A 126,614-nucleotide genomic window follows, 5' to 3' on the forward strand; every position below is an offset into this window, starting at 1 on the left:
GAGCTTTGCACAGCTCGACTCGGCTCGGCCACTTGCTGACCCCAGCTCAAACTTGGCTTGGTTCGGTCCTCGAGCCTAACTGGCCAGCTCAGCTCGGTTCGGTCAGCAACTTGGGCCAGTTCGAGCGGAGTTCGAGCGAAGATTGAGCCAAGTTCACCTTTGCGGCATTTTCACAAACACACGGTTTGCACCTTCAAAATCTCACTGAAAATAAAACAGCAACAATGGTTTTACAGGTATTTTATCAAACACCTTGTAAGCAACATAAAAATCAAGGGAAAAAAAAAAGATATTTGTTTCATATACGCTACCTTCCTTGCCACCGACCATACTTCATTGAGTCATTTCATCAAACATTTCCGCATTGCTCGGTGGTAGAGTCACAAGAGTTTCAACACAGAGGTGATGGGTTCAAGTATCCATTGTGGTGTACGTGGTGTCAATCTCTTTGCAAAAATAAAAATAAAATAAAATAAATAAACCCCTTTATTTTCTAAATATTGTCTCATACAATTATAAGTTGCAGAGGGAGGCCCCACTTTATTTTGGCAGGGACCAACTTGATGTGTATGTGAAATCCACTTCGACCATTAGATGGTAATCTTTATTTAGGATGGGAGCTAAAAAAAAAAATCAAACTTTTGATTCATGTGAGCTACACCAAAGAAAATAATTGAGAGAGAAATATGTACCGTTGATTTTTATAAAGCATATCATGATGATGATATAAAATACACTCTAACTATTAGATGCCACACCAAACTTTAGGCATGGGACCTAAAAAATAGGCTTGTCTGTGATTCAGGTGAGTCATACTAAGTAAAACGGTGTGGCAGTGATACCATTTCCAATCACGTGATTCAGGTGGGTCATACTAAGTAAAACAGTTTGGGGGGTGATTGGGGTGATCTTTGGACACTTGGCCTCATGAGGCAAAATAAGTGATGGTCGGGGTGACTTTTATATAAATATTATGATGGGTAGATCCAAGTAACTGACCTACTATTAGAGCTAGGCACGGGACGACTCGACTCATTCGACTCGTTCAGACCTAACTTGACCCGAACCATATGGGTGAGTCAATCTAAACTGATTAGGCTTCACCCAATCCGAACTCAAACCAAGTTGAGTTCGAATTACCTAGTAACTCGACTCAACTAGACCCGAAACTCAATCCAGTCAGAGTTGAGTCGATCCAAAATCCGACCCGACTCGACTTGGGTTTGGGTATATAAAAAAATTTGATTTCTAACATCTCTAACCCTACTCGCCGCACCCAATCCCAATCCCAAACCGATTTTAAACTCTCTTCCTCATCCTCCTCCTCTTCCAAGCCCAACAGCCATCCACCCACCCACCCACCCACCCACCACCACCACTCTCTCTCTCTCTCTCTCTCTCTCTCTCTCTCTCTCTCTCTCTCTCTCTCTCTCTTGATCCGACTCGGTGCCAACTGGACTCGACTCGATACTTTTGACCGGGTCGGACTTGGTTCGGATCAATCCAGGCTAGACCAGACTTGGATTAGGTCAGGTATGCTGGATTTGGTACCAAGTCGGATCAAGTTTGGGTTAGGCCATTTTCAATACCGAATCGAGTTGGGTCAGCCCTAACTTAGTCCGACTTGACTCAATGCCCAGCTCTACCTACTATTGTAGGCTCGCCCTGATGGGATTTTTTGTCCCGTGCTCGACCGGTCGTGAGCCTCGCTCGACTGGTCGAGGGCTGGTGCACGACCAGTCGTGGAGTAGAGCACTGACTCGACTCAAAGTCCAGCGACTTTGGGCTATTTTTTCCAGGGTGCTCGACCGGTCGAAGGAGGTGCTCGACCAGTCGTGGGTGGCATTTGACTGGTCGTAGTTACGCAGATTCGTTCCGCGATTTTGTGCGGATTACGGATTTTGAGTCCTTTCGTAACTGGGATGCGGAAAGGAATTTCCTAAAACTATAAATAGGGGTTCCTAGGGTTTTTTCTAGATATATGAAAAACACAAGGGGGCTATCAAAGGTGTGAGAGGAAGGGAGAAAGAGAGAGAGGAAGCTTGTAGGAGGGACGTTATGCTCGTGGAGGTTATCTACTGTGCAATTTATATCTCAGCGCTTCTACGTCCTCGTAATCGGTGAGATCTCTCCGTTTTCTTTATTTCTCTTATTGTTTATCCACTCCTGCGTGAGTGAAGAATGTTGTAACGTTCTACTTCATAGTGGATTGTTGATCTGGACGAGGTCCCGTAGTTTTTACCTCCTTGAGGATATTTCACGTAAAAATCTCTTGTGAGGTATGGTTTATGCTTTGATTTATTTCATTGTTTTATTATTCCATAATTCTGGTTTGTTTCGGGAGGCTAGATCCTAAGGTTTTGTGCAAGGCCCCCAACAAAGTGGTATCAAAACTAAGTTTATTGAACAGGTAGGATCGGTTTTGAATTATGGAAGGTGGCTAATCAAGGATGATCAGCCTCAATGGTTCTAACTGGACCATATGGAAGGCTAAGATGGAGGACTTGCTTTATTGCAAGGACCTATATTCTCCAATTTTAGGCATATCAGCAAATCCAAGGATATGTCTGATGATGATTGGAAGAAAATGGACCGAAAGGCGGTGGGGTTTATTAGACAATGGTTGGATGATTCTGTGTTCCGCCATGTGTCTACAGAGACCTCAGCCGCTAGCCTATGGCTGAAATTAGAAGGGCTGTATGAGAGGAAGACAGTCGATAATAAATTTTTTCTAATAAGGCGACTTATGAATCTCAAGTTCAAGGATAGTGGTTCTATGGCCGAGCACATGAATGAGGTCAGCAATATAGTGAACCAGCTCTCCTTTATGAAGATGGTCCTGGATGATGAATTACAGGCTTTGCTATTGCTTAGTTCTTTGCTTGACAGTTGAGAGACATTGGTGGTGTCTCTAAGTAACTCTGCGCTATACGGAAAGATATCCATGGAACAGTTACCAGTTGTCTCTTCAATGAGGAGACAAGGAAGAAGTCTCAGGGGTCTACTCAGCAAGAGGCCCTTGTGACACAGGAACGGGGGAGAGGAAAGAACAGGAAGGGTGGGAAGGCCTGAGATAAATCAAGAGGCAAGTCAAGTACCAGGAAAGATGTTGAATGCTAGAATTGTGGCAAGAATGACCATTATAAGCATGAATATCGTAAGGCTAAGAACGACAAGAAAGGAAAAGGAAAAGAAGATGAATCAGATTCTATTGTGGTCACTTCAGATGGCGACATTGTAGTTATTCTTTCAGCAAATCATGATATATGTCTCACGGCTACGAGTCAGGACACCGACTGGGTGATTGACTCAGGAGGTTCTTTTCATGCGACTCCACGCAGGAACTTCTTCACAAGCTACAAGTCAGGTGACTATGAGAAATTCTGGCGTATCGAAAATCGTGGGAGTCGGTGATATTTGTGTGAAGACCGATGTGGGCTGCGCATTGGTTCTCAGGGATGTAAGGCATATCCCAGACCTTCGCCTCAACTTGATGTTAACGGGAAGGTTGGATGATGATGACTATGAAAGCTGGTTTGCTGGTGGGTGATGGAAGCTCATCAAGGGTTCATTGATCGTGGCCAGAGGAAAGAAGTGTTGCACCCTTTACAAGGCAAGTGTTAGTATGTGCAAGGGTGGGTTGAACGCAGCGGAAGATTCAGCTATTAACATGTGGCGCAGACGTCTAAGCCACATGAGTGAAAAAGGGCTTCAGCTACTAACAAGGAAGCGGCTCCTTCCAGACGCGATAGGTACACCTCTCAAAACCTGTCTTGATTGTTTATCAGGGAAACAGCATAGAGTTTCATTTATTAAATCTGCTTCTCATGTTAATAAAGTGCATGTATTAGATTGAGTTTATTCTGATATTTGTGGTTCTATGAGGACAAAACCTTGGGTGGGGCATTACTTTTATAGATGATGCATCTAGGAGGGTTTGGGTTTATGCTTTGAAATCCAAGGATGAGGTCTTTGGCTTGTTTAAATTATTTCATGCCATAGTCGAGAGAGAGAGAGACAGGTAGATCATTGAAGTGCATCCTCACTGACAATGGTGGTGAATACATTGGCGACTTTCATGAGTATTATAAGTCCCTGGGTATACGGCATGAACAGACGGTTCCCAAGATCCCCCAGCATAATGGTGTGACTGAGCAAATGAATCGTACCATTGTTGAGAGAATCAGATGCCTGTTATCCCATGCGAAATTGCCCAAGACGTTCTGGGAAGAAGCAATGCACACGACAGTATATTTGATAAACAAGTCTTCATCAGTCCCGTTGAATGGAGAAGTACCTGAGAAGGTGTGGACTGGACAGGATCCATCGTACAGTTATCTCAGGGTGTTTGGATGCAGGGCATCCGTTCACGTACCAAAGGATGAGAGGTCCAAGCTCGATATGAAAACTAGGTAGTGTGTATTCTTAGGGTACGGTGATGAAAAATTCGGTTAGAGATTGTGGGATTCGACCGAGAAGAAGCTCGTCAGGAGTAGAAATGTGGTTTTCTTTGAAGATCGGTATATAGAAGACATTGGTAAGCCAGAGAAGAACCAGTCTAGTTCAGGTGAGCTAGAGGACGTGGATTCGATTATTCCTCCCATGGTACTTGATGACGGGTGAGTACAACAAGGTGTAGAAGACGAGTGAGTTCCTACAGAAGATGGATCGGGGGAGCAGCCCTCACTTGATCCACCTATTGAGCCACAGGTGAGGAGGTCATCTAGGGACAGACAGCCGTCTAAGAGGTACTCGCCACATGAGTACATTATGCTGACTGATGGGGGAGAGCTAGAAGATTATACTGAGGCCTTAGCCGACAAGCATAAGGGGGATTGGTTGAAAGTTATGCTAGAGGAGATGAAATTCTTTCATAAGAACCACACCTATGATATGGTAAAATTGCCTAAGGGAAAGAAAGCTATGAGCAACAAGTGGGTGTTCAAAAAGAAGGTTGAGCAGAAGAATTCACAGACAAGGTTCAAGGCCAGACTTGTGTTGAAAGAGTTTGGTCAGAGGAAAGGTATAGACTTCAAGGAGATATTCTCACCAGTGGTGAAGATGACATCCATACGGATGTTGCTTGGGTTGGCGGCTAGTATGGATCTGGAGATAGAGCAGTTAGATGTTAAAACTGTCTTCCTCCATGGTTACCTGGAAGAAGAGATCTACATCATCAACCAGAAGGGTTCGAAGTCAAGGACAAAGAGCATATAGTGTGTACGCTGATGAAGAGCTTGTATGGGCTGAAACAAGCTCCACAACAATGGTACAAGAAGCTCGACTTGTTCATGTTACAGCATGAGTATGACAGAACGGAGTTGGACCACTGTGTGTTCACACGCAAGTTCTCAGATGGTGATTTCTTAGTTCTACTGTTATACATTGATGACATGCTCATCATGGGAAAAGACATCAAGAAGATCGATAGGTTGAAATAGGAGTTGGGCAAGTCTTTTGTAATGAAAGACTTGGGCCCGGCTAGACAGATCTTAGGAATGGAGATAACCCATGACAGAAGTAGCTGGAAGCTTTTGTTGTCATAAGAGCGATATATTGAGAAAGTCCTATAGCGGTTCAATATGAATGCAGCGAAGCCGGTCAGTACTCTACTAGATGGTTACTTCAGATTGAGCGACAGACAGTGTCCCAAGATGAAGGCAGAGGTGGAAGAGATGCAGAAGATACCCTACGCATCAGCTGTAAGAAGTTTGATGTATGCTATGGTGTATACACGCCCAGACATAGCATATGCAGTTGGTGTAGTCAGCCGGTATCTTGTCAATTCTGATAAAGAACATTGGACAACGGTTAAGTGGATATTGCGGTATCTAAGAGGCTCATCGAAGTTGAGCCTATGCTATAGTGATGGAAAACCTATGTTAGAGGGCTACATAGATGCAGATATGGCAGGCAACATAGACTCCAGGAAGTCTACCTCAGGGTTTATGTTCACGTTTGCAGGGAGAGCAGTTTCTTGGCAGAGCAAGTTACAAAAGGTCATAGCATTGTCGACGACAGAAGTCGAGTACATTGCAGTCACAGAAGCATGTAAAAAGATGCTTTGGATGAAGTGGTTCTTATAGGAACTTAGCCTGAAGCAGGAGGAGCACGTGGTCTATTGTGATAGTCAGAGTGCTATATACTTGAGCAACAATCCAAGTCAGCATTCCAAGTCAAAGCACATAGAGATTCGGTATCACTGGATCAGGGATACTTTGGAACATAAGGTGTTACAGCTTGAGAAGGTCCACACGGATGATAATGGGTCAGACATGATGACCAAGGCTTTACTCAAGGGCAAGTTTGAGGTTTGTAGAAACCTGGCTGGCTTGAAGAAGGTAAATCCCTCCTAGGACAAAAAGGGAGAGATTTAATGAGATTTTTTGTCCCGTGCTCGATCGGTCGTGAGCCTCGCTCGACCGGTCGAGGGCTGGTGCACGACCACTCGTGGAGTCAAGCCCTGACTCGACTCAAAGTCCAGCGACTTTGGGCTATTTTTTTCGGGGTGCTCGACCGGTCGAAGGAGGTGCTCGACCGATCGTGGCTTCTTCTCGACCGGTCGTGGTTACGCAGATTCGTTCCACGATTTTGTGCAGATTACAGATTTTGAGTCCTTTCGCAACTAGGATGCGAAAAGGAGTTTCCTAAAACTATAAATAGGGATTCATAGGGTTTTTTCTAGATATATGAAAAACACAAGAGGGCTATCAAAGGTGTGAGAGGAAGGGAGAAAGAGAGAGAGGAAGCTTGTAGAAGGGAGGTTATGCTCGTGGAGGTTATCTACTGTACAATTTATATCTCAGTGCTTCTATGTCCTCATAATTGGTGAGATCTCTCTGTTTTCTTTGTTTCTCTTATTGTTTATCCACTCCTGCATGAGTGAAGAAGGTTGTAACATTCTACTTCATAGTAGATTGTTGATCTAGACGAGGTCCCGTGGTTTTTACCTCTTTGAGGGTTTTTCACGTAAAAATCTCTTATGTGGTGTGGTTTATGCTTTGATTTATTTCATTGCTTTATTATTCCATAATTCTGGTTTGTTTTGGGAGGCTAGATCCTAAGGTTTTGTGCAAGGCCCCCAACACGCCCACCTAACTGGTGGTTAAAGAAATATAACAGAAGTCAATGGAAAGACAATTACACCAGTTAGCGATATATTTTTTGAAAACCTTTTTGCAAGAGATACTGGGATGTAATTTTTTTATTAGTGAGGTTATATAAATTTTATATTAGTAAGGTTATATATATACACATACATGCTTATACCAAGGTGGCATGTGTGTTTGAGACCACAGCCTCTCATAAAGTGGACTCCATAATCTACATTTATTGACCCAATTATCAAGTTGGTCCATCCATCAAGTTGGACACACATGAATGAAAAACAGAGTTAATAAGATGTGACCAACATTCTACACATAATATTCCACCTGATGATGAGGCCGCGGCACATGCAAATTGAGTCCCACCTGATGAACGGCCTAAATCTTGCACAAATGCGCATCGTTGAGCTCATGATATTTACATGATCCAAAGCCAGGTGGATATATTAAAGTACATGTAGACCCCACCCATTATAGAATACAAAATCTAGCCACGTGAATGACTTTGATTTTGGTCAAAAAACAGAAAAGCACTATGTTCATAGTTTGGGAAGCTGTTTTCTTGGATTAGAATCTACATAGCTTCCATTACCTCTCTCACATGATATTTGATAACAAATTACATCCCTTAGCACCATGACTAGCTAATTAAAAATAGACATGCTAATAAAGTCATGAAATCTGCATTGGTGTCTTCTGGGAATGAGATTATTGCATCTGACCTTTGATCACTACAAGAAAACTGGCCTTTACTGGCGGTCAAAACTGCCAGCAAAGGCCAATAAAACCGCCGTCAAAGCCTTTGCCTGTGGTCAGCTAACAGCCGGTGGACCTTTACTGACAGTTGTGCTAGACGCCGCTAAATCGTCATTTTTTTTTTGCAAAAATGGTCAAAAGTTACGGATAAAATCCGTAGCTAAATATGACTGGCCCCACAGTACAACCGTAGCCATTGGTACCATAGCCACGGTAAATGCATAGCCTGCTGAGTGGGGTTCAGAAAATCAGTTTCACATTGTCTTAAAAGCCAAGCTGATTGTCTTTTAACTAGAAATTAAAAGACAAGTGTGGGGGGGGGAACTAATTCAAGGAAGATACAAGCAGAGGTAACAAAAATCTGATTATACTGCTTGAGAAGGTCAAGCTCCATATTCTTGCTCGCATCATGAAGGATCCTGGGCTGATGGGCATTTCTAGCATGAAAGAAACATGGGGCAAAAGTAGATGATGGGGATTCTGTTGAAACAACATAGACATGCATGTTTTTCTCGGATTCAAACTCAGAAGTTTTGGATCTGCCTCATTTTTAGGCCCATGCCATAAAATGAGGTTACAAAACAAATGAACAGTTTAGATATAACACGTGTTATTCTCAATAGTTTCAAATGATGGTAGGTATATCCATTCAATGTACGACTGTATTACAAACATAGCATGGAATTAAGCTTATCCCATGGTATCAGGGGACAATCCCTGCCATGTGTAATAATTATATTTTTTGAATCCCATCCCACCTAATCCTTCCCAATGCCATGTGCCAAACACCCCCTAATGAACTAAAATAAAATCAATTGCAATTCCCAAAAATAATATTAAATTATAGGGAAAATAGCTAAAAGAAATTTCATGAAGGCAATATCTAAAATCTCCAAAGCAAGCAAAAACAACAATGCTCCAAGGTAGGATGGATACAGACTCCAGATACAAGTTAGGATGCAAATTCATATTTCCTAATTTGCAAGACATGGCATACAGGTATCCCGTCCACAGCATGCCACTCATATTCGGTTGAATGCTGGTAGTTTGCTTTTATAAAACAAATATATGTTAGTGTTTACAACATTCTAAATTTAATTACTAATGTTTGCAGACTATTTGAAGCAATATTCTTCATTATATTCCCTTTTTTTTAACACATGAAAAATTGTTAATAAAGGGGGGAAAAAAAAACAAGAATAGATACATCAAGGGGCCAAAATCATCGTTATCTTGATAGAAGAAACAAATGCTAGGGACAACTAGTGATTGCTTAACCCAAGCACAGCTATGCCAGATGGTGCATCAAAGCCAATAAAATTATAAATACTGCTTATTGACAACTAGTGATTGCGACCAACTTTTCCAGAACATAAAAGGAGCCACTTTTTGTAGTTAATGAGAGTCTCACCATGGCCCTGTTCCAAGAATTATATGCACTGAACTGAGCAAGGACAATATCCCCCTTCTTAGGATTAAAAGCGCCAATGACAGGAGGATCTTGGAGGGTCAATGAAGCTAGTTGCTGCTAAATAACAGCCACTTTCTGATCTCCAACTGTTTGGACATAAAACTTGCCACCGCCCAGTACCTCAGTAACCACCACCTGAAAGTAAAGATTAGGAAGGCAAGTCAATTATCCACCTAGAGAAATAAAACAAGGCATCACTCAAGCGAAAATCACACAGCACCTTAAGCACTTCCTTCTGTTTGGTCTCAGCCACTGATGACCCATTAGTAGCTTCCTGTCCTTCAACATGATTTTCCCAAATCTGCAATAAATATGTGTCAGCAGACACAAAGTGAGTAAGCTCGGCATCGACTTTCTAAATCACAAAGTACCTTAAGCACTAACCTTCAATCTCTGGTTTTTTGCAGACGGCTTAGCCTTTGCAAGTAGGTGAGAATTAGGAATCCTGTCAGCACCAAAAGCAGTTTGAAGCCTTGCCAGCCCAGACTCTAGAAGAACCACAGCCATGTTGGTCTTTGATTCCCATAAAGAACCTAAGAAGGTTCCAGTTCTATCAACTATTTTGACTTCAATCTGCACAAAATTACAGAAATTTAACAGCACTGAACATGAAGTAAAATGGAATAAACCGAGGCAGAACACGGTACCTCTACATCCCTCAGCAAGATCTTTCTTCTCATGAAGGCAATTGCTTCATCTAAGAAAGGCTCATCGCGGCCGGGGCATCTAACACTAGAGAAGGAGAATGGAATGCTGCAAGTTTCCTTGGGGATCAGCAATTTAAACCGATGACCACTAAGGACGTAATCCACAACAACGGGTAGCCTTTCACTCTGTTGCAAGAAGGGCAAGAAATCTTTAGCTTTTTTTGCAGATGCTTGAAAATATATTTTTTTAGCAAGTTTTGAAGGAACAATTTCATTCCAAAAGAGATCATTTTATAGAACCAAACATGATAGAAAGTACAAGGAAACAAGAAGGTTCAGCTTTCTAACCGTCAGCAGGTCCGTTACATGCATGACTGGGGGATCCTTCGCATAACGGATCCCTTTCTTTCCATTGATTGCATGAGATTCAGCAACAAGCAACGTGTCATAATAATTTGACCTTTCTTCAAAATCTTTTGTAATAGTCAACACATGAAACATCAAGAAAAACCTACTCATCATAAATGCAAGCAACCTAAAGTTGAAATGATGTTAACAAAACCACTCAAGTGATTGCAACCTATCAACCACACAAGCTTCTTCTTGTAAATTTCTGCTTACCTGCATAGAAACTGAACACAAGGGTATATATTGATCATGGTTTGGTTAGATGGAATTTCAGTGATTCAAATCCGACATTGAGGCATTTAATACATACACATGGATTATAGAAAATTCAATAAGCAGTACCAACTGTCTGGATTTGAAATGTTTCAGGAACATGGGCTTCAGCCAAATGAAACAACAAGAAGGTGCAAATTGATTAAAAATAAGGATTACTTTGTTGCTTAGATTAACTTTCAGCATACCCAATCCACATATCCAAATGCAATGCTGAAAGAAACTGTCTGGTAAATCTAGTATTAGAGGATCATCCCTACCTCAATACCATGAAAAAGAAAACTCAAAGTGTGGAATCAACTACTTTGTTCACTACCAGAAAACGGGCCAAAGGCTACGGCTAAAAACCGTAGCTAAAAGGCAATGGCTACGGTTAATATCCGTAGCACGACCGTAGCCATTGGTGCTGTAGCCATAGGTCTAAAAGCTATGGCTACGGATACAATCCGTAGCTATAGAGATAATGGATACGGATTAAATCCGTAGCCGTTTCTTCTAGAGCGCTAAAGTATTTACAACTACGGATTATATCTGTAGCTAAAAGTTAAAAATGAACCGTAGCAATTGGCTTAAATTAGCAATAACTACAGTTTGTAAAAACAGGCTATGGTTAATAGCCGTAGCTAATTAAGCTATAGGTACGGATTAAATCCGTAGCAATATTGTCCTTAGGTTAAAATCATATACAGCTACGGATTTTATCTGTAGCTAAAAGTAGAATGAGAACTGTAGCAAAAGGCTAAATTTAGCAAGAGCTACGGTGTTCAACAAAGTACTACGGTTAATAGCCGTAGCTAATGCCTATTGTTAATAAAAAATTTGGTTTGTAATGGCAGCTCTTACCATTGTAGTACACCCTGATAACTCATATAAGCAAGATCCAATTCATGGCTAAATCATTCATTCATTCAATCAAACACAATCATCCATTCATTCAATCAAACACAATCATTCATTTCCATTCAATCATACACAATGCCAACATAATAGTTATATGTCTATTTAAAGTTCTCATTAACAACAAGATCCAATGCCTTCTCGCAGCCAAATAGCTTCTCAACCAGCGCAAGCAAAAACTCCATGGATGTGCATCTACTGGTTATCAATTTGCAATCAACTAACACCCTATTCTTAGCTTCGCTTTGATCCAAAAGCTTACTGCACATGGATGATCATATACCTGTTTGATCTGAAGGAGAATCAATGTTATACGCTGTCAGTTGTTCTTTCAGCTCAAGCTCCTTATCATCTTCCTCTTCACTATCAACGGCTGTTGGCATTTTCTGCTGAAAGACTCAAACCAAAAAGGCAATGAGAAGTCCACAAAAACATGGAGATACTTGGGAAATAAGATGTTTCAGGATTTGCAAACACACCTTTCTAGCAAGAGCCTTCTTCGAAGCTCCCCTGCCTTTGGGTTTTACACCTTTGGAAACATGTCCTACGGAGAGAAAAAGATAACATGCTTTGAGATGAATGAAATCTTCAAGATGGGAAATAAAATAGTAATTGACAATCTGCCTATACCGAGTTCTGTTCCCAACAAGGTTCGTAAAATTCAGGTTGACAGTGAAACCATGTGATCCTCCATTGATGACATTAAATGCAGGCACAGGCAAAACTAGAGTTTTGTTCCCAGCAAGGTTCGCAATGTGCTGCATGACAAATAGTGCAACTTAACAAATATACGCTTTAACAGTGAGTAAAGGGCCAGTGAATAATCATACATTTTGAACTGTGTTTGGACAAGAGATGCTAAAAAAGGTTATTTTCTGTTGATTAGAAGAGGCCAGTGAATAATCAGATATGATACATCATGTGCTGATGAATTTGTACCTCCACCATTTTGCAATCTTGGATTAGCATGCACAGATGATGCCTGCAACCTTCTCCATTCCTCAAAAAGTTGGTGGGAGATGAGCTGGCCAGAATGGGCTTGAAGGACCTGTGAAATATTCATGTAAACTACAATATGCATAATAGTTCTCTATGACGCTGTGTATAGGTAATAGAAAAAGAAATTTTGGAAGCAAAAACCTTCAAAAGAGCAGAACTTATCTCTACATAAAGATTCATGACAGAGCTGGAATGTTGGAAAGGATTGGCAGATGCATCATTTGTTGCTGCAGAAGGTATTTCTTTTAAGAACTTGAGGCAATCCTGGGAAAAAAGAAAGAAAGACATGTCCATGAGTGGACTCTAAACATTTTCATGTTCAGGAAGCTTTACGAGGAAAAAAAATGCAGCATATATTGAGGACAAGTTCATTCATACAATGGCAATGAAATAAAGCCTGTGAATCACCTCCAAAAAAGTATCCTTGTATGTGCTCAGATTTTCGTTCAGCCATTGCTCCAGATTTATGTGTTCCTTACGAGAAGCAACTGCAGCCAGTTTGATGCTGAATGTAAATGAAGTCATGTCCAATTAATACTGATAGTCTAATTGTAAGATCTATGAGAGTACACAATAGTAGGAGAATCAAGTGACCCGCACTGAATCAAAGAAGAGAACTGATAACCTCTAGGCACCTCTACCACAATTTGCAGTACGGGTGTTCAGCCACGAAATGGAAAAGAAAAGGAAAAAAAAAACCTTTTTTAAATCACGGAGCTAAAAAAATGCCTTGTACTGCATATAGCAGTATAGGTGCCTGTAGGTGGTTAGTTCCGATTGAGAGAAGTCCCAGATTTGTTGCTAAAAGGATGCAACAAATCCAGGGGATTCTCAGGGTACAATCTGTCCACTGGGATGCAATGGATGAATGGTCTGGATTACTGATCCATAGGCATCATTTCCATCAAATAACTCAGCACAAAACCAATAGATGATCAAACAAGCATAACTTTTCTATTCATTATACATCTAAACTGGGCCATAATTTGGACAGTTCAATGACCTGTATGCCACGCACACAATTTCTAAGTAATCTAGGTGCCTGCGTAACCTCCATTGCACACTGCTAGTATCAAAGTTTTTAGTCTTTAGAAAAACAAAGGGGCAAAAGTCCAAAAAAAAAAAAAAAAAAAAGGATCCCCAAATACCCAGCTCTGTTTAGATGCAAAACAAGGCATGAAAAGATTGGAAGATCCCAGTTGTTCCAATCTCTGGCCTTTTCCCTGAAAAAGTAGGCTGTTGTTGTTTCTTCTTCCCAATCAGTTAGGATTGTCATATCAGTGAGATTTTTTGGAAATTCCCAATTCCAAAATGGGCCATCAGATCAACAGTCTAGATCACTACACCACGGGCTTGGGATTGTCACTACACCACAGGCTTGGAAATTCCCAATTCCAAAATTCTCAAGAATGCTGAGTTGCCCATCTGACACCAACAGTCCAAATTTACCTGGGCTTGGGACCTGTTAGTGTGTGTCACAAAGAACACACACATGAACACATACACACACACAGAGGGAGGGAGGGAGAGAGAGAGAGAGAGAGAGAGAGAGAGAGAGAGGGATGACTCTTACGGGAGTTCAAATCTAGCATTTGCATGATCATGAATGTGATATTTACACCAGCCACAGCAAATGGATGCTCCCAAGTAGCTCGCTTTCCACCTTGCTTGTTCAATAGCCTTTGAAAAGTTGGGATGGATAGAATCATCTAATCTGCAAGAAAATTTGGGCCATATTCCATCAATGTCGGGGCACATCATGTCCTTGGTGCAAATCAATGAAACATAGGGACCACTTGTGCAAAAATAGATGCATCAGAATAGTACTCACCCTCATGAACTGATCTGCTTCAACTTTCTAATTATGGCAGCTCCCAGTGATAGCGAAGCCGCTAACTCAGCTGTTGTCTCTGTAAGAACACCTTGCCCATACAATTCATATAAAAATTCAATCGATTTCTATGTCAAGAAAACAAAAAAAAATCCTGACAGATGGCTCACAGCTGATCTCTACTGCCGCTTGGAGCATGCAAAAAGAAAAAAGAAAATGAAGATGAATATGCTAAATGGGTAGTAGTCGAAATCGCCATTTAGTTTCATTTAGGTGGGAAGCAGGCCCTTAATTTCATTCAAATTCAAAAAAGCATTCGCTTTGACAAAAAACGAGTAGCAAGCACACTGCTAGAGGTGAAAAGGCCGAAACTGCAAATTCAGATGATTTTGAGTCTGAATTAAAATATAGGATATGCAATGCCAACCTCATTCAAATTAGAATAATGATACCTGATTCAAGATTGTTTTTTTCTATTTTTCTTTGTTTCCTTTAGTTCAATTCAATTGAGCATGCCTTGCATCCAAATAGGCCTTACGTTTAATATAACAACCTCGTCAAAATCTGTGGCCCATAAGACATCTGCATTGAGATCCATAAATTGAGTTTGACAGCTTGGATTTGAATCCTGTCAGATCCATAAATTGAGTTTGGCAAACTACATTAGGACATTAGAATTATTCAAAAGAGCTTTTCTTTTCCAAACAAACACAAACCCATGTAACTTAAGTACATAATCAAGTAATAAGTAAAAAATATGGGAAAAGAAACTAAAAAGCACCACAAACATATCAAAAGGAATGCTTAAAGGACCACAAACACACACTGCTCAGAAACTGAAAAGCCAATTGCCTTTCATGGTTCTCCTCAATATAAACGAAAAGACGTATGATCTGCAAAATGGAGTGCCACATTCATCCAGAGTTATTAAGCAAGTCTAATCAGCCATGTTTAGAAAACCAATAACTAGGCACTGAACATGCCCCACAAGTGTTATATGATTTTTAAATTGTTAGGGAAATGATAGTTGGGTCACTTGGTAAGATTTCACTGTTCTCACCTTTTGCACTCCATCCCTAGTCTCAATGTTCAAATAGAGTCTATATCTGCTTCATTTGAATAGTTAAGGATGTAAACAGGCCATCCTCTAAAAGCTGGGCTGAGCAAATTAAAATTTTGAATAGTAATGGCCTAACAAGCCAGCCCCAAACAGTTCAAAATCCAGTCCCAAATCCTACATGTGGTGTTTGTGAGGATAAACAAACGAAGTGATCAATAAAGCATTAGATTGAAGCCTGAAGGCAAGAAGAATGAAGCATGTATCGATCTATAAATACTGTTAATTACTTAAGAAGAAAATGTACAAGTAAAACATGCCATTCAAAAGAAAAACATCATTGCAAGTGCTGCTAAAATGGATATTGTTGCACCTGACAATGATGCCTCTGTCAAATCTAGGAATTTTCATGTCAATGCGTGTGCACACACACACACACACACACATAGATGAAAGATATACATACAATCAGGGTAACCACTAAACAATGAAATACATAAAGATTACATGTCAGCTAAGAAACTTACTCGGGGTGCATTGGAATGCACTACTACAATGAATCACAATTATAATCTAATTAATACACATTTTGGAGGATTCTGATTAAAGGCTGCCAAACATGACAGATAATTTAATTCTTGAATTCTTCAATCTTAAACCCTGAGACTCAAAACTCCTTTTCAATTGGTCAGCAAATATAATTGAATTAAAGAGGAGAAAATAAAACATTTGTTGGCTGCTTTTATTGACCCACCAGATGGGTTTAAACGATATGCAATTGTGGCAACAGCAAGTCATGCACAAGCAACTACAGGAGCTCCAGAGACAGCAACAACTTCAGCAACTAGATCAGCAGGCAAGGCAGCAACATTCTTTGAGTCAACTGTCTAGAGTTGCAAAGCAGTCTAGTGATCAATTACCTACCTTGGGCAATGGTGCACCTATGCATGATGCAACTAACTACATGTGGTCACAGGAACATGATGGAGGCGACTCTAAATGGTCGTTGCTGTGTTAGCATATATACAAATGCATGAAATTTTGAAGTCCGTATCAGTTAAATTTTTATTACTTCTTAACCTTGTTCTTCTTTCTATAAAATTAAAACACTCATGAAGAAAGAAAGAAAGAAAGAAAGAAAAAAAAGATATCAACCAGAGGTAATCCATGTCAGAAAATGTTGCCATTGACAATCAAAGAGAAAAATGATAAATGCATAAGGAACTTTGGCCTTCTCTTCATTGAATGTAGAATGTTGTCACATTTCTTTTTTAATTAATAGCCTATCTGCTGACAACTAATTGAAGGATTTGGGATTACACATATTGAAGAGTAATTGATGGATTGGTGTGTTCTATGGTGTATCCAGATTGAACCAATCATATCAATAGTTTGGATCACTAAACTACATGCTCCATTGTACCTGAAATTAATGGTGATCCTAACCATCTAATCACTAGATAGAAAAAGGGCAATCTATATCTATTATACTAGAAAGGTTCCATCATTCTCTGGACCAGCCATTATGTGAGGCTCGGCCTTGATCATCAATTGTTTCCAAAAAATATGCTATGTTTCAATTTAATTAAGAAATGGTAAGTAATGTAATGAAAGCACCACTTGCTGTTAGCATTGGGATTTAATTAAGAAATGGTCAGAAATGGTAATCTTTTTCCTTTTATTTTTGGGACAGACTAATCAATTTGCATTCAGAGATACCTCTGTACTCAATTTGGGGTGTTTTCAAACTCAAAACCCTCTATCCTATGCTAGCCATTGTTTTTCTATCTCCTCAACTACTTTTTATAACCATAAATTGAAACACATTGCCTTTTGGTGTGTGCTTGGCAAAACTAATCAGACCCAGACTTTTGGTTTTACAATCTCAAGGAGGAATGTCAAATGAATTGTACAACACAATTGCACATGTAACAAATGGAATATGTGAAGGTATCTATATCAGCACGACTGATATTATTTTGCTTTTATATTTGAGCTACCATTTTGTGCATGAATCTAAGGCTCTTATAAATTCCAGATATGCATTGACTTCTCTGCAGGAATTGCAATTGGGGGTGACGTGTTTCCGGGCTCAACTCTATCTGATCATGTCCTATGGTTTAACAACATTCCACAGGTAATTTCTTGTTCATGTAATTTTCTCTCTCTTGGTAGTTTCTTTAGACAAGCAGCAACCCATATTTCTAATTGCTTCTCCATTCTAGTGAAGAAGATTCTGTTTACGTTTTCTAAACTTGCTGACAGTTAGTCTTAAAATCACACCTTGTTAGCAAAAATGTGCCTAATATATGTATGTACGTTTATACCATTTGCTCTAATATTAATCTAGTGGAAGAAAGGAGCTATTCAACAGGTGAGAAATTGCTATTTTGATGCAGGGAGAAGGTAAAAGATCTTAAGCCTCTGAAACAGGGGATGGCCAATAAAGTTGAAGAGCGCCCTCGTTCTTCTTCTTTGTATCCTTTATAACTATAAATTGTTTTTTTTTTTTTTTGTACCCTTATGTATAAAACATAATGTTGACCGTTCTAATAAGTGGCTACAAAAATAATAATAACCATCATCATAAACATTGATAGACACAAAGTAAATGGCTGGTGTACAGATTTTACAAGAAACGAAAATCCTTAAATGTTAATCGACACTAGATCAATTGAGAGAAATAGAGAGAGAGACCTATAAATATCAATTGACACTGGATCAATTGAATAGAGGAAGATCGAAAGCACTAAGTGTACAAAAAAAAAAATCCTTAAATACCATGAAAAAAAAAAAAAACTTTCCCATTTTCACCTGTTACAGATTTTACAGAACCCTAAATCCTTTTCTTGTTAGAAATTTTACAGGAAACGAAACCCTAATCTGTGTATTTGAAGATTTAGAAATAAAAACTCAAAATCAAACTTAGAATATATGGTGAGAGAAATGGGTGCCTGGTAAGAGAGAAGAGACGGAGAAAAGGTGAAGGACGGGGACTGCAGGGGTGGATTTTCGCCCGGGTGAAGGGAGTGCATCGCTCAAGGGTTGCAGTCGAGAGGGAGAGGGAACGAGAGAGGGAGAGGGAGAGGGAGAGGGAGAGATAGAGGGAGGTGGGTTAGGGTCGAGAGGGAGAGGGAGTGAGAGAGGGAGAGTGGAGCAAGAGAGAGAGCGCACGAGAGAGAAAAGGGACTCGCGGACTTTGGGTTTTTTTCCCGGAGTGGAGGGAGAGAAATTTTAGAACATTTCGTTTGAGGGGGAAGGAGAAAAAGGGCAGCGCGCAGGCTGAGTTTTCGCATTTTTTCTGCTACGGTTTTAGACCGTAGCTAAAATCCCATTAGCCGTAGCCGCTGTTGCATCCTCCGCATTTGCACGTTTGACAGGTTCTGGACGGATGGTCCAATCAGGAGCTTTGTGGGGTCCATCATGATGCATTTGATAAATCCACTCCGTCCATGAATTTTGTAAATTTTTTTTTATATATAATGGCCCAAAAATCTAGGAAAATCAAAGGCTAATTAAACCACACCATCGATCAATGGTACGTATATAATCTCCACTTTTTCCTACCATGTGGTCCACTTGAGCCTTTGATCTACTTCCTTTTTTAGGATCTTGCCCTAAAATGATCTTTTAAAATGTATAGACGTATTAGATGGAGCATACAAATTTTAATGGGCCTCGTAGAGTTGCTTATGGGGTTGTCACATGGTGCAGGCATGGGTGGTGGCATTAGTTTTTAGCTACGGTTTAATTTTTTTAGCTACGGTTTTAAGCCGTAGTAATATAGCTACGGTTTATATCTATAGCTAAAAATCAACATGGTCCGAAGCCTTTGGTCCTTTTTTTGGTAGTGGTTTTTTTTTTTTTTTGGACTTGGAGGGTCAATCATGTTAAATGGAACAAAGGGAAAGAGATACCAGGAGTGATAGCTTACACAAATTCATCTCAATCACAGTCAAATGGTTGGGAAGATTTGTTTGGGAGAGAGTTATACTCTGTAGTCAATGCCCTTGACCTACACGCAAACATAGATTTATGCCTAATTGAGAAGATAATGTACATTGCAAACTCTTGGCCAATCATTCTATGACAACCCTTTCAAGGATAGCTAACAATTCAAAGAACCCACTGAATTCATACTATGAATGCAACCACTTTTCATGTGCCAAAAATACAGTGGAGCCATAGAAATCCCAAGGAACCCCAACAGTATTCTCATTCAAAGAAAAGGGAGATTTATGTAGTAGAGCTGATCGAACCTGAATATGGCAGAGCCAACTCACCAAACATAAAAATACTATCAAATAGATCCCAAACCAATTTCCAAAGAAACCCAACTTCAATTCAATGAAATCGTCAATGAAAACAGAGAATTTTGCATGAAAAAAAAAAAAAAAAAACACTAAAAAATAAACCTTTTTCTATGGCACTCTTGCTTTGCACCAAGGCCTCATCTCTTTTGGTAAGCTTCCACGACAAATTAATGTGTATGATAACCATCAATCATTTTTCAGCAATGATCCACGTCAAATGTCTACTTACACACACAACACAATTTGATAATGATATTCAGACAATCGTTGTAAGAGTATCTCCAATTACAGCTACAAGAACATTTGTGTCTAGGTCCCATAAAGTGAGAACATCTTCTGTAGCACATGTCAGTGAACATTGTTATGAAGGAGAGATTGATGCATAGATATGCCAAATTATATAATGTATATATGGAAATGCTTGTAAAAGGACCTAGGACCACCTTGACCATCATCCTCATCAACAAGAGTAATCAGAAAAATTATTATTGATTAATATACTAGACTAAAAAACAATAATAGAAACAATGGAAGAACAGATACTTGCATCATACTGATGAAGGTCCATTTGAGTTTTTTATCATGATGATGTCTAGCTGATGGAGCAGATACAAAATGCAAGTAAGCCACATAACAGGAAAAAACAAAAATGGACTAACTTATTTAAGTAATTATCATCAGGATAATTCCCATTGTAGCCAGTGATGGCCAAAGGACATCACAGTTCTAAATCATCTTTCTAACATATAGATAAACAAACATGTCAAAAACTTATGAGGTGGAATATCTACTTACCTGGATAGAAACTGAACACAAGGGTATATATTGATCATCCACCTCTCTTACTGCCAAGTAGTCCTGATGAAAATGCATCTACACTACAAGAAGGGGAAAAAAAAAATTTGTGGCTGCACCGATATGGTCTAGTATGAACGGTTGCCTACGTACCCAATGTTCGGAAGATTGGGATCAAGCCACTACGTAGTTCTTAATATTTAAATCAGAATATTTTACGCATAAGCAGAGAAAAAATCAAAACAAATCATAATAGAAATGTGTACCTTCTGTTACGCATAAGAAGATGAAAAGCTGAAACAAATCACAATATAAATCTTTGTAGATTAGTCAAGCAAAACTACTAACATGAAACAAACATTAGCTGTCACAACCAACTGTCAAAATCAATTATTTTTGTTTTCAGAAATAACAAAGAGAGAGAGAGAGAGAGAGAGAGAGAGAGAGAGAGAGAGAGATCCCTCCGTTTAGCTCAATCCATAGTTGTCACAACCTACAAAATAAAATAACAAAAAGAAATTAGTTAATATTTACAATCTTATAAAAGTTAAATAAAAAATCTTACCAAACAACAACAATCAGGCCAACAAATACTTGTTCCAGCCGCATCCCCAATTGTTCTGTATCCCCAATCTTACCAAACTGTAAGCCACTCAATTAAAAACTGATAATCTGATATGCTTCCAGGGTTGTTTCTGTCTCAATTTATTTACACTCCATAAGGAAACAATTGAAACTGAAGTTAAGAAAAACATGTACCTACTCCCATCAATAAAGTAAATGAGACAAAAAAGCAAGTCACAGATATTAAGAAATGAAATATAATTAAATAGCATAATTATAGAAACTTTTTCCCTGCAGTTCCCAGATTTCAAAGGTCAAGCACATGGAAAAGCATCAAGGTAAAACCTACCACTCTGTGTAGTTGATCAAGCACATGGAAAAGTTGAGTTCCTAATGCAATAAATGATGGAACTGACATGATATAGTGACATCATACCTAGAAGTACTGATATTAGCAACTTACCACTCTTTGTGTAGTTGATCAGCTGAAAGGTGATTTCCTTCTGTTCTTTGATAGCCTCTCTAATTTTAGAGACAGTTCCTTGATCTGTATCAGGGCCTTGAAGAAACCTACAGCATCAACTGGATCTTATTGTTTAATTGTGGTCTGATAAGGCTGATCTCACAATTTTAGTAGAAAATAAGAAACTAAGGACTGGTTCACATTCATCAGATTCAAAAGGATTTAAATCCTTTAGGTTCCAAAATGCACTTCATTTGGAACTAGATAATGAATGGCTTGGATCTCATGAACTTTTTCTTGGGCAGATTGTGGGCAACTTAACATGCATGAGTCTAATTTATTTGTTGAAACTTGTTATAAGTCTACCACTGAGCCATGAATGGAGACCCAGCTAAAAAAAATCAAACTATTTTGCAACCCAGGTAGACCCCGATGAAAATCAAGGGTAGGCATCTCCTCCCACTTTGTTGTGTCCCACCACCTTTTTAGGCCCTAGGATCATGAGGTAATTCATCCAGTGGATGGATTACATCATCATATGGGATGAGGGTCTTTTTAGGTAATCTGATATCGAACTGGAGACCTCATGTATGTGTTCCCAAAGGTTCGCACTGAGTTTTTGTGAGAACTAGCTCTAGGGAGAAAACTTCGTACGCACATATGACAAATGCTCACATCTAACTAGCTGACATGTTGGGCCCAGCACGGTTTTGGTTTGATAACTTCCCTGCCCATTTAGGTTGTCCCACCAAGAAAATGGTACTAGTGTTCCACATTCAATGTACAAGATTAGCCTACATGATCATAAGAACGACGAGGCCAAGGCAACACCCTTGCTAGAGCCCACCTAAAGAACATATATGCCTCAGTCATATGTGGGGCATATAAAAACCAAAGTCATTCAACAGTTGGGATATACTAAAAAAATACCAGACCAATATTATAGTAAGAAGTTCCATTAATCAGCCACAGACCGGAAACTTTGAAAGCTTAGAAAAACATGACCCAGGATAAAACCCAGGATAGTCCACCCATCAGGCAACCTGAGCCATCCAAACTAAGGAATAGAGTAGATGGTCTGACTCATAATAAGTTTGTGGCTAACCTAATGTTTCTATTGGTCTACTGTTCACACATGGTGATATTTATAGCGTACCCACCTTTTTTATGGCTCATATTATCCACACAAGTGATACATTGATGAGGTGTGAAAGTTTATTGCAGGAAAAGAATTGCATGTGAAAGTTCACATGCACCATCCAATGTGAACACTGCTCATCTAAATAAATATATTCTCACTATATTAATTGATATCTATGGTAGTTGAAGCCTTAGATAGTTTCCTAACTTTTCAAAATAAGAAGTTTACCATGCAGGCAAAATATATAGCACTAGCATGGTAAATTTGTAAGAGATGCAATTTTGAAATGCTTTTGAAGTAAACAGTATGCAAAAGTCAGACAGTCCACTCAATGTGCAGGCCAAATGTGTGCCTTGAAAGAGTATATTGGGCATGCCCCTTAAAATGAGTGGACCAGCCTTACTTTTGCAAATGATTATCTTCATGATGGGGGCTACCTTGTCCCACATACTCAAGGAGGCATGTGTAAAGGTATGTTTGGGGCTAAAATACCTTTTGGAAATAATTGACAACTTCTCCCCTCCCAAAAGCTGTAACATGTTTCATCTCTTGGTACAGTTAAAGGGGTGTGCTCTTACCTTTTGCTCTCTGTGTGGTATGTGCGTGTGGATATAGAGAAAGATGGTTGGAAACAGATAACTTCCAACTTATTAAGTGAATGTAACATCAAAACCTTCTAATAGGTTGGGCCCACTATGAGGATCAACCCAGTGCAAAAATCAGCCCATTTCTCCTTTTAATAAAAAATAAATAAAAGGTGGGAGCTCACCATCTATAAGTGTGTTGATGAGAAAACAGATTGTACAGACATTTGGGTGGGCTTCATGTAAACTTTTAACTCACCTATTTTATAGAGCCACAAACTATAACCACAACATTTGCAAAAACAGAGCCTGGCTCCAAATCAGGAAGTAGATGAGGACAAGATCAATTATATAAATGAATAACTGTAGATCACATTTATTAAAATAAAAATAAATAAATAAATAAGGCAAAGGACAAGATCAATTATATAAATGAATAACTGCATATCACATGTACTGTTGTAACCATCTTCCTAATATTACAAATATACATCCATATGAGATCTAAACAGCTCATCTGTTGTGCCATAAGCCAACAGTCAGGTTGATCGGAGCCCCTTATAAGAGAATTTCTGCTCATTGTATGTAAATCATTGGTCAGACTTTTTCTAACCATCGGTTTCTAATCAACAAAAATCATCAAATCAGAGGATAAATTCATCCCACTAGTGTAAGTTTATAGGTGTAGCCCATCCAAACAGGGGCCTAGCAGATAAACGATCTCGATCCTATACATCTTTGCCACTGTCATATGAATGTAGATGGAGAGCTCAATAACTATTCTGCATATTAGTCATTACATTATTGGTCAGATTTTCTTCCCAGGCAGGCATTATCTCTGAAATAAACATCCCAAACTGCAATGGAAATCAAATACTGCACATATCAGTTTCTCAAATGCTACCTATTACCAAAAAAGGCATTATCTCTATTCTTTTTTTTTTCTTTTTTCAATTTCTCTGTTTTTCCTCTCAATCAAAGAACTACACCAAAAAATGATCTCCTCCCCAGAAATTTCAAATCCCTCAATTAAAAGAAAATTTTAAAAAATAATTTAATTAATATTCAAAAGATCTACATCATCAAAGCACAAATGAAAAACATCAGAAAAAAATTTTAAAAAATAAAAATAAAAATACTATGAAATGATCTCAACATCAAAATGCAGCTTTAGAAACCCCCAAAAATCGTTGCAGAACACAAATGTGACTCAAAAAACCCTAGAAAACATAATGCAGGTCGATGAAACCCTAACCTTACAATGTGGGAAGACGAGATCGAAAAGATTGCGTTTGCTCTTACCTTAAATCGATAAAACGGGAAGTGAGAAAGTAAAAGAAACCCTAGATCCGATGCGAATGCAATAACCAAACGGGTCCGCCTTTGAAAATGTAAGCTCGTTGAGATCTGCGAATCCAAAGGAGAGCTCTCTCCTCCAGCATTTAAAGTGAGAGAGAGAGAGAGATAGAGATGGAAAATCAGTAGTAGGGTTTTCTGAGAGAATCGAGGGAGCGGGTCGGAGAAAAATTCCAGAGCTTTTACCTTTATTACTGCTGTCGGGTGTTGCAAGAAGGAAAAAAGGAAAGAAGATAAATACGAGGGGGAGGCAGAGAGAGGCAGAGAGAGGGAGATACTGCAGGTTAAGCCTTTATGTTTTTTTTTTTTTTTAAAGAAACGGACCTTTTGCCCGCAGCCGTTAAAATGGGCTGCGGGCAAAGGGTAAGCCCATCAGTCGGCTAAGCCCTAATTTGTTGTAGTGGATTAAGATGTAGGGTCAAAATAGAATGTGAGAATCAATCCCATTTGATTTAATCCATGTTACATGGATACAGACACATGTGTCGAGGCCCACCTTGATAACATGTGCAACCATAGGGTACAAAAGTCAGGATATCGGATATGCAATACTCGGTAGGGGTGGCAATATGCTGGGCTAGGGCTCCACTGGGCTGGGCTGGATGAGGTCACCAGTTGATGGATTGAATGGGCATATATATAAACAAATTGGTGGACCCCACATTCCCTCTGGAAGTTGCAATGGTGGGTGAAACCCTCCCCAATGTACCCCATTGATCCCTTTCCTGTGGCCCACCTGAGTAGAGCATATCAGGCTGAAATCTGGTACCATTTAGACCTAACATGTTGGGACTCATCTAAGGATGGGTTGGATGACACTCATACATCATGTTGGACCCCACGCAACTTGAACTCTTTGTAATTATCATTAGTTCAACACACATGACCATTCCCAGTGTAATTATCATAAATCATTTTTAAATTCAATTCTCAAAAAATAAAAATAAAAATCATGCATATAGTTCATAACGCTCTGCATGCAAATATTGGTGAGATTTTAAAAATATTGACATATTTTGGTGGAAAATTCATGAAACCTCATCAATATGAGTAATTATCATTAGTGCCTCATATTGGATTTTTAATTACCTATGTGGGTGGGCTGATGCGAGAAAGGGATTGGTGGGTCAGGTAGGCGCCATTATGATGTTTACGTGAAGTCCACCATATCACCAAGTAAGTCACCCCGTCTTTAGATGAACCCCAGGGCAATGCTCACCTTTCAAATTGTTTCTCTTGGCGTGGCACAACTGAATCACTAATGGGCTTGATTTTTTGTCTTGACTTAAATGTTGGTGGGCATCTAATGGTTGGAGTAGATTTAATATAATCAGCATGGTGGACCCTCTAACAATCAAGCATGGACATCTTTTTCCCAATTGTTTCATACGGTATTGTCTACCTAAATCATAGATCAGCCTAATTTTTTGGCCTAATACATAACATGGGATTACACATCTAATGGTTGGAGTGAACCTCAGATATACACATGATGGGCCCTGTAAAAAAAATCAACAATGGGTGTCCCATAAAATTTCCTTTTTTAAAAATATATTATCACAGATTTGTTTTTAAAATGGGGAGAAGAAGCCAGCCCTTGATTTTTGAGGGGCCCATCATAATACGGATGTGAAATCCACTCCATCCATTAGATGTGTGATCTCATGTTAAGTTCAGGGCCAAACAATAAGGTTGATCTTTAATTCAGGTGGTACATATCAAATGAAATAATTGAGAGAGAGAGAGAGAGAGACATCTACCCTTGATTTTTAGAAGGCCCACTATGATGATTATATGAAATCAACTATAATTAACCATTAGATGTCATATCAAAATTTAGATATGGGCCCACCAATCATTCCATCCATGAGAAACAGTTTAGAGTGTATGCATTTTCTATACACTTGAATAAGGAATGGAGCTGAATTCGGCCTTAGACATAACAAGAGGTGATGCACCTGGTGGTTGAGGTGGACTTCACATAACATCATGCGAGGTCCACTTGAGCGGCAAACTGATGGGGTTTTCCTTAGTTCAGGGGAGAGGGGGTGTAGCGGGTTGATAATTCGGAGTAATTCACTGTGCTGCTGGACCGGTCGTGGGTGGTGCTCGACCAGTCGAGTGGGGCTCGACTCAGAGTCCAGTGACCAATTGATGTATTTTCTCTGTGGTGCCTAGTCAAGGGAGGTGCTCGACTGGTCGAGTGGGCTGCTCGACTGGTCGAGGACTCGGCTCGACCAGTCGAGCTTACGCAAATTTGAGTCTGGATCTTGTGCGGACTGTGGAAATCCGAGGCCCTTTGGCAAGGGATGCGAAAGGGAGTTTCCTAAACTACTACCTAGGGCTTTTCTAGGCAATGCAAGAGGGTTTCCTAAAGGGTTTAGGGCTATCAAAGGTGAGAGAGAGAGAGAGAGGAAGCTTGTGGAAGGGAGGTTATGCTCATAAAGGTGATCTATTGTGCACTCGACATCTTAGCACTTCTACATCCTCGTGATCGGTGAGACATCTCCATCTTTTTTATTCTCTTATTGTTTATCCACTCTTGCATGAGTGAAGAAGGTTGTAACGTTCTGCTTCATAGTAGATTGTTGATCTGGACGAGGTCCTGTGGGTTTTTACCTCTTTGAGGGTTTTCCATGTAAAAATCTTTTGTGTCATGTGGTTTGTGCGTTGATTTATTTCATTGCTTTATTATCTCATAATTCTGGTTTGTTTTGGGAGGCTAGATCCTAAGGTTTTGTGCAAGGCCTCCAACAAAGTGGTATCAGAGATAAGTTCATTAAACGGAGTGGGATCGGTTTTTGAATTATGGAAGGTGGCTCATCAAAGATGATCAGCCTCAATGGTTCTAACTGGACCATATGGAAGGCTAAGATGGAGGACTTACTTTATTACAAGGACCTATATTCTCCAATTTTAGACATATCAACAAAATTCAAGGATATGTCATATAATGATTGGAAGAAGATGGACCGAAAGACGGTGGGGTTTATTAGATAATGGCTGGATAATTCTGTGTTCCACCATGTGTCTACGGAGACCTCAGGTGCTAGCCTATGGTTGAAATTGGAAGGGCTGTATGAGAGGAAGACAACCGATAATAAAATCTTCTTGATAAGATGACTTGTGAATCTCAAATTCAAAGATGGTGGTTATATAGTCAAAAACATGAATGAGGTCAGCAATATAGTGAACCAGCTCTCCGCTATGAAGATGGTCTTGGATGATGAATTGCAGGCTTTATTATTGCTTAGTTCATTGCCTGACAGTTGAGAGACATTGGTGGTGTCTCTAAGTAACTCCGCGCCAGACGGAAAGATATTCATGGAATAGGTAACTAGTTGTCTCTTCAATGAAGAGACAAGGAGGAAGAAGTCTCAGGGGTCAACTCAGCAAGAGGCCCTTGTGACACAGGAACAGGGGAGAGAAAAGAACAGAAAGGGCGGGAAGGCCGGAGATAAATCAAGAGACAAGTCGAGTAACAAGAAGGATGTTGAATGTTGGAATTGTAACAAGAAGGGTCACTATAAGCATGAATGTCGTAAAAATAAGAACGATAAGAAAGAAAAAGAAAAGGAGAAGGAAGATAAATCAGATTCCACTGCAGTTGCTTCAAATAGCGACGTTATAGTTATTCTTTTGGCAGATCATGATGTTTGTCTCACGGCTACGAGTCAGGACACCGACTGAGTGATAGACTCAGGAGCCTCTCTTCATGCGACTCTACGTAGGGACTTCTTCACAAGCTATAAGTTAGGTGACTTAGGGACCGTGAAGATGGGGAATTCTGGCATATCGAAGATCGTATAGGTCGGTGATATTTGTGTGAAGACTGATGTGGGCTACACATTAGTTCTCAGGGATGTGAGGCATATCCCAGACCTTCACCTCAACTTAATGTCCACGAGAAGGCTGGATGATAATGGCTAGAAAGTTGGTTTGCTAGTGGGCGCTGAAAGCTCATCAAGGGTTCGTTGATCGCAGCCAGAGGAAAGAAGTGTTGCACCCTTTAAAAGGAAAATGTCAGTGTGTGTAATAGTAGGTTAAACGCAGTGAAAGATTCAGCTATTGACATGTGACACAGATGTCTAAGCCACATGAGTGAAAAGGGGCTTCAGCTACTAGCGAGGAAGTGACTCCTTCCAGACGTGACAGGTATACCTCTCAAAACCTGTATTGATTGTTTATCAGCGAAACATCATAGAGTTTCATTTGTTAAATCTGCTTCTCATGTTAATAAAGTGCATGCATTAGATTTGGTTTATTCTGATGTTTGTGGTCCTATGAGGACAAAATCCTTAGGTGGGGCATTATATTTTGTCACTTTTATATATGATGCATTTAGGAGGGTTTGGGTTTATGCTTTGAAATCTAAGGACGAGGTCTTTGGTGTGTTTAAATTGTTTCATGCTATGGTCGAGAGAGAGACAAGTAGATCATTGAAGTGCATCTGCACTGAAAATGGTGGTGAATACATTGACGACTTTCATGAGTATTGTAAGTCCCTGGGTATACGACATGAATAGACGGTTCCCAAGACCCGGTTGACCGAATGAATCACACCATTGTTAAGAGAATCAGATGCATATTATCCCATGTGAAATTGCCCAAGACGTTCTGGGGAGAAGCAATGCATACGGCAGTGTATTTGATAAGCCCCGTTGAATGGAGAAGTACCCGAAAAGGTGTGGACTAGACAAGATCCATCATACAGTCATCTCAAAGTGTTTGGATGCAGGGCATCCTTTCACGTACCAAAGGACGAGAGGTCCAAGCTTGATATGAAGATCAGGCAACGTGTGTTCTTGGGGTATGGTGATGAAAAGTTCGGTTATAGATTGTGGGATCCAACCAAGAAGAAGCTCGTCAGGAGTAGAGATGTGGTATTCTTTAAAAATCAGTGTATAGAAGACATTGGTAAGTCAGAGAAGAACTAGCCTAGTTCAGGTGAGCTAGAGGACATGGATCCAGTTATTCCTCCCGTGGTGCTTGATGACGAGGGAGTATAGTAAGGTACAGAGGATAAGGGAGTTCCTTCAGAAGATGGACTAGGGGAGCAGCCCCCACTTGATCCACCTATTGAGCCATAGGTGAGGAGGTCATCTAAGGACAGACAACCATCCAAGAGGTACTCGCTGCATGAGTACATTATACTCACTGATGGGGGAGAGCCAGAAAAATATTCTGAGGCCCTAGCCGATGAGCAAAAGGGGGAGTGGTTGAAAGCTATGTAAGAAGAGATGAAATCCTTGCATAAGAACCACACCTATGATATGGTGAAATTGCCTAAGGGCAAAAAAGCTTTGAGCAACAAGTGGGTGTTTAGAAAGAAGGTTGAGCAGAAGAATTCATAGACGAGTTTCAAGGCCAGACTTGTAGTGAAAGGGTTTGGTCAGAGGAAAGGCATAGACTTCGAAGAGATATTCCCACCAATGGTGAAGATGACATCCATATGGGTGTCGCTTGGGTTGGCGGCTAGTATGAATTTAGAGATAGAGCAGTTAGATGTTAAAACTGCCTTCCTCCATAACGACCTATAAGAAGAGATCTACATGCACCAACCAGAGGGGTTGGAAGTCAAGGGCAAAGAGCATATGGTGTGTAGGCTGAAGAAGATCTTGTATGGGCTGAAACAAGCTCCACGATAATGGTACAAGAAGTTTGACTCGTTTATGTTGAAGCATGGGTATGACAAAACGGAGTCGGACCACTATGTGTTCACGCGTAAGTTCTCAGATAGTGATTTCTTAGTTCTGCTATTATACGTTGATGACATGCTCATCAGGGGAAAAGACATCAAGAAGATCGATAGGGTGAAACAGGAGTTGGGCAAGTCGTTTGAGATGAAAGACTTAGGCCCAGCTAAACAGATCCTGGGAATAGAGATAAGCCGTGACAGAAGCAGCAAGAAGCTTTAGCTATCACAAGAGCGGTCTATTGAGAAAGTCCTAAAGTGGTTCAATATGAATACAGCGAAGCCGGTCAATACTCCACTGGATGGTCACTTCAGATTGAGCGACAGACAGTGTCCTAAGATGAAGGCAGAGGTAGAAGAGATGTAAAAGATACCTTACGCGTCAGTTGTAGGAAGTTTGATATGTGCTATGGTGTGTACACGCCCAGACATAGCATATGCAATTAGTGTTGTCAGCCGGTATCTTGTCAATTCTGGCAAAGAGCATTGGGCGGCGGTGAAATGGATACCGCGGTATCTAAGAGGCTCATCCAGGTTGAGCCTATGCTATGGTGATGGAAAACCTATGTTAGAGGGCTACACAGATGCAGATATGGCAGGCGACATAAATTCTAGGAAGTCAACATCGGGGTTTATGCTTACGTTTGTAGGGGGAGCGGTTTCTTGGCAGAGCAAGCTACAGGAGGTCATAGCATTGTCGACGACGGAGGCCGAGTATATTGTAGTTATAGAGGTATGTAAAGAGATGCTTTGGATGAAGAGGTTCATACAGAAACTTAACCTGAAGCAGGACCAGTACGTGGTCTATTACGATAGTCAAAGTGTTATACACTTGAGCAAGAATCCAAGTTAGCATTCCAAGTCGAAGCACGTGGAAATTCGGTATCACTGGATCGGGGATACTTTGGAACAGAAGGTGTTACAGCTTGAGAAGGTCCACACAGACGATAATGGGTCAGACATGATGACCAAGGCTTTGCTCAAGAGCAAGTTTGAGGTTTATAGAAACTTAGCTGGCTTGAAGAAGGTGAATCCCTCCTGAGTCGGAAAGGAAGAGATTGGATGGGATTTTCCTCCTCAGTTAAGGGGAGAGACAGTGCAGCGGGTTGAAAATTCAGAGTAATTCACCACGCTGCTCGACCGGTCGTGGGTGGCGCTCGACCGGTCGAGTGGGGCTCGACTCAAAGTCCAGCGACCAATTGATGTATTTTCTCCATGGTGCTCGACCGGTCGAGTGAGCCGCTCGACCGATCGAGGACTCGGCTTGACCAGTCGAGCTTACGTAGATTTAAGTCCGAATCTTGTGCGGACTGCATAAATCCAAGGCCCTTTCGCAAGGGGTGCAAAAGGGAGTTTCCTAAACTATAAATAGGGGTGCCTAGGGCTTTTCTAGGTAATGCAAGAGGGTTTCCTAAAAGGTTTAGGGCTATCAAAGGTGTGAGAGAGAGAGAGAGAAAGAGAGAGAGGAAGCTTGTAGAAAGGAGGTTATGCTCGTAGAGGTGATCTACTATGCACTCGACATCTCAGCGCTTCTACGTCCCAATGATCGGTGAGATCTCTCCGTTTTTCTTTTATTCTCTTATTGTTTATCCACTCCTGCGTGAGTGAAGAAGGTTATAACGTTCTTCTTCATAGTGGATTGTTGATCTGGACGAGGTCCCATGGTTTTTACCTCTTTGAGGGTTTTCCATGTAAAAATCTCTTATGCGTTTGGTTTGTGCTTTGATTTATTTTATTGCTTTATTATCCCATAATTCTGGTTTGTTTTAGGAGGCTAGATCCTAAGGTTTTGTGCAAGGCACTGCCTTGAGCCTTGATTAACAATTCAAATGGAAATTACTCTAATTAAGTATTTAGCTTGTGAATTATGGTTTTAGTGTAATGTATAAGCATCATCATTATAATTTTACAATGTTTCAACGATCAAATGCTAATATAATAAGAGACAATTAAAGAAATTTAAAATTATTACAATTTTAAATTGTATTAAAGTGAAAATTCTATTCAAACACGCATATCCTTTTAGTTATTGTTTGACATTTCTGTAATGTAAAGTAGAGGTGTACACAAATTGAGCCAAGTCGAGCTTGGCACAGCTCGACTCGGCTCGACCACTAGCTGACCCCAGCTCGAACTCGGCTCAGCTCGGTCCACAAGCTTGACTGGCCAGCTCGGCTTGGTTCGGTCAGCAGCTCAAGCTGGTTCGAGCCGAGTTTGCCTGTGCGGCATTTTCACAAACACATGGAGTGCGCCTTCAATTTCTCACGGTATGTAAAACAACAGCAACAATTTATAGGTAATTCATCAAACACTCAGTAGGAAACATCAAGATCAAGAGATAGGGGTATTTGTTTCATATCCATATCTTCCTCGCCAGCAGTAGACACTTCGTTGGGTCATTTCATCAAATACTTGGCGAGCAACATCAATATCAAAATAATCGAGTCACCGAACTAGTTCGATCCGAGTTCGATTCGAGTTGGGGTTCGATCTGAGTCGAGTCGAGCCAAGTCGAGCTCAGGCAAGCTCGAACTTGGTTCAAAATGTTTTCGAGCTCAAAATATCAGCTCGACTCGGCTCGAACTCAATTTCGAACCGAGTCGAATGGAGCTTTTTCGAGTCGAGTTGAACGAGCTAACTGAGATAACTCGATTCATGTACAGCTCTAATGTAAAGTATCATTATTACAAATTTACCATACCTATCTAAATATGAGAATTGGTAGCCAAATTATCTAATTTTTAAGACATATTATAATTTGTAATTATTACACTTTTACAATAGATTTTGCCATGATTCACAGTCTAAACAATCCTAATAAATAATTACTTAGATTAATAAGGTAGCTTATTGAAACCTTTCTTTTTAAAGACATGGGAATATAATTTCTATATTAAGCAGCCAATTTTTGGTAAAATACCTTTAAAATTTTCTCAATAGTATTATGATTTTAACATAATAAATATTTAAAATTTTAAACTAATTAGTATCTACCGATTTTTAAAAAATTTAATAGTGCACCATAAATTTATGTGATCGCCTTGGACATGCTGTTCAATGCCCATGTTGGGCCTGGGTCCTGGTCATCATAGTGTGGGCTGCGCCAGGCCTAATATTGCCCCCGCTAATAGTGTATGCCACTGAATGCTCTTCAATAGTAGACATAAAAATAAATGCTTATGACAACAATACAACACAAATAAAAGGCCAAATACTGGATGGTCTGGATCATAAAGTCTAATCAAAATTTTGGGTCAAACCCCATCTACTGCCGGCTTAGTTAACATAGCACATATGTATCTTCACCCATGACCAAAAAAAACATTTAGTTTTATTTTTCATTTTTTAAGATTTATTTAAACTTCTATCTCTTTATCGTTACTGAGATATAATGGTAGTTCAGTGCTTTTTAACAGAATTTTTAATAAAGTTTCTTATCATTATTTTTAATCAAACCTGATTAAATTTTATGAGACTCAGCTGAGTTAACTCATTCAGTTATTGGCTCATTGTTTGACCGAGCCAAGTTTGACATGGAACTTTATATAGTGGGCATATGATGCACGACAATTAACTACTTATTCTAAAAGCTCGAACTGATAAAACTTGGCGAATCAATTCATTTATCTTATAGTATAGGCTCCACTTCCCATGAGTTAGGTCATCGAACTGAACTCTCCTCATAGGCTCCACATCACATGGGTCTTGCCTCATACTCTCCATTAACTCTATAATGATTACATGGGCAGCAGGTGGGGGCACAACTTGGGCAGGTTAAGCTGAGTTAGGTTGAGGGTCAACACGAACCCAACCAACCTCAAACTAGGTCAACCTATGACTCGATCTAACCCTAGCCCAATCTAATGTACCATATCGTCAACTATAATCCATCCCAGGTTGGGTCAGGCCCACTGTACTAAAATAGTAAACTTTACAAGTAGTAGTAATTTAGTAGCATATACTAAATGTACCTTAAATATGTAACTTATACTATATATGTAATATAGGCTCATGTTGCCCGAGGACTCAACCCAAGCACAACCCAACCTGGGTTTGTATTGAGTATTTTCAGCCCAAGCCCAACCTGACCTCAGCCCAACCGGATCAAACTTTTGGGTTGGGCAAGTTGGGCTTTGGTTGGCCCAACCAAATTGCACCTCTAGCAGAAAATATGATCCGACAATGGGCTAGGCTAGCCTAGCCAGAATGAGTCTAAGACAATTGTAAATGGGCTTGAGTTTTAACCCCACTAATTAATTGATTGGATTTGGCTTTCATATGCTTTAGGCCTACAAGTAGGGATGAACTTATTAAACATTTGGGGAGCTGATAATCTAGATTGTGGACCCAGTTGGACTTTTACAGCACATATGGTGTTCTGGGCTAGGCTTCAAGTCCATAACTCTTTCGTTCACAGCACGTTACAGCTGCAACACATCAACATAGTTGTAGCGCCTCGAGCTCCGAGTTGTACAAACGGCTTAAATGAGATCAACATTACATGGGCCCCACAATGATGTATTTATTATATCCATACCATTTATCCATTTTTCGTGATCATTTTAGAGCATTTGGAAAAAAAGAAAATGAATCATATCTAAAGCTCAAATGGACCACACTGAAAATAGCAATGAGGATAATGATTTTCACCATTAAAAAGATCTGAATCGTACCCAACCCGATCTGACTCGGTTTCCCTGACCGAGTCGGACTCGGTTCAGGTCAGGCCAATCGTGTGTCGGATCGGTTCGAGTCAGATGTTCTAGACTCAGTCCCGGATCGGGTTCGGGTCAGCCCGGCTAGATTTCAAACCAAATCGAGTTGGACCCAATCTGATTCGACTCGGTCCACTGCCCAGCTCTATTCAGGTGTACCATGTGATTGGAAATTATAATGAAAAGGGTAATGCTCATCCTCCAAACCGTTACTTTTGTTGTGGCCCAGCTTCACTTATTGGGGTTGTTTTTGAGCCACATGCCTAAATTTTGGTGTGGCATTTAATAGTTGGAGTGGATTTCATATAAAAATCATGGTGGACCATGTAAAAATCAGGGGTCAATGTCTCTTTCCTAACTATTTGCTTTGGTGTAGCCCCCCTAAATCACAGGTCAATTCGATTTTATAGCCCTAGGCCCATCGTGAGATTACACATCTAATGATTGGAGTGGATTTGAAATCAAAGGTGGATGTGTAACGTCCCATACTTTTCAGTACCCAGGTGTTATCTTGTAACCTAACTTAGGGCCTATTTGTTGAATCTGAAATCCAAAGTTTGAATCTGAAATTTAAATCTAAAATTTGAATATGAAGTCGGAAAACCATTAGTGAATCTAGAATAATTGGTTTGTTAACTAACCTGTGAAATGTTTGAAATATAATATTAATTTAACACATTTACCCATATGAAACAATTGTGATTGAATCCCTACTTTTAAAAACGTCATGGATTTCACTAAAATGTTTATTTGTCATCCAACCTATTGAAAAGGTCACAAACAGCTAGATGAAGAAATGAAACAAATATCAACAAGATCCAAAGCTTTTGTGGCCCATAAGACTTTTTAAATGGTCAATCATCATTGTTTCCTATACAAAGGTCCATCTAAGATTTGGAGCTACTTTATTTTTTGGATCATGCCCTAAAATAAGCTTTCAATATAGATGGACGGTATGGATGTAGTCACATATATCACAATAGGCCATGTAATCAAGGGTCCCACCCACCTTGGTGGATCTGGGGTCGCACCATAGAAAGCAACAATTCATCCATCGGATGCAATCTTAGATTCCAGTCTGTCCATTGGATGTGCAAGTCATGTGGGGTACAACTTAAGCGGATTAGGTGAGACCCCGTCTTACCCAAGGTGGTGGTGCCATTGCCACGGGCCCCACCTTAATGTATGTGTTATGTATCCATGGTCTCCATTTTCAAATCATTTTAGTGCATTTTCTAAAAATGAAGCAGATTCGATCATAGATTCAATTATCAGGTGGACCATACCATCAGAAATAGTGGTGCTTGATCATTAATGGGCCACAAAAGTTTTGGATCAAGCTGATATTTGTTTTTTTCCTTTCATCCAAGCTTATGTGATCTTATCAACAATTTGGATGGTAAATAAATACTATGGAAATACTAAGCCTCTCTTTAAGAAGTTTTTAATGATATGACGATCAATCACCATTGTTTCTTATGGTATGGTACACCTAATAATAGGATCTGCTTCATTTTTTAGATAATGTCCTAAAATGATCTAGAAAAATGGATGAATAGTGTGGATACATGATACATATATTAAGATGGGCCCCATTGTAATCCCACCATAAGAGCTGCATCGTCTTGGGTGAGGACAGGGTCTCACTTAATCTGCTATCGGTTATCGGGTACAACAAAGGAAATAGTGGAGATAAGACAGGGCTAATGGATGTGTATCTTTCATCAAAACCGTTTGAAACACCATGGCCAAAGAAAAGCACAAAGCTCGACAAAAAATAAAGAGTGTTGAACTGCGTGAATTTAGAAGGTTTAGTTGTTATTAACATGCCTATGCCAGTTTTTCATGGAGCTTATTGTTTTAGATGAAGGTTCTAACCTAATGGACGGAGTAGATTTTGTTGGGGAAACGACGAAATCCATAGAGATGAATCTAGGATAGCAATCCAAAAACATTAAGCAAAAAGGAAGGAGAACGCAACAATGTAAAATGTGGAAAATCCTTTCAGAAAAAAACCACAACACAAAGCAACAGAAATTCACTATGAAAGCAGAAATTACAAAGAGAGAAGGCTTACCCGATTCGAATAACATTGAATCTCACCATTGCTACACCCCTTTAAAACCCTAGGACTATTTAGAAACCCTTGGAATGCATCCCAATCCCGTTTATACATCACTACACCAAAATCGTCATTTAGGAACGGTTTTTAACCGTTCCTAAATGCTTCAGGAACGGTTTTAAACCGTTCCTAAATGAGGCATCGCAGAAAAACAGTAACGGTTCAGAACCGTTTTGGGTACCGTTTCCAATTTCAGAGATGGAATATTAGGAACGGTTTTAAACCGTTCTGGTGCCAACGGTCAAATTTTAAGAACGAAATTTTAAAAACGGTTTAAAACCTTCTTAACATTGCCAATGGTCAGATTTTAGGATGGAATTTTAGGAACAATTTTAAACCCAGATAAACACTCGAAATTTAAGATCAAGGGAAATAAATTAACAGAAGTTTATTACACTCCATCAAAATGGAGATTAATCCAAAGAAAAACATGAGAAAATAATGTGCTTGAAGATGTTTCATTGCAAAATCAAATTTACAAAATAAGCTATAGTAAAGGCTAACACTTTAAATTATAGCTTTGCGGAGATGGCATGTGAAGCTCCCTCCTCAATGCATTGATCATCATCTCCTAGACCCACATGAACAAGGCGCTTCCCACCTAAGAATATAAATAACTATAGAAATTGAAGTTAATTGGTAACTGAGTGAAAAAGAAAAGTCTCCCCACTAATGATCAAGATTGAAGAATGGGAGCATGTTACAAAGGACTAGAAACACAAACGCACATCTAGGACCCTTCAGTGCCCAGGCCAATTAACCCTGCTTGATATGACATATAGGATTATGATGCAAAATGCACATCAGGCATAGTAAGCTTGAAATGTTTCCCAAGGCATTGTTGTTGGTCTATTAAAGGAAAAAAAGAAAACACCATTATGGAAGATAAAGCAATTTGGGAGCTCAAACCATCTGATTTGAAGCTCATCTTTTGCATATCGTGGGAGTACACCAAAGCAAACTTTCTTTGTTGCATCAAATGAGAAGATTAGCTTCCCACCCTTCACCATTTCCTGAAAATAGGAGTAAAGCAAGCAAAGAATTCTAGTTAATATAATGGAACTAGCTTCACAACTATTGATTGCTCCAAATATTAACAAAAGATATATACTGCACCTATGCATCATGTTTATCAAAATATCCCAAATATCACAAATCATATAAGATTCCAAACAATTTAGAATTAATCAATAGAAGAGGGCCTACTTGCATGTGCACAGGCAACGGCAGATTATAACATGCACATTCATGATGAGAGATTCTAGAAGAGGTACTATTACTCCTATTACTTCATATACCAATACAAAGATTTAAACTCTAAGCAATGACTTGCAAACGAAATACAAGAAACGAAAAAGAAATTAAAAAATTATAAAGATAAAAAAACAACATTTCTTATGGTAAGAATGCCAAAGCTAAGAATCTTTTCCTCTTTTTTTTTTTTTTTCAAACTTTTCATTGGTAGATGTTCACAAAATTAAGCATTAATGTCTGCCCTATATGAAATAGGAAATAGTGATCAAATTATTTTGATGACGGTTTTACCTCTCAGTGAAGTCCTTGTACTGGTCTAAAAAATTCTCCTGGAGCCTGTCAGATGGTTGGCCAATCACTATCTTGTAACCGCATAGACTATTCATGGCATTAGGAGTCTGTATCAGATCAATAGATTGAAAAGGCAATTAGATCAAGTTCACATATCAAACTTCTCCAACCTACACACAAAATAAAAAGATAACTATTTCCATCTCAATAATTACCACAACAATTGGATGTCATCCTACAAGGCATTGAATTGGTTTACAAGCACACCAGAGTGAAGATATGGGTCAATTGAATAAAAAATAATGGAAAATAAAAAACAGATGACTGAAGACGTATGTAAATTAAATTGGTTTTGAATTTAAGATACATACAATTTTAGATAAGACGTAGAAATTCATAGATAAATTGGTACGACATTTAAGATATAAGTTCAAGGGCATGCTTGAAAACAGGAGCCTCTTGCTCCTCAAACCTGTACATGAATAGAAATCATTAACTAATGCTTTATGAGATTGGGAAGTAAGATAGTTGAACAAGTAGCTTCTAAGAATTTTGTATTTTTTGCATTTTTGCAATTTTCAGGACTGAAAGACTTCCAGAATCAACTTGCTGGCAAGAGTTTCCAAATAAAATGCATACACATCTATACAGCTGAAGTGCAAACAGAGTTCTAAGAAGAGAGTAGAAAATAGACCAAAATTATTCTAAGAATTAGACAAGTAAAAGGAAATTTTTGAATAATTTGGCTGTCCAGCAATCCAAATGGAATGCTAGCAATAAAATATAAACTAGAAGCCCTGTCAGTTGCAAGCTCGAACTTAAATAATCCAAACTAGAAGTCCTTCTCTCCTTGCTTGGAATTAGTGGCACTTTAACCGCAACTGTCTTGCCAGTCGACATCTGAGCCTTGTAAACAGGACCAAATGCCCCTTGCCCAATCACTGATGTAAAATTATGAGTTGCTTTTTGGATTTCTCTGTTAGTGCATCATCAAAGAAAAGGTAAAATAAGTTTAACATAGTGAATGACGACATGTCTAACATAGTAGAGAACTTATTTAGGATACATCCATGATGAAAACATAAAATGAACTTGTGCGGCCTCCTGAAAGCAAAATCATTAACCAACCATTGTTTTAATATATACATGGACCGTAATGCTAAAGCCTTGCCCCCCAAGCTTACATATTTCCACCCCACGATTGACCCACAACCGACACAAAATATGTCAGCAATTGTGTGCATTCCTGTCATCACCAACTGGTCATCTTTCACTCCCACTGAGATGTTGGCACTGCCAAACATCAAAAGAGAAGAAAGAAACAAATCATTGGGAGCCAAAGGAAGAGTAGAAGGAAGATGACATTTCAATGAGTTTGGCAGGCATCACTTGACAGAATGGCATTGCCCATATTTAATTGGATGCACACAGAGACACAGACGTATTGATTGTCTGTCACTGAAATCTGCATACACTGTTAACAGAACTGTAATCATGATAGCTCTTCAGAACAGTTGACCGCATTAAAGAAAACAGTGCACAAGAAAGTAGTTGTAAACTTCTAGTTCTTTACAACTATTTTAGCTTATTTGATGTTGTTTTGTATCCTTTTAGAGTTCTGACACTAGCTTCACTAGAGCATAAAAAGTTAGCATGCTACAGGACATTTCACAAGCCAGCAGAAAATTGGATACCTGTGATTATTTCAAGATTTATGCCGAGTGTGCCTGATTGTTTCTGTACTGTCATGCCAAGGAAGATCAAAGAGAGGCATGAGACCGATGAATTTACATGGACCTCTCGAACTATATTTGCTTCCCTCTGGAGCCTCCTACATACAGTCAAAGATGAATGAAAAACAACAAACATGATGGATTAATCATGCAGCGACAGAATACATTAGCAAAAGAAAACAGGATTGGGAGAGTAGTTTCACCTGGAATGCTATAGTAAGTGATCAAAGTCTTCTATCTGCAAACTTGCTAATCGCAGTGTTAACTCTCTGCACTATGGCTAACTTATTGCGTGCAAGTTTCAGAATATGCAAAACCATTGCCCAAGGAGGATAAGCAACTGACTAGCCACTGACAATTAGAGTTGTTAGTAACAAGAAAACCACAAAAGTAATGGCAACATTACCTGCTCTGGTGCACCTTTGCTAACACGATGCATTTTTGCTTCACTGTCAATATAAGTTGGAGCCGTTCACTTATCAGTTGGATTAAATGGAAGGAGAGAAGGACATAATATTTTGCATACAAACACGGCCTAATATTTGCAATTAAATTCAATGATGCATACAAACACGGCCTAATATTTTGCACTAGAATAGCAACTGAAGAAAGTAATGTCTCCACCTCTGCCAGCGAAATATAGCATTTCCTACAAGATTCTCCCCAGCCTTGTTGTCGAGTGGACCTGATACCTGAAGAAGTTAAGATGAAAACGATTCTGTAGCTTTGCGAATGCTAAAATAAAATTGTGGCCAATTCGCAATTTAAAGAAGTCAGACATTCGCAAAAAGTTGTATCATATGAATGGGTATGTTACAATTTGAGGTAGGTCAATTCTGAAACAAATTTGAGGTAGTATCAACATATCCTCAGTCAATAGATCATCTTGAGAGAAGTTGTAAACCTCGGTGACCTGCCACCAAAAAAAAGAAAAAAAAGAAAAAAAAAAAGGGAAGAATGCTATAAAATAAGCAACTGGTATAAACAAAGAAAATAAGAATTCCACTAAAAGTGAATTGGGAACATACCTAAAACTTTCCTGGGCACCAGCATGGGGTTAAGAATAAAGAGTCAAAAGAGATCAGCTTCATCCAACAGTTTCAAATACTCAAAGCTAGAACTAGTAATATGGAGAACCAGCACCTTTATTGGATGAAAACGTGTACAAATGGGGATCTCTAACAGTCTCTTGAGCACTCTTTTTGCTCGTGTAACTTTGCTTCCCTCCAAGTGCAAACCAGAATGCAGGGCTCTCTGTTCCCTCATCATGTTTCAAAGCAACACCAGCCTGAAACATTAAAGAGAATTATAAGCTACAAGCAAACAAATTAATAACTGATAGCAGGAGAAAGAACCGTCCATGAAATTTGAAGTCTCACAAAAGACACCCTGATATTGAAGTTGGTCTTAACAGATAAGCTATAATCTTTTCTTTGGTGAAGAAAGATACACATCCTGGTAAGAAATTCAAGACAAGTAAAGCTCTGCAGAGACGAACTCCTCCATTACCCAAAGAAAACTGTCTAGAACTACAAACAAACCACAACTGTTTTAATGAAAAAAAAAATGGAAATTTCAAATAATAGCTAACTTTCAAAGGTGAGGTCTGAATAAAATGTTTTACTTTATATAGTAGCAAATAAGTAATAGTTGATCATCTAAGAAGACTACTTGCTAACAAAGAAAACAGTTCAACAAGGATACACTATTAGCAAGACACTAGTCCAACAATGCAATTAGCATCAATGAGCAACACTCTCATAAAACAGAAGACAACAATAACGACTACAGTTCTGAAACAACTAATGAGCTTAAAGAAGTATCCGACTGCACCTCTTCAAAAGCTATGAACATGACTAACATGAAAGCAAGCATCAAGAGAAATGAAATAAATTACAAGGAATGTAGGGGCCTAGAGTTAGCAAAAGAGTCCACCTGCAGCAGTATAGCAGGCTTTGGATCAACTGATATGAAGAATATGAATGTGAGAGGCCATGATAAAAACTAAGGTTTTTAACAGAAATTAAGATGATGCTTTGGATCAACTGATATGAAGAATATGAATGAAGCACATCTAGGACTTGGGAGTTTAGATAAGGTTTCAAATTTTTGGAGTCCTTCATGCTGCGATTGTATGATGTGACTCACAAAGTGTTACCCATTGGGTGCCTATGAAAGACTTGGAACCTTGGAACTATTATTCGGTGCTAGCATTTAGGAGCTAGCATGTTCTTCAGCCATTATCTTTTGTTATGTGTTTAGAGGGACACAAGAAATAGGCAACAACCTACAAAAAAATGGTGTGGTGCTGCTACATGATGAGTTTTCCTTGCATAGATATAAAGTGTATCTATCTATTTTATTAAATCCCTCAATTAAAAAAAAAAATCATTAATAATAATGCAATAACAAAAAAGAAAGAGTTGTAAGCAAACCTGCGCTCCTGAGTCAAATAGATATATGCTATCAGCATCAAGTTCTGAACATGATTTTGCATTCAGTGAATAATGAATAATTGCTGCATTTGGACCAACTGATGAAATTGTTGGAAAACTCAGCCCTTTAAAATGCTGTAGAAGAATCCCACCAACAGGAGCAAATTGGAAAGAATGAGATCTCCTTTAAAAACCAAGCAAAATGGTCACAGAGCATCATGTGGTTCAATTATTGAAATAAACAAGGTTGAGATTCAGAACTTGGAGTTTAGATATCAAAGGATATGTCATGAACTATGTTTCGACTTGTCTTGCAAACAGAGAATGGCAGCAATATCACCGCTGCCATTGGTGCCATGTACATGAGCAGATTCATTGAATGCAGCCGCTCCCCCTCTGACGTCAGCAGGATCACCTGCACCACAGACTTCAGGGCGCTCCCGGCCGTCGATCCGACGCAGACTAGGAATCCGAATAGATGGAACAGGGGCTCGTTGTTGCTCGCGAGCACGATCCCCAGCACCATCGGCACCAGCGCTAGGTAGACCTCGCACGATTCCTTCTTACAGGTGATGATAAAGGCGAAGATGGTGGTGAAGAAGGGCGTCGTGGCGCCGATCATTGGGTTGAACGAGACCGGAAGGTACCGTAACGAGGTGTTCCTGCAGACCACCGAAAAGCAGAAGATTGCGCTGAGAGCCACGATCTTGAAGAACTGGCGTCGGGAGACAATGGGCTGGTAAGGGACCAGCTCCAGCCAATGGATGGCTAGGATGCTGTAGAGTGCGCACGATAGCATGTGGAGGAGAGTGAGGAAGATGGGGTAACGGTAGCCGTAAATGCTGAGGAGGTATTTGTTGAGGAGGAGGACGCCTATGTTGGACAGATACCAGGATGCGATGATCACAGCCGTTGTGGGGTTGGGGGAAAGGATGCCATTGATGTTGTTGCTGTTGCGGACCTCGCTCGTTGGCGTTACAGGGATGTCGATCAGCTGCTCCGCTTCGAGCCTAGGGTTGCTACCGTGATCAGTTGCAGAAAGAAACCCTAGATTTTTCGAAGAGAGATTTGGGGGATTTTTTTGCGCTTAAAACAGAGACATCGGTTTCTTCCCTCTCTCTCTTCCTAAAACCAGCTTTTGATGAAATTAACAGATAAAATCAGCTACAAAAGAGACAGATCCGTGGCCACAATGCAAGAAACGTGGATCTGATTCCAGAAACGAGATCTATAAACCTTAGATATGAGGAAACTGAAGAAATCTGGAGAGAAATTGAGAAATGGAGGAGGAAGAACGGAGGAGAATGAGAGACGTAATAGATCTGGAAGCGTAAATCTGAGGTAATGGGGATGCTTTTTACAGGAGTGTACAGAAGAAGAAGAGCAGGACGAGTAGGAGGGCAGAATGACCTAAACCGGAGATTTGAAGAGAGAGAGAGAGAGAGAGAGAGAGAGAGAGAGAGAGAGAGAGATGCGAGACGAGAGACGAGAGATTGAAGAAAAGGGGAAAGCAAAAGAGCCGTACATGGAAAGAGGGTACAGTCCTGCATTCTGAAACGGTTTAGAACCGTGTGTAATTAGAAACAACTTAATACCGTTTTTGAACCAAAGCACTAGCCGTACTTAATAAACAATTTTGGTGTAGTGTATATATATAGCATTGGAAAGAATCCTAAACGAAATCGGAAACAAATCCCGCAATTTCGTAGTTTTACGAAAAAATCTGCGCAGAATCTGATTAGATTTAAGACATCAAATACAACAATATCCAACACATCTTTAATCTTTAAACATTTAGTTCTTTGTCTTCTTCTCCTATCTCTGCCTCGCATCATAGCTTCATCAATACTTCTCGTGCACACTTCGTTTTCCTTTTACGTCATCGTCAAGCCCAAAGAAATTGTGCAGAACTTGAACTTCTTGCTAAGAATAACCTTGGTGAGCATGTCTGCCGGATTCACATTGGTGTGAATCTTCTCCAGAGTTATGCATCATTCTTCAAGCACAAGTCGGATAAAGTGGTGACAAAGATTAATGTGTTTAGTACAAGAGTGATAAATAAAATTTTTAGCGCTTTCGCTGTCACAATTAACCGGCACGGCTTCCTGCTAGAGCCCCAATTGATGTATCATGCCTCTCAACCAAACACCTTCTTTAAATACTTCTGTCACTGCCATATATTCAGCTTCGATCGTAGAAAGAGTCACTAAAGACTGAAGCTTCGACATTTAACTAATTGCTCCACCCGCTAGAACAAACGAGTATCTTAAAGTTGACTTTCTGGAATCCACACTGCCTGCGTAGTCTGAATCCACATAGCATACCAACTTTGCCCATGTCTTCTCAAAAGTTAAAACGTAGTCTTTTATACCTCTTATGTATCGAAGTAGCAATTTCACTGCTTCCCAATGTTGCTTGCCGAGTTTGACATGTATCTGCTCACAACATCAATTGCCTGTGAAATATTTGGTCTTGTACAGACCATAACATGCATTAAACTGCCAACCCCATTCGAATAAGGTACATAAGACATAACCTGTTTTTTCTAATTTGATTTAAGACATTGTTCTAAGGAAAGCTTGAAGTGAGTCGCGTGGGGAACACTCGCCGACCTTGCCTGGTCCATCCCATACTTGATCAGCACCTTTTTAAGGTACTCTGCCTGTGATAAACAAAACTTGCTCCTCTTCCTGTCTCTATAAATCTCTATGCCGAAAACCCTCTTTGTTGCCCCTAGATATTTCATCTCGAATGTTCCTAATAACTGAGTCTTCAGTACGTTGATTTCAGACATATCATGACAGACGATCAACATATCATCTACGTACAATACTAAGATGAATTTTCCATCACTCAGTGTCTTGTAATAGACACAGTGATCGTATTCACTTCAAATAAATTTCTTACTCATTATAAAATAATCAAATTTTTTATACCATTGTCTAGGCGACTGTTTCAGGCCGTACAATGACCTCATTAACCTGCAAACTTTTTTCTATGCTCTTTTAGCTTCGTATCCCTCTGATTGCTTCATGTAGATCTGCTCTTTTAACTCCCCGTGTAAGAATGCAGTCTTGACATCCATCTGTTCTAGTTCGAGATCGTATTGGGCAACCAGTGTCAACATGAATCTGATAGATACTTGCTTAACTACCCGCGCGAATATCTTTGTGAAGTCGATTCATTCTCTCTGAACATACCCTTTGGCTACTAGCATCGTTTTGTATCTGTCCTCTTTCCTCTTGAATAACCACTTGCATCTGATCACTTTTCGGCCACCGGAAGTTCTACCAGCTCCCATGTGTTGTTTTTGTGTAACGAGTCCATCTCATCATTCATAGCCGCCTTCCACTTTTCTTCATCAGGCTCATTAAGAGCATCCGGGATAGTAGATGTGTCCCCCTCATCTGTAATGAGGGCATATGCAATATTAAAGTTGTCCCTACATCTTGCCGGTAACCTGCAATCACCTGGTGAGTTTTGTTCTCACAGGTGGTTGCTCTACCTTCTCTTTTACCTCTATCTGCGCATCTGTCTTTGCTTAAGTATCATTTGTGTCAATCTAGACATCTACGATCAAACTTTCTCGTTCCTCTTACTCCTCTTGATCATTCTTATGAAATAGGGAGCTTTCATCAAATCTGACGTCATGGCTAGTGATAACCTTGCGTGTGACCTTATCGAATAACCTGTAACCTTTCACACCAACACTATAGCCAGCAAAGATGTACTTTTTGGCTCTATGGTGTAGCTTATCTCTCTCAACTGAAGGTACATGAGAGTAACCTTCACAACCAAATATGCACAAATCTGAGCAGTCCATCTTATGACCACTCCATACTTTCTCTGGGATTTTACATTCATTTGCCATAGAAGGAGACCGGTTCACCAAATTGCAAGCTGTGTTAATGGCCTCTATACAAAGATCCTTACCCAATGCAACATTACTTAACATGCATTGGGCCATATTCTCCAAGAGAGTTCGATTCATCCACTTAGGTACACCATTTTGTTCAGGTGTGTGGCGACCTGTGTTTTGCCTAATGATCCCTTCATCCTTGCAATATTCATTAAACTCAACGAAAGTAAATTCTCCACCATTATCAGTCCTTAAAACCTTTATTTTCCACCACGACATTGTCTTCTATTGTTTGAATATAGTGAAAACTTTGGATTTATATTTTATGAAGTAAACGTAAACTTTCTAGGAGTAGTCGTCAATGAATGAAACAAATCATGACGACCCCCAACAGAAACCATCGGCGATGCCCCCATTCGTCAGAGTACACATAATTAAGCACTCCCTTACATATATATTTTCCAAATTTAAAAGATAATCTAGATTGTTTGCGATATATACAATGCTTGTATATATCTAAATCGGAATTCTTAAAAGTTGGAATCAAACATCGATCAGATAGTACCTTCATACCCCGCTCATTCATGTGGCCCAGACAAGCATGCCACATACGTGCAAACGTGGAATCTGCAACAACCGCTACCGCTCCACCTGTTGAAGTGCTCCTGATTAACCTATAAAATTTTTCGTGCCTTTGCGCTCTCATAACCACGAATGTCCCTTTTGAAACTTTAAAGACACCATTAAGACCAGTGAACTTGCACCCTATAGCCTCAAGTGCACTAAAAGAAATCAGACTCTTTTTCATATCAGGAACGTACCTGACATCAGTCAAGGTACGCTCCATCCCATCAAACATCTGGATGCTCACCATACCAATAGCCACAACATTACAGGTATTGTCATTACCCATAAAGACCTGTCTACGATCACATTTTCTATAACTGGTAAACCAACTCTGATGAGGAGTCATGTGATATGACGCTCCTGTGTTAAGGATCCACTCATCTCTATGATTGTCGTGCAAGTGTCTAATTAGATATAATAACATTGGCCTTCCTAGAAGAAGCCTCTGAGTTTTCTTTCTTTGCTTTAAGATTTGTACAATCCTTCTTCATGTGTCCAATCATCCCACAGTTCCATTACTTTAATTTTCATTTGCCCTTGCCCTTGGATTTGGATCTAAATCTTAAAGATCCTGTACCTCGATCAGTATTCCTGCCTCTCGTAAATAGTACATCAGAAAATGTCCTTACGCTACTGTTTATCTTTCTCATGGTCTTCTCTTGAAAGGATGAGATAACGATGTCCACACTCAGGAATTTATTTGTGGTGCACAATGAGTTCTTGAATGACTCATACAATGCCGGAAGAGAATTCAACAACATGCATGTCTGATCTTCATCTTTGATCACTTCTTCCATATCTAACAACTTGCAAATCAATTCATTAAAGTAACTGATGTGGGCCTCCACATCTCCACCCTATGCATCTTAAAGGTGAACAACCATAGCTTCAAGTGTAGGCGATTCTCAGTAGATTTTTTTGCATAAATATCTTCTAACTTCGCCTAACCAGCTACAGTTTTCTCTCTTAAAACATTATAAAAAACCTCATCTGTGAGACACAAACGGATCGAGGATAAGGCCTTCTTATCAAAAGTATTCCAATCATCATCACTCATAGTCGGCTTTCGCTCCTTAAGAGCACCATCCTCACCTTACTTGGTTAAGGAACTGATAATTTTGATATTTTATAACTCAAAATTATTTTTACCTAAGTACTTCTCAATGTCATATCTAGTGTTTCCCATTAATGCTAATCCTTCAGATTCAGGCTTGTGCCCTAACGATTGCTTTGATACCACTTGTTGGGGAAAGACGGAATCACACAAAGATGAATCTAGGATAGCAATCCAAAAGCAATAAGCAAAAAAGGAAGGAGAACACAACAATTTAATGTGAAAAACCCTTTTGGGAAAAAACCACGGCACAAAGTGACAGAAATTCACTATGAAAGTAGAAATTACAAAGAGAGAAGGTTTACCCAATTCGAACAACCTCGAATCTCACCCTTGTTACACCCCTTTGAAACCCTAGGACTATTTAGAAACTCTTGGAATGCATCACAATCTCGTTTACACCCATATATATAGCCTTGGAAAGAATCCTAAATGAAATCGAAAACAAAACCCGCAATTTCACAATTTTGCAAAAAAATCTGTGCAGAATTTGATTAGATTTAAGACATCAAATACAACAGATTTTACCTGTAGACTATGGTAGCTCTTACAAAGCTTGGTTGTTTTACCTAAAACGTGTGTTGTAGTCTTATAAACCATTCCGTCAAGGGGGTAAAGCATGGGAAGCTTCCAAATGAATTGGAGTAGCTCTGTCAATGGGCTGGGCCTAGGATAGGTCTTGGCCTGGATTTTGTACTGTTATAGGTTGGGCTGTTGGCCAGCTCATTTTCAAGCCCGAGCCCAGCCCATTGACACCCATAGGATAGAGGGTGTTAATTATTATTAATTCGGATCCTTTGTTTTTAAGACATGCAAATTTTCTATTTCCTTCATCTTCATTGAACCATGTTATCATCAAATATCAGTGCATTAAACGCAGATCGCAGGACACAGATTAGCTGCAGGTTAAATAGCAAGACTTTATTGAATTGACGTCACCAAGTTTTGTGGGCCTCGCCATGATGTATGTATTACATTTATGTTGTTCATCCATTTAGAGAGATCATTTTATGACATGAGACAAAAAATTGAGGCATAAAAAAATTTTGAGTGGATCCTACCACAAAAAGTAGTAGAGTGACATTCACTATTGAAACCTTCCAGGGGTTTATCATGATGTTTATTTGAGATCTAAACGGTTTATAAGTTAACATAGACATGAACAAGGAAAAACACAAATATTAGCTTGATCAAAACTTTCGTAGCCCCTAGAAGTTTTTAATGGTAGGCATTTTCTATGGTGGGGTTCACTTGAGCTTTGGATATGGCTTTTTCTTTGGATTATACCTTAAATTGATCTCTCTAAATGGATGGATGCTATGGATAAAACATATACTTCATGACTAGCCCCACGAAACTTGGTGACATTACTTTAGTAGGAGTCTTGCGACTCAGCTTGTGATAGTAGCTAATTCACGTCCCAAATTAGGACTAGGGCTATACACGAACTGAGTTAGCTCAGTTAACTCGCTTGACTCGACTTGAAAAAGCTCGATTTAACTCAGTTTGAAACTGAGTTCGAGCCGAGTTGAGCTGATTTTTTGAGTTCGAAAAAATTTCGAACCAAATTCAAGCTTGCCCGAGCTCTACTCGACTCAAATCGAACCCCAACTTGAATCAAACCATTTCGGTGACTCGGTTACTTTGATATTGATGTTGCTCACTAAATGTTTGATGAAATGACTCAATGAAGTGTCAGTTGGTGGCAATGAAGGTATGTATACGAAACAAATATCTTTTTTTCTTGGTTTTGATGTTGCCTACAATGTGTTTAATGAAATACCTATAAAACTGCATTTGTTGTTTTACATGCAGTCCATGTGTCTGTGAAAATGCTGCAAAGACAAATTCAGCTCGAATTGGCATGAGTTGTTGACTGAACCGAGCAGAGCTGGCTACTTAGGCGCGAGGACTGAGCCGAGCTGGGATTGAGTTGGGGTCAGCTAGTGGCCATGAGTTGAGCTATGCCAAGCTGGACTCGGTTTAACTCGTGTACACTTTTAATTGAGACCACTCAGTAATAAAATGACCCAAATACAAGGAATGATAAACTATATTTCCCATAAACAAGATTTCAGACTCGATTATTAAATGCAGAGCATTGCTTAGTGCTCGGGTGTGAAGAGTAAAACTTGTGTACATGCCACATGTGTCAACACAGCACATAGGGGCGAGATCCGATCCATCCATGAGGTTGGTACGAGCTTGTACACGTGTTGTTATAAATTAATCTGCTCTATTTGATGGCTTAGAAATCTTCGGCCATGTCCAGAGCCAAATGTTTGTTTTGTGATTTGTACCCAACAAGACCACTGGATCAATCTGATTTTTCATCTAAAGAAACAGTATAGTGGTTTTTTTCTGATGGATGGATTAGATCTCGCACATGTGATGCCATTCTAGCATATGTATGGCATATGCGTGAGCTTTATTACACGCGTCTGAGCTTAACACGATTCAGGTGTCGGTGGAGTCATTCCTCCACAGTCGGTGGTCATCGTGAGAAATGTATTGATTTGGCACTCGCATTCTCTTCACCTTTCTCCAACTTTTAAATGAACGTACCTTTGCCTACGTGGCTTAATCTCCGTCGTATACTAGGAATTTTTCTTAACCATTAGATTGGTTCATTTTTCCATACAGAATGGTTAGTATTGAACGATTTTCTCCAGTTGCCTTGCTGCGGACTGATCAGATGGCTAAGATGATCTTATCTGTGAACCACTCATTTAACATTCAAAGAGGGGACCACTAGTTAACGGCCAGATAATCAGCCAGCCCATCACATTTAACGATGGAAAAATAGCTCCACCACGTCTCCTTTCAAGCGTGGAGAAATGGCTGGTGAGGTTGGAATTTTGGCTTGTGCTTTACTTTAGCATCTTGTCTCTGGTGGTTTTCCCAAAGTGCATATTCTTCTTTTCGGTGGCAAATTTGGCTCAGTGGAAAGTATTTGTTATATCCGCTCCATTCTTCCTGTTGGCGACCATAATTTAGGACATGTCCTCAAATATGAGTTAGATCCAAAGCTCAAATGGACCACACCACAGGAGATAGTGAGGTTAAAGATGGACCACACCATAGGAGAAGATTTGGGGTTAAAGATTTGGGCTCAAATGGACCACACCATAGGAGATCTTTTTCATATCGAGCCGAGCAAGCTAACCAAGCTTAGATTGCTCGGGTTGTAAACAGCTCTACGTGTCACTACTCTAATTTGGATGAAGGGAAGACATGCCACTAGAAACAATGATGAATGACTATTAAAAACTTTCCGTAGCCCGGAAAAGTTTTGGATCAATCTGATATTTGTATCTTCCCTTCATCCATATCTTTTTCCATTATCAATAGGTTGGATTGCAAATAAACACTAAGAAAAATTTACGATTGCCTCTTTAGTAATTTTAAATGACAGTGCACTCAGTCATCACTGTTTCTAGCATTGTGGCCCACCTGTGATTTGGATCTTCATAAAATTTTGAACCCTACCTAAAATGAGCTAGAGAAACTGATGAGCGGCGTGGATATCATCAGCTCCCCTCTGTTACACCATATCCTGGCATGACTTCAATTGCAAGGGACAGGTGGTATGCGGATCACGTATTGGGTAATTAACTCAGCAAGCTATAGTGTGCTGAATAAACCTGGTAGGACTCATACGTGTGCCTTGTACACACCTTGCATCCGTTTATATGTATCTAAAATTTTCAGGCATGAACCCAAGAACGAAGCATATCCAAAGCTCAAGAGCCCGCGCCACAGAAGCACTGGGGATGATGAAGCCCAAGGTTGATAAAAGGAGTGGATTAGGTGAGACAGGAGCCCCACCCATAAGGGTGGGGCCCTTACCAGGGGATCTCCCTTTGTGTGTACTCTGTATCTACCTTGTCCATCCATTTCAATTTTATTTTTTTAATTTTTTCAAAGATCCTGAAAACGAAGAAGATACAACTATCAGGTGAACCATACACTAGGAAACAATAGTGAGTGAACACTATCATTAAAAACTTTTAGGATGCGCCTTAATTATTCTGTGGTGTTTATTTTCCATCCAATCCTGTCAATAAGAAAGAAACAAATATCAACTTTATCCAAAACTTTTATGGTGCACTAACAGTCAATAGCCACGGCCTCCTATGATATGGTCCACTTGATAATTGGATTGCTTCATTTTTGGGATAGTGCTCTAAAATGATTTTAAAATGGATAGATGGGGTGAATAAAAAATACACACATCAAGGTGGGCCCCACAGTGAGGGTAGCAGCATCTTGGGTGAGGCCAGGGTCTCACTTAATCGGCTCCCCTGTTGAAACCTCCTGCGGTTTACGGTGATTTTTATTTTTTATTATTTATTTATTTTTTTGCATGTATTACAGTGGGCTCCAAAGAGATTTCACACCACAGTAAATGGTGGTGACGAGCTCACTAAACAATCCGCGTCTTCTTTTCTTCGGTGGTGGTCCGCATGGACGTGAAATCCGCGTCTTCTTTTCTTCGGTGGTGGACCGCGTGGACGTGAAATCCGCGTCTTCTTTATTTCGTTGGTGGTGTTTGTGGAGGAAGCGGATTGCTTGCGAAAATTTGAAGCGGATTGGCTAGTGTACCTCCACAGCTATATAGCTGATGTATTGATGTAAGCAAGTTTTGTGGGTCTAATCATAAGGTATGTGTTATATCCAAATCGTCCATCCATTTGAAGATCTCGTCTTAAGGCTTGAGATGAAAAATAAGACAGATCTACCTTTCAAGTGGACCACACTGCAAAAAGCAGTGGGAGATTGAATGTCTACCATTGAAATCCTTTTTGGGTAACATAAGTTTTGAATCAGTATGAAATTAATTTTTCCTCTTCATTAATGTCTTTGTAACCTTATGAACAGAATGGATGGAAAATAAACGTTATGGCAGGCCATAGGAATTGTTTAATAGTGAAAATCATTATCTCCACTGCTATTTGTGGTGTGGTCCACGTGATCTTTGGATATGATTCATATTTTGAAAAGTGCTCTAAAATAATGTCTAAATATAGATAAACGGTGTAGATATAATAAATACATCACCATAGGCCATGTAACTTTGATCTCCTTTCAACTGTTAGTACAACTCGGAGCTCGAGGAGCGTCAGGGCTCGTCTTCGCACGACACGTACACAGCAGCTAATAGCTGTCACCTGGTACACAAGCTAATCCGCTTCCGCGAAAATTCCGCAATCCGCGTCTTCTTTTCTTCTGTGGTGAGCCTACAGTGAAGTTCGCAGCAAGTTTCAGCACATCGGTGGGGCCATTATGATGTTTTTGAAAAATCCTCCACGTTTATGCAGCTCATTTTAGGACACGATGATAAAAATGGTGTGTGGTCCACAGAGCCTTTTTTTTTTTTTTTGTCTGGGGTTAGCGCTTGTTAGTATACACCCACTATCATTGCACACTACATTGTTAGCCACCCCATTAGGAAATCCATACCAAGACCTCATTATTGAAATCAGGGTATCTTCGGTCAGTCTTCCACAGAGCTTACAAATGCAGAATACTTGCAATCCCCGGCTGTATATATGCAATCTGCAAACTTTTTCTAAAGGCTTTAGGAAGGAACAATCAATGAAATTGGCTGTGATAACGAATGGTGGGATGGTCCGAGAGAAGGAGATACTAAAGACGGTCCTGGCCAGAGTAATATTAGGTACGGGTACCTTCCGCCATGTGGGTCAAACTAACCCGTTCATCAGGGACACGGCCGCTTGTTTAGATCGGAACCCATAAATGGGGATAATAAAAAGCCTGGGGGTAGGTCACACCATAATAAACAGTTGATATAGAATGCCCACTGTTGCTTGTGTAGGGCCTACTGCATGTATATTTCATCCACATTATAAATTATTCCATCAAAAGAAGGACGCTATTCCAAAACTCAGGCACGTGGCATAACACTTGAACCTAGATATTTATGTATTATTCCCAATGGGTGGCCCACACGAGTGTTCAACCAGTCAGATTTTTCGAACCAAGAGTAACAAGGGCTTTTATACGTGATGGACGGGTTGGATATCTTGCATGTAAAGTCGTTTCCCTCATAGAAGCCTTTGGCAGGCAAGACCCGATAATAAGTACGCTAAGAATTTTCCAAGAATTAAGACCAAATTCCTTCTCTTAGCCTGTTCAATTGCCAACTACCCATAAGTCATAGGTTAGGATCATATAATCAATTCTAATTTTAAGGATATGGACTACTCAATGGATGGTCTGGATTGAGGTATTGTCTGCACGTTTATGGTATCAGTATGCACGAGTGTAGTTGACTGAGGTGTGTTTGGGAGTATCATCGTTTCTCTTATATTATTGTACGGTTCTTAGTCTCTTTTTTTTTTTTAAGTATTTTTTTTCATTGGTCAAGATTGTCGGCCACTTTTTCTTTATCAATTCCGTGTTTCTTCCTCATCCACACGGCAGGGGAAAGGTGAGGAGAAAGGATGGTCAGGGTTGTCCTGTTATTTTTGTGTTTTTTAACTATGAGCTGTATGGCAAAGACCATCATGTGGACGGTCGTGATCCATCATATATGCTTGCAAATGGATGGCAGATGGGTCTACTATATCATTTACTCCACCTGAGGGGTCAGTGCTATTGATGAGTTACTGGACATGCATGACTCAATCGGAACTGTCCAAATTGTTGGTACCATTTCAGATGAAACATGGCCCCTAATTAAATTAAGTTGTAGATGATCTAACCTCTAATGAATGGGTTCTTGTTTGGTGAATTTCATATTAGACTACTTTGATTTTAACCATCCATTTGATTGATACCACTCCAATTTATGCCCACACCCGAAATATTAGCCATATCTGCAATTTGGGTGGACCACATGATTGGAAATAATGAAAAAGGGAAATGCTTATCTTCCTAACAGTTCCTCTTCTCGTGGCCCACTTGAGTCACTTATTGGGGTTGTTTTTGAGCCATATGCCTAAATTTTAGTGTGTCATCTAATACTTGAGTGGATTTCATATAAAAATCACATTAGGCCATGTAAAAAATCACAGGTCAATGCCCCTTTCCTAACTATTTCCTTTGGTGTAACCCACCTAAATCACTGGTGAACCCGATTTTATAGCCCTAGGCCTACCGTGAGATTATACATCTAATGATGAGAGTGAATTTGAAATACACATCATAATAGCATGCACTGTAAAAAAAATCAAGGGTAGATATAAGGCATACCAAAATTTAAGCATGAGGGCAAAAAATAAGGCCCATATATAATTCCAATGGGCCACAGCAAGAGAAAATTTTCAGAGGGTGAGCATCCAGTACATTGTTTGTAACTGTGGTCCATCAGTCCATGTGAATCATGGCACTACCAGAAAATTGGCCTTTAGCCATAATTTTTTAGCCTCAGTTGAAAAAATAAAGACTAAATAGGTTTTTTAGCTTCGGTTGCTAAGGAATTGAGGCTAAAAGTTTATTTTTAGCCTCAGTTGCATAGGAACCGAGGCAAAAAGTCTACCTTTTACCCTTAGTTGCATGGGAACTGAGGTGAAAAGTTTACCTTTTAGCCTCAGTTGTGTAGGAGCCAAGGCCAAAAGTCTATCTTTTAGGGCCTGTTTGATTTATGAAGTAAGCGGTAATTCCCGGGTAAATAAGTAATAATTACTTACTAGGAATTACCCATCGTTTCCTGCGCCAGCTTAGCTTTTCGGTGTTAAAATTGAGGATGGCTGCCAAATGAATATAGGGCCCACTGTGATTCACCTGATGTATCAACATCGTTCATCCAATACGTCAGCCTGATTTAGGCCATGAACCCAAAAATGAGGCAGATCAAAAGCTCCAGTGGACCACACCACAGGAAACAAAGGAAATTGAATGCTTGCCGTATAAAAATTTATGTGGCCTATAGAAGTTTTGGCTGAAGCTGATATTTGTGTTTACCCCTTATCAATGTTTTTATGACCTCATGAACAGGTTAGATGGCAAATAAATATTAATGTGAGCCCAATAAATAAAATAACTTTTAATGGCGGAAGTTTAAGGCCATTGTTTCTTGTGGTATGGGTCTCTTGAGCATTAAATTTGTCTCAATTTTGGACTTAGGCACTAAAATCTCCTGATAAAAAAGATAGACGGTGTGGATATGTCATGCACATCATAGTGGGGTCCACAAATGCAGGTCAGCTTTTTTGGACCATTTTTTGAGAAGAAAATGCATTTGAAATTTCAAACGGGGGAAGAAAATAATGGCCATTTCTAAGGGTATTTTCCTATTCTCTCAAAATCAAATAGGCCATTAGCCTCGGTTGCTTAGGATCAGAAGCCAAAAGTCTACTATTTTACCTCATTTGCATAGAACCAACGCCAAAAGTCTACTCGTCGGATAGGCAAAGGCCCAACGGGCCACCGAACAGCCACCGTGATGTATGACCTCTACTCACATTGTTCGTCCATTTTTTTTCATATTATTTTAGAATACTGGAAAAAAAGTAAGACAGATTCAAGTCTTAAATGGACCACACAATGGGGATAGGGGTGACACCTAACGATTGGGGTTGTGTGGTCGTAAACATTACAGTGGGGCCCACACGCCACCTTCATAACTTATTCCCTTCTTTCTCATCTTCCAACCCACTTCCCCTCTTCTTCTGAGTTCCAACGTCCTCTCTTTCTTTCACCTTACAAGCTCTTCCAATCATTGCCTCTGACCAAACAGTCAGATTTTTGCCTGTACCTGCCCCAAATTTGGCACTATTCTCGCCTTATAAATACCACCCAACCACAGGACCAAACACATGGCGTTGTGGCTGTTGCAGAAGTCGAGCCTTAAACAGGTCAGCGTCTCTCTCTCTCTCTCTCTCTCTCTCTGTAAAAGAAGACGGACTAGCCTTACTGATAGTAGGTATGTGGGGAGCATACCTAAAACCATGTAGACCAAATTTTTCATTAGATCCAACCCATTCATAAGCTACACAGACTCTTATTTACGCTCATACCCAGAAATCATGATGGTCAAAATCTTATGCTGGCCCCGCTATGGGAAACAGTTGATAAAGATGCTCACCATTGGTTTTGTGAAGGGCCCACAGTGTTGCATACATCTCATCCAGTCCATTCATCTAACTTTAATTCATCAGGATGAAAGCATTCCCCAAAATCCAAGGCTATTCCAAATCTGAGATGAGCCATAACATGTGAACTCAGAGGTTTCTGCATATGGGATGGCCCACCTGAGTGTTGAATCGGCCTTATTTTTAGGGGATCAAGGGCACCAAGGGGTTTAATGCCTGATGGACAGTGTGGATCTCATGCAAGTAAAGTTGTTTCCCTTGTAGAATCAAGGAAGAGTTTTTCAAGAATTAAGACTAATTTCCAAATGTCAATTAGGAGGAGTTTAGGACCATAAAATCAATTTAATTCGGATCACATGCCGTGACACCCACTAATTTTCAATACTCGGGTATTATCCCATAACTTAACTTAATATGAATACTAACTTGGTGCGGAGCTTACATCTTAGGCCTTGAAATTTTTATAGAATATAATAAACGGTCTAGATTAATGTGTTTGGACTGTCTAGGGTCCTAACGCCAACTAAGAGCACTTGGGAGCGGATCAGGTGAGACGCCGGATCCAGCGTGGCGGGTGGGACCTCTGACTGTGGGGCTAATAGTGATGTATGTGCCTTAAATCCACACCGTCCAACCGTTTTGAAAGCTCATTTTAGGGTGCGATCCCAAAAAAAATGAAGCAGATCCAAATCTTATGTGGACAATACCATGGGAAACAGTAATGATTGAATCGCTACCATTAAAAACTTCATGGGAACCACTTTCTTTGCCATCCAACCTGTTGATAATGTCACAAAATCTGGATGAACAGACCACACAAATATCATCCTGTCCACCCAAAACTTTTGTGGCTCACAAGAAATTTTTAATGGTCGATTACCACTATTCCCTCTATTATGGTCCACCTGAGATTTGGATCTGCTTTATTTTTTAATCATGCCCTAAGCATTAGCTTTCAATATGGATAGACGGCGTGGATGTCGACATATACACACAGTGGGCCCCACAGTCAAGGGTCCCACCGACCTTGGTGGGTCCGGGGCCTCACCTAATCCGCTCCCCCGGAGCACTTACAACGTATGGTGCTTTTGAGAGCAGTTTTGATTAAAAAAATTATAAAAAAGAAGTCTTACAGTGCCCTCAGAGCACTATATAAGTTACAGTGCTCCTAGTTGCATCGGGACACTTGGACAATCTATTCCATTGATCCAAACCGTTTTGTAGGTCCAATGCACATTCTTCCATTGATCTAAATGGTTCCATCAGTCCAGTGCACATTTCCTGCACCACCGATAAATATCACACTCATCTGAAAAAGATTAGCTATTTGATCAATGGATTTTGATACGGACGGTCACGATTATTTACATGAAAAATATCTAATTAAAAATTTATTTCATAAGGAAGGAGAAAGATGAGCATGCACGCTACTGGTTTTATTATTATTATTATTTATTTTTGTAACGCTCATGCCTTAAGTTTAAAGTGTAATGAAGAAAATTTGGTGTTTGGATCATTTGAATTGTGATCCACATTATAGGGTTTGGATTACTCAACCAGCTGCCACGCGTGTTCAAACTGAAATATAGCTAGAGCTTCTGGTAAGTGTTTTATCTTAATTTTCAATAAGATTTCATCATGTTGCAGTTGTTAAAAGGTTACTCGTTTGAATACATTAACTCAAATTAAATTGCATAAACTGTGAAACTGATTGTAACTAAACTACAATTGGAAAATCAGATTGTTTGAAAAATCTGATCGACTTCTGTTTGCTGAAATAAGGCTGTTTGATATTTTTCATTTCAACCGTCCAGTAACTCCTCATAAATCCATTAGTCATGCAGTTAAATAAGACCAATTCCATTACCAAATGTCCATTAGTAGGAGGTTAGGATTATATAATCAATTTAATTCTGAGAATATGCTCAACTAAATTGGATGGCTTGGATTAAAGTAGTTTGCACAGATGTAGATAGTGTAGATGGTCTCAATCCGTTTCGGAGTATAGTCTATTAACTTGAATTATTGTACGGATCTTACTTTTTTTCTCGGTTGAGAGTGCCGTCCTCTCATTTACTATCATTTTCAGCATCATTTTTTCAGCTTCGGCTAATGCAAAATGTCCAAACATTCCATTTGTGGGCTGAAAATAAGGAAAAATGAGTTAGCGGTTGTAATAGAAGGGGAAAGATGAGCAGAAAGGATGGTCGGGGTTGTTCTGTTATTATGGTTCTCGAACCAATGGGCCATGTAAGGCTGAGGCCATCCTGTGGACGGTCATGATCTATCATATATGCTTGCAAGTGGATGGCAGATGGATTCTACCCTATCTTTTCCTCTAAAGAGGGGTCTTGATGTATTGGTGGACATACCTCAATCCAAACCGTCTAAATTGTTTGTAACACTGTAGATGAGACATGGCCCTTAAATCAAGTCGTTGGATGATCTAACTTCTAACCAATGGACACTTATTTGTTTTGATATGTGACTACTTTGATTTTGACTGTATATTTGATGGACATCACTCCAATGGATAGATCCCTCTATCCATCAGTTGCACCTCTAGCAACCTTAGCATCATATAACTCAAAAGTTTTACTTTTCTGGTTATATCATCCAAATCCTCATAGGATGGAATCCTTTACAACACCTGTTTTAAGGATAGTGTGTGACAGTAATTGCGTGTGGCCCCACCATGTTATCTGTGGCACATCTACTCCATCCATCGGTTGCACCCCTCGATTCTAGGCCCAGGGCTAAAAATCAGCCAGGTTCACAACTTAAGTGGACCATCACAATAGGGAACAATGGGTATGGGACCCCAACCATAGGCTTGTTTGTGGGCCCACCATGTTATTTATTTATCATCAAACCTGTTCATCAGGTGTGAAAGCGAAAGAATCAGCCTGCTTCAAAACTTAGCCCAGTCACAGCACGCGAACTTAGAGGTTTTAGACGCAACTGTAGATTGTTCCTAGAGGTTTAGCCCATTTGACTTTTATATCAGAGAAAGCTTTTGTATACGGTGAACATGAGGACTAGCACCGGATGGATAGACTGATGTTGTTGTATCCTATTTACAATGATGGAGTTTTCCTCCTTAGTTTAGAGGAGAGGTAGCGCAGTGTCCTTACGTGACTCTAATTCCTCCAGTTCTCTATTTAAGAGGTTTCAAAACGGGATTAGGGTATTCTAAAGTTTCCTAAAGGTTTTCTAGGAGGGCTTAGGGCTATCAAAGGTGTGAGAGAGAGAGAAAGAGAGAGATGGAGCTTGTGGATGGGAGGCTATGCTCGTAGAGGTGATCTACCATATCTCAGCGCTTTCACGTCCTTGTAATCGGTGAGATCTCTCCATTTTCTTTGTTTCTCTTATTATTTATCCACTCCTGCGTGAGTGAAAAAGGTTGTAACATTCTACTTCATAGTGGATTGTTGATCTGGACGAGGTTCCGTGGTTTTTACCTCTTTGAGAGTTTTCCATGTAAAAATCTCTTATGTTGTGTGGTTGATGCTTTGATTTATTTCATTGCATTATTATTTCATAATTCTGGTTTGTTTTGGGAAGCTAAATCCTAAGGTTTTGTACAAGGCCCCCAACAAAGTGGTATCAGAGATAAGTGCATTGAACGGGTAGGATTGGTTTTGAATTATGGAATGTGGCTCATCAAGGATGATCAGCCTTAATGGTTCTAACTGGACCATATGGAAGGCTAAGATGGAGGACTTACTTTATTGTAAGGACCTATATTATCCAATTTTAGGCATATCAGCAAAATCCAAGGATATGTCTAATGATGATTGGAAGAAGATGGACTGAAAGGCAGTGGAGTTTATTTAACAATAGTTGGATGATTCTATGTTCCACCATGTGTCTATAAAGACCTCAGCCACTAGCCTATGGCTGAAATTGGAAGGGTTGTATGAGAGGAAGACAGCTGGTAATAAAATTTTTCTGATAAGGTGACTTGTGAATCTTAAGTTCAATGATGGTGGTTCTGTGGCTAAGCACATGAATGAGGTCAACAATATAGTGAATCAACTCTCCTCTATGAAGATGGTCCTAGATGATGAATTGCAGGCTTTGCTATTACTTAGTTCATTGCCTGACAGTTGGGAGACATTGGTGGTGACTCTGAGTAACTCCGCGCCAGACGGAAAGATTTTCATGGAACAGGTTACTAGTTGTCTCTTCAATGAGAAAACAAAGAGGAAGTCTCAGGGGTCTACTCAGCAAGAGGCCCTTGTGACACAGGAACGGAGGAGAGGAAAGAACATAAAGGGTTAGAAAGGCCCGAGATAAATCAAGAGGCAAGTTGAGTACCAAGAAGGATGTTGAATGCTGAAGTTGTGGCAAGAAGGGTCACTACAAGCATGAGTGTCATGGTAAGAAGAACGATAACAAAGGAAAAGGAAAGGAGAAAGAAGATGAATCAGATTCTACTGTGATCGCTTTAGATGACGACGTTGTAGTTATTCTTTTAGAAGATCACGATATATGTCTCACGGCTACGAGTCAGGACACAGACTGGGTAATTAACTCAGGAGCTTCTTATCATGTGACTCCACGCAGGGACTTCTTCACAAGCTACAAATTAGGTGACTATGGGACTGTGAAGATGGAAAATTCTGGCGTGTCAAAGATTGTAGAGGTTGATAATATTTGTGTAAAATCCGATGTGGGCTGCACATTGGTTCTTAGGGATAAGAGGCATATCCCAGACCTTCGCCTCATCTTGATGTCGACGGGAAGGTTGGATGATGATGGCTATGAAAGTCGGTTTGCTGGTGGGCGATGGAAGCTCATCAAGGGTTCGTTGATCACAACTAGAGGAAAGAAGTGTTACACCCTTTACAAGGCAAGTGTCAGTGTGTGCAAGGGTGGGTTAAATGCAGCAGAAGATTCTGCTATTGATATGTGGCACAGGCATCTAGGCCACATGAGTGAAAAAAGGTTTCAAGTACTAACAAAGAAGCGGCTCCTTCCAGATGTGACAGGTACACCTCTCAAAACCTATATTGATTATTTATCAAGGAAACACCATAGAGTTTCATTTATTAAAACTCTTTCTCACATTAACAAAGTGCATGCATTAGATTTGGTTTATTCTGATGTTTGTGGTCCTATGAGAACAAAAACCTTTGGTAGGGCATTGTATTTTGTCACTTTTATAGATGATGTATCTAGGAGGGTTTGGATTTATGCTTTGAAATCCAAGGACGAGGTCTTTAGTGTGTTTAAATTGTTTTATGCTATGGTCGAGAGAGAGACAGGTAGATCATTGAAGTGCATCCGCACTGACAATGGTGGTAAATACATTGGCGACTTTCATGAGTATTGTAAGTCCCTAGGTATACGGCATGAACAGATGGTTCCCAAGACCCCCCAGCATAATGTTGTGGCTGAGCGAATGAATCGCACCATTGTAAAGAGAATCAGATACCTGTTATCCCATATGAAGTTGCCCAAGATGTTCTGGGGAGAAGCAATGCACACAGCAGTGTATCTGATAACACTACCAGAAAAGGGGGAAAAGGCTACGGATAAAATCTATAGCCTTAGACCTATGGCTACGGTTCTAGTCCGTAGCACTACCGTAGCCGCAGGTGCCGTAACAATAGGTCTAGAACCTATAGCTACGGATTTAATCCGTAGCTAAAGGTTACAATAGCTACGGATATAATCCGTAGCAATTATATCTATAGCGATAAGTATAAACAGCTACGGATATTATTTGTAGCTAAAAGTCTGTAGCAATATGCCAAATTTAATAATGGCTTCAGCTGTCGGATTACTAGCTACAGTCAATATCCGTAGCTATTTCGTACATTAAAAAAATATATATAATCATTTGTTCATTTAATTACCACCTGCATAATCATTCATTCATTCCATTACAATCAATTACAATCATTCATTCATTCAATTACAATTAATTACAATCCTTCATTCAATCAATTACAATTACAATAAATTACAATTACAATCAATTACAATCCTTCATTCAATCAATTACAATTACAATAATGCTGAAAATACAAATCTTTGGATTCATTAGAGAAATTTGCTCGACTTCACCCTGAAATTTCAATGATAAAGAATTGAAAGAGAAAATATATTTTGACGGTATGATATTTTTTTCACAAGTAAATAGGCCTTTTTTAGCCATCACCCACCTGAAGAATATAAAACCAATTATTGTCCAAGTCCACTTCTTTTCCTTTCAATTTCTTAGTGACCTCGGTAAAATTACTTCCACGGTCATTTATGTTGTACTTTGAAGAGTTGTTTCGAAATGCAACTTTAGTAATGACAAAGTCACTTCCTGCAACAACTTCGTATATTCCATCATTCTACAAATAGTCATGACATTCATAAATCAGAATGACCATTGAGGGAAAGAAAAACAAAGTGAAAGAAGTGCATCATGTATAACTATTTTCTTTTTCTTTTTTTCTTAATAAATTTAAAAAAAAACTCAAAGAGGAATGAAATTGACACAAAAGGAATAGTCTCATCATATGGTTTGTGTTGAGGGTCAAATATTGCATATTAGACCCAGTTGCTGCATAGTTTTACAAGCATGATACCGTTTAATGGCCTGATTTAATTGTGTTTGTGATGCAGAGTATATTTACGAGCATGGACTGAAAAAAAGATGCTTAAAGCATAGATTTAACGCTCTGATGACACCAAAGCATGGGATGGACTCCAGGGGACCAAGATCAACGCCAGAGATCCAAGAAAATCGAGAAATTGAAGCTCAAGTGGCCTGAAAAGTGTCCAGAATGCAAGATCACAGGGTTCCCACTATCCGTTCAGCCCAAAAATTCATACATCGTCCGAGTACCATAAATGAACCGTACACGTAAAATTGCAGCTCCTGGATCACTGTGAAAGTGCCCCAATGGACAGATCAGCCTATAAAATAGTGATGTGGGGCCCACCTGATCTTTGGATACACCTCAGTCCTGGGCTCAACGTCTTAATTTAAAGGAGGAAGTGGAAGGATGGAGTGGATTTCTCGAATACATCACCTAGGACCCACATCATTCAGTGCATGTGCACAGCACACACACCAGCCGAGCCGCACCGGACGGTCAGCCCAGTCAAAACAGGGCTGACCCGCCTTCTTCGCCCGCAGCAACAGCGGACGGACAGCGTCCGTCCGTTTTTCGGTAGTGGGCCCCACTCGCCCTCCAGATGATGGATCTGGACCGTCCATGTGAATCACAAGGGCCATATCATGCATGCCTAGGTGGACAATTCTCAAAAGGTCCCGGAGATTCAGTTTTGATCGTCCAAAAGAAAGATAGACGGTGAATGGATCTGGTCCAATGGGCCGTGCATAATTTGAAGAAACCCACCCTTCCTGACCAGTTTTTCGTCAGGAATCCAAATAACGGATTGGATTTTCCAAGAAGACAGCGAAGTGGGCCCCACCATCAGTACAGCGTAAGTACTACGCACCCTGTTTTCGCGTCCGGGAAATCCGAAATTTTCGGCCGATTGTGGGCCACTGCTTGTGATCGGATTGGTGATCCAAACCGTCCAGATGATGACTAAGCCAGGAATGACCCTAGCCATGAAGCCGGTTTTGAGGTTACTGGACGGCGAGCCACCCGAGGCCAAACGCAACTCCTCTTGCGTTGCTACGCTGCTGCATCGCTGGCTGCGAAGCTTTCCGCAGCCTAATCCCTTCAGGACTCCAAAGCAGCAAACGTGAGGAGTTTTCTTGGGCTCTGACGAGAGTGCTATAAAAAGAAGAGAGGGAGAAAGAGTAAGGATCATCTTGGGCTCAGTTTGAAGGTTGGAGCGGTGAGGGAGAGAAAACGGGATTTAATTGGAAGGGAGCTGGGCTGCTGCTGTGTACGAGAGGAGTTTGGCTGCTGGTCCGTTGGCAGGGGAATTCTGGAGCAGGGTAATCGATTTTGGTTTTAGGCGTTCAAGGAAGAGAATCAGAGAGAGAAAGGGAGCAGAAGTCTGTGCTCGGTTTGGTTGCTGCACGACAGAGAAAGAGAAAGACATGGAGTTTGACTTGGCTGCATCAGCGGCTGGATCGTGAGAGATAAAAACTCAGTTATTTTCTTCTTTTCTTTTTCTTTTTCTTTTTATTATTATGTTTTAATCAGCCCATTCATGTGTGGCTAAACCTCTTAGCTAGGGCTAAGAGGTGAAGCCTGTAGCGAGATGAGAGATACTGTTTCATGCGTTTAAGTTAAAATTTCTGTTGAGTTGATTATTAAAAGAATATTTACTCAGTCTTTAATGGTCTGTTGTGACTGAAATTACAGTGGGTTTGCAATGGCTTTGAATATCTCTTTTTCTCTTTTGATGTTTATGACGTCAGGAGGCCCTGTTGTTCACCATCGTCTCCTAGGCATGGTTGGATGATAGTATTCTTCCTAACTTTCATGTACTTTCGATTGGTTGGCAATTAGTTTAATCTCGTTATTTACTTTATCTTCTGGGCATGGTAGGATGATGGAATCCATTCTAATTCATATACCTTTCATCTCTTGAAAACCAGATCAAGTAAGTTCAGCATAAATCTTAATGCAGGCATAAGATCTCCCTGATCCCTACAAGTGGATCCTCTGAATCCCTAGTTTCCTTCCTCTGAATTCTTTAAAGTTTTAGATAATTATTTCGCAATTATTCCCTAAACTCTATTTGGTTTAGATCACATCTTAGTCTAGTTCTAGTTCTACTTGGTTTCAGATAACGTACAGGTATCAGTCCCTGTGGATTCGACCTCGGTCTTACCGAGTTTATTACTACATCACAACCCTATACTTGGGGAGTGAACAAGTTTTTGGCGCCGTTGCCGGGGACTGACGGTTACGTTTTCTGGGATTAATTAGTTTTAGAATTAGGTTAGGATTAAGATTTACTTTAGGATAAAAGTTTTTATTTTATTTTATTTTATTTTATTCTATGTTTAGAACTTAACCTGTTTCCTGTTTTGTAGGATCCTGACATAAACTTCTAAATTGGTAATTCTTTCCTAAATTCTCTACTTTTTCTGTTTTCAGAATTAAGGTTTAAATCTTAGAAATTTTCTAATTCTAGTATCCTCTCATCTGTAGGAAATAGTTTAGTCTTAGAAACTAGGTTATTTCTTAATTAACTTTCTACTTTTATTTTTTATTTATTTATTTATTTATTATTTTTTTTTAGTAACTTTCTAATCTTAGAATCTAATTTGTTTCCTAATTTATCTTTAGAATTTTTGTTTAGAAACTAACCTTCCTATTTTGTAGGCCTTTAAGATAGAAATTCCTAATTCGGTAAGCTCCTTCCCTACTTTCTATTTTTTTTTTTTTTTTAGTTCTCCTTTAATAATTTACTTTCTAGTTTAGATCTTCCCCAATTTACTTTAGAAATTTTCACTTTCTTTTAAAAATACCTTCTTTTAGAAATTAATTTACTGTTATTTTTCTTTTAAAGGATCATTCTTCTCTTTTTAAAATCTAACTTTTTTTTTTTATTTTGCAGGTTTTTAACTTAGGACTCCAATTTGGTAATTCCTTTCCAACTCTCTCTTTCTTTCTAGATTTTCTTTCCCTTTCTTAGGATTAGGTTTTTAATTGAGGGCTGCGAGTGTTTTCATGCCCAACTGGGCCCGTGACGACACTCGACGTCTCTTGACTGAAGGAGGATTGGTTGAGGGGTTGACTATCCATCGCAGGACTAGACACCGATCGAAATCCCCTGAGTTAACTGAAGTTATGGCTGAAGACCAACCTCCTCTACCCCCACCCAGGGTGGAGGATACCCAAGATGAAAATAAGGTGCAACAGGCACCCCCGCCTCGTACTTTACGAGATTATCTACAACCGGCGGGAGTGAGTATGCCCTCATGCATGATTTTTCCTGAAAACACAGGACAAATGGACATCAAGCCAGGAGTTATCCAACTCCTTCCCAAATTCCATGGACTTGAATCAGAGAGTCCATATTTACACTTGAAAGAGTTCGATGAGATTATAGCTATATTATGTTTTCCTAATGTATCTGAGGATACAATTAGGCTGAAACTCTTTCCTTTTTCCTTAAAAGTGAAAGCTAAGACGTGGTTACATTCACTGCGTCCTAGATCCATTGGCACATGGAACGACATGCAAAGGGAATTCATAAAAAAATTCTTCCCACATCATAAGACGATTACCCTCAGAAAAGCGATCATGAACTTTGCCCAAAAGGAAGATGAAACATTCTTCCAATGTTGGGAAAGGTTCAAAGATTTGGTCAGTTCATGCCCACAACACGGATTTGAAACGTGGCGCATTACAAATTTTTTCTATGATGGACTGACATCTTCCATGCGCCAAATGGTCGAGACAATGTGTAATGGAGAGTTCATCAACAAAGATGTTGACGAGGTATGGGATTACCTCGATAGTCTCGCTGAAAAAACACAATCATGGGACTATTACCTAATGGCGAACACCACGTCTAGGCCGACTCAATTAAAGGAAAAAGGTGGATTATATCTCTTGAAAGAAGAGGATGATCTCAAGTGTAAAGTGACTACGCTCATAAGGAAAGTTGAGGCCATGGAAGGAAAGAAGGATAAGGTCAATGAAATTGTTTGCGGCATCTGTGATTGCAACATTCACACAACTGAAAACTGTCCTACAATACCCGCCTTTCGAGGAGTGTTGAATGAACAAGCCAATGCCGTAAATAATTATCAAAGACCTTTTACTGGACCTAACTCCAACACATACAATCCTGGCTGGAAAAATCATCCAAACTTTAGTTGGAGGAATGGACAAACGGCGACTCCTCCAGGTTTCTTCAATCAAAATCCAAATCAAGTGAAACCTCAAGAGGAACCGGTTCAAAATCCCATACAAGAGCTGGCTCAGGCAATGCGGGGAATTACAGATTTTATGCAAAAGATAGACTCTCGTATGACGGTTATAGAAAAGGGGATGCTTCCTGCACAACCTCTCCCCAATCCTAAACCGCAGTACGAGAGTAATGATCCCAGCTCTTCAAATCAAATGGGGTATGCTAAATCCATCACCACTCTTAGGAGTGGAAAGATCATTGATAAAACTCTTCCGGTTAGGCCCGAAAAGCCTCAAGAACCAGAAGAGGACAACAATGATGGATCCAGTGATGCCCCACAAAAAGTAGAACCGGAACTTCTAGACAAGTTGATTGCTCCATTCCCCCAACGGTTGGTTTCACCAAAACCTCTCTCTAACTCTCAGGATATCCTAGAGGTGTTGAAACAGGTGAAAGTCAATATTCCTCTACTTGATGTCGTTAAACAGATACCTTCATATGCCAAATTCCTGAAAGACTTATGCACGACCAAAAGACGGAAAATTATTCAAAAGAAAATCTTCTTGACTGAGAAAGTGAGTGCCATCCTGAAGCAAGACGTGCCGCAGAAATTCAAGGATCCTGGTAGCCCAACCATATCATGTGTAATCGGGAACCATCGAATTGATCACGCACTTCTTGACTTAGGAGCGAGCGTCAATCTGATTCCCTACTCGGTATACAAACAGTTAGGTTTAGGTGAATTAAAACCCACCCTAACCACACTACAACTTGCTGATCGCTCTGTTCGTGTGCCAAGAGGGATAATTGAGGATGTGTTAGTCCAGGTCGATAGATTTTACTACCCTGTAGATTTTATCATCCTGGACACCGAACCCATCAATAACATGAGCACTCAGATTCCCGTCATTCTTGGTCGCCCATTCCTTGCCACGTCAAATGCAATTATCAATTGCAGGAATGGTATCATGACAATGTCTTTTGGAAATTTGACATTGGAGTCAAACATCTTTTTCAATAACGGCAGCAACTCAGAGGATGATGACGATTTCCACGACATTAACATGATTGACTCTTTCGTGGAAGGTACGACACCTCTGACCTTATCCTCCGACCATCTAGAGACGTGCTTGGCCCACTCCCATGATTTTGATGATGACATGATTAGGGAGACGTGCGCCTTGCTTGATACTGCACCGGTACTTGAAGTTAACCGATGGAGGCCACAATTTGAAGAATTACCACAAACTGATGTAGTGCCTCTACCGTCTAACTTCAAGCCGCCGAAGCTTGACCTAAAACCTTTGCCCTCTGATTTGAAATATGCCTATTTAGGTCAAGATGAGACATACCCGGTGGTGATCTCTGCCCACCTGGAGAAAGAACAGGAGAGTATGCTTATATCTACTCTCATTGAGCATAAAGGAGCCCTGGGATGGACGATAGCGGACCTCAAAGGAATCGATCCCTCGATTTGTACTCACCACATATATCTTGAGGATAATGCAAAAACCGCTCGGCAACCACAACGTAGACTAAATCCAAACATGAAGGAAGTGGTTAAAGCCGAGGTTCTTAAACTACTGGACGTGGGTATTATATACCCTATATCTGATAGTCAATGGGTGAGTCCAACTCAAGTGGTCCCTAAGAAGTCCGGAATCACCATCGTAGCCAATGCTAATAATGAACTCGTGCCAACTAGAGTCACTACTAGTTGGAGAATGTGCATTGACTATAGGAAGTTGAATACCGTCACGAGGAAAGACCACTTTCCTTTACCATTCATTGATCAGATCCTGGAAAGGTTAGCTGGTCATTCCTATTACAGTTTTCTTGACGGGTATTCGGGCTATAACCAGATAGAGATAGCCCCTGAAGACCAGGAAAAGACCACATTTACATGTCCCTACGGCACCTTTGCTTACCGAAGGATGCCATTCGGACTATGTAATGCCCCTGCCACCTTTCAGCGATGTATGCTTAGTATCTTTTCTGATATGGTAGGGCAATATCTAGAGGTCTTCATGGATTGATTCTCTGTTTATGGTCCATCTTTCAGCAAGTGCTTGGAAAGTCTTAAATGTGTGCTGAAAAGATGTGAAGAAAAGAACCTGGTACTTAATTGGGAGAAGTGTCATTTCATGGTTCAGAAGGGAATTGTCCTTGGGCATATCATCTCGTCCAAAGGAATCGAGGTAGATAAGGCAAAAATCGATCTTATCTCTAACCTACCTCCACCCAAGAACATCAGAGACGTGCGATCCTTCTTAGGACACGCAGGATTTTACAAGCGATTCATAAAGGACTTTAGTCTCCTCTCTCATCCATTATGTAATCTTCTTCAAAAGGATGTTCCGTACGAGTGGACTGAGCAATGCCAGGAAGCTTTCACCAAGCTTAAAGGCACATTAACCACTGCACCTATCATGCAGCCACCCGACTGGAACCTTCCTTTTGAGCTTATGTGCGACGCTTCTGATTATGCTCTTGGGGCGGTCCTAGGCCAGAGAAAAGATAAGAGGCCCTACGTCATTCATTACGCGAGTAGGACTCTAAATCCTGCCTAAGTGAACTACTCGACTACGGAAAAGGAACTCTTAGCCGTAGTGTTCGCCTTGGACAAATTTAGGTCCTACTTGATCGGATCCAAGATCATTATCTATACAGATCATGCAGCACTGAAGTATCTTCTTTCTAAGAATGATTCTAAGCCCCGCTTGATACGATGGATCCTTCTACTTCAAGAATTTGATTTGGAGATAAAAGATAAAAAAGGAGTAGAGAACGTAGTAGCCGATCACCTTTCTCGCCTTAATACCTCTGATTCCCTTGAGGCGACCCATATCAATGACATGTTCCCTAATGAACAGCTGTTCAGAGTCTCCCATTCACCTTGGTTCGCTGATATTGCTAATTAGCTTGCTACAGGTGCCATACCGACACAGTGGACTGCGCAAGATAAGAAGAAATTTTTCACCGAGGTGCGCAACTTTTTCTGGGATGATCCTTATTTATTTAAGTATTGCCTAGACCAAATTCTAAGGAGATGTGTACCAGACGATGAGCATCAGAGCGTCATCTCCTTCTGTCACTCAGAGGCCTGGGTGGTCACTTTTCTGCTAAAAAGACCACGGCCAAGATTCTGCAGTGTGGCTTTTACTGGCCCACTATGTTTAGGGACACTCATGAGTTTTGCAAAGCTTGTGAGCGTTGTCAGAAATTGGGAGCATTGTCCCGTCGAAATATGATGCCTTTGAATCCCATCCTTATCATTGAAGCATTTGATTGCTGGGGCATCGATTTCATGGGACCATTCCCCCAATCATTTGGAAATCTGTATATTTTGCTCGCCGTGGATTATGTCACTAAATGGGTCGAAGCGATTCCGTGTCGAAAGAATGACCATCGCACGGTCATTAAATTCCTAAAAGAAAACATCCTTTCTCGATTCGGAACGCCTCGAGCCATCATTAGTGATGGGGGCTCACATTTTTGTAATAGACCATTCGAGAGCTTAATGAAGAAATACGGTATCTCTCATAAGGTGAGCACCCCATACCATCCACAGACAAGTGGACAAGCTGAGATTTCCAATAGGGAGATCAAACATATCCTAGAGAAAACGGTTAACCCTGATCGTAAGGATTGGTCAATTCGATTGACCGATGCCTTATGGGCATACCGTACTGCATTTAAAACCCCTATTGGAATGTCTCCCTTTAGACTTGTCTATGGGAAGGCTTGTCACTTGCCTGTGGAACTGGAACATAAAGCGTACTGGGCGATCAAAAATCTTAATTTCAATCTTGACAACGCTGGCTCGCTACGCAAACTTCAACTGAATGAACTCGAGGAAATCCGGAATGATGCGTACGATAATTCGAGAATTTATAAGGACAAGATGAAAGCATTTCATGACCAACACATTTTGCGAAAATCATTCACGCCTGGTCAGAAGGTCCTTTTGTACAATTCTCGATTACATCTCTTTCCGGGTAAGCTTCTATCTCGTTGGACCGGCCCTTACATTGTTGTTACTGTTTTTCCTCATGGGGCCGTTGAGATAAGAGATCCCGACAATGGCAAGGAGTTTAAAGTCAATGGCCATCGATTGAAACCATTTGTCGAGAAATTTGATTCAGAGGACATGTCCATGCCTCTGACTGATCCTGTTTACCAGGATTGATCTCCTAGTCTGATGGAGGCATAGGTAGGTTTCCTGTTTTCTTAGGACTAGAGTAGTTGCCTTATTTATCTGGCTGAAGACGGTAAACTTAGCGCTCCTGGGAGGCAACCCAGCTCTTTATTTCATTTCGATAGTTAGTTCAATGTTTGTGGGTAACAATACTACAAACCCTCACGAGACTACAACTCGTCCACTAGGGGTAACCTAGGGGTTTAAAGGCTTGTTGCATACGCTAAATGCAATCGAGAGCACCTACGAAAGTGGTATAGGTAGGATTGTATTTTTGTTATTTTATGTTACTTCTGTTGGTTTCTCTCTTATGCTGACCGCTCTTACGTAGAAATCTTTGAAAAGCCTCTTGATTCTTTCATCCAGGTATTATCTTTCCATCACTTCTCATTTACTTTTTGTCCCATGTGCATCGCATACTTATTTCTTTTACATTGAGGACAATGTAGATTTTAGGTTGGGGGTGGGAGATTAGGTCACCTAATCAGCATTTTCTTGGTCTTGTACAAAAGTTGTGAAAAATTTTAAAAATTTTCTGACATTTTGTTGAATTTGAAGTGATTTTGATAACCATTTTGGATTTAAAATTACAAGATAAGTGAAGTTGGTAATTTATGACTCTTAGATTCAGTTATCTATTATATTAGATTTCACAGTTAAGTTTGAAGTATTAATCTATAATTGGAAGTTTTAAACATTGATTGAGTTATGAGTTCACATGTCACATCTCGCTTTCACATTAAGATTTCAGTTTGATATTAAAGGGTTAACTTGGTAATCACTAAGCATGTAAGGAACCAGCTTGGAAAATTTGCCCGTCATTTAAAAAAAAAAAAATATATATATATATATATATATATATATATATATATATATATATATATATATATGAGAGAGATACCTTTGGAAAAGGTTTGTCTAATAATTTTCACCATTGTTTTGTTCCCTATAGTTTGGGTTTAATTTCTCCTCTCCCCCTATAAAAAAAAAAAAAAAAAGGGACTGAAAGGCAAATTCTGGTTTAAGTTTTGAGTGTCCTAAATACTGTTTTGATTATCAATGTCATCATAAAAATCATCCATTGGATTTCTTAATGATGATAAGCCGAGATTTTATTATACACTCATGATACTCATTGTTTAGAATTGTTCTAATTAATGCATAAATACTTTAAAGTTGATTATGAAATTTGTTGTGCACTTGATTCCAGGAGGAAGTAATATCCAACATTCATGCATCTTAGAATTTTCGAATCTAGACTGCTTTTTAAAAAAATAAAAAAATCGCTTGAGTTCATAAAAATTGTCCTGTATTTCTCAACTTATTTTTCGCATACTTTGCTAGGGACTAGCAAAATGCTGGTTAGGGGTTGTGTTGAGGGTCAAATATTGCATATCAGACCCAGTTGCTACATAGTTTTACAAGCATGATACCGTTTAATGGCCTGATTTAATTGTGTTTGTGATGCAGAGTATATTTACGAGCATGGACTGAAAAAAAGATGCTTAAAGCATAGATTTAACGCTCTGATGACACCAAAGCATGGGATGGACTCCAGGGGACCAAGATCAACGCCAGAGATCCAAGAAAATCGAGAAATTGAAGCTCAAGTGGCCTGAAAAGTGTCCAGAATGCAAGATCACAGGGTTCCCACCATCCGTTCAGCTCGAAAAATTCATACATCGCCCGAGTACCATAAATGAACCGTACACGTAAAATGGCAGCTCCTGGATCACTGTGAAAGTGCCCCAATGGACAGATCAGCCTATAAAATAGTGATGTGGGGCCCACCTGATCTTTGGATACGCCTCAGTCCTGGGCTCAACGTCTTAATTTAAAGGAGGAAGTGGAAGGATGGAGTGGATTTCTCGAATACATCACCTAGGACCCACATCATTCAGTGCATGTGCACAGCACACACACCAGCCGAGCCGCACCGGACGGTCAGCCCAGTCAAAACAGGGCTGACCCGCCTTCTTCGCCCGCAGCAACAGCGGACGGACAGCGTCCGTCCGTTTTTCGGTAGTGGGCCCCACTCGCCCTCCAGATGATGGATCTGGACCGTCCATGTGAATCACAAGGGCCATATCATGCATGCCTAGGTGGACAATTCTCAAAAGGTCCCGGAGATTCAGTTTTGATCGTCCAAAAGAAAGATAGACGGTGAATGGATCTGGTCCAATGGGCCGTGCATAATTTGAAGAAACCCACCCTTCCTGACCAGTTTTTCGTCAGGAATCCAAATAACGGATTGGATTTTCCAAGAAGACAGCGAAGTGGGCCCCACCATCAGTACAGCGTAAGTACTACGCACCTTGTTTTCGCGTCCGGGAAATCTGGAATTTTCGGCCGATTGTGGGCCACTGCCTGTGATTGGATTGGTGATCCAAACCGTCCAGATGATAACTAAGCCAGGAATGACCCTAGCCATGAAGCCGGTTTTGAGGTTACTGGACGGCGAGCCACCCGAGGCCAAACGCAACTCCTCTTGCGTTGCTACGCTGCTGCATCGCTGGCTGCGAAGCTTTCCGCAGCCTAATCCCTTCAGGACTCCAAAGCAGCAAACGTGAGGAGTTTTCTTGGGCTCTGACGAGAGTGCTATAAAAAGAAGAGAGGGAGAAAGAGTAAGGATCATCTTGGGCTCGGTTTGACGGTTGGAGCGGTGAGGGAGAGAAAACGGGATTTAATTGGAAGGGAGCTGGGCTGCTGCTGTGTACGAGAGGAGTTTGGCTGCTGGTCCGTTGGCAGGGGAATGCTGGAGCTGGGTAATCGATTTTGGTTTTAGGCGTTCAAGGAAGAGAATCAGAGAGAGAAAGGGAGCAGAAGTCTGTGCTCGGTTTGGTTGCTGCACGACAGAGAAAGAGAAAGACATGGAGTTTGGCTTGGCTGCATCAGCAGCTGGATCGTGAGAGATAAAAACTCAGTTATTTTCTTCTTTTCTTTTTCTTTTTCTTTTTATTATTATGTTTTAATCAGCCCATTCATGTGTGGCTAAACCTCTTAGCTAGGGCTAAGAGGTGAAGCCTGTAGCGAGATGGGAGACACTATTTCCTGCTTTTCATGAACTGAACTTGGTTTTGAGTTGATTATTAAAAGAATATTTACTCAGTCTTTAATGGTCTGTTGTGACTGAAATTACAGTGGGTTTGCAATGGCTTTGAATATCTCTTTTTCTCTTTTGATGTTTATGACGTCAGGAGGCCCTGTTGTTCACCATCGTCTCCTAGGCATGGTTGGATGATAGTATTCTTCCTAACTTTCATGTACTTTCGATTGGTTGGCAATTAGTTTAATCCCATTATTTACTTTGTCTTCTGGGCATGGTAGGATGATGGAATCCATTCTAATTCATATACCTTTCATCTCTTGAAAACCAGATCAAGTAAGTTCAGCATAAATCTTAATGCAGGCATAAGATCTCTCTGATCCCTACAAGTGGATCCTCTGAATCCCTAGTTTCCTTCCTCTAAATTCCTTAAAGTTTTAGATAATTATTCCGCAATTATTCCCTAAACTCTATTTGGTTTAGATCACATCTTAGTCTAGTTCTAGTTCTACTTGGTTTCAGATAACGTACAGGTATCAGTCCCTGTGGATTCGACCTCGGTCTTACCGAGTTTATTACTACATCACAACCCTATACTTGGGGAGTGAACAGTTTGTAAGGCCAAAATAAACATCTGGATGATTTCCACAAGGAGGACCATTGGTAGCCACAAGTACCCACTTCCTAAGAAATGGTCTCACCATATGGTTTATATTATAAGTTTATGTTAATGTTGTAGGTTATAGGTTTAGGTTATGGGTTTAAGTTTAGGGATTTGAGAATACATTTACATTTTAGGTTTAGGTTTAGGTTTTATGTTTAGGTTAGGGTTACAAGTTTAGGTTTAGGTTTAGGTTATAAGTGTAGGTTATAGGTTTAGGTTTAGGTTGGGTTATATGTTAAGGTTTAGGGAATTGAGTTTAGGTTATAGGTTATAGGTTTAGGTTATAGGTTATAGGTTATAGGTTAAGGTTTAGGTTTAGGTTTTAGGTTTAGGTTTAGGTTATAGTTTTGGATTTGAGAATAGGTTTATGTTATAAGTATAGGTTTAGATTATAAGTTTATGTTAATGTTGTAAGTTATAGGTTTAGGTTATATGTTTAGGTTTAGGGATTTGAGAATACATTTAGGTTTTAGGTTTAGGTTTAGGTTTAGATTTTAGGTTTAGGTTAAGGTTATAGGTTTAGGTTTAGGTTTAGGTTATAGGTTATAGCTTTAGGGAATTGAGAATAGGTTAAGGTTTAGGTTTAGAAAATCAGGTTCGGGTTCAGGATCGGGTTTAGGTTTGGGTTTTCAAGTTTAGGTTTAGGATTAGGTTAGGGAGTTGAGATTAGGATTAGGTGTATGTTTAGGTTTAGGGATTTGAGAATACATTTAGGTTTTAGGTTTAAGTTTAGGTTATAGGTTTAGGTTTAGGTTTAGGTTTAGGTTAATGTTAGGTTATAGGTTATAAGTTTAGTGTTCACTCCCCAAATATAGGGTTGTGATGTAGTAATAAACTCGTTGAGACCGAGGTTGTATCCCAAGGGACTAAAACCTGTACGTTATCTAAAAATAACCAAAACTAGAACTAGAGTAAGATGAAATCTAAACCAAGTGAATATGAGGGAATAATGGTGAAAATATTAATCTAGAAATTATAAAAATCAAAGGTAGGAAACTAGGGTGCTAAGGATCCACTTGTAGAGATCAGGGAGATCTACAGTCGATTTATGAACTCAACTGGACTTCGAGTCCTATCTTTATCCAGTTGGAAGATATAACCTGAAAATCAAATCTGAACGTCTTTTGATATAGTTTTCAATAGATAAGATGGGCGTAAATTAGAATAGATTTCATCACAAAACCATGCCCATGAGACAAAGTAAACAACAGAATTAAACCAATCCACAGCCAATCTGATAGATGTATGAATGTTAGGAAGGATTCCATCATCCAACCATGTCCAAGGGGCGATGGTGAACAACAGGGCTTCCTAACTGCATAATCACAATAATGAAAAGGAAATACTCAAAGCCATTGCAGACGTATTGTAATGTAAGTCACAACAAACCATTAAAAACTAAAAGTATTCCTCAAAATCAAACTAACATCAAACGTAATTCAACTAGCATGAATCCAAGCCGTAGGATCAACCCCATCACGCCACAAGCTTCACCTCTTAGCCCTAGCTAAGAGGTTCAGCCCAACATGAATGGGTTGGATCCCTTAAACAAAAACAAAATAAAAAGAAAAAGAAAAGAAAACAAACACTACTATCTTTCACTCTCTCTCCTGCACGTTCAAGCCAAGATTAGATGATGCCTTCTCCCTCTCTTTCTCCACCTTTTATAAGCATGAGGAGAGTCGGTGGGGCTTGCAGCGCGCGTTTTCTTTATGCAACCATCAGCGTGCAAACTAGGCTTCTTGGCTCCGCAATCAGTTTTGAGCGTACCAAGCAATCAGAAGCGAGATCCATCTCATTCAATGTCCTCAGCCCTGATCGGACAACCCTAGGATCATTTTGGACGGCCGAGATCATTGGTCCGATCCTGGCCACGTTCTCCGAACGGCCTGCTAAATTTATTTATCGCACACTCTGCGCATGCTGCGAACTACACCTGTGTTGGTTCTTGATGGGGCCCACTTCAACTGACGTTTGAGAGATCTACGCCGTCCACCGGATTCATCTCGAAAAACCAATCTGGAATGGACGGTTCTTGACTGATTTTGATGTGGCCCATAGACTCTTTCACTTTGCCGTCCGACCTACGTTAAGACGATTGGAAATCATCTCTCAATGCCTTCTGGGAATCTGTCACCTAAGCGATGGTCATAAGGCCCTTTGGAGTCTACTGAACGGTCCAGATCTGACCTTTGAATCATGATGGTGGCCCACAAAAATTCCTCCTCACGCTCTGTTTGAGCATTTGCAAGAGGGAGAAGGATTCAAAATCCTTAAAAAAATAGGAAACCTAGGTCAAAGCTTTGTTGACCGAGCTTCTGGTTTAGTGCTTTGCGAGTGCACAACCACTGTGCACTCCCCTTCACATAAGGTGGGTCCCACCTTGATGTATATGTGAAATCTGATCCATCCAACCATTTTTCCACCTTAATTAATGGGTTGAGACCAAAAGTGAAGCATATCTAGATGTCAAGTGGGCCCTAGATTGACAATTCATGGGCTGATCTGGTCGTTGGGACACTTCCGTAGGGATCCAAGGACTGAAATTTAACGTGTACGGTTAATTTGTGGTCCTCATGCCATATATAAAGTCTTAAGCTGACTAGATGATGGGAACCCTGTGATCTCGCATTTTGGACCCTCTTTAGGCCACTTGAGCTTCAGTTTCTCGATTTTCTCGGATCTCTGGCATGTAAATCTATCAATCTCTGTCCCCTGGGGTCCGTCCTTTGCCTTGGTGACTTCATAGCATCAAATCCATGCTTTTAATACCCTTTTTCAGTCCACAGTCATAAATTCACCTTGCAACACAAACACGATTAAAATAAGGCATTAAACAGTATCATGTTTGTAAAATCAAGTAATAATTGGGGTCTAATATGCAATATTTGACCCTCAACATTTAGGTTATAGGTTATAGGTTAAGGTTTAGGTTATAGGTTATAGGTTTTGGTTTATGTTAAGGTTATAGGTTTAGGTTAAGGTTTAGGTTACAGGTTATAAGTTATAGGTTATATGTTATAGGTTATAGCTTTTGGGAATTGAGAATAGGTTAAGGTTTAGGTTTAGGAAATCGGGTTCGGGTTCGGGATTGGGTTTAAGTTTGGGTTTTCAAGTTTAGGTTGAGGTTTAGGTTAGGGAGTTGAGATTAGGATTAGGTGTAGGTTTAGTTTTAGGGATTTGAGAATACATTTAGGTTTTAGGTTTAGGCTTTAGGTTTAGGTTTAGGTTTTAGGTTTAGGTTAAGGTTTGGTTATAGGTTATAGGTTATATGTTAAGGTTTAGGTTATAGGTTTTGGTTTAGGTTAAGGTTATAGGTTTAGGTTTAGGTTTAGGTTATAGGTTTAGGTTATAGGTTATAGCTTTAGAGAATTGAGAATAGGTTAAGGTTTAAGTTTAGGAAATTGGGTTCGGGTTCGGGATCGGGTTTGGGATTGGGTTTTCAAATTTAAGTTTAGGTTTAGGTTAGGGAGTTGACATTAGGATTAGATGTAAGTTTAGGTTTAGGGACTTGAGAATACATTTAGGTTTTAGGTTTTAGGTTTAGGTTTAGGTTTTAGGTTTAAGTTATAAGTTTAGGTTTAGGTTTAGGTTATAGGTTATAGGTTTAAGTTATAGGTTATAGGTTAAGGTTTAGGTTATAGGTTTTGGTTTTGGTTTAGGTTTAGGTTAAGGTTTAGGTTTAGGTTTAGGTTATAGGTTATAGGTTATAGGTTATAGCTTTTGGGAATTGAGAATAGGTTAAGGCTTAGGTTTAGGAAATCGGGTTCGGGTTTAAGTTTGGGTTTTCAAGTTTAGGTTTAGGTTTAGGTTAGGGAGTTGTGATTAGGATTAGGTATAGGTTTAAGTTTAGGGATTTGAGAAAACATTTAGGTTTTAAGTTTAGGTTATAGGTTTAGGTTTAGGTTAAGGTTTGGTTATAGGTTATAAGTTTAGGTTATATGTTATATGTTAAGGTTTAGGTTATAGGTTTTGGTTTAGGTTAAGGTTATAGGTTTAGGTTTAGGTTTAGGTTATAGGTTTAAATTAGGTTTAGGTTTAGGTTATAGGTTATAGCTTTAGGGAATTGAGAATAGGTTAAGGTTTAGGTTCAGGAAATCAGGTTTGGGTTCGGGATCGGGTTTAGGTTTGGGTTTTCAAGTTTAGGTTTAAGTTTAGGTTAGGGAGTTGAGATTAGGATTAGGTGTAGGTTTAGGTTTAGGGATTTGAGAAAACATTTAGGTTTTAAGTTTATGTTTTAGGTTTAGGTTATAGGCTTAGGTTTAGATTTAGGTTAATGTTAGGTTATAGGTTAAAAGTTTAAGTTATAGGTTATAGGTTATAGGTTAAGGTTTAAGTTATAGGTTTTGGTCTAGGTTTAGGTTATAGGTTATAGGTTTAGGTTTAGGTTATAGGTTATATGTTATAGGTTATAACTTTTGGGAATTGAGAATAGGTTAAGGTTTAGGTTTAGGAAATCGGGTTCGGGTTCGGGATTGGGTTTAAGTTTGGATTTTCAAGTTTATGTTTAGGTTTTGGTTAGGTAGTTGAGATTAGGATTAGGTGTAGGTTTGAGTTTAGGGATTTGAGAATACATTTAGGTTTTAGGTTTAGGTTATAGGTTTAGGTTTAGGTTTTAAGTTTAGGTTAAGGTTTGGTGATACGTTATAAGTTTAGGTTATACGTTATAGGTTTTAGGTTATATGTTAAGGTTTAGGTTATAGGTTTTGGTTTAGGTTAAGGTTATAGGTTTAGGTTTAGGTTATAGGTTTAGGTTAGGTTTAGCTTTAGGTTATAGGTTATAACTTTAGGGAATTGAGAATAAGTTAAGGTTTAGGTTTAGGAAATCGGGTTTGGGTTCGGGATCGGGTTTAGGTTTGGGTTTTCAAGTTTAGGTTTAGGTTTAGGTCAAGGAGTTGAGATTAGGATTAGGTGTAGGTTTAGGTTTAAGGATTTGAGAAAACATTTAGGTTTTAGGTTTATGTTTAGGTTTAGGTTTAGGTTATAAGTTTAAGTTATAGGTTATAGGTTAAGGTTTAGGTTATAGGTTTTGGTTTACGTTAAGGTTATAGATTTAGGTTTAGGTTTAGGTTAAGGTTTAGGTTTAGGATTAGGTTTAGGCTATAGGTTTAGGTTTAGGTTATAAGTTATATGTTTTAGGTTATAGATTTTGGGAATTGAGAATAGGTTAAGGTTTAGGTTTAAGAAATTGGGTTCGAGTTTGGGATTGGGTTTAAGTTTGGGTTTTCAAGTTTAGGTTTAGGTTTAGGTTAGGGAGTTGAGATTAGGATTAGGTATAGGTTTAGGTTTAGGGATTTGAGAATACATTTAGGTTTTAGGTTTAGGTTTTAGGTTTAGGTTTAGGTTTAGGTTAAGGTTTGGTTATAGGTTATAAGTTTAGGTTATAGGTTCTAGGTTATAGGTTATATGTTAAGGTTTAGGTTATAGGTTTTGGTTTAGGTTAAGGTTATAGGTTTAGGTTTAGGTTTAGGTTATAGGTTTAGGTTAGGTTTAGGTTTAGGTTATAGGTTATATGTTATAGCTTTAGGGAATTGAGAATAGGTTAAGGTTTAGGTTTAGGAAATCGGGTTTAGGTTCGGGATCGGGTTTAGGTTTGGATTTTCAAGTTTAGGTTTAGGTTTAGGTTAGGGAGTTGAGATTAGGATTAGGTGTAGGTTTAGGTTTAGAGATTTGAGAAAATATTTAGTTTTTAGGTTTATGTTTTAGGTTTAGGTTTTAGGTTTAGGTTTAGGTTTATGTTTAGGTTAATGTTAGGTTATAGGTTATAAGTTTAAGTTATAGGTTATAGGTTATAGGTTAAGGTTTAGGTTATAGGTTTTGGTTTAGGTTAAGATTATAGGTTTAAGTTTAGGTTTAAGTTATAGGTTTAGGTTTAGGTTATAGGTTATATGTTATAGGTTATTGCTTTTGGGAATTGAGAATAGGTCAAGGTTTAGATTTAGGAAATCGGGTTCAGGTTCGGGATTAGGTTTAAGTTTGGGTTTTCAAGTTTAGGTTTAGGTTTAGGTTAGGGAGTTGAGATTAGGATTAGGTGTAGGTTTAGGTTTAGGGATTTGAGAATACATTTAGGTTATAGGTTGAGGTTTAGGTTAAGGTTTGGTTATAGGTTATAAGTTTAGGTTATAGGTTATTGGTTATAGGTTATATGTTAAGGTTTAGGTTATAGGTATTAGTTTAGGTTAAGGTTATAGGTTTAGGTTTAGGTTTAGGTTATAGGTTTAGGTTAGGTTTAAGTTTAGGTTATAGGTTTAGGTTATAGGTTATAGCTTTAGGGAATTGAGAATAGGTTAAGGTTTAGGTTTAAGAAATCGGGTTTGGGTTCGGGATCGGGTTTAGGTTTAGGTTTAGGTTTAAGTTAGGGAGTTGAGATTAGGATTCGGTATAGGTTTAGGTTTAGGGATTTGAGAAAACATTTAGGTTTTAGGTTTATGTTTTATGTTTAGGTTATATGTTTAGGTTATATGTTTAGGTTTAGGTTTAGGTTAATGTTAGGTTATAGGTTATAAGTTTAAGTTATAAGTTATAGGTTATATGTTAAGGTTTAGGTTATAGGTTTTGGTTTAGGTTAAGGTTATAGGTTTAAGTTTAGGTTTAGGTTATAGGTTTAGGTTTAGGTTATAGGTTATATGTTATAGGTTATAGCTTTTGAGAATTGAGAATAGGTTAAGGTTTAAGTTTAGGAAATCGGGTTCGGGTTCAGGATTAGGTTTAAGTTTGGGTTTTCAAGTTTAGGTTTAGGTTTAGGTTAGAGAGTTAAGATTAGGATTAGGTGTAGTTTTAGGTTTAGGGATTTGAGAATACATTTAGGTTATAGGTTTAGGTTATAGGTTTAAGTTTATGTTAAGGTTTGGTTACAGCTTATAGGTTATAGGTTATAGGTTATATGTTAAGGTTTAGGTTATAGGTTTTGGTTTAGGTTAAGGTTATAGGTTTAGATTTAGGTTTAGGTTTAGGTTATATGTTATAGGTTATAGTTTTTAGGAATTGAGAATTGGTTAAGGTTTAGGTTTAGGAAATCGGGTTTGGGATCGGGTTTAGGTTTGGGTTTAGGTTTTCAAGTTTAGGTTTAGGTTTAGGTTTAGGTTAGGGAGTTGAGATTAAGATTAGGTGTAGGTTTAGGTTTAGGGATTTAAGAATACATTTAGATTTAGGTTTTAGGTTTAGGTTAAGGTTATAGGTTTAAGTTATAGGTTTAGGTTATAGCTTTAGGGAATTGAGAATAGGTTAAGGTTTAGGTTCAGAAAATCGTGTTTGGGTTCGGGATCGAGTTTAGGTTTGGGTTTTCAGGTTTAGGTTTAGGTTTAGGTTAAGGAGTTGAGATTAGGATTAGGTGTAGGTTTATGTTTAAGGATTTGAGAATAAATTTAGGTTTTAGGTTTAGGTTCAAGTTTTAGGTTAAGGTTATAGGTTTAGGTTACGTTTAGGGTGTGGTTTAGGTTAAGGTTATAAGTTTAGGTTATAGGTTATAACTTTAGGAAACTGAGAATAGGTTTAGGTTATAGGTTTAGGGTGCGGTTTTGGTTAAGGGTGTGGTCCCTGCAAATACAGATATAAACACAGCCTGCTCCAATTGGTCAGGCCCCTCCAATGCTGTCCGTAGGAAATGGATAATTTCATCATGGTCATAATAGCGGTTCCCACCTTCTAAGGACCCTCGCTCATCCGGACAGCTCCGACGCACATCTGGGTCTGCTCCATCAATTTCGAGCAAATATAAATATAAACACGGCCTGTCCAAATGCCCAGGCCACTCCAATGATGTCCATAGGAAATAGACAGTTTCATCATGGTCATAACAGTAGTTTCCTCCTTCAAAGGACCCCCGCTCAACATCCGGATAGCTCCGACGCACATCCGAGTCTACTCCATCAACCAGAAGAAAACCAACAACCCAACAAACCAAAAGGAAAATTAAAGAAGATCATCTGTCATGATAATCATGGAAAGGGAAGTACTATACATGCATAAGAACTTCGAAATTAGAATAGACAAGGCAACAAGCAAATAAAGCTTACTTCAATAACATGAATAGCATCCCATGCACCTTCTTGCAAATAACTTCTTCGGCCATGCCCTGACTTTGAGCCATCTTCATCCCCAACAACCATCACAAATCAGTGCAATCATATAATTTTTTTTAACAAAAGGACATGCATTTTTTGTTGAAAAACTGACCTTTCTTTATTAGGAAGCAAGCCACAAAGTCTTCATTGTCTTTCCACATGTATACTGATGAAATCCCCCCTTCATAATACCTACCAATGCGGTTGTACAAAAGAATTGCTTTTACTTCTTCAGAAACAAAGAATAGTTTCTTTCATTTTCTGCGTACGGGCATTACTTGCCAAATCATTAGATGAAGGTCATGGATAAAAAATTAAGCCTACTGTAATAGATAAATAGTAAATCAAAGATCTAATCTCGCAACATTTTGTTCTGAATAGAACAAAACAGTGAATGTGCGCTAAAGAGTATCCAATATCTGAAGCATGATTTCCAAGAAAAGTACAACGCATTTTACGATTACCCTATAAAAGAAATCCATGCGTAAGCATTATTTGATAAGTTTGCTTGCTTCTTCTTTTTAACTATTATTAGTTTGCCACTTACATATATGAATAAATGTTTCTGTTGAATGGCCTCTTTGTTTGAGCATTGGCCCTGTTGAAATAGTAGTACCATAAATCAATGTTTTCATAAGTCGTCATAACTATATGAGAAGTAACACAAAATGATTTCTTTTAGCAAATTGAAAATTGTCTCAAGCAGGAGAAATAATTCAAAGTATTAATTGAAATCCAACATTCACCCTATTTTGAGTGAGGCACTTACGTCCAAGTGAACCTTAAATTGTAATTTAAGGTGTGTTTGGTTGAACCAAATATCATGATATTTTTGTGCAACTAGACACCATTAATAACTGATTCTTGTTGGTTATGGGAAGAGCTGATGAAGGGTCTCTAGATCAACTCAAGTTATAAACAAGCAAAATTTTTTGGATAATTTCATGAAAGCATAGGGGAATTTTGGACACATTTCCAATTAAGAATTCGACAACCTTCTGAATGTATCATACACACACATACATGCATGCATAAAACATACATAGATACATATAAATACATAAATAAATACATGTTTAAGAATAATATGAAAAAATCCAAATTGAAGAAATGAAGAAAAGAGAAAGAAACAGACTAGAAAAAGAAGAACAATCTCATACCACTCAAGATTTATTGCAATGATGCATCATTGTTGGCTTCTCCTGTTTTGATACATTTCTTCCTCTTCTCGATCCTACTCATCATAGTATCTTGCACTTCTCTGATGATTTCCTTTCTCTTTAGGTTTTCTTTCGTGGGCAAAAACCTGCAATGTGATAGTGCACACGACATGAAATTTAAATAAATTATCATTTGGATCTCTAGTTTCCAAAGGAGTGACCAAATTGTAATAATGAGAAGCAGTGGTCAGACTATAGTTACGTGGAGCCTAGTTCCTTGATATGTATGCTAAGCAAGATAATTGCATTTCCACTTTATGGGACTAACAATTGTAATGCAATTTCTAGTGTATCCAAACACAGATTTCAACTAATGGTGGAATTAACAATTGGAATCCTACACAGTCAGAAGTAGGTCCATAAGCATAATGGGTACTGAAAATTAATGCTCCTCAGCTAAATTTAGCCACCCTTCCTCATTTTGCATCTTAAGGTTCTTTGCTCAAAATCGCAATCATGTAAGATTGAAGTTGGATTTGAAAGGAATGCAATGAGGGGGAAATCAGTTTCCTTTTCCTAACTTTTCCTCGCATAGTGAGGAAAACCATTCCACACTCCCCCATGTGAGAGACAGGTCTCACCATTCAACTGTTGACCTTTTCCCATTTACACAAAAGACAACACTAATAACCAAACAATGGAATTAAGGTTGGTTGGATTTGGTTGGATTTTACAGTTTTCCATTCCTTAAGGATTCTTTAGGGGTTTTCCATTTCCATATTTTGGATTCTGTTTATCCAAACACGAAATAGAAAGAATGCAACAAAGGAAAAAATGAAATGAAAGAAAGAAAACAAGAGGAAATTCAGAACACAAACATAACTAGGTACATATGCCCTCTGAAGAGCCTAGATATATAACAACCTCAGATTGTTCGGTTTGGAGTTGAAAATTCCAGCTTCCTTCTTTATAGCTGCGGCCAAACCCTGTTCGTGGGATAATGTCTCCCATTAAAGCTTGAAGATCGTGCCACATCTGATTCACAGGACTCTTCAAAACCAACCCACTAATCCCATTTGCTTACCATAAATCATAGTAACTTACAGAGAATGATAGTAACATCCACTATAGCCAACAAGAAACAGAAATCAACTGACCAACATACTAAATAAAAAAAATCAACAAATTCACATAATTAATCGAATCCAAACTGACCAAATTCAAAGAGAAGAAATTTTGATCAAGGCGGTACACCCCAGGGCTACCGGCCTTCTCATTGGCATTTCCACAAACATCTACTAGGCATTCTTATGAACTCATTAAAGAGAACTCAATGAAATAAGGAAATCACCTCTACCAATCTTCAAGGCTTTCCACATATGGCCCATCCACAAGAATGCCCATCATATTAACAGTTTGGAACACCAGAAATGGTCCCCATACACCATATAACTTCTGAAATCTATACAGAAAAACAAGGAACATGATGCACGTCTGTTGCTACAATCACATCCAAACAAGTTTAGAAGAAATCCATGGTGACATCATTAGACCCCAATGCTTTATCTTTGTCTCATATTACATTCGAGATCTCTTCCTAAAAGTCCCTTGCAAGTCACTCTGTTAAATCATTTGAAAGCCTCTTGAAATTTCTGAATAATCAATACAAAATAACCATAACCCATGAATAATACAAGGTGAAGATAAATCAAGGAAAGAAAAGTATACCTATTACATGAAGAGTCTCCAGCCGTGAGAAGCCTCTGCTCCATTCTCTCGTAAGACCCCAACACCATTAATTCCGACAAGCCACACCATTAAATCCGGTGACCTAGTCGCTGAAACCCATTGCCCAAAGAAGTATATTTGTATATTTTATTACTCCTTCCAGATCGCCCAAAGACTTACCACGAGGCAAAGCTTCCAAACAAGTTCTAAAGGGGGGTTTTGAAAACCCTAGCGAGAGAGAGAGAGAGAGAGAGAGAGAGAGAGAGAGACTAACCATTCTTCGTCTCCTTCTCCTTCTCCTTCTTCTTCTCCTTCTTGCATCGAAAAGGGGTTTTGAAAACCCTAGCAAGAGAGACGGAGAGGTTGGGAAACAGAGAGGGAAATGGGGCTGAGAGATAGAGAGAGGGTGAGGGAGCACGAGAGATCGAGAGAGGGCTGAGTGCGAGAGAGAGAGAGAGAGAGAGAGAGAGAGAGAGAGGGAATTGCTTTTGTGAAATAGGGTGCGCGAGGGAACTACTTTTGTGAAATGGGGTGCATGGGAGAGGTGCGCGAACGGAATTTTAGGGGTGATTTATTTTAGGACTTGTGGGGCCCACCATTGTGTGTGTTAATTATCCAGTCCGTCCATTCATTTTAACAGCTCATTTTTAGGGTTTATCCAAAAAATGAGTCAGATCTAAGATTTAGGTGAACCACACCACATATTAACGATATAAATTTATTTTTTCATTCTTTCTCATAGTGTGGTCCACTTAGACTTTTGATCTTTTTAATTATTGGGCTCATGCATTGAAATAATATTTCAAAATTGATGGATCGATTAGATAAAATAAATATATTACAATGGGCCCCACGTAGCCCCTTAAGCATCGTCAGTCTCTAATAAGGTCCTATGGGGAGGTATATTTTAGCTACAGATTAAGTATGTTTTAGTTACGGATTAAATCCGTAGCTAATTAGCTACAGATTAAAGCCGTAGCCGTAGACCTCTATAGTCTGTTGCCTTTGCTTTTTTTTTTTGGTTGTGTAAACAAGTCTCCATCAGCCCTATTGAATGGAGAAGTAGTTGAGAAGGTGTGGACTGGACAGGATCCATCGTACAGTCATCTCAGGGTGTTTGGATGCAGGACATCTGTTCATGTACCAAAGGACGAGAGGTCCAAGCTCGATATGAAGATCAGGCAGTGTGTGTTCTTGGGGTACAGTGATGAAAAGTTTGGTTACAGATTGTGGGATCCGACCGAGAAGAAGCTCGTTAGGAGCAAAGATGTGGTATTTTTTGAAGATCAGTGTATCGAAGACATTGGTAAGCCAGAAAAGAACCAGCCTAGTTCAGGTGAGATAAAGGACATGGATTCGATTATTCCTCCTATGGTGCCTGATGTCGGGGGAGTACAGTAAGGTGCAAAGGATGAAGGAGTTCCTTCAGAAGATGGACCAGGGGAACAACCCCCACTTGATCCACCTATTGAGCCATAGGTGAGGAGGTCATCTAGGGACAGACAGCCGTCCAAGAGGTACTCGTCGCATAAGTACATTATGTTGATTGATGGGGGAGAGCCAGAAGATTATTCTAAGGCCCTATCCAACGAGCATAAGGGAGAGTAGTTAAAAGCTATACAAGAGGAGATGGAATCCTTGCATAAAAACCACACCTATGCATTGGTGAAACTGTCTAAGGGCAAGAAAGCTCTGAGAAACAAGTGGGTCTTCAGAAAGAAGATTGAGCAGAAAAATTCGCAGACGAGGTTCAAGGCCAGACTTGTAGTGAAAGGGTTCGGTCAAGGGAAAGGTATAGACTTCGAGGAGATATTCTCACCAGTGGTGAAGATGACATCCATATGAGTGTTGCTTGGGTTGGTGGATAGCATGGATCTGGAGATAGAGTAGTTAGATGTTAAAATTGCCTTCCTACATGGTGACCTGGAAGAAGAGATCTACACGCACCAACCAGAGGAGTTCGAAGTCAAGGGCAAAGAACATATGGTGTGTAGGCTAAGGAAGAGCTTGTATGGGCTGAAACAAGCTCCATGGCAATGATACAAGAAGTTCGATTCATTTATGTGGAACCATGGGTATGACAGAACGGAGTCGGACCACTGTGTGTTCACGCATATGTTCTCAGGTGGTGATTTCTGAGTTCTACTGTTATACGTTGATACATGCTCATTATGGGAAAAGACATCAAGAAGATCGACAGGCTGAAACAGGAGTTGGGCAAGTCTTTTATAATGAAAGATTTAGGTCTGGCTAAACAGATCCTAGGAATGGAGATAACCATGACAGAAGCAGCAGGAAGCTTTAGCTGTCACAAGAGCGGTATATTGAGAAAGTCCTAGAGCGGTTCAATATGAATGCAGCGAAGTCGATCAGTACTCCACTGGATGGTCACTTCAGATTAAGTGACAAGCAGTGTCCTAAGACGAAGGCAGAGGTGGAACAGATGCAGAAGATACCCTACGCGTCAGTTGTAGGAAGTTTGATATATGCTATGGTGTGTACACGCCCAGACATAACATATGTGGTTGGTGTTGTCAGCCGATATCTTGCCAATCCTGAGAAAGAACATTGGGCAACGGCGAAATGGATAGTGCGAAATCTAAGAGGCTCATCCGGGTTGAGCCTATGCTATAGTGATGGAAAACCTATATTAGAGGACTACACAGATGCTGATATGGCAAGTGACATAGATTCCAGGAAGTCTACATCGGGGTTTATGTTCATGTTTACAGGGGAAGCGGTCTCTTGCAGAGAAAGCTACAGAAGGTCGTAGCATTGTCGACGACAGAGGCCGAGTACATTGCGGTCATAGAGGCATGTAAAGAGATGCTTTGGATGAAGAGGTTTCTACAGGAACTTAGCCTGAAGCAGGAGCAGCACGTGGTCTATTGTGATAGTCAAAGTGTTATACACTTGAGAAAGAATTCAAGTCAGCACTCCAAGTCGAAGCACATAGAAATTCGGTATCACTGGATCAGGGATACTTTGGAACAGAAGGTGTTATAGCTTGAGAAGGTCCATACGGACGATAATGGGTCCGACATGATGACCAAGGCATTGCTCAAGGGTAAGTTTGAGGTTTGTAGAAACCTTGCTGGCTTGAAGAACGTGAATTCCTCCTGAGTCGAAAAAGGGGAGATTTGATGGAGTTTTCCTCCTCAGTTCAGAGGAGAGGTAGCGTAGTGTCCTTATGTGACCCTAATTCCTTCGCTTATGTGCAGTTTCCTTATGTGACTCTAATTCCTCTAGTTCTCTATTTAAGGGGTTCCAAAACGGGATTAGGGTATTCTAAGGTTTCTTAAAGGTTTTCTAGGAGGGCTTAGAGCTATCAAAGGTGTGAGAGAGAGAGAGAAAGAGAGAGAGGAAGCTTGTGGAAGGGAGGCTATGCTCGTAGAGGTGATCTACCACATCTCAGCGCTTCCACGTCCTCATAATCAATGAGATCTCTCCGTTTTCTTTGTTTCTCTTATTGTTTATCCACTCCTGTGTGAGTAAAGAAGGTTGTAACGTTCTACTTCATAGTGGATTGTTGATCTGGATGAGGTCCCGTGGTTTTTACCTCTTTGAGGGTTTTCCACGTAAAAATCTCTTATATTGTGTGGTTGATGCTTTGATTTATTTCATTGCATTATTATTTTATAATTCTGGTTTATTTTGGGAGGCTAGATCCTAAGGTTTTGTGCAAGGCCCTCAACATACAATGGTTCCTAAAAGTGACTAATTAAAGAACTACAAGTGTCATTACATATGAAGAAATAGCATGCAAAAAACCTTTAAAAATATTTGGAGTACTTTTTATGAAATTATAGCTGGTGTTGAGCTGGATGGGCACATCAACCAATGATAGGCATAGCCGAGAAGACCAATAGACAGAAAAGCGGGTCGAGGGAAGAGAAGCCATCAAAGGGACACATGTCGAGAAAAGACAAAAAGATATAAAAGACCAAATGTAGCGACCGTTTCAACTGTTATAACTGTTGAAATAAAGAGAGAAGCAGCTAAATGACACAACAAAAATCTATAAATTACAAGAAGTTTAACAAAGAAAGACATCTCATACAAATCCAACAAATCTAGTCAAATTTATCTAATTTTATCTTAGCATAATTAGTAGCCTTAGCTCTATGTTAAGAGTAACGTTAATCTTTTAGTTGTAATCCAAGTCTACGCTCCTATGTCGGATTATATCCGTTCTCAATACAAGTTCTTCATTCAGAAAAGGTTCTTGTAGTTGCTCCTCGACTGGCAATGAGTATTTCTCTCTGTCTATTTGCAACCAAGTAGTAAAAAAGTCATTTTATAAGGAATGTAGGATGTGATTCACTTATGTAAGTGCTCTACAAAAATCGGAGTTGTGTCATATAATGATCACGGATAGCTGAGCCTTGTCTTGAGTTCAGGGTGGAATCAGCATATTCACAATACAGTCGAGAGTTGCATGGTCAACTGTCTGACTCTCTTGGTGGAAAGTTTTCATTCTTTCTAATAGATAATGAATCTCTAGATCACTATACATAAGATTTTGATCCATTCTGCTGTTAGTTGTCATTGGCCAAGGAAAATCCTCGCTCTAATACTACTGACGCAGGGGAAGACGTGATGAGGTCAATCATTGTCTTCCTCAATCGATAACTACCTTGAATCCATAAGGCTCTCTTGAATCCACAAGAAAAAATCTCGAATCTATGAGAATAAAAAAGAAAACTTCTAAGGAATTATTTTTTTAAAATTAATAAATAATTGAATAATAAAAAATGAGTTTTAACCTCTTTAAATAATCCAAAACAAATTCTAAAAACATAATCAAATAGTCCTAATCAAATTAGAAAACAAAATTAGAAAATATGCATATTTTTGTTGCTTGTCGACTTGTCATCGATTGGTTGGTTCGATAGGTCGAAACAACCTTAAAGTATCTAGAGACTTGAGTAAGAGATTCTATGATTTTTGATCTGTCGACCTGTGAATAATATTTTGACTTATTGAATAGTTCTATCGACTTGTTAAATAAACTTGTGAACAATATTTTGACCTATCTAAGGTAGTAGAAATCCGGCAAGCAATTTGAAATTTCTTGCAAAATTTAGACCCTTCAACTTGTCGAACCATATTGAATTTTTGTCAATTTCTTTTTAGGCTTCTTCTATTCCATGTGTGCTGGGAACATGACATACTGAGTGGATATACAAAATGTCATCGAGGTGGCCCCTACCGTAAGGGTAAGGCCCACTTAGCGGCACCAAATCCGTGCCCATATTTTGGTCTTCAAAATCTAATGGACCGAATTGATCAGACCTCACATGCAATAATAAGCCTAGCACATAATTCAAGTAAAATCAAACAAGTATTTATGTGTTTGATTTTATTAGTTGTTTGCATGCGTTAGGTGTGTATTGTGCATATATGCACCTATAGATATATGTGCACATCCATTGAACCCATGATAAATCCACACCGTCCATCGTGCAGGTCCAAAGCATAATAACATAAATAATAAGAAATTAAATTAAATTAAGTACTAACCTTGCAAGCATTTCTTCCCTTTTCTCTATCTCTCTTCCCTATCTTTTCTTGCTTAATGGAAGGACCGCACTTATAAAGAAAGGATAGTTTCTCGAATAAGATTGATAAAATAATGGTGAGGGTGGTTGTAACCGATTTTATCTCTTAAAAAATAAATTAAAATTTAAAATTTAAATTACATTAAAGTTTTTGAAGTTTTTAGTGGTCTATAACAATTGTTTCCTGTATTATGGTCTACCTCGGATTTGGAAATGCTTTGTCTTTTAATCATGCCCTAAAATGAGCTTTTAATACGAATGGACTGCATCGATGTAGTCACATACACACTGTGGGCCCCACAGTCAAGGGTCCCACTGACCTCGGTGGGTTGAGGTCTCACCTGATCCGCTCCCGGAGCTCTTACAACGTACAGTGCTTTGAGAGCAGTTTTGACCAAAAATAAAGGAGTGCGGATCCCCTGCCTCCAGCGTTTTCATTGGTCCACATCACTGTAAGTGCCACCTCATCAACTTTTTAAATATAATAGAAAAAAGTAAATTTAATAAAAACTATAACGGACACGTTAAACGGAAGCGGTTTGCGCGCTGAGTACCTCAGTACGGTAAGCGTGATGAGTAAAGTCTGTGGAGCCCACCGTTATTCTCATTCGTGCAATGTATCAACTCCATCCATTTCTTTTATCATCTAATTTTAGTGTTTTACAACAAAAATTAATCATATCCAAAGATCAAGTGGACCACACCACCTGAAACAGTGTAAATTGAATTCTACCATTGAAAAGTTTTTGGGGCCCATGGAAGTTTTATATCAAGATGATATTTGTTTTTTCCATTCATCCATGTCTTTGTGATCTTATGTACAGTTTGGATGAAAAATAAAAATCATTGGGGGCTTAGAAACACTTCAATGGTGAAAATAAATATTTCCACTGTTTCCTTTGGTATGGTCTACTTGAGCTTTTGATATATTTAGTTTTGGGCTCAACTCCTAAAATGATCTGAAAATATGGATGGACTGCGTGGATAAACCACATGAATTCATAATGGGCTCAATAGAGTTTACTCATTACGATAAGACTCGGTACGCAATCCGATTTCACATTTTAGACGCGGATTTCCTGCCAAAGCCTTTTGCAATAAGATGCTACGCAAGGATTACAGATGGGCCCACTGCGACGTTTGTGATAAATCCAACCCGTTCATCCATTTTTAGAAATCATTTTAGGACATCATACCAAAACTAATGAATATACAAAACTCAAATGGGCCACACGAGAGGAAACAGTGGGGATTTAGTGTCCACCGTTGAAATATTTATATGGCCACAAAAGTTTCGGTCTAATATTTTAGCGTTTTCACTTCATCCTGGTAAAAATGACCTTATATACAGTTTGGATGGCATATAAACATCCAGAGGCACAGGAAGGTTTCAACGGTAGGAATTTCTTTCTCCACTATTTCATCTTGTATGGCCTAGTTGAGTTTTTTATCATCCTAATTTTTCGTTACATGTCTTAAAATGAGCTCTACAAATGGATGAATGGATTGGAATTCTTATAAACATCACGGTGGACCCCACCATACATCCAACGCTGGAACTTCATGCAAAACGCTTTCCCCAGTGAATCCGCATCCACGGTTTCCACTGGAAACGTATTGGCTACTCCCCTGCCACTTGGTGCTATGCGGGCCCACCATGATGTATGTGTTTCATCCATGCCGTCCATTTATTTTTCTAGATCATTTTATGGTCTGAGACCAAAAATGAGGTATAACCCAATCTCAAACGGATCACATTGCATGAAACAGTGTTGAATGAACGTTAACCATTAAAAACTTTTTGAGGACCATAAAAGTTTTGGATCAAGCTGATCTTTGATTTTTCCCTTCACTTGGGTCTTTATGACCAAACCAACATATTGGATGTCAAATAAATAGTACGGTGGGCCTTATGAGGACTTTAATGATGGATATCCAATCACCATTGTTTTCTTGTGGTATGGTCCATATGAGATTTATATTCTTCTCATTTTTGGGATCAACTCCTAAAATTATATGTAAAAATAGATTAACGGAATGGATGAAACACATACATCATGGTGGGGAAGTGATGTCACCCATTTATATGGGTCCCACTATGATGTATGTTTTGTATCCACACCGTCCATCCATTTGGAGATATCATTTTAGGGCATGAGCCAAAGCATAAATCAAATCCAAAACTCGAGTGGACCCCATCATAGAAAACAGTGGAGAGAGTCACGCCCACCATTTATTACGACTGAATCCAATCCAAACCTCGTCACTTTGTCTACTGAACCTCGTCACTTTGAACCGTAACCCCGTCACTTTGTCTACTGAATCCCGTCATTTTGTACTGCAACCTCGTCACTTTGTCTAGTGAACCCCGTCACTTTGTACTGCAACCCCGTTACTTTGTCTGCTGAACTCCGTCACTTTGTACTACAACATCATCACTTTGTCTATTGTACCCCATCACTTTATGCTACAACCTCGTCACTTTGTCTACTGTACCCTGTCATTTTGTGTTGCAATCTCGTCACTTTGTCTAGTGACCTCGTCACTTTGTACTACAACCTCGTCACTTTGTCTATTGAACCCCGTTACTTTGTATTGCAACCTCGTCACTTTGTTTACTATACTCCGTCACTTTGTAGTATAACATCGTTACTTTGTCTAATGTACTCTGTCACTTTATGCTACAACCTTGTCACTTTGTCTACTGTACCCCGTCAATTTGTACTGCAATCTCGTTACTTTGTCTAGTGAATCCCGTCAATTTGTACTGCAACCTCATCACTTTGTCTACTAAACCCTGTCACTTTGTATTGCAATCTCGTCACTTTGTCTACTGTACTCCGTCACTTTATACTGCAACCCCGTCACTTTGTCTATTGAACCCCGTCACTTTGTACTGCAACCTCGTCACTTTGTCTAGTGAACCCCGTCACTTTGTACGGCAATCCCGTCACTTTGTCTAGTGAACCTCGTCACTTTGTCTAATGAACCCTGTCACTTTATACTGCAACATCGTTACTTTATCTAATGTACCTCATCATTTTATGCTACAACCTCATCACTTTGTCTACTGTACCCAGTCACTTTGTGCTGCAGTCTCGTTACTTTGTCTAGTGAACCTCGTCACCTTGTACTGCAACCTTGTTACTTTGTCTACTGAACCCCATCACTTTGTCTAGTAAACCCTGTCACTTTGTACTATAACCCCGTCACTGTCTAGTGAACCTCATCACTTTGTACTGCAACCCCGTCACTTTGTCTACTGAACCTCATCACTTTGTACTGCAACATCGTCACTTTGTCTACTGTACCCAGTTACTTTGTGCTGCAACCTCGTCATTTTGTCTACTGTACCCAGTCACTTTGTGCTGCAACCTCGTCACTTTGTCTACTTTACCTTATCACTTTGTGAAATACTCCATCACTTTATGATGGGGTTTTACTAGACAAAGTGATGGGGTTAAGTAGGGTTACTGGACAAAGTGATGAGGTTAAGTATGGTTACTGAACAAAGTGACGGGGTATAGTAGACAAAGTGACGAGGTTGCAGTACAAAATGATTGGGTACAGTAGACAAAGTGACGATGTTGCAGTACAAAGTGATGGGGTTCAGTAGATAAAGTGACGGGGTTCAGTAGACAAAGTGACAGGGTTGCAGTACAAAGTGACGGGGTACAGTAGACAAAGTGACGAGGTTGCAGTACAAAGTAACGGGGTTCAATAGACAAAGTAACGAGGTTGCAGTACAAAGTGACGGGGTCACTAGACAAAGTGACTAGATTGCAACACAAAATGACAGGGTACAGTAAACAAAGTAACGAGGTTGTAATATAAAGTAACGGGGTACAATAGACAAAGTGATGATGTTGTAGTACAAAGTGACGGAGTTCAGCAGACAAAGTGACGGGGTTTTAGTATAAAGTGACGGGGTTCACTAGACAAAGTAATGAGGTTGCAGTACAAAGTGACGGGATTCAGTAGACAAAGTGACGAGGTTACGGTTCAAAGTGGCAGGGTTTAGTAGACAAAGTGACGGGGTTTGGATTGGATTCAGTCATAATAAATGGTGGGCGTGACTCTCTCCACTGTTTTCTATGGTGGGGTCCACTCAAGTTTTGGATTTGATTCATTCTTTGGCTCATGCCTTAAATGATCTCTCCAAATGGATGGACGGTGTGGATACAAAACATACATCATAGTGGGACCCATATAAATGGGTGACATCACTTCCCCACCATGATGTATGTGTTTCATCCATTCCGTTAATCTATTTTTACATATAATTTTAGCAGTTGATCCCAAAAATGAGAGGAATATAAATCTCATATGGACCATACCACAGGAAAACAATGGTGATTGGATATCCATCATTAAAGTCCTCATAAGGCCCACCGTACTGTTTATTTGACATCCAATATGTTGGTTTGGTCATAAAGACCCAAGTGAAGGGAAAAATCAAAGATCAGCTTGATCCAAAACTTTTATGGTCCTCAAAAAGTTTTTAATGGTTAACGTTCATTTAGCACTGTTTCATGCAATGTGATCCACTTGAGATTGGGTTATACCTCATTTTTGGTCTCAGACCATAAAATGATCTAGAAAAATAAATGGACGGCATGAATGAAACACATACATCATGGTGGGCCCACATAGCACCAAGTGGAAGGGGAGTAGCCAATACATTTCCAATGGAAACCGTGGATGCGGATTCACTGGGGAAAGCGTTTTGCATGAAGTTCTAGTGCTGGATGTATGGTGGGTTTACCGTGTGTTTATAAGAATTCCAATCTATTCATCCATTTTTAGAGCTCATTTTAAGACATGTAACAAAAAATTAGGATGATAAAAATCTCAACTGGGCCATACAAGATGAAACGGTGGAGAAAGAAATTCCTACCATTGAAACGTTCCTGTGCCTCTTGATGTTTATATGCCATCCAAACTGTATATAAGGTCATTTTTACCAGGATGAAGTGAAAACGCTAAAATATTAGACCGAAACTTTTGTGGCCATATAAATATTTCAACGGTGGACACTAAATCCCCATTGTTTCCTCTCGTGTGGCCCATTTGAGTTTTGTATATTCATTAGTTTTGGTATGATGTCCTAAAATGATTTCTAAAAATGGATGAACGGGTTAGATTTATTACAAACGTCGCAGTGGGCCCATCTATAATCCTTGCGTAGCATCTTATTGCAAAAGGCTTTGGCAGGAAATCCGCATCTAAAATATGAAATTGGGTTGCGTACCAAGTCTTATCGTAATGAGTAAACTCTATTGAGCCCATTGTGAATTCATGTGATTTATCCACACCGTCCATCCGTATTCTCAGATCATTTTAGGAGTTGAGCCCAAAACTGAAGTATATCAAAAGGTCAAGTGGACCATATCGAAGAAAACAGTGGAAATATTTATTTTCACCATTGAAGTGTTTCTAAGCCCCCAATGATTTTTATTTTTCATCCAAACTGTACATAAGATTACAAAGACATGGATGAATGGAAAAAACAAATATCATCTTGATATAAAACTTCCGTGGCCCCAAAAACTTTTCAATGGTAGAATTCAATTCACACTGTTTCAGGTGGTGTGGTCCACTTGATCCTGCGATATGATTAATTTTTGTTGTAAAACACTAAAATTGGATGATAAAAGAAATGGATGGAGTTGATACATTGCACGAATGAGAATAACGGTGGGCTCCACAGACTCTACTCATTACGCTTACCCGTACTGAGGTACTGTACGCGCAAACCGCTGCTGTTTAACGTCTCCGTTATGGTTTTTATTAAATTTACTTTTCCTACTATATTTAAAATATTGATGAGGTGGCACCTGCAGTGACGTTGACCAATGAAAACGCTGGAGGCAGGGCGTTCCTGCCTCCGGGAGGCAGAGGATCCGCACTCAAAATAAAGAGAAGAAGTATTACTGTGCCGTCCGAGCACTATATAAGGTATAGTGCTCCTAGTTGCGTTGGAACATTTGGACAATCTATTCCATTGATCTAAACCGTTCTGTAGGTCCAATGCACATTCTACCATTGATCTAAATGGTTCGATAAGTCCAGTGCACATTTCTTGGACCACCCGAAAATATCACACTCATCTGAAAAATACTAGCTATTTGATCAAATGGATTTTGATACGGACGGTCAGGATTTTTTACATGAAAAAGATCTAAACAACAAGTTGATCTTCTATTTTATGTGAACCATCGTATATTTCTTACGGTTCTTAAGAATCACTTTTGTTAGGAAATTATAATCATCAGTCAATGCTTGAAAAAAATGGCTATAAGGCAAGGATGGAATGTATCATCCGATCAGTGATAGTTTTGAATGATATCCTCTGAGCTGTTGTTTTTGAATTAATGTACAGTTTGGATCGACTGATTGTACTGTCCATTTGACCCAATGCAACTAGGAGCAATATAATTTATAGTGCTTTTCTCAATTAATCATCTTACTTTTGACTAAAAGCCGTGGAAATAACTTCAAAAGCAAAAACAGAGCTGTGAGAGTTCTATCGTACTCTCTACTCTCAACCCTTCCATACATTTTAACATTTCTCATTTTCTCATCCACAGTCATGGATTCCATCATACCTCGGCTGTTGGATCCCATCACTCAACTCATAGGACATGTCGTCAACCTCCAAGAAAATGTGGACTCCCTGAAGAACGCCATGAACGAATTGAAATGTGTAAGGGACGACGTGAAGACAAGGGTGGAAGTTGCCGAACGGCAGAAACTCAAACGCACACACTATGTGCACTGGTGGCTAGAAAAAGTAGAAGCAATCGAAGGAGAAGTGAATGCCATGGTAGAAGAATCTAAGAAAGTGACGAGAACGAGTTGGTCTGGCTACCAGCTCTGCAAGAAGGTGGCGATGAAGCTGGACGACGTGGTCAAGTTGAAGAGCAAAGTTGATTCCTTTAATGTAGTGGCAGAGAAGCGGCTTCCTGATGCCATTGAAGAGATGCCTTGCACATCAGCTGTGGGCATGGACTTGATGTTGTCGAATGCTCTAGGTTTGATTAGTGAAGACGAAGTGGGAATTTTTGGAATATATGGAATGGGGGGAGTCGGGAAGACGACTCTCCTAAAAAAGATTAACAACGAATTCCTTGTAAGAACTCATGAATTTGCTTTCATCATTTGGGTGGTGGTGTCTAAAGAGTTAAATGTGGAAAAGATTCAGAAGGATATCGGGCAGCGGTTGGGCTTGTCTTGGGTAGAGAATGAAAGCAACAATGAGACACGGGCTCGAGACATTTACAAGGTCTTGAGCAATAAGAAATTCATGCTGTTGTTTGATGATATATGGGAACGGTTAGATCTAGAGATGATCGGAATTCCTCATCCAAACAGCCAAAACAAGAGCAAGGTCGTCTTCACCACACGATTTGAGGACGTTTGTGGCCGCATGGCTGCCGATAAGAAGATCAGAGTAAATTGCCTCCAGGAGCAAGAATCAATGAATCTGTTTCGACAGAATGTTGGTGACGAGGCCATGATTTCTCATCGGGACATACCGTCCCTTGCTATGAAGGTTGCCAAAGAGTGCAAAGGTCTGCCCCGTGCGCTAATAACCATCGGGCGGGCCATGGCATGCAAGAAGACACCACAGGAATGGGAGCATGCAATATCAGTTCTTAGCACGAGCAAGCCACCATCAGAGATATCAGTTCTTAGCACGAGCAAGCCACCATCAGAGATATCAGGTATGGATGATGAAATGCTTTTGCGTTTGAAATTCAGTTATGATAATCTCGGTGGCGACTTGATTAAATCATGTTTCCTGTACTGTGCCCTGCTTCCGGAGGACGACTCCATTAGCAAAGAACAACTTATAGATTACTGGATACGCAAAGGATTCCTAGATGGGTGGGATGATGATCTTGATGAAGCCCATAACAAGGGACATGATATCATTGGAAGATTAAAGGCTGCATGCTTGTTGGAGAGTGGTTCTGATGAAAAAACAAAGGTAAAGTTGCATGACGTGATATGTGATCTGGCATTATGGATAGCTTCTGAGTGCGGAGAGAAGAAGAAGAGGTATTTAGTAAAAGCGGGAATTGGACTGAGGCATGCACCAGATGTTGAAAGGTGGAAGGAGGCAGAGAGGATATCTCTAATGAATAATTACATAAAAGAATTTACAGGGACACCTCAATGCCCCAACCTCTTAACCTTACTGCTCCAAAGGAATCAGTATTTTGATAAGGTCCACACTGATTTTACAAAGTTCCATACTGATTTTTTTCAGTTCATGCCTCTTCTTAGGGTCTTGGATCTGTCCTATAATTCATTTTTAAAGGAGCTTCCTGCAGGGATTGGTAACTTGGCAGAGCTACGATATCTCAATCTATCAGGCACAGGGATCTCATCATTGCCTGAAGAGATAGGAAATCTGGTAAAGCTGAAGCACTTGGACTTGGAGTATACAACTAGTTTGCACACAATTCCTCAAGGAGCAATCTCCAGGCTTTCTGAGTTAAGAGTGAAACTAGAATGGAGTTATTCAAAGTGGGAAGAAGGGAGTGAGGGATTAAATATGAGTGAGTTGGAAGGCCTGGAACGTTTAAACCATCTTAATCTCACCTTATCAAATGTGCATGCTCTTGAAAGGTTGCTCTGCTCTAGCAAGCTACCGAACGTGACTCGGTATCTAAGTCTGACGGATCTGACTATCTCCGACCAACTATCATCCCTTTCTACTGCAATGAAAAGTCTTCAACGGCTTACTCTTGGCGGCTGCAATGGGTTGGTGGAGGTGACAATTAGTGGGTATTATCCTGTTTCGAGCCTAGAATGGCTCGAGCTTTGGAAACTCCCCGACTTAAATTGCATTCGGGTGGGCCGCGGATGTTTCAGAAACCTTCACACCATAATGATTGATTCGTGTTACAAGTTCAAGAAAATTTATGATTTACTACAACTTGAAAGTCTTGAAACAATTTTGATAGAAGATTGCTATGAGGTAGAAGAAGTAATAGGTACAGTCATTCCTGATGATGAAGTTGGAGATATAGGGCTAATGCAACTAAAACGTATAACACTCTGTAAACTTAGAGAACTAACGAGCATCTGTCGCTATGCACTGCATTTTCCTTCCTTGGAGGAAATCAAAATCCTTGGTTGCCCAAAGTTGAAAAAGCTCCCTCATTCTCTCCATAGCGCACACAATTCTCTAAGGAAGATAAGTGGTAGAAAAGAATGGTGGGATAATTTAGAGTGGGAAGAAGATGGCATCAAGTCCTATTTTCTTCCTTTTTCCATGAATGGGGTACATAGAGTCATTGTCAAAGTAGAAATATTTTTTAATAATTATTTCTTAGTATTGTGAGATTAATTTTAGAAAGGAGACTGAATTTTTCTTAGAACAAGTGTGTTATGTATTATTATCAGTTTAATATGTAATATATATGTGCCATTGTACCACATGATATTAGATTAACTTCTTATGTTGGTGATTCTGCGCATGAGGTGTACTATAACCCTTGAGCATTGATTTCGCCTGTTTTGTGTGTACAAGTGAGCCAAGGAGCAAGTGCAATATCCAAGCCCACCGATAAGAAAAGATGCCACCATGTAGATTTCTTTGGCCTGATTTAACTGAAAAAACAAAAATATGTCAATTTATAAAATGTTTACAGAAGTTTTCTAATCGGTCAACTTATTTCAAACCAGGATGCCTTAGGCTCCCGACGCTATGTTCTGTCCAGAGGGAAGCTATCTGCTGATGCTGTTTTTGGGTTATATTTGTAGTCTTGTGGTTTTTTTTTTTTTTTTTTTTTTTTGTGGTGAGGCTAACCTGTCGGAAGATCCGATTCTTTCAGGTCTTTGGTGGAACATGGCCAGCAATGTCCCTAACATCCGGTTCGTCCGTTGTCCAGAGTGTCGGAAGGGTCTTATAGAACTGCCTGATCTTCCTGTGTACAAGTGCGGCGAATGTAATGTGGTTCTCCAAGGTAACATTTCCAAGTGATTTTTCTTTCCTTTCCATTGATCTTCGATGTTGGTTTTTATGTTATTATGTTATGATCGCAGCGAAGAAACCGAGGAGAGAGCAGTCAATCTAGAACAGCTGAAACAACTCAAGTTCAGAATAATGAAGCAGAGCATGCATCCAAGAGTAATGAATCCATTGCATCGAGCCAGCAACTTACAAGTATGCATTTACTTTAGGTCCCACTTGATTAGTGGATTGGCCTGATTCTTGTGGTAGGTATGGTGGGGCCAATTAGCTGGATGGGTTGGATGTCATGCCCTCACAACATGAGGGCAACATGCAGGACATTGGTGTCCAGCTAGTTATGTTAGATCTACTCAATTAAAAATGCTTTGTTTGTGAAATTGCCTCAAGGAAAGATGCGAAGTGGTCCATCACCATCTTCCTCTGTTGATAAACACTTTCAATTCAGAAGGTACTCTTAAATGGCATCAAGTCCAATTTTCTTCCTTTTTTCGGTGAATGGGGCACATAGAGTCATTGTCAAAGTAGAAATCCTTTTTAATAGTTATTTCTTAGGATGTTAGAGTAATTTTAGAAAGGAGTCTGAATTTTTCTTAGATCAAGTGTTCTCTGTATTTTAGATTTTTTATTTATTATTATTTTTTTTTTTTTGAGTTTAATATGTAATATGCGTGCCATTGTGTGCCATTGTACCACATGATATTAGATTAATTTCTTATGTTGGTGATTCTACGCATGAGGTGTGTTATAACTCTGTACAAGTAAGCTAATTTACACGCCACCACATATGTGCGCCCATTGTCTCACATATGGATATAACAATCATTTTAGAGAATGAAGGGCTGTTTCTGGTGCACTGCAGCTTCTCCCAGGATGCGGATTGGGTACTCCCCTGTCATCACCGACATTCCTGGTGACCTGATGTAAGCACTGTTTGATTGAGCCTCCGGAATGTCGGTGTTGGCAGGGGCAGTACTAATCCAGTTTTGCAGCTGACTTGTATTGCAGTAGTTTAGCAAACAATGCCCACGTTGTACTGTCTGCTACTGAAAAAGCTATGTGGCCCCACCATGATGTATGCATTTTGTAGCCTTTATCCATCACTTTTTTCGGCCCATCCAAGGGCATGCATGAGCCAAAAAATGAGGCAAATCAAAATCTACGGTGGACCATATCATAAATAAAAAACAATAGTGGTGATTGGACACACACCATTAAAAACTTCCTTAGGGCCCACTGTAATGTTTATATGCCATCCAACCTATTAATTAGGTCAGATGGAAATAAAATATACATCAACTTCATCCAAAACTTTCATAGCACCTCAAGTAAATTTTTAATGGTGAGGGTTCAATCACCGCTGGGGTGTGGTCCACTGAGATTTGGATCTCTTTTTTGGGGGAAAAGCTTCGGTGAATCCCCTGACTGTGGGGCTACTATGATGTATGTGCCTTACATGATCTACCCTGTCCATCCATTTTGATAGTTCATTTTAGTGTATGATCCCAAAAATATGAAGCACATTCAAATCTTAGGTGGTCCACACCACAGGAAACAACAATGATTGACTACCCACCGTTAAAAACTTCTTGGGGCCACCATAGCTACCATAATACTTATTTTCCGGCCATCCAACCTATTGGTAAGGTCACAGTCTTGGACGAAGGGACCATAGAAATATCAGCTTGATCCAAAACTTTTGTGGCCCACACCTGAGCTGTCAAAACAGAAGGATAGTGTGGATGTAAGGTCCATATATACATCATGGTAAGCCACCACAAGGCTCCACCGACCATAGTGGATCTAGGGTTCCACCGAAGCTGCACCAACTTGTTGGCTTATGTCTAAAATGATCTGAAAAATGAACGGACAGCGTGAATAAAACACACATTAAGTTTATAATTAACGCTTTTCAAGGGCTACCATGCATGTATTATAAGTGAGTCTGCTTGATTGATCAAATCCATCTTAATTGAACCATTTTTTATAGCCGTTGGGACTCATGAATAGTATTGTTATGATTGTCTAACACGAGTGATTCTTTAGAATCAAAAGCAATCTATGAGGGGAGCAATCAAATAAATATATGGCATTGTTGGTTAAGACTTATTTTTGTCTGATATTTCCATGCTAGCTCATGAATTTTTTGTTGAACGTAATGGACAGTCAAGATCAACCGAATGAACTGTTTAAGTTTCCCAAGCAACTAGGAGAACTAACCCTTAACAGTTGTGTGAGAGATCTTGAGCACCGATCTCTCTTTGAGTGTGGATCGTCTGCGTTGAAGCTTGTCATTGGTCCCACCATAATTTTTATGTTAAATCTATACCTTCCATCAAGATTTTCAGATAATTTTAAAGCACAATCCCCAAATTGAGGTACATCCAAAGCTCAACTCGATCACACCACATAAAGTAATGCAGATTGAACAAACTATTACAAACTACTGTTGAAACTTTCCTAGGGCCAACCGTGAGGCTCGTTTTCCATTGACTAGTTCATGAGATCATACCTAACTGGATGAAGTTAAAATACAAATATCAGCGTGATCAAAGCCTTCCGTGACCCCAATAAATTTTCAATGGTAGCATCAATTCCTACTATCTTCGATGTGATCCACTTTAGCTTTGGATCTGTGCTGCTTTTTTGATCCACTTTGGCTTTGGATCTGTGTTGCTTTTTTGTTCTATCTCAAAATGATCGGAAAAAAAAAAATGGTGGACTGGCCCACATAAATTTCACACCATTGTTTGCTGTGTGGTGCAGGGGAGCAGATTAGATGAGACCTAACCTCACCAGAAGGTGCAGCCCTTAACATGGAGCCCACCCTAATGTGTCTACTCTTTATCCACTATGTCCATCCATTTTTACAGATCATTTTAGAGTTTTTATTTACGATCCAATTTGTTGATAAGTTCACATAAGGCTGGATGTAAAGGGAAAATAAAGATTAGCTTGATCCAAAACTTTTATGACCCATTAATGGTCAAGCACCACTTTTCTTATGTCACCACCTTCAATTTTTTAGCCTCAGTTCAAAAAAAGGAGGCTAAATGTGCTTTTTAGTCTCAGTTGTAAAGGAACCGAAGTTAAAAGTTTATTTTTTGCCTCGGCTGTAAAAGAATTGAAGCTAAAAGTCCACTATTTCACCTTAATTGGTGAAAAACTGAGACTAAAAGTCCATATTTTGCCTCGGTTGATAAAAAACTGAGACTAAAAGTCTACCATTTCGTCTCAGTTGGTGAGAAATTGAGGATAAAAGTCTACCATTTTGCCTTAATTTGTGAGAAATCGAAATTAAAGTATACCATTTCGCCTTAATTGGTAAGAAACCGATCGAGGTTAAAACTTTACTATTTTACCTCAGTTGGTAAGAAATCGAAGCTAAAAATCTACCATTTTGCCTCAATTAGTAAGAAACAGATGTCAAAAGTTCACCATTTTACCTCAGTTGCTAAGGAATAGAGGTTAAAAGTATGATATTTCACCTCGGTTGGTGAAAAACTGAGGTAAAAAGTTTACTATTTTTCCTCGGTAAGAAATCAAGGCTAAAAGTTTACTATTTCACCTCTGTTGCTAGGGAACTGAAAGTAAAAGTCCGATATTTCACCTTAGTCGGTGAAATTTTGAAGCTAAAAGTCTACCTACCATTTAGCCTCAACAGGTAAGAAACTGAGGCTAAAAGTTCACTATTTCGATATTTTGTCTCGGTTGATGAAAAACTGAGACTAAAAGCCTAACATTTTACCTCAGTTGGTGAGAAACCGACGCTAACATTTTACTATTTTGCCTTGGTTGGTGAAAAATTGAGACTAAAAGTCTAATATTTAGCCTCAGTTAGTAAGAAACTGAAGCTAAAAGTTCACTATTTCACCTTGGTTGATAAGGAACCGAGGCTAAAAGTCCGATATTTCATCTCGGTTGGTGAAAAACTGAGGTTAAAAGTCTAAGGAATCGAGCCCAAAAGCTCCATTTTTCACCTAAGTTATTAAGGAATCGAGACTAAAAGTTTATTTTTTCACCACGGTTTGTGAGAAATTGAAGCTAAAAGTTTACCATTTCACATCAGTTGGTAAGAAATCAAAACTAAAAGTATGCCATTTTCGCCTCAGTTGGTAAGCAACTGAAGCTAAAAGTCTACTTTTTAACCTCAAATAGTAAACAACTAAGGTTAAAAGAAGCTAAAAGTCCACTTTTTACCCACCGTTATTAAGAAACCGAAGTTAAAAGTTTATTTTTTTTTACCTCGGTTGTAAAGAAACTGAAGCAAAAGCCTGTTTTTTCACCTCGGTTATAAAAGAATTGAAGTTAAAAGTTTAATATTTCGCCTCAATTGACAATAAACCGAAGCAAAAAATTGAGAATTCTAAAAAAATTGATAAATTTCAAAAATTTAAAAATATTGAAAAATTAAGAATTTAAAAAAAATTGAGAATATTGAAAGAATTAATAATTTTTAAAAATTTTGACAATTGTGAAAAAATTGAGAATTTTGAAAAAAAAAATTGAGACAATTGTAAAAAATTCGAGAACTTTTAAACAATTAAGAATTTTTTTTTTTAAAAAAAATTAAGAATTAAAAAATGATAATTATGAAAAAGTAAGAATTTTTTTAAAAATTGAGAATTTTTAAAAAATTAAGAATTTTGAATTTGAGAATCTTGAAAAAAATTGAGAAAATTCAAATAATTGAAAATTTTGAAAAAAAACAATGCATTTTTAAAACTATATATATATATATATATATATATATATATATATATATATATATATATATATATATATATATATAATTTTGAAAAGAAAATAAGAATTTTAACTTTTTTTTTTTTGATAAATTTCAACAAATTTATAATCTTAGAAAAAATTTAGAATTAAAAAAAATATTAAGAATCTTCATCTTTTTCTTTTTGAGAATTTTCATAAAATTGATAAAATTAAGAATTAATTTTAGTGCAGGAATCAAAAATGAAATAGAACCATATCTCAGGTGTACCATACCATTCTAACAATGACGATTGACCATTAAAAACTTTTTATAGGCCACAAAAGTTTTGGATTAAACTGATACATGAGTTTTCCCTTCTTCCTGGTTCGTGTGACTTTATCAACGGATTGGATGGAAAATAAACACTATAAAAACATTAAAATGAGCCCTAGTAAATTTCTAACCGTGGGTAGGTTCAATTACCACTGTTTCCTCCAATATAGTACACATGAGATTTTATCTTATTATTATTTGTTCTCCTGCCCTAAAATGATATGGAAAAATACAGATGAACGGTATGGATATACATTATACACATCAAGTTGAGCCCCGTGGCCAGGTCGCGCTGTGTTGGGTGAGTTCGAGGCCGCACCTATTCCACTTATAAGTATACGGATTAGCTAGTGATCCTGCCACTAGCCAATAGCTAGTAGTCGGTGCTATGTGGGCCCCATCATGATGTATGTGTTTCATCCATGCCATCCGTACATTTTTGTAAAACATTTTATGATATGAGCCCAACAATGAGATACATCCAAATCTCAAGTGGACCACACAGTGTTGATTGAACGCTTACCATTAAAAACTTGTTGTGGGCCAGAAAGTTTCGGATCAAGATGATGTTTTCTTTTTACATTCATCCAGGTATTTACGGCCTAATCAAGAGGTTGGATGTCAAATAAACATTACAGTGGGCCCTAGGAGGTTTTTAATGGTGGACATTCAATCAATATTGTTTTCGGGTGGTGTGGTCCACATGAGTTCTATATCTGCATCATTTTAGGTATTAATTAGTAAAATGATCTTTAAAACTGAATGGACGGTGTGGATAAAATAAATACATCATGATGGCCCACAGAGCACCGAACACTAGCCACTTGGCTAGTGGCAGCGTCACTCGCCAAACCGCGTCCCTTTGGTGGATGACCGACCCGCAGCCATAATACCCTGTTCATCTCAGACTTCATTTGCAACAGGGAGCATTTGCAGCACAGAGAGAGCAAATGGTGACGATCAAGGTCGTTTGAGAGAGAGAGAGAGAGAGAGAGAGAGAGCAAATGGCGGCGATAAATGTCGTTAAAGCTAGGCAGATCTTCGATGGCCGTGGAAATCGAAACGTTGAGGTGATTTTTTCTGTTTCTTTCAACCAACGATTTGCTATTCTCGTGTCTAGGTTTTCGATTTCGATTTCATGCCTGGATTTGATCTCTACCGTCTGTTTCTCCTTTTCATCTTCCCATCTGTCGTCTTTTGTACGTGATTGGATCAGATCGTAATCAGGCATCGGTTCAGATTGTGTGATTCTCTCTTTTGATGAAGAAATTTCCGTTTCTTGTTCTTATATGTGATGGGTGTTTCTCTCTGCCTGTTTATTCCTTCAGGTGGATGTTTGTCAGAGTGATGGAACCCTAGCAAGGGCTGCTGTTCCGAGTGGGGCCTTGACAGGTAAAAACCAAGAAGTCATTTCATATTAGAATCTGTACTGCATCGTGTGATTTGGATCTGTATCAGATCTCTTGAATTTTAGCTATGATGAGGTTTTAGTGATAATTTCCCCAACATTGTCTCTTTGTATCTCTGAATCACTGCTCTAGCTCTACCAGCTAACATAAATATGGATCGAACCCTGGATCACAAAACTCTCTCTCCCTGGATCACAAAACTATCTCTCCCATCCATACTAACCAACCAGAGCTGACCTGCTGTTTTATCGTTATTAAACTGAAACAAGAGAAATGAGCACTATGTGTTACAGTGCTCCTAGTTGCATTTAATTGTATTGGGGCACTTATACTGTTCAATCTATTTATCTAGACTGTTCATGTGGTCCAACTACAAGTCATGGACAATCATGCAAGGATCACAGCAGTCTGACAAATATTTAACCATTTAATTAATGGTCCTTAATACGGACAGTGAAGATCATTTACACAAAAATAGGTCCAGTCAACAATTTAATCTGTCTATTTATTAGAGACCATACTGGATTAATTTCGATTCTAAAGAATTTCTTTTGTCAGCCAATAGTAGCCATACCATCCATGGCTTGGGAAAAGGATGGCTATAGAAAATAAGCCCAATCAATGGATTGGATCATCCCATCAGTGGAATTTTAACGTAGTAGCCTGAGAAGTATGTTATGGGCTTTAATGGACAGTTCGGATCGATTGATTGGACCGTCTAGTGACTAGGAGCACTATAACTTAGAGCTCTAAGAGCACTGCTCGTAAAACAAAATGAATGTTATTCTACAGAAATACATGCCATTTTTCCTTCATTTACTAGCAATTCTCAAGTTAGTTTCTTCTTTCATAGGCCGTAAAGACGAAAACATCTGGGAATTTCAAGTTTGGACTTCTTACTCTCTTAAGATGTGCTGAGAACCCTGGTATATACTTCGCCAAGGTATCACACCCTACATGTTGTAATAGATAAATGTATATTTATCATGCAGTTAGATCCAGTCCATTACAGGGTCCAAAGACAATGCACGGTTCCCCCAAATCGTTTTTCCATGTACCATGCATGCACCACCCTGAATAGTTCAATCTTGTCTCGAAATTTCTCAGGTGTTGTAGAAGGCCATGAAAGGCTTGGCACCAAACAACATGACGTTGTTAAGGGTAATGGTTACAAGAGCAGAGATCGATTTGAACAATATAAAAGAAGAATACGCAAAGATGTATGGGAAGTCATTGTGGGATGCCATACAATAGGAGACGTCAATTGAGGGCATGAAATAAGATGTACACTATAGATTGTAGCTTGCAAAGTAGGCAGGTCAACCAGGGACTTGGCCCAGTCGCAAACCTAGTCACTGGGTTAAGAAAACCAGGCCTACCTGGTTAGTGTTAAACTCGGGCCTAGTTTCCAAGAAGGTTGACTTGGCCAAGACTAGCTCTAGTGAAACTTTGTAATTTTGACAGACATTAAATGGGTATAAAGATTCAAAATCAGCCCATTACCCATCTCTGCTTTCTAGCATTTCAATCTAGAGTTCAATGTCTCATTGAAGAAGGTGCTCTCCTCTCACCCACTGTCACCACAAAGAAGAAGAAGAAGAGGAGGAAGAGGGTCATAGAGAAGATCAGCCAGTCAAAGATCCATTTTTTAGTTGATGGCTTAGATTCAGTCAAAACCATGGGCCATTACATGAGGTGTTGAAGATTGCAAAGATTACTCTAAAGGATAAAGTTACGTGGCATGAGCTGTCAAAAATACCAAAATTAAGAGATTTTCATTATTAAATTTTGAAAAAACACCAACTGTATCATCTCCTCTGTCTTTATATGTATATTTTATTAGAAGGTTATCTGGAAATTCCTCATAGGTTCCTACCTTATAAAATCTTACTCTACTTTAAATATAGATGAAGGTATCTCTTATATTTCACCTTTAAGAAAGAGAATTTATCACTTGCTTTCACTTTTTTCTGATGGTATGAGATCTTTAAGTTTTATTCACTTTTTCTTGATGGTATGAGATCTTTAAGTTTTATTAAAAACACACACACACACACACACACACACACTACCCTCTCTCAAATCCCTATCTTTGTTATTCTTTTTCATAATGGCATTAGCTCATACCCATAACTACCCATACCTGATCACCATTAATATTGGAAAATTTTGCTTTACCGAAGCTTACTCAATCCAACTACTTTTTGTTTCAGTTAATCGTGGCCCACCTGACTAGTGGTCCAACTTAGGGAATCTACGCAGTGGTACCCCTCTTAACAAATGGCTTGGGTATTGCAGCTGTATGATGGAAGATGCGAATGGGCCAAGGAATCAGTCCAAATTAAACCTTAGCATTATCAAGACATCTTTCACTACCTTAGCATTATCAAGACATCCAATCATAGCTTGTGTGTGTATGTACAATACATATATTATGCATACATATATGTGTGTGTAATATATGTAAGTTATATGTATATATGCATAATGCACTGTCTATTGAATGTCACTCTCTTTTACATCTGTTTAACGTATAATATCCACCGTATAATTTACGAAACATCTCTCTTTTAAGGCTGTATCTATTGCTTGTTAAAATTGTTATTAAAATTAACTTTTTTTCTTGGGCCTCACCACCTGTTTACACAGGATTTGATCTATAATTACTGTGTAAGCAGAGGTTCTCTGTTAATCAATAATAAGGAACTTCTCTGTTGCACATGGAGTTTCTACATGTGAGGCTCATGGTGATTTAGATCATTGATCTGATAGCCCGATCATGATTTTACATTGAATGTGGGCTATCTGTGTTGAAATTCTTTGTCTGGTAATGGAGGCCAACTTAACACGATTATGGATTGGCAACTAAACCACAGCCCCATATGTACAAACTGTGTTGAATAGAAATTCCCTAGTAGTCCCTAAAAGGAAGAAGAAGAAGAAGAAGAAACTTCAAAGTAAAAAATGCAATTTTTGTTTCCTAAGACAGTTTCTGTTATTCTTCAATCAATTTTATCTTTATTCATACTATAGAAGTACAATTAGGCATCAACTATTTTATCTCTCCATTATCGCTTACTTTCATTAATTTTCCAAATGTATTGTTTCTCATTTGTCTTTCCATTATCTTTCTATTTGGCCTTTAATTATCTATCTTGGGATCTTCCATTGTAGAATTTTTCTTCTAAAAAGTTGTATGTACATTTCAGATCTGTTGCAATTAGTTAGATTTCAATCCTAGTTGCTTCATCTATCTTGGGATCTTCCATTGTGGAATTTTCAACATGCGCGCAATTTTCTCATATATATGCAGCCTAATGAATGGACCAATATGATTCTTGGGCCAAGGAAGCTTGTAGTGTTCTACCTGATGATTTTTATTTTTTGTTTTTGGTTCTCTCTTTTCTTCATCAAAAGTTAGAAACTGAATCAGACCCGATTAAGGGTTGAGTCTGAACCAACCCATATCTCAGCATTGGATTGAGTTTTTCAAGTTTAAATATCTTGCATTTTTAGTCTAATTTATCTAGTAATTGATTGAGTTCTTCAATTGCTCAAATGAGTTTTAAGGGTGCATTTGGCCACACTGTCCAATTCAACCACTTTAATTGCTCTATTAAAATGCAAATGGCTGAGGTTTACTTACCTGAGCATTTATATTGCGGATCTCAGTTCCAATTACCATCGCATTACTCTTCCAAGTTGGAGTTGAAAGGAATGTAACTTAAATTTGAGGGCTATAAAATGGGGATGCTAGGAAACCATTTTTTTTTTCTCATTTCTTCTTGATTGACTAGAATGTTTGCAATTTAATCTACTTGTGCATCCTAATGAACCTTTACTACTGGTAGTTGTTGTTGTTTCATCACCATCTAAGCCCCTCTCAGCAATTTGGGGTTGGCTTTTATATAAAAGTTGTGCTGCCAAGTTCGGATATGAATATGCTGCTCAAATTTACTAAAACTTTTCCTTTGTGGCTGTCATAAATGTTTTGATGGGTGGCTTCCAGTGTTACTATGACACTTCCAAGGCAACAGATGAGCTCGATCAGAAGATACTACTGACAGAACTGGAGCCTGGAGCTGTTGATGTGTTTCTTGATTTCATTTGCTACTCAGGTGGTCCTCTACCTGACGAACTGCTCACCCAAGTTAAGGTTAGGCATCACCCCACATGATGTCAAATTCCATTTCTTTTAGCCTTTCAGTTCCTCCAATTCATGAAGCTGGTTCTGCATTTCTATGTATTTTTTTCTTCTTTCTTTGAAGTCAAGGTTTATGTGTTATTTTGTTGATATAATTTAGAAAATTTTCTGCATCAGTATGCAATCATTCTTCAAAGCATTTTCTTTTATCAGATGTTATCAGTTGTTCTTTATCTTTATTCAATTTCTTTAGTGCTATTCAATTTTTGCTCATGCCTCATCTTGAAATAAGGTTTTTCTAATGGAGTTATTTTGTTATAACCAGAGAGTTCATGTTTCAGAGGACTTTGTTGCCGAGCAATTGAGGTCCATGCTTTCTGATATGTAGGTTGATGTGGTAAGTGACAAGCACTCAAAAGCAAGTTATGATTAGATGGCACTTAAAGCTACTTCCCATATCCAATACCATATTATCTTTGTTGGATTTATCTCAATGCAATCCCACCTTTGCTCTACAACTACCAACACATAAAACTTGTAATTTATTTTTATTTTTGGTTTTGGCATCTAATGCAGATCTACAGATCTAAAAGGATTTTAAAATCTTAAAGTTGTTTGTTATATATAACTTACTGTAAATAGTGCCAGCTGAGCAACATAGAACAACTTGTAAATTGAATCGTTGTTTTATTATTTTTATTTTTTATTTTTTATTTTTATTTATTTATTTATTTTGCAATTTTGCTATCTCTGCAGATATGCAACTGTATCATAATTTGGGTAGAAACATACAGTATCTGGTTCTATCTGTGGAAGTGGAACATGCATCTTTAAACTGGGTTTGTTTAAACCATACCAACAATCTATAAGGTTACAGCTATGTGTACAACTTTTCAGGAAAGGTGCAGTTTTAGTAGTATAAAATTCTAGATATTCTCGTTTCTTTTTCATAGAGGAGCCTTAGAGAAATTTGTTGTTACCAACTTAGAAATAGATAGCAGAGACAGATTATCCTTCTCACCTCCAGGTCAATTTGTTTCTTAAATCATAAGCTCCTTCAATGTTTGATAAGGATCCTTATGTGATGGTTTTATTAAGAAAACATAATTCATTTGCAGCTGAAACATTTATATGCTGAGGGTAAATTAGAATCCCTCATCAGGTACTTGTAGTATTCAAGCATTTAAACTTGACCTTTTTCAATGATGGATGGTGCAGTCATTTGCAAAATTATATCTATGTTGATTGTTTATTTTTCGTTTCCAATCAGTTACTTTCACAATGAAGAATTTTAGGTAAATCTTTAGCTCTACAAGATGTTTTATCTATGACTTCTTTCCAACTGCATAACTATGATGGATCTCATTTCTGAATTATTTCCTTTTTTGTTTTAGGTTGCAGTCGAACACGACATTAAGCATGCAGCAAGAAAATAGATTGAAGCAGATGGGTGCGACGGTGAGGGACATTAGTTTGTAACTAGAAAGACTGACGAGGAATGAGCAGAGGGAAATGTTAGCAAAGATTGCAGTGGGGAAAATGTCTATAGAGCAGTTATCTGATCTACTCTCAAGATCTGCAGCACAAGGCAGCCCTCAAACTTGCATGGAAAGCAACTGGAAGCAGAACTTTGCTTAAGTGTTATTTGTGTCTATTTTGTTAGTTTAAAAAGACGGTCAACTATTTGTTGGTATTGTGTTTTTATGCTTAGTGTTATTTGTGTCTTTAGTATTTTGAAAATTTTAAATAGATGGTTAACTGCTTTGTTGGTATTGTATTTTTATGATTGTTTTTAAACAAATATTTAAAAATAAAATTAAACATTTTCAACCACAATTTGTAAATGAAGTTAAATCTAAAATTTAGCCTCGGTTTTGGCCGCAACCCTTGTGGCTAAAGGCTTTAGCCTCAGTTGTTGAGAACCGAGATTAAAAATAGATTTAGCTTCGGTTGAAGGCAATTGAGATTAAAATTTGGATTTAGCCTCATTTTCAGACAACCGAAGCTAGAAAAGCTCGTTTAGCTTCAATTGAAGGACCGAGGCTATAAAACCTTTTTAGCCTTGTTTTCTAAAACTGTGGCGAAGGCTTTAGCCACAGGGGTTGTAGCCTCAGTTTGGGTAATTGAGGCAAAATCGAGGCTAAAGGCTTTAGCCTCGGTTTTTAACCTTTTAAACTACGGTTTTGAACCGAGGCTAAAGGCCTTTTTTGTTGTAGCATGTTATGGTCCATCTGATGTTTGGATCTCCTTCATTTTTTGGATAATGCCCTAAAATGATATGGAAAATTGAATGGATGGGATGGATACATTATATACATGTCAAGGTTGGTACCATGATAAGGGCTGCAGTGTCTTTCGTGGGCCCAGGTCTCACCAAATCTGCTCCCGTGGTGCATCACATTCCATGTGGAGAGAAGAAAACCAGAAGTGTACTTTCTTGGCCCATCATGACGTATATATTAGATCCACAAGGTGCATTCAATTTATTTTTTTTCATACCATTTCATGAAATAGGACAAAAGACGAGGCAGATCCAAGGCTCAAGTGGGCCAGGCCACACTACAGAAACACTAGGAATTGGACATATACTATTGAAAATTTCTTGGGGGCATATAAGGCCTTCGATCAAGCTAATATTTGTGTTTTCATTTCTTGGGGGCATATAAGGCCTCCGATCAAGCTAATATTTGTGTTTTCAGTCATACGGCAGATAAACCTCTCGGTGGACTCTAGGAAGGTTTCAAGTGTAGTAATTCAATCCCTGCTACTTTATGTGGTGAGGTCCACTTGAGATTTGGATGTACCTCAATTTTTTTGGCTCATGCTCTTAGAATGATCTATAAAAATTGATGGACACTGTGGATCTAAAACATAAATCATATTGTGGGGGCGTAGAGAAGTTACATACATTAAAAGTCATATTCTGTAGCATGTAATCTATTTGGGAGAGAAATCCTCGTATCTTATTAGCAGGAGTCATCAGCAACAACGCGGACTAATGAGAATGGATGGTAATGAATTTTCCCATGCCTTCAACATAGACTATCCACATCTGTGTTGAAGTGAATTCGAACTTCTGTGGCCATACCATTGGTAAACACCATCCTTCCATTGCCAATCAAACCAGCTCACAAAACATGCAGAAATTTTCTCTCCCCAATGCGTTGAATACTATACAACACAACTTTTAATGTGTGGAACTCATGTAGCCTTGGTATGATTTATGTATTAGAACCACAGTGTTAATCCATTTGTCCATATCATTTTAGAGCATGAGCCTAAAAACAAAACACATCGAAAGTTCAAATGGATGACTATACCGGCGCGCGCGCGCACGCTCGGGAACGGGCTTGATCTCGGTTTCGGTGCGAGTGCGTGGCCATGTGAGGTAGTGTGGCTGTAGAGGAGCTAATGGCGCACTTCCTTCGCGACCTTACATGAACCGGCACGAGAAAAGTATGAGTCGTGATGCAACAGAGAGCTAAGGCGGATGGCCGGAAGTTTAGAGGACTAAATAAGGTCCCCTGGCTTATATAGATCGAGGCTGGAAACAGTTGCATGCAGTAGCCATTATACCACATGCACAACAGTCAGAAATTGCCAATAACGGCTAGTTTCTCACAACAACTAGAAAACGGTCATATAGATTAAATTCCCAGGACCAAAACTGTCAGCCACTATAGCCTATATAAACAAGGCCTGGATGGTTTTACAATCAATCACAAACACACTCCAGCAGATTCATACGAACCAAGTCCTTTCCTACAACTAGAAATTTCAGCAAGACAGCAAGGTTCATAGGAACCATTGTCTGAAGAACAGACCAGCAGTGTAGTCTAGAGCGGTTTATCTAAACAATTAGCTGAAGAACAGACCAGTGCAGTGGTCTAACTCATATTTCTTCTTCTCATTTTCTCTGAGATTTTTCCTTTTATTTTCTGCTAGACATTGTGTCCAAGATTTCCATTGGTGGGTCCTCATTTTTGCTGAATGCAGATCTACACCAGGCTCGTCGTATCCTAGAAGCGATTTGCCCGTAACCTTTTCAACATACTCAATCTACTTGAGTAGGGGCAAATAATGCTTTAAGGACAATGTACTCATACATGCTTCAGCCTATCTTAATTCCAGATTATTTTTCGGTATTTCATATTTTACAGAAAAACATTATTTTGTATAAATTTCTTAACAGGAAGGGAGCCGAGAGAATATCTCTAATGGTTAATTACATAGAAGAATTAACAGATACACCTCAATGTCCCAACCTCTTAACCTTGCTGTTATAAAGGAATGTGTATTTTAAAAAGTTCCACACTGATTTTTTTCAGTTCATGCCTCTTCTCAGGGTCTTGGATCTGTCAGGTAATTCACTTTTAAAGGAGCTTCCTGCAGGGATCAGTAACTTGGCAGAGCTACGATATCTCAATCTATCATGTACAGGGATCCGATCATTGCCTGAAGAGATAGGAAATCTGGTGAAAGCTGAAGCACTTGGACTACTTGGAGTATACAACTTGCTTGCACACAATTCCTCAAGGCGCAATCTCCAGGCCTTCTGAGTTAAGAGTAATGAACCTATATTATAGTATTCAAAGTGGGAAGAAGGGAGTGAGGGATAAACATGAGTGATTTGGAAGGCATGGAACGTTTAATCCATCTTGGAATCACCTTATCAACTGTGCATGCTCTTGAAAGGTTGCTCTGCTCAAGCAAGCTGCGGAACCTGACTCGATATCTATGGCTGATAAGGTGTGAGGGCATGACAAACTCCCATTTTACAGAAATGAGGAGTATTAAGAGACTTTATCTGGGATCATCAAGTCCCATTTTCTTCCCTTTTTCAAAGAAACATAACTCTTGCCTCATGTTGGTGACCTGTACAGGCATGTGGGCCCAGAAAAGCTCATAACTCTTGCCTCATGTTGGTGTTGGGTTTGTATGCATTTTTATGTGAATTTTTCTTTAGTCCAAGTAGAGGCTGTGGAGAATTCGGGCGGACATTGTCAAATGGTCGAAACTGGATAAGGGTTGGGTGAAGCTGAATATTGACGGCTCGGCTAAAGGCAACCCGGGCATGTCAGGAGGAGGCGATATTTGCAGAGGGGACCGAGGTAATTTCCTTTTTGCTTTCTCGACATGGTACGGGATGGGCTCTAACAATAGCGCTGAACTCCGAGCAGTTTATGACTGGCTTATCTTGTGCCTGGAAAATGGTCTGGTTAAGATTGAGGTAGAATCTGACTCAAAGGTTGTCTTTGGTCTCCTTTCTGGGATGTCGCCCACTTCTTAGAAGTGGAGACCGTGGGTGTTGAAACAAAAAGGGTCCTTCTCTTTTAGGCTTATTCATAGAGAAGGCAACAGTCCGAAAGGGTAGTGACAGCCGGTCCTTCTTTACCAAACAGCTGAAGGACCTTCCTTTGCAAGTTCGGGGTCTGATCTTCTTAGATAAAGCAGGTCTGGGTGCTATTAGGACCTTTCCTATGAGCACCCAGGGAGGTCTTGTATATTGGTGCCACATCCCATACAACAGTTGAGAGGGTTTACCCTCCCATTAAAATATTCATAATTATTTATCAGGCCCATTGAGATGTGGTTCACAAATCCAGCTCATCCATTATGTGTGTCCCACTTTAATGAGGGGTCAGACCAAGTTTCAACATAATTCAAAACTAAGGTGGGCCCTACCAAGTACTTTTATATGTTTTAGGCATGTCTTCACATGGTTTCAGATGGGATGGCCCACCTGAGTTCCATATATGGCTGATTTTTGGGATGTACCATAACCTAAAGGGGACCTATCTAATGCACGGTTTTGATGCTCAACACACACCATGGCGGGGCCCACGTAGCTACTTCCCATGAGGTCGACCTTATAGTACTATTTCCCATATAATAACCTAGGAAATTCTCTCTTCTTTTTCTTGGAGTGTAGCTGCAACGGTACTCATGTGTTTGAGATCCCAGCCGCTCATAAAGTGGACCCCATAATGTCCATGTATTGACCCATTTTTCAAGTTGGTCCATCCATCACATGAATGAAAAACAGATAGTTAAAAAGATGTGACCAACATTCGAATTCTACACGTAATATTCCACCTGATGATGAGGCCACGTACGGCACATGCAAATTGAGTCCCACCTGATGAACGGCCTAAATCTTGCACAAACGCGCAGCGTTGAGCTCATGATACTTACGTGATCCAAAGCCAGGTGGATATATTAAAGTACATGTAGACCCCACCCATTATAGAATACAAAATCTAGCCACGTGAATGACTTTGATTTTGGTCAAGAAAGAGAAACGCACTGTGTTTATAGTTTGGGAAGCTGTTTTCTTGGATAGGAATCTACATGGATTCCATTACCTCTCTCACATGATATTTGATAACAAATTACATACCTTAGCACCATGACTAATTGAAAATAGACATGCTTGTAAAGTCATGAAATCTACATTGGTGTCTTTTGAGAATGAGATTATTGCATCTGACCTTTGATTAAGATGTAGGGTCAAAATAGAATGTGAGAATCACTCCCATTTGATTTAATCCATGCTACATGGACACAGACACGTGTGTTGAGGCCCACCTTGATAACATGTGCAACCATAGTGTCCAAAAGTCAGGATATCGGATATGCAATACTCGGTAGGGGTGGCAATATGCTGGGCTAGGGCTCCACTGGGCTGGGCTGGATCAGTTCACCAGTTGATGGATTGAATGGGCATATAAACAAATTGGTGGACCTCACATTCCCTCTGGAAGTTGCAATGGTGGGTGAAACCCTCCCCATTGTCCCCCATTGATCCCTTTGCTGTGGCCCACCTGAGTAGCATATCAGGCTGAAATCTGGTATTTAGACCTAACATGTTGCAGCTCATCTAAGGATGGGTTCGATGGCACTCATACATCATGTTGGACCGCACACAACTCGAACTCTTTGTAATTATCATTAGTTCAACAACACACATGATCATTCCCAGTGTAATTATCATAAATCATTTTTAAATTCAATTCTCAAAAAATAAAAATAAAAATCATGCATGTAGTTCATGACGCTCTGCATACAAATCTTGGTGAGATTTTAAAAATATTGACATGTTTTGGTGGAAAATTCATGAAACCTCATCAATATGAGTAATTATCATTAGTGCCTTATATTGGATTTTTAATTACCTATGTGGGTGGGCTGATGCGAGAAAGGGATAGGTGGGTCAGGTAGGCGCCATTATGATGTTCCACTATATCACCAGGTAAGTCACCCCATCTTTAGATGAACCCCAGGGCAATGCTCACCTTCCAATGCTCACCTTTCAAATTGTTTCTCTTGGCGTGGCACAACTGAATCACTAATGGGCTTGATTTTTTGTCTTTAATCTTAAATGTTGGTGGGCATCTAATGGTTGGAGTGGATTTAATATAATCAGCATGGTGGACCCTCTAACAATCAAGCATGGACATCTTTTTCCCAACTGCTTCATTCGGTATTGTCTACCTAAATCATAGATCAGCCTAATTTTTTGGCCCAATGCATAACATGGGATTACACATCTGATGGTTGGAGTGAACCTCAGATACACACATGATGGGCCCTGTAAAAAAAAAATCAAGGATGGGTGTCCCATAAAATTTCCTTTTTTAAAAATATTTTATCACATATTTGTTTTTTAAATGGGGAGAAGAAGCCAGCCCTTGATTTTTGAGGGGCCCATCATAATATGGATGTGAAATCCACTCCACCCATTAGATGTGTAATCTCATGTTAAGTTCAGGGCTAAAAATAAGGTTGATCTTTAATTCAGCTGGTACATATCAAATGAAATAATTGAGAGAGAGAGACATCTACCCTTGATTTTTAGAAGGCCCACTGTGATGATTATATGAAATCAACTCTAACCATTAGATGGCATATCAAAATTTAGATATGGGCCCACCAATCATTCCATCCATGAGAAACAGTTTAGAGGGTATGCATTTTCTATACACTTTCTCTAATAATGTGGTGCACTTGAATAAGGAATGGAGCTGAATTCGGCCTTGGACATAAGGGGTGATGCACCTGGTGGTTGAGGTGGACTTCACATAACATCATGCGAGGTCCACTTGAGCAGCAAACCCCTTTGTTCACACTGCCCTGAGCCTTGATTAACAATTCAAATGGAAATTATTCTAATTAAGTATTTGGCTTGTGAATTGTGGTTTTAGTGTAATGTATAAGCATCATCATTATAATTTTACAATGTTTCAACAATCAAATGCCAATATAATAAGAGACAATTAAAGAAATTTAAAATTATTACAATTTTAAATTGTATTAAAGTGAAAATTCTATTCAAACAAGCATATCCTTTTAGTTATTGTTTGACATTTCAGTAATGTAAAGTAGAGGTGTACACAAATTGAGCCAAGTTGAGCTTGGCACAGCTTGACTCAGATTGGCCACTAGCTGACCCCAGCTCGAACTCGGCTCGACTCAGTCCACAAGCTTGACTGGCCAGCTCGGCTCGGTTCGGTCAGCAGCTCAGGCTGGTTGAAGCTAAGTTTGCCCGTGTGGCATTTTCACAAACACATGGAGTGCACCTTCAATTTCTCACGGTACGTAAAACAACAACAACAATTTACAGGTATTTCATCAAACACTCAGTAGGAAACATCAAAATCAAGAGACAGGGGTATTTGTTTCATATCCATATCTTCCTCGCCAGCAGTAGACACTTCGTTGGGTCATTTCATCCAATACTTGGTGAGCAACATCAATATCAAAATAACCGAGTCACCGAACTAGTTCGATTCGAGTTGGGGTTCGATCCGAGTCGAGCCGAGCTTGGGCAAGCTCGAACTCAGTTCAAAATGTTTTCGAGCTCAAAATATCAGCTCGAACTCAGTTTCGAACCGAGTCAAATGGAGCTTTTTCGAGTTGAGTCGAACGAGCTAACCAAGATAACTCGATTCGTGTACAACTCTAATGTAAAGTATCATTATTACAAATTTACCATACCTATCTAAATATGATAATTGTTAGCCAAATTATCCAATTTTTAAGACATTATAATATGTAATCATTTCACTTTTACAATAGATTATGCCATGATTCACGGTCTAAACAATCCTAATAAATAATTACTTAGATTGATAAGGTAGCTTATTGAAACCTTTCTTTTTAAAGGCATGGGAATATAATTTCTATATTAAGCAGCCAATTTTTGGTAAAATACCTTTAAAATTTTCTCAATAGTATTGTGATTTTAACATAATAAATATTTAAAATTTTAAACTAATTAGTTTCTACCAATATTTAAAATTTTTAATAGTACACCATAAATTTCCATGATCGCCTTGGACATGCTGTTCAATGCCCATGTTGGGCCTGGGTCCTGGTCATCATAGTGTGGGCTAGGCCGGGCCTAATATTGCCTCCGCTAATTATAATAGTGTATGCCACCGAATGCTCTTCAATAGTAGACATAAAAATAAATGCTTATGACGACAATACAACACAAATAAAAGGCCAAATATTGGATGGTATGGATCATAAAGTCTAATAACAATTTTGGGTCAAACCCCATCTATTGCCGGCTTAGTTAACGTAGCACATGTGTATCTTCACCCATGACCAAAAATAACATTTAGTTTTATTTTTTATTTTTTAAGATTTATTTAAACTTCTGTCTCTTTATCGTTATTGACATATAATGGTAGTTCAGTGCTTTTTAACATAATTTTTAATAAAGTTTTTCATCATTATTTTTAATCAAACTTGATTAAAATTTATGAGACTCAGCTGAGTTAACTCATTCAATTATTGGCTCATTGTTTGACCGCGCTAAGTTTGACACAGAACTTTATATAGTGGGCATATGATGCACGACAATTGATTACTTATTCTAAAAGCTCGAACTGATAAAATGTGGCGAATCAATTCGTTTATCTCATAGTCTAGGCTCCACTTCCCATGAGTTAGGTCAACGACTGAACCCTCCTCATAGGCTCCACATCACTTGGGTCTCACCTCATACTGGCCATTAACTCTATAATGATTGCATAGGCAGCAGGTGGGGGCAGAACTTGGGCAGGTTAAGCTGAGTTGGGTTGAGGGTCAACATGAACCCAACCAACCTCAAGCTGGGTCAACCTATGACTCCATCGGACCGTATAGCCCAATCTAATGTACCATATCGTCAACTATAATCCATCCCAGGTTGGGTCAGGCCCACAGTACTAAAATGGTAAACTCTACAAGTAATAGTAATTATTTAGTAGCATATACTAAATGTACCTTAAATATGTAACTTATACTGTATATGTAATATAGGCTTATGTTGCCCGAGGACTCAACCCAAGCACAACCCAACCTGGGTTTGTATTGAGTATTTCCAGCCCAAGCCCAACCTGACCTCAGCCCAACCGGATCAAACTTTTGGGTTGGGCAAGTTGGGTTTTGGTTAGCCCAACCAAATTACACCTCTAGTAGAAAGTATGATCCGACAATGGGCTAGGCTAGCCTGGCCAGAATGAGTCTAAGACAATTGTAAATGGGCTTGAGTTTTAGGCCCACTAATTAATTGATTGGATTTGGCTTTCATATGCTTTAGGCCTACAAGTAGGGCTGAACTTATTAAACATTTGGGGAGCTGATAATCTGGATTGTGGACCCAGTTGGACTTTTATAGCACACATGGTATTCTGGGCTCGGCTTCAAGTCCATAACTCTTTGGTTAAGCTTCAATATGCTTATGCCCAACCCTCTCCACCCATTCAATGTTTTAAGACTTGAAAGTTACCCATGCGACTCGTCTGAGTGGACTAACGCTCGGCCGAACTGATTTGTAGGCCGTGCTATGATATATATGCTTTATTCATGACGTCCATCTATTTTTTTGACTCATTTTAAGGCTTCAGCTAAAAAATGAGGTACATCCAAATCTCAAATAGACTGCACCACCGAAAATTGCAGTCCGTCCTCCGGACGCAATCCTAGATTCCAGTCTATTCATCGGATGCGGCTGGAGCTGTACCCGAGCTGAACTGAGTCGAGGCACAGCTTGATTGGGCCTTGGCCACTAGCTGATCCCAACTCAAACTCCTGACTAGCCAACTTGGCTCGGCTTGGTCCTTGAGCCTGACTAGCCAACTTGGCTCGGTTCGTTCAGCAGCTCGGGCTAGTTCAAGCATGTGTGACATTTTCGCAAACGCATGGTGTGCACTTTCAATCTCTCACAGTATGCAAAACAACAACATCAGTTTACAAGCATTTCATTAAACACATAATAAGCAGCATCAAAATTAGGATACAATGGTAGTTTTATCCTCTATTTTTTTATTTTTTTTTTTGTAATAATTTGTTTCATATTCATATCTTCCTCACCACCAGCTCATCCCATGGAGAATGTACGCACCCGAAACAACACTTAGTTGAGTGATCATTTCATCGAACACTTGGCGAGCAACATCAATATCAAAATAACCAAGTCACTGAATTGATTCAATCTGAGTACGATTCGAGTTGAGGTTTGATCCGAGTCAATTTGAGCTCGGACAAGCTCAAACTCGGCTTGAAATTTTTTCGAGCTCCAAAAATCAACTCGAATCAGCTTGAACTCAGTTTTGAACCGAGTCAAATTGAGCTGTTTCAAGTCGAGTCAAGCGAGTTAACCGAGCTAACTCGGTTCGTGCACAGCTCGAGATGCTGCCTTAGACTACAGGCACCTGAGTCAAAGAGCTCCTAGAAAAATAAGTCACGTGGGCTACAGTGAAAGCGGATTAGGTGAGACCCCGGCCTCACCCAAGGTGGTGTGGCCCTTACAGCGGGGTTATTGTGTGGCCCACCTTGATGTATGTTTTATATATCCACACCGTCAGTTTTTTTCAGATCATTTTAGTGCATTATTCAAAAAATGAAGCAGATTCAATTATCAGGTGGACTATACCATCAGAAACAGTGGTGATTGACCATTAATGGGCCACAAAAGTTTTGGATCAAGCCGATATTTGTTTTTTCCTTTCATCCAAGCTTATGTGATCTTATCAACAGATTGGATGGTAATTAACACAACGGAAACATTAAACTGCTCCCTAAGATGTTTTTAATGGTAGGATGATCAATCAACACTGTTTCTTATGATATGGTACACCTGATAATTGTTTATGTTCATTTTTTTTTTGGATAATGCCCAAAAATGATCTTGAAAAATGGATGAACGGTGTAAATATATAATACCACCGTAACCCCACGATAAGGGCCGCACTGTCTTGGGTGAGGCTACGGTCCCACTTAATCTCTACGGCAAAGGAAACAGCAGGAGATGTCCAATGGCTAATGGATGTGCATCTTCCATCAAAATCATTTGAAACACCGTAGCCAAGGAAAAGTACAAAACCCAACAAAAAACGAGGCATGTCATGACTGCATAAATGTACAAGGTTTAGCTGCTATTATCATACATTGCTTCCGTCATTGTGGCCCATGCCAGGTTTTCATCGAGCTATTGTTTTAGATGAAGGTTCTAACCCGATGGATGGAGTGGATTTTACCTGTAGACTATGGTGGCCCCCACAGAGCTTGATTGTTTTAGGCCTGTCTAAAACAGGTGTTATAGTCTCATTGACCATTCCGTCAGCGGGGTAAAGCATGGGAAGATCAGAAAACACAAATATTAGACTGATTCAAGACTTATGCGGCCCCATGAATATTTCAATTGTAGACATTCAATCCTCACATTTTATCCTAATCTTGAACATTTATGAAGCAAAGTTATAACTGTTCAAAAAAATTTTATGTGAAGCTCACTTAATTTCATGTTAGGCTCACTAAATTTCATTTGAAGACCGGTCAATTTCATGTGAAGCTAGATCCGTGAGGCTCAGTGAATTTCATACCAGGCTCATTGATCAATTACCGTAAAGCTCGTTGAATTTCATGTGGGCTTGCTCAATTTCATTTGAAGCTCACTCAATTTCACGTAAAGCTAGTTGAATTTCATGTGGCTCTCTCAATTTCATGTGAGGCTCACTAAATTTCATGCGAGGCTTGTTGAATTTAATGTGAGGTTACGTAAATTTCACATGAAGCTTATTAAATTTCATGTGAGGCTCTGTGGGCCCTGCCACAATGTTCATCCATTCTGTTCATCTAATTTTACATATCATTTTAGGGCTTAATCCAAAAAAATGAGAGGGATATAAATCTCAGTGGACCACACCACAGGAAAACAATAGTGATTAAATATCCTCCATTAAAATCCTCCTAAGGCCTAC

The 126,614-nt window shown here is 39.2% G+C and overlaps 5 protein-coding genes, 4 long non-coding RNA genes and 1 other non-coding gene across 28 annotated transcripts; 3 read left to right on the forward strand and 7 right to left on the reverse strand.

The window, feature by feature from the left end:
* Positions 1–8,260: 8,260 nt before the first annotated feature.
* On the reverse strand, positions 8,261–12,506 carry LOC131224188 (ribonuclease TUDOR 1-like). Its single transcript, XM_058219728.1, has 8 exons — positions 12,498–12,506; positions 12,038–12,316; positions 11,842–11,947; positions 10,329–10,385; positions 9,981–10,210; positions 9,718–9,906; positions 9,554–9,634; positions 8,261–9,468 (listed from the first exon to the last, which is right to left on the reverse strand). Exons 1-8 carry the CDS (start codon positions 12,504–12,506, stop codon positions 9,391–9,393), a joined length of 1,029 nt encoding a protein of 342 aa, XP_058075711.1. The 3' UTR covers positions 8,261–9,390.
* Positions 12,507–20,542: 8,036 nt separating this feature from the next.
* On the reverse strand, positions 20,543–21,159 carry LOC131224076 (uncharacterized). The gene is made up of 3 exons (XR_009160818.1): positions 21,119–21,159; positions 20,820–21,046; positions 20,543–20,636 (listed from the first exon to the last, which is right to left on the reverse strand). It is a non-coding gene; the product is annotated as an uncharacterized LOC131224076 (long non-coding RNA).
* Positions 21,160–37,534: 16,375 nt separating this feature from the next.
* Positions 37,535–41,296, reverse strand: LOC131223382 (uncharacterized). 2 transcript variants are annotated; one of them, XR_009160409.1, is made up of 2 exons: positions 41,096–41,296; positions 37,535–38,206 (listed from the first exon to the last, which is right to left on the reverse strand). It is a non-coding gene; the product is annotated as an uncharacterized LOC131223382 (long non-coding RNA). The 2 variants fall into 2 exon arrangements; XR_009160410.1 differs by lacking the exon at positions 41,096–41,296 and adding an exon at positions 38,739–38,844.
* LOC131223384 (uncharacterized) lies at positions 39,153–41,086 on the reverse strand. 4 transcript variants are annotated; one of them, XR_009160411.1, is made up of 4 exons: positions 40,675–41,086; positions 40,433–40,569; positions 40,102–40,212; positions 39,153–39,714 (listed from the first exon to the last, which is right to left on the reverse strand). It is a non-coding gene; the product is annotated as an uncharacterized LOC131223384 (long non-coding RNA). The 4 variants fall into 4 exon arrangements; XR_009160413.1 differs by lacking the exon at positions 40,102–40,212 and adding an exon at positions 39,923–40,031 and having other exon boundaries at positions 39,583–39,714; positions 40,675–41,073; XR_009160414.1 differs by lacking the exon at positions 40,102–40,212 and adding an exon at positions 39,867–40,031 and having other exon boundaries at positions 39,584–39,714; positions 40,675–41,076.
* LOC131223385 (uncharacterized) lies at positions 39,168–39,830 on the forward strand. Its single transcript, XR_009160415.1, has 2 exons — positions 39,168–39,212; positions 39,578–39,830. It is a non-coding gene; the product is annotated as an uncharacterized LOC131223385 (long non-coding RNA).
* A 22-nt stretch (positions 41,297–41,318) lies between the features above and the next one.
* On the reverse strand, positions 41,319–45,652 carry LOC131224189 (probable sugar phosphate/phosphate translocator At1g12500). The gene is made up of 4 exons (XM_058219729.1): positions 45,469–45,652; positions 43,168–43,992; positions 41,500–43,041; positions 41,319–41,384 (listed from the first exon to the last, which is right to left on the reverse strand). Exons 1-2 carry the CDS (start codon positions 45,650–45,652, stop codon positions 43,175–43,177), a joined length of 1,002 nt encoding a protein of 333 aa, XP_058075712.1. The 3' UTR covers positions 41,319–41,384; positions 41,500–43,041; positions 43,168–43,174.
* Positions 45,653–57,138: 11,486 nt separating this feature from the next.
* On the forward strand, positions 57,139–118,142 carry LOC131223391 (disease resistance protein RPS5-like). Of its 2 annotated transcripts, XM_058218795.1 has the most exons (4): positions 57,139–57,328; positions 59,106–59,166; positions 99,373–101,002; positions 117,650–118,142. In XM_058218795.1, exons 3-4 carry the CDS (start codon positions 99,375–99,377, stop codon positions 117,918–117,920), a joined length of 1,899 nt encoding a protein of 632 aa, XP_058074778.1. In that variant the 5' UTR covers positions 57,139–57,328; positions 59,106–59,166; positions 99,373–99,374; the 3' UTR covers positions 117,921–118,142. The 2 variants fall into 2 exon arrangements, with proteins under 2 accessions (XP_058074778.1, XP_058074779.1); XM_058218796.1 differs by lacking the exon at positions 59,106–59,166.
* LOC131223395 (structural maintenance of chromosomes protein 4-like) lies at positions 63,517–84,975 on the reverse strand. Its single transcript, XM_058218806.1, has 4 exons — positions 84,881–84,975; positions 84,446–84,525; positions 84,286–84,359; positions 63,517–63,915 (listed from the first exon to the last, which is right to left on the reverse strand). Coding segments are annotated over exons 1-4 (348 nt in total). The 5' UTR covers positions 84,883–84,975; the 3' UTR covers positions 63,517–63,723.
* On the reverse strand, positions 67,732–67,838 carry LOC131224601 (small nucleolar RNA R71). The gene has a single exon (XR_009161072.1). It is a non-coding gene; the product is annotated as a small nucleolar RNA R71 (small nucleolar RNA).
* LOC131223393 (uncharacterized) lies at positions 108,636–115,138 on the forward strand. Of its 14 annotated transcripts, none has more exons than XR_009160424.1 (6): positions 108,714–108,878; positions 109,137–109,200; positions 110,071–110,160; positions 113,227–113,373; positions 113,687–113,758; positions 114,756–115,138. XR_009160424.1 is itself a non-coding variant. In XM_058218800.1 (6 exons), exons 1-4 carry the CDS (start codon positions 108,813–108,815, stop codon positions 113,747–113,749), a joined length of 366 nt encoding a protein of 121 aa, XP_058074783.1. In that variant the 5' UTR covers positions 108,715–108,812; the 3' UTR covers positions 113,750–113,758; positions 114,632–114,656; positions 114,756–115,138. The 14 variants fall into 14 exon arrangements, 8 of the variants coding, with proteins under 8 accessions (XP_058074785.1, XP_058074788.1, XP_058074787.1 ...); XR_009160425.1 differs by lacking the exon at positions 110,071–110,160 and adding an exon at positions 114,632–114,656 and having other exon boundaries at positions 113,703–113,758; XM_058218800.1 differs by lacking the exon at positions 109,137–109,200 and adding an exon at positions 114,632–114,656 and having other exon boundaries at positions 108,715–108,878.
* Positions 118,143–126,614: the final 8,472 nt, after the last annotated feature.

This window comes from Magnolia sinica, chromosome 13 (assembly GCF_029962835.1).
Source record: "Magnolia sinica isolate HGM2019 chromosome 13, MsV1, whole genome shotgun sequence".
NCBI lineage: Eukaryota > Viridiplantae > Streptophyta > Magnoliopsida > Magnoliales > Magnoliaceae > Magnolia > Magnolia sinica.

Excerpts from the sequence above, each read along its gene's own strand:
- LOC131224188 (XM_058219728.1), bottom strand. Across the intron at positions 11,948-12,037 it reads AGAAGGCTCTTGCTAGAAAG|CAGAAAATGCCAACAGCCGT; the intron begins GTGTGTTTGCAA and ends TGAGTCTTTCAG. Across the intron at positions 10,211-10,328 it reads ATGTAACGGACCTGCTGACG|CATCTGCAAAAAAAGCTAAA; the intron begins GTTAGAAAGCTG and ends TATATTTTCAAG.
- LOC131224189 (XM_058219729.1), bottom strand. The coding sequence starts at position 45,652 with ATGAAATATCTAGGGGCAACAAAGAGGGTTTTCGGCATAGAGATTTAT. Across the intron at positions 43,993-45,468 it reads CAAGCTTTCCTTAGAACAAT|CGCAAAAAAATCCCCCAAAT; the intron begins GTCTTAAATCAA and ends CTCTGTTTTAAG.
- LOC131223395 (XM_058218806.1), bottom strand. Across the intron at positions 84,360-84,445 it reads TTGCTTCCTAATAAAGAAAG|ATGGCTCAAAGTCAGGGCAT; the intron begins GTCAGTTTTTCA and ends TTGGGGATGAAG. Across the intron at positions 63,916-84,285 it reads ATGCTATTCATGTTATTGAA|AATGATGGAATATACGAAGT; the intron begins GTAAGCTTTATT and ends GACTATTTGTAG.
- LOC131223391 (XM_058218795.1), top strand. The coding sequence starts at position 99,375 with ATGGATTCCATCATACCTCGGCTGTTGGATCCCATCACTCAACTCATA. Across the intron at positions 101,003-117,649 it reads TTACTGCTCCAAAGGAATCA|GAATGTGTATTTTAAAAAGT; the intron begins GTATTTTGATAA and ends GCTGTTATAAAG.
- LOC131223393 (XM_058218800.1), top strand. The coding sequence starts at position 108,813 with ATGGCGGCGATAAATGTCGTTAAAGCTAGGCAGATCTTCGATGGCCGT. Across the intron at positions 108,879-110,070 it reads GTGGAAATCGAAACGTTGAG|GCCGTAAAGACGAAAACATC; the intron begins GTGATTTTTTCT and ends CTTCTTTCATAG. Across the intron at positions 113,374-113,686 it reads AACTGCTCACCCAAGTTAAG|AGAGTTCATGTTTCAGAGGA; the intron begins GTTAGGCATCAC and ends TGTTATAACCAG.